Below are 144,179 nucleotides of genomic sequence, written 5' to 3' on the forward strand. Positions count from 1 at the left end.
TGTCGTCCTGGATTCATGAAGGTGGTTTTGAAAGGAAAACCCATCTGTTGTTACCATTGCCTTCCTTGAGCAGAAACCAACTCTCTCCACCAGTGTGGGTTCCAGCTGGTACTCTCTGGTATGGGCATACCAGTGACAGCTGGAAGCAGCGGCCACTCTACCAGAATGGTGTGTTGGAGGCCCCACCCACCTGCCTGTATTCCTTACCTGCATTTAAGTCAACTGGACCATTTGTGCACGCACAGTGTATGTCTCCTGCGCGACCTCCACCAAACAGCATCTTAAGGTGGTGGGTGTGCATGTGTGCGCAGAGCACGTTCCCAAGGTAGATGCCCAGCCTTGTTGCAATGTACCAGTTGTGATGGGATCCAGAACCCACCACTGATCTACACCATGGAAGGTGAGTGACAGCAGAAAAGAGAGAAGAGGCACACTTTGGGGAAGACCATGGCCTCTGACTTGCTCATGGAAGCATGTTTTGGAAGGCATTTTTAAACTTGACTTTAAAAAATATTTTCTTTTAATATGTATAATTCTTAGGGAGTTGCAAGAGATAGTAATTTAAATAGGGAGCAGTATATTAAAAGCAGCAGATCCTCTCCCCCTCTTCCTCCTTTCCTCTCCCTTTCTCCTTTCCACTCTCTCCACTTAGTTTGTATGGTGTATTTCAGCGGTCAAGGAAGTTTCATTCAATATTGATGGTATTAATAATTGTGCAGGTCTTCTCCATGTTGACTTTCAGTGCTAGCCTCTTCCTATTAATTTTTCTCCCCAAATGTAACATTATTTTCCTAAGACCAGATCTGAATACAAAAGAGTGTATGATGTCAAAATAAAACAATAAATTTAGTTCTGTGTATGTGTTTACAAGAAATGTCACTTAATAAATGCACCAAATGGGTCATTTCTTTATGTTGGTAGAAACTCCCAGTTATAATGAATGTGTTTCCCCTATTTTTGCTGTTCAGTGTATGGGAAAGCATGTGGGGAAGTGGTGGGTTCTGGCAGCTGCTAATGCCAGTTCACTCAGGGACACTTTGAATGTGCATGCATTGGGGGCATGCACAGTAAAACAAAAATTGCTCTGCACATGCGCAAAAGCCAAAAACAAGATGGGAGAACTGGTTTGGGGGCATGGCAGGCTTGGGTCACTGCCAGTTCCAGGGAACTAAGCTGCCAAGCTACTAACGGTTTTGCCAAACCGGTATGAACCAGTCCGAACCAGCAGGAACCCATCACTTGTGTGGGTGTGAATGGATGCTATGGCTGTGTGTGTCTGTATTTTCTATAGATACATTTGAACCAGAGACCAGGACTCCTTTCTGTTAAAGCACATTTTTTCTTATTGATGTTCAGGACAAAAGGATGGGCCTAAAGAAGGGAGGATTCCTGACCTTTTACATTATATAAATTGATGAGTACTGTTCTGACCAAGGCTTCTCAAGAGAATGAAACAAGTTCCTTGTCCCAGCAAAAACCATTTTATTAATTTACAGTGAATTCTGCTCATTCACAGGTGGCAAAGTCTTTCAAAGGAGGATTTACAGTCACAGAACTTATCTGGCTTGGAGAGCTGACAGGCTGATATCTGCAGAACCTGGCAAGGTATCTTGGAGAGTCACTATCTGATTAGCGAACTCATTGTCTCCTGCAAACTCCACTTCCCCTTCGCTCCTCTTTTATTTCCTCTGGGAGGGGCCATTCATCATCTGGTCTTACTCCCAATTTGACCTCTGTCCTTTAGTAGTTCCCTCCTCTGGTAACTCTGGGCATGTGCACACTGTGAACAGGCTCCAGCTGTTCGTCTGCCTTACTGATGTCTGCCTCTCAAGGCAGCTGATAGCTGGCATATGACTCTGGCCCCCTCTCTGCCTCCAACACATTGCCCTCATTGGAGCCTTCCCCGGATTCCAGGAATGGTCCATGTTCACCACCAACCACTTCACTGTCTGAATCTTCTGCCAGCTCTGCTGGTGTGCTGGTGAGCCACAACACATACAAGGGATTTGGAACAGAAGTGAAAAGATTGGGTGTGGGCAACAACAAGTATGTGATTGGGCACAGGACATCAAGATCTATTGAGATCCACAAGGCAATTAGTTCATAAATAAATATAGTAATGACTACACATCCCCCAAAATCTTACCCCAAAATGAGAAAATCCAGTTGTCTTTGATATAAAAGCACCTTTAGGACAACCATGACGTGGATGAATGACAACCTCCATAGATCTCTGCGCATAGGTCCCCAAAAGAATTCATGATCCCCAGAGGAGAAATTACCTCCCATTGTAATTATCACCATCCTGATTTTTGAAAACTCTTCCATCACTTCTCCAGTGGCTGCCTTTGGTGTAAACATCAGATTGAAGCAAGGTGCAAAGGATTATCTCACAAAAGGGTTCAGGAATAAATTTGTACTCTTCATGGCACAAATATTGGGACATTCAGGAACTGTGTTTCTCCTTTTCATTCTCTCCTTTCCAGGTGAAGTTCACTTTCTCTTTCAGTCAACAAAGTTACTCTCATTTCCATATTGTGAGAGTGCTTTGAATTCTTCAAACTCTCTTGTTCTTCCTCAGAAACAGAAAGGGGATTGATTCACCCCATGAATTATGGATCTCCTTCTTCTACTTCTGCTGCTGCTGATGTCCCAGCCAGTCTCTGGGAAGCTGAGAATGAAGTGCTTCCTGAATTTCGAGGAGCAGGAGGGGAAAAAACTACGGAGCTATTACAGGCCCGGAGATCACCTCATTGGCATAGTCTCCACTGCCACAGTAATATCCCATATAATGCTGCCTTTCAACATAGCTCCTTATACTCAATCTCCCTTGTAAGTCATTCAGTGGGATTTAGTTGCATTCTCTCCCTTTGCAGTCATAACACTCTTCTTCTTTTCTTTCAGTTACACCTGCATTGCGGTGATGGGTGACTATAATTTGCTTCTTGTTTTGGACTCTTTTAGCTTAAGACTGAATGGGCTTGTGGATAGAAAGAGGAACAAATGAAAATATATTTTGTTGTTGTTAGAGATGATGTTATCATGAACATTTTTTACACTAGTTCATTAAATTATCCAGGAAGAATCCTAAACTTCATTTTTGCCATTCAACAAGTCAACAAGAATTCTCAGCTTTTGTACAATCTCACCCTTGGCTACAACATCCACGACAACTACATGAGCAACCTTGGCACTTCTGATGCCTTGCTGGACATGCTGTCTACTGGAGAAGCCAATGTTCCCAACTACAGCTGTGGAAAGAAGGACTACCTGATGGCTGTTCTTGATGGATGTCTTGATGACATCTCCATGCAGATGTCACCATTAGTAGGCACCTACAAAATCCCACAGGTTTGTTTTTGTGTTTCTCTATCTGATAAAGTGAGCAGGTTGTTGGTGGTTGGGTAATAGATTCAATCATATCTTTTCTATGGAATTCACGAGGTGATTTTCACCATGGCAATTGACATGGATTGGGATCGACAGTGCGGAAGGGGCCTAAACATTGACTTGAGTAAGACTTGAGCAACTGGACACAATGTTAAATATGGAACATTTAAGCAAATTTTTAAAATGAACTGATTTGCATTTGCAGTACTCTAGATATAGAAAACATAACACGTCTATTAACAGAATGACAATTTTATTAGAAAAAAGAAAGGGCAATATCTTAGACCCCAGATTAGACAAATGATTATATTCAATAATATTCTGCATGTTGTATTCTTTATCTTGATATGGCTTTGTGTAGAAAAAACCAATAAACTATTCTAATATGTTCGTAAGAACCACACTGGATGTGTTAAAAGCTTACATTTTGAACTTGATATGATCTAAATATAATACACTGTTCTTCTTTGCTTCTTCAGATCAGTTTTGGAATTGTTTCGGAGGCTCTGAGTGATAAAAGTCAAATTCCTTTTTTCCATGAGATGCTGCCCAAAAATGGGTTCCAATACTCGGGAATCGTCCAACTTCTCCTCCATTTCAGATGGACTTTGATTGGTCTCTTTCCACCAGACACAGAGGAGGGAGAGAATTTCATGAGGACTTTCACTCCTATGCTTGTCAGGAATGGAATTTGTGTCGTTATCTCACAACGATTCTCAATGACTAGACCTAAAGAACCTCTCAGAAATGCCATCTCTAAATGGAAACAAGTCAATGTCTTTGTTCACTTCATAGAATTTGTTTCTCTTGAAGATAGACTTCGCCATATCCATTTAACAATGGAAGGTTTGCCAGGAACCATTGAAGGGAAAGTCTGGATCACCACAATCATGGAGAAAGTGACAGTGACAAGGCATTCACTTTTCAAATATATCCATAGTATTTGGGCCTTTGCTTTTCAGGAAAAGAAATGGCCAAATGATGATGCCTTTCCATCCAGCTTTTTTAAGGATTCCAAATTTGAAGAAAAAACTTTCCGCTGTTTTTTTTCAAAATATGTCCTTTCTGTCAAAGGCCGGAGACAATGCACCCAGATAGCCCCACTGGACACACAAGAGAAAAAGAACAGAGTTCAAATAAAAAATGACCATCGTTTTTACAGTATTGTTAAGACTCTGGTCCATGTCTTGAACGTTGCCTATTCCTCAATATCTAGAAAGAGAAAAGTGGACAAGAAAGAGAGATTGGGAGTGCCAAGGCTAGATCCATGGCAGGTAGGGTCTCCTGACAAGGATCCATCAAACCTACCGCATTTTTCGGAGTATAAGATGCATCTTTTTCGGCAAAAAAGAGGGTGAAAATCTGGGTGCATCTCATACACTGAATACAGCATTTGTGGCCTACTGAAACCCTACCCCCTTTGCAAAAATCGATGTGGAGAGGATTTGGGAGGCTTGAAAAGTGCTCCTGGGAGCTGAGGCTCATTTTTGCCCCCCTGAGCCCTACAAGCCTCCTAAAGCTCTTCATGTCCTTTTTTTGTGTGCAAAAAATGAGATTTGCAGAGGGTTTGGGAGGCTTGTAGAGTGCAAAAACTGTTTTTAAAATCTACCTCTTCGAAATCATGGTATGTCTTATAGTCTGAAAAATACGGTAGTTCCTACTTAGAAAAAAGATTCAATATCCATGTAGGGCAGCCACTTCAACTTACTTACACCAACAGGTTTGCCCAAGCTGAGCCCAGATTTACAGTAGTTCACAAGATTATGTTCCAAAAAGCAGGCACTGTAAGAATTATATTTTGATATTAAACACTACTATTATAAAATTATTTAAAATGTATACATTGTTTATTTTTATTGATATATTTATTTTGTCAGGCATGTATTAGATAACATATACAAGTATAAACATGATTTTGAATACATGAGTTGATTAAAAATCAAAAGAAACATTAGGACAGGGACGGTGGGCATGTTGATGCGCTTATGCACATCTCCTACAGACCTCTTAGGCATGTGGTGAGATCAACAGTTCAGAATCTAACGTTTTGGGGGTTTGGGGAAGAAATCCCGAGTCAGGTAGTGCATCCCAGGCATTGACCACTCTGTTGCAGAAGTCGTATTTTCTGCAGTTGAGTTTGGAGCAGTTTACCTTAGGTTTGTATCTATTGTGTGCTTGTGTATTGTGGTTGAAGCTGAAGTGTTCATTAACAGGTAGGACATCGTAGTGGATAACTTTGTGTACTACGCTTAGGTGAGACCAAAGGGGACATACTTCTCAGTTGTCTAAGCCCAAAATTTCAAGCCTGATGGCATAAGGGATTCTGTTGCGTGCTGAGGAGCGGAGGACTCTTCTCGTGAAGTATCTCTGGACCCGCTAAATTGTATTAATGTCCGATATGCATTGCAGGTTCCAGACAGATGAACTGCATAAACAAAATAAATTCAATATAATAGCAAAGTTGGAAGTGACTTTGGAGGTCTTCTAGTCCAACCCCCTGCCTAGGCAGGAAACCCTATACAGTTATAAATTACAGAAGGCACTGTTGGATTTCATGCGCAAAAGGTTTTCCTCTTGTTTGATGGGACAATTGAGGCAATGTCTTTATATGGTGGCATAAGTTTTTATAGCAGCTTTTAAAGTTACCAATGTAGCCAGTTTTGTTTTTTCGTCAGATAGATAGATAGATAGATAGATAGATAGATAGATAGATAGATAGATAGATAGATACAGATACAGATACAGATACAGATACAGATACAGATACAGATACAGATACAGATACAGATAGATAGATGATAGATAGATAGATGGATGGATGGATGGATGGATGGATGGATGGATGGATGGATGGATGGATGATAGGTAGATGATAGATAGATGGATGATAGGTAGATGATAGATAGATAGATAGATAGATAGATAGATAGATAGATAGATAGATAGATAGATAGATAGATAGATAGATATTATTGGAGCTTCCTTATTGCTATGGGTAATTGGTTTTTCCTGGTTTTGGAGATTATTAGTGGTACATATAGTTTCATGAGTATTTTGATTTCGAGCAAAAAAAAAATTATAATAGTCTTCGGCAGTATTACAACCATTGAATAGAATATGCCAATCAAGAGATGAGTAGTTGGTGTTATGAGATCATAGTTGGCTATTTTAAAGTTATAATTGATAATAATTATATTTATAATTGTAAATATATTTTATAATTAAAATAAATTCAATTCAAATAATGTAAATACAATTTTAAAAAATGTTACAATTTAAATAAATTCCTGTACTAATGGATTTTTAATTAACATGATAGAATTTTATCTTCATAAATTTCATCTGTGGTGGCGTAGTGGTTAGAATGCAAGTATTGTTGGCTAACTCACTGTTCACTGCCAGGAGTTTGATCCTGACCAGTTCAAGGTTGACTCAACCTTCCATCCTTCCATTGTTGATAAAATGGGGACCCAGATTGTTGGGGTCTATAGGCTAATTCTATAAACCACTTAGAGAGGGCTGTAAAAACACTGTGGTATATAAGTCAAAGTGCTATTGTTATTCATGCAAATAATGAAGGCGGGGACTGAACATCTCTTGTTCACTGGCTCAGCTTTAAAATTGCTCCTCCTCATAGGATGTTTCAAGTTGCTTTCAAAATTCCTGGATGTTTCCATTCTAGTTCCATCCCTTTCTGAAGAAGAATGAATTTTGCAATTTTACCTGGGAAAAACTATACTTGGACCAAAGTGGAAATGTAGTAGCAGATCTGAATATCATAAGTTGGTTGCTTTTCCCGAAGGAGAATCCCATCAAAGAGCAACTGGGGAGCTTTGAAAGACAGAGGCTTATTATCAACCAAGATGCTCTTTCACGGCTAAAGTTGCTCAACAAGGTGGTTGAAAATATTGGCAACTTTTCTGTCTATATAGTTGGTGTTAGTATCCCCTGAAAGAGCAAGTTCAGGTATTTTGAAAGAGCCCATAACTTACCAGAGTTATTTATGCCTCTGTTTCACCCCACTGGGATAGGCCTCCTGCTGCTAGGAAGGTGATCTGAGGTGTGCAGACAAAAAGAACCACAATGACCTGTCCGATGTGAGATAATGCCTTAATCTAGAAAAACGGACTGAAAATGACTTTGACCCCCCCCCCCCCAAAAAAACACAACACTTTCTTGACTCTTGAAGTAATGCGACAATGAGGGTCAATTTGTAATGAAATGCTACTTAGATTTGATCTTTGGTTTCTAAGCCATCTAAATACCCTTTGAATACAAGTGTTGTGTGATTGTCAGCTACCGTAACTCTTCCACTGAAACAAAGAATTATCCAAATTTAAGCAATAAAGAAACTTTGGTCTGTCTTTCCATGTCGTCTAATTGTAGTTCTAATTTTGGGAGATGGTAGACGACAGGGAGTCCTGGAGTGTTATGGTTCTTGGGCAGACGTGAACCGGTAGTAAAATTGTTTGAATCCCACCACTGTTCTTGGGGGCTCAAAGAGTTGGACACAACTAGCAATTAACAACAAAACTGTAGTTGTTCAATGAAAAGGATCTCGTTTTGAATACCCTACTTGGCCTTAGAAATATCCCTTTCCCACACAGGACACATGCGCATGTCCCATGTGCTGCAGCAAAAGATGCTTGACTTACCCTTTTTTAAGGACATGATCTCATTGCTTCACCTCCACTCGTCCTCACTATAATTCCAGAAACTAGACAGTAATCTTTAATCTTTTTTCACCAGCATGGCAGCTGTATGAATTGAAAATATAAACATACAGATATAACTCAATAATGCCTCATTTGAGGTTGAAAGCCACATATCACCCTGGATATGTGCTAGTCATTCCTGACTCTAGGGGGCAGTGCTCACCTCCATTTCAAAGCTGAAGATCCAGCACTGTTACATCTTATATGACATCTCCGTGGCCATGTGACCAGCATGATTAAATGCTAAAGGTGCACGGAACACTGTTATCGTCCCACCAAAGGTGGTCCCTATTTTTCTACTTTCATTTTTATGTGCTTTCAAACTGCTAGGTTGGCACAAACTGGGATCAGTAACAGGAGCTCACTCCATTATGCAGCTCTAGAGATTCAAACCTCCCAACTGCCGGCCTTACTGATTGGCAAGCTCAGCATTTTAGCCACTGAGCAATCGTGTCCCTGTGATGTCTTATTTCACTCTATGAATTGAAAATATAAATGTACAGATATAACTAAATAATGCCTCAGTTGGAGGCTGACAGCCCTAGTTTGTGAGATTTTTTTTTCTTTATATCCTAACTGGAACAAGGATTTGGATTATTTTCAATTTCAATATTTCAATTTCAAATGTTGCTTTGCAATATTTTATGTTTTCCTGATCTATTGCTCAGAAGTTTTTTTTTAAAGCACAGTTTCATTTTATTTTAATCGATCTAATAAATACAATTTTGGAATTATTTTCCTGCTTAGTCTCTGCCTCAGTCCAAATGTGTGGACAATTGTCGCCCTGGATTTGTAAAACGGGGTCGGAAAGAAGAACCCATTTGCTGCTACGATTGTATTCCTTGTCCGGAAGGGACCATCTCCACACAGGAAGGTGAGTGACACCAGAGAAAAGGGCATTGGATTCAACCAGAGCATTTGATCAAAGTGCCTGTTAAAAGACATTTTATTCTTCATTGCTATTTTTCACATCTCCAATTTATTCCATAATGGGAGGAATTGTTCCATACTATACCAAGACTGTCAGGTTTCCTAACGATGCCGTAACTGATTCATAATAATCGAACCAATGTTTTAACAGAAAAACCATTGATTTATCGATATCTTCATTAGGGAAGATTTGTTCGCAACCAGATTTTTCCTTTGTTTATCTGCTTCTGGACTTTACCCCTGTTCCTTCCCTCCCCTCACTCTGTGTCATAAATCACGTTACCCAATAGATACACCCCTTCCAACCCAGCAGCAGTTATCTGAGATCTCATTACACCCGACAGTATGCTTGGAATTCACTCCCACTCATTCTGCCGTCATGATAACATGGAGAGTTGACAACTGCTATATAAGTTACACAGGCTCCCAGTTTCTTTGCAAGTGCAATTAAATTTACTTTCAAAGCCCTACTAGCCATTGGAGCAGGTTTCTCTGGGGCCGCTTCTCCCTGAGGATATCTACTTGTCCCACCATTGTAGATATAATAGTATGACCGCTAAAACATTACCCCAATATGGTTCCTTAAAAACCTGCCTTGTTCATTGCAGCTCCTGCCCTATTGAACACTCTCTCCATTGAAACCCTAACCTCCTAAACAGCCCTCCACTCATAAACCTCTGGAAATTGTTCTTCCAGGCTTTGGGATGAAGTGATTACAAGAAGGCATATTGGTTCAGTGAAGGGTGGTTGTGGTGTCAATGATTTCTCTTTTGGATTTTATTTACTGTTGTTGATATTTTTATAGACATACATATATTTTGTTTTATAAACTGGACTGTTAGCTTTCTACTCCATTTGGTTTAAGATGGGCAACCATATTTTTTTATCTTTCTATGTGTATATCTATATTTCAGTTTCTCAATTACTAGGTCTTTCTTGTCTCTCAGTGTCAGCTGTTATCCAGAGAAGGTCTTTCTTGGAAGGTGAAAGGAAGGACTATAAAAATAATATTACTCACTGTTTTCTCAGATACTGAAAAATGCACCAAGTGCCCAGATGATCAATATCCAACTGATGACAGAGTCCAATGTATCCCCAAAAGAATCTCCTTCCTGTCCTATGAAGAACATTTGGGCATCATCCTGGTCTCCTTTGCTGTATTCTTGTTTCTAACAACAGGCTTTGTTTTAGCCATATTCCTTAAATACCTAGAAACTCCCATTGTCAAAGCCAACAACCGGGACCTCTCCTTCATCCTCCTGGTTTCCATCTTGCTTTGCTTCTTGTCCTCCTTTCTCTTCATTGGGCAACCAAGGAAAGCCACCTGCCTTCTTCGACAAACCATGTTCAGCATCATCTTCTCAGTAGCTGTGTCTTGTGTGTTAGCAAAAACAATCATGGTAGTGCTGGCCTTCCCGGCCACAAAACCAGGGAACAGGGTGAGGAGATGGTTGGGGAAGAGTTTGGCCAACTTTATCATCCTTTCTGGTTCTGCTGGAAAAATTGTAATTTGTGCAATCTGGCTTGGAGTTTCTCCTCCATTTCCTGATTTTGATCTGCACTCACAATCAGGAGTGATCATCCTTCAGTGCAATGAAGGCTCTGTCACCATGTTTTATGTTGTTCTCGGCTACATGGGCTTCCTTGCTGCCATTTGCTTCACAGTGGCTTTCCTGGCCAGGAACCTGCCTGGGGCCTTCAACGAAGCCAAGCTGATCACCTTCAGCATGCTGGTCTTCTGCAGTGTCTGGATCTCTTTCCTGCCCACCTACCTGAGCACCAAAGGGAAATCCATGGTGGCCGTGCAGGTCTTCTCTATCTTGGCTTCTGGTGCTGGCCTGCTGGGCTGCATCTTCTTCCCCAAGTGCTACATTATCATCCTGAGACCAGATCTAAATACTAAGCAACATTTAATGATTAAAGTCGGTATCTGATCATGAAGTTGTTTCTTAGGCTCATAACACTTAATTATTTATTGCAGTTATTATTGGGTTTGTATGCTTGTTTTGACAATTAAGGTTATTTAAAATAAAAGGAAATAAAAAAGAATGTGGGTTAGACAGCATCACTACCAGATAGATTTGTAACTGGCTGACCAACAGCACTCAACGTTTAGTCCTCAATGGAACTGCATCTACATAGAGGGAAGTATGCAGTGGAGTACCCCAAAGCTCTGTTTTAGGCTCAGAACTCTTCAACATCTTTATCAATGATTTGGATGAGGGAATAAATGGGGAACTCATCAAATTTGCAGATGACACCAAGCTGGCAGGAATAGCCAACACTCCAGAAGACAGGCTTAAGATACAGAAGGATCTTGACAAACTTGAATTTTGGGCACTATCTTATAAAACAAAAGTGAAACACACAGGTACAGTATAGGTGGTATCTTGCTCAATAGTAGTAGCAATAGCAATAGCAATAGCAGTTAGACTTATTTACCGCTTCATAGGGCTTTCAGCCCTCTCTAAGCGGTTTACAGAGTCAGCATATTGCCCCCAACAATCCGGGTCCTCATTTTACCCACCTCGGAAGGATGGAAGGCTGAGTCAACCCTGAGCCGGTGAGATTTGAACCGCCGAACTGCCGAACTAGCAGTCAGCTGAAGTGGCCTGCAGTACTGCACTCTACCCACTGCGCCACCTCGGCTCTTATAGTAACTGTGAGAGGGATATTGGAGTCCTAGTGGACAACCTTTTACACATGAGCCAGCAGTGTGCAGCAGCTGCCAAAAAAGCCAACACAGTTCTAGGCTGCCTAAACAAAGAGATTTTAACATTAAACATTAAACTTATGCCTTGGTAAGGCCACACTTGGAATACTCCCTTCAGTTTTGGTTAACACGATGTAGAAAAGATGTGGAGACTCTAGAAAGAGTGCAGAGAAGAGCAACAAAGAGGATTAGGAGACTGGAGACTAAAACATATGAGGAACGGTTGCAGAAACTGGGTATGTCTAGTTAAATGAAAAGAAGGACTAGGGGAGACATGATAACAGTCTTCCAATATCTCAGGGGCTGCCACAAAGAAGAGAGAGTCAAACTATTCTCCCAGGCACCTGAGGGTAGAACAAGAAGCAATGGGTGGAAACTAATCAAGGAGAGAAGCAACTTAGAACTGAGGAGAAATTTCCTGTCAGTGAGAACAATTAATCAGTGGAATAGCTTGCCTCCAGAAGTTGTGAATGCCCCAACACTGGAAGTCTTTAAGAAGATGTTGGATAGCCATTTGTCTGAAATGGCATAGGGTTTCTTGTCTAGGCAGGGGGTTGAACTAGAAGACCTCCAAGATCCCTTCCAACTCTGCTATTGTATTGTATCTCTTTCTTGTATACCATAGAGTCTCCTCCTAGCAGAACGTCATTTTTCCTATAACTGTCCCAAGTGGAGCTGACCAGCAACAGGGAGCCACAGCAGGGGGATGAAAGAGCTCCAGAGCTGTGGGTTGCCAACCCCTGCCCCAAAGTCATTCCCACACATCATGATACTTCTTTAATATATTGTGGAAATGCTGATGTAAAACTTGATTTTAGCAAAGTATTAACAAAATACTTTCTGATGTGTTTATTAGGGACTTAGTTAAGTGACCACTGGATGGTATGGTAATTACATGGATAAAACTCTCTTAAAATTGTTCTCAAGTAATTTTCAATCTTCCTCATAAAAATGGAGAGTAATCTGGTGAGATTGGCAAAAATGTTTCTGCTAATCCAAATTCTTTTAAAGAGGAAAAAAATGCTTGCACAATTGCACCCATGGAGGCATGTATATATACACAACACAGAGAGAAACAAACTTAACAAAGTGCTAAGACTGCCCACGAATTAACTCACTATCGAGAGTGAGGGAGGGAGGGAGAGGGAGAGAGAGAAAGCTTGCCTTCCTCTTTGACTCTCCTTCCTCGTCTCTCCTGCCTCTTTGCTTCTCCGTTTGGTTGTTGGGTGGCAGATTGAAAGAGGGAGCCAAACTGGGTCATTCCTTCCAAGAGGCAACTTTCCCATCGAATGATGCCAGTGAGAGTGTTGGAATGGGCATAGTGATGACTGCTGGAAGCAGCAGCCACTGTAACAGAACGGTATGTTGGAGGCCCCACCTGCATGCCTGTATTCCTTACCTGTATTTAAGTCAACTGGACCATTTGCACACGCACGGTGTACGCCTTCTGCACGACCTCCACCGAACAGCTGGAATATCATAAGGCGGTGGGTGTGCATGTGTGTGCAGAGCACGTGCCCGAGGTGGATGCCCAGCCTTGTTGCAACGTACCAGTTGCAATGGCTTCCAGAACCCACCACTGATCTCCACCATGGAAGGTGAGTGATAACAGAAAAGAGAGAATAGGCACACTTTGGGGAAGACCATGGCCTCTGACTTGCTCATGGAAGCATGTTTTGGAAGGCATTTTTAAACTACACTTTAAAAAATATTTTCTTTTAATACGTATAATTCTTAGGGAGTTACAAGAAATAGTCTGGTAATTTAAATACGGAGTAGTATATTAAAAGCAGCAGATCAATCAAGAACTGGAATTAGAAGAGAAATTGCATTTCTTTTTCTTTATCTTATTTATTGGTGAACTCTGGCATTTTTTTGGTGTATCTGCAGAAAAGGAGAACTCCTTTTTTATTTTTATTTTTATTTTCAAACATGTAGCCACAAGTATACCATTACATCTTAACAATCACTATTTTGTATTATCCAGGATTATACCAATTCCTCTTGCCATCAATCCACAACAACTGTTGTTTGCTCTTCTGCTTTCCATACACCATATTATACCCTATTTCACCTCCACCCTCTCTCTCTCCTCCCCCACCTCCTTTCTTCCCTCTACCATCCCTCCCTTCTCTACTTCCCCTTCCTCTCTCCTTCTCCTCTCTCCTCTTTCCATTCCTTCTTTCTCTTCTACTCTTTCTCTCCTTTCTGTTTCCCTCTCGCCTCTCTCCCCCTTTTCCCTCTCCCTTTCTCCTTTCCACTCTCTCCACTTAGTTTGCATGGTGTATTTCAGCATTCAAGCAAGTTTCATTCAATATTGATGGTATTAATAATTGTGCAGGTCTTCTCCATGTTGCCTTTCAGTGCTAGCCTCTTGCTATTAATTTTTCTCCCCAATTATTACATTATTTTCCTAAGACCAGATCTGAATACAAAATAACATATGATGTCAAAATAAAACAGTATGAACCTGTCCGAACAGGCAGGAACCCACCACTTGTGTGCATGGACGCTATGGCTGTGTGTGTCTGTATTTTCTATAGATACATTTGAACCAGAGACCAGAACTCCTTTCTGTTGAAGCACATTTTTTCTTATTGATGTTCAGGACAAAAGGATGGGCCTAAAGAAGGGAGAATTCCCCACTTTTTACATTATATAAATTGATGAGTACTGTTCTAACCGAGGCTTCTTGTCAGCCTCTGCTTTGCTGCTTGTTTTCGGCTGCCATGAAACGGGGAGGGGGGCATGGTATTTGGGGAGGGAAGTACTCTGTACAGGAGGACTGGTACAGGAGGGTTGTTGACACCATTCATTTGCACATGTGGAAGGAGGGGAGTTTCCTGCCAAGGCCAACTGTCTAGCATTCCAATCTGATGATGATTTTTGAAGATGTCTCCCACCTGACAGCTGTGGTGATATATGATTGGACTATGGACTGGGGTACTAAGGGGAGGGGAATGAATCATGTATTGATATCTATTGCTTTCGGACTCTTTTGCTCAGACTCAGCTTTGCTTAGCTTCTCATCACTTATAATCAGTGAAAGTACACCATTCTGTAAAATGGTGTCAAGTGGTTTCTTTCTTGGTTATTAAGTGAAGGAGTCTTGACACTAAGCTGAATCTCACCTTGCACCCCTCCCGGAGCTGACACCTTCCGAGGGGGGTGCACCCAAAATTGAAGAATGTCCCACCAGGGCAGTGATCAAGAGGAAGATATGGGAACAGCCGCAGTCCCTTTGGTGACAGAGCTCTTGGCTGACCTGCAGGTAGAGGAACAATCTGTTCGACCCAGGTGGACTTGGGGAGTGGGACATAAAGAAGACCCTGAAGAACCATTGACTAGGATTACTGTGAGGAGACCCAGAAAACCAGCAGCTGACTTGTGAGGCCCTGAAGATGAAAATCTCATGATGTCCCAAGCCATGAAACTTCTCAAAGGGGCGTGGGAAAGACGCCGGACTCGGGAGAGTGGAATGGAGAGAGGAACTGAAGCAGCTACAGAGAGAAGGTATACCTTGCCTGACTTGAGAGAGGCTGGGGGGCCCAAAGGGGGAGTTGTACAAGATGACCCAGCGCCGACCCCAATCCCAGCAGCTAGAGACATTCCAAGTGGGGGGCCCTCGCAGATGCCTGATGGCTAAGGTTCCTCCTTTAAGTGTAAAATATAGAGGAGAACCTAAAGAGCTTGGCCTATTTCTTATTCAAGTGTGGAATTATATGCAGACGTATGGCCATGAATTGGGTTCTGATGAAGCTAAAGTAAGAATTATATTGATGGCTTTGGAGAAAAAAGCAGCAGATTGGATGGTGGGGTTACTCAATGCCGACTCCCCACTTTTGAGAGACTTTAATGGGTTTATGGCTGCTGTGAGGAAACGTTTTGATGATCCTTTCACAGAACGAAGAGCCAGGATTAAATTTACAACTCTTAGGCAGGGAAACAGCCAGTAGCTGAGTATGTACAAAAATTTCAGGAACTTTCAGCTTACATGAGGGGATGGTCTGAAGAAGCATTGTTAGACCATTTCGCTGATGGGTTAAACAAAGAAATTTACCAGCATTGTGTGAACACAAGACACCCCCCCCCCCCCCGTAAATTGCAACCCTGGTATGAAGCAGCCACTGATGTGGAAATTCACCTAGCACGGCTGAACTACAAAGGAGAAGGCGAGGGCAAAGAATCTCCCCCTGCCAACCCCCACCCCAAGATTTCCGAAAGGGGGGAAGGGTGGATTTGCTAGCAAACCCAAGCCTTCCGTGTGCTTCAGCTGTGGGAAGGAGGGGCATCGTGCCGTGAATTGCTGGGTCAAGATGAGCCAAAATACCCCATCCCCTCGGAAAGAGAAGAGGCTGGCGAAACCTTCCAATAAGAGAAAAGAATAGGTCTTGAAAGGGGAGGATCCATCTCAGCGTTTCAACCCTGTAGAGGGAGGAGACAAGACCCCCAGCTCTTCGGAAGACAGTGACTCTAATGATGCAGAACACTGGGTTAGTTCCCGTTCGGGGCCCATGACTATCCCAGTTGAGCTTAGAGTGCCCTCTTCTGGCGCATGGGAGAAAATTCTAGCTCTTTTAGATTCCGGCTGTACACACTGCATTATGAGCCCGGAAATAGTAGAGAAATTGGGATTGAAGCTAAAATCTTTGAAAATCCCAATTCCATTTTGCCAATTGGATGACTCTATTGTGGGAGGGAGCCCTGCTCATTTTGTTACTGAACCTATTGAGATGTGGATGGGAACCCACCAAGAAACTATCAGTTTTATTGTAGCTCCAGTAATGGACCGACCCCTTATATTGGGATTGCCCTAGCTGCGTAAATGGAACCCACACATAAATTGGAGGAAAGGTTGGTTGCGCATCCGGTCAGCTACGCCCCATGAGAGGGAAGAGGGGGTTCCCATACCGAATAAATCAGACCCCAACCTAGCAGCCAGAGGGCAGGAAAATATTGAAGGGGAGGAAAAAATCCCAAAAGAATACTGGGACCTGAAAGATGTTTTCAGTGAAAAATCTTCAGATAAGTTGCCCTCACACAGACCCACCGATAGAAGGTGACATTCTACCTGGAGTAAAACTCCCTAAACCCAAATTTACTCAATGACCCCTAAGGAAATGGATGAATTGAGAAAATTCATTGATAAAAATCTGGAAAGGGGGTTCATTAAACCTGCTAGACCCTGAGTGGCTGCTCCGGTCTTGTTCAGAGAAAAGAAATATGGTTCCTTCAGACTCTGTGTTAATTTTTAAAACCTGAAAGGGGTTTGTGTCCAAAATGTCTACCCCTTACCACTAATGAAAGATATGCTAGCCCAGCTGGGGAAAGGGAAGAATTTCACAAAATTAGATTTATGAGGCGCATACTACCGGGTCAGAATTAAGGAAGGGGATGAGTGGAAAACTGCATTTAATTGCCCTCTTGGCTGTTTCCAATTTCAAGTTATGCCGTTTGGACTGCAGGGGGTGCCAGCAGTTTTCATGCAATTAATTAATGAGGTTTTACATGATCACCTGTACAAAGGCATGATGGTCTATCTGGACGATATCCTTATTTACACGGAAACACGTGAACAACACGTGAAGCTTGTTCCCATAGTTCTCAAAAAGCTTTGTGCAGCAGAACTGTATGCTAAATTATCAAAATGCGAATTTCACCAGGAGAAGGTGGACTATCTGGAGTATCACATCTCCCACGAGGGGATAGAAATGGATCCAGCAAAGGTCAAAGCGGTCACCGAATGCGCGGCCCCCCGCACGTGTAAGCAATTGCTAAGTTTCTTGGGTTTTGCTAATTTCTATCGTCAATTTATTCCTTCTTTTGCAAAGATTGCTTTGCCACTTACAAACCTCCTGAAATCAAAGGTGGGGGGAGGGGAACCCAAACCAGGTAAGCCCTTGAACTGGACTATGGAATGTCAGGCTGCGTTCGAGAAATTAAAATGCCTGTTTGCAGCTGAACCAGTCCTGAAACACCCAGACATGGATTCACCTTTTGTGGTCCAGGCAGATGCTAGTGATGTTGCAGTAATAGCAATAGCAATAGCAATAGCAGTTAGACTTATATACCGCTTCATATGGCTTTCAGCCCTCTCTAAGCGGTTTACAGAGTCAGCATATCGCCCCCAACAATCCGGGTCCTCATTTTACCCACCTTGAAAGGATGGAAGGCTAAGTCAACCTTGAGCCGGTGAGATTTGAACAGCCGAACTGGAGAACTGCAGTCAGCTGAAGTAGCCTGCAGTGCTGCAATTAACCACTGCGCCACCTCGGCTATTAAGCATGGGAACTTTAGTAGGGGCGGTGCTACTTCAGGTGAATGCACACGGGAAGTTGCAACCCTGTACTTACACCTCTCGAAAACTGACAGAGACTGAGCGACAATGGGCTATTTGGGAAAAGGAAGCTTTTGCTGTCTGGTGGGCCTTGATGACCTGGCATCATTTTCTGGAGGGGTCAAAACACCCTTTTGAGGTATGGACTGATCACAAAAACTTAGAGGCATTAAAGACCCCTCAGAAATTATCCCCTAAACAAATGAGATGGGCACAACATTTCAATAGATTCAATTTCACTTTGAAATATATCCCAGGAGGGAAGAATTTTATGGCTGATGCTTTGTCCAGACTTCCTCAATACAACAGTTGAAAGCTGAGTGTTGTCCAGCCTGCCATGCCAACGAGAAGCCTCACTGTTCCGGTTATCACCAGAAGCCAGACCACTTCCAATTTGGAAGTCACAGGGGACCTCGTTACAAAGCTCAAGGAAACTCTTGAAATTGATGAGTGATTCCGCCAACATACAGAGGAATGCACTGTGAAGGATGGCCTGGCTTGGATTGGTGCTAAATTATATGTTCCCACAACTATTAGAACCTCGGTCCTTCAGTGTGCTCATGACTCTCACATGGCTGGACATTTTGGTTTTGTGAAAACCCTGCATCTCGTCAAGAGGCAATTTTGGTGGCCCTCATTGAAAAAAGACATTGAATCTTATGTGGCTAGTTGCCCCACTTGTGCTGCAGCGAAACATCCACCAGGGAAGCCTCAGGGATTGCTCCAGGCAGTGGCCCGTCCTGAGGCCCCATGGAAGGAGATCTCTATGGATTCCATTGTTGAGTTACCAAAAGTCAAGGAAATACAATGATTTGGGTGGTTAAAGATTAGTTCTCCAAGTAGGTTCATTTTGTTCCTTGGTCCAAAATCCCTTCCGCTAAATCCTTAGCTAAGTTATTCATCACCCATATCTATCGTCTACATGGGGTACCTGACCGCATAATCTTGGATAAGGGGGTCCAGTTTACCTCCTAGTTTTAGAAGGAGTTTCTAAAGTTTATTGGCTCCGCCCAGGGCTTAAGCTCCACCCACCACCCTCAAACTAATGGGGCTTGTGAGAGGGCTAATTCTGTACTGGAGCAATATCTCCAATGTTTCATCGATTACCAACAGGATAATTGGGTGGAATTATTGCCTCATGCTGAGGTGACATATAACAACTCGGAGCACAGCAGCACGGGGTTTACACCCTTCAAACTAGTATATGGACATGATTTTGTGCCCATCCCCGAAATACCTCGGGAGAAACCGCAAGTGCTGTCCCTTTCCGAATGGAGTGACCAACTCCGAGAAATGTGGCCCTTGGCTTACCAAGCGGCGCATCAAGCACATAAGAATCAGGCGGATAAAAAGAGGGTGAAGGCAAGGGAATATAAAGTTGGTGATCGTGCATATTTATCCACCAAATTTCTCCGAACTTCTCAGAAGTCTAAGAAATTAGGCCCGAAGTATGTTGGTCCGTTCCCGGTTGTCAAGGTCATCAACCCTGTGTCTGTTTGTCTGGAACTACCTAAATATCTCAACCGTGTTTACCCGGTGTTTCATGTCAATCTCTTGAAGCCAGAACGCACTTCTCTCTTGCGGTGTCCTTTGGCAGCTCCTCCCACCCCACTCCTGGTTGAGGGTGAACAGCATTTTGAGATTAAGAAAATTTTGGACTCCAGGAAACTTAGAAACCATATTCAATATCTTGTGGCTTGGAAGCATTTCCCTCCATCTCATGCTGAATGGGTCGATAAGTCTCTTGTGCGGGCTCCTCGTCTTATATGTAAATTCTACTCTACCTACCCAGACAAGCCTTGACCTCGAATGATTTCACTTACCTTTCCCCACCCCTTTTTCTTCAATGTTATGTTGTTTGTTTGTTGGTCTGTGTTCTTTCATTTCTGCAGGAGTGATCGTCCTTTTTCTGGAGGAGGGCCGGATGTCAACCTCTGCTTTGCTGCTTGCATTTGGGCTGCCATGAAATGGGGAGGGAGGGCATGATATTTGGGTGAGGGAAGTAATCTGTACAGGAGGACTGTTAAATGAGGGTTGTTCACACCATTCGTTTGCACATGTGGAAGGAGGGGAGTTTTCCACCAAGGTCAACTGTCCAGGATTCCAACCTGATGATGATTTTTGAAGATGTCTCCCACCTGACAGCAGTGGTGATATACGATTGTACTATGGACTGAGGTACCAAGGGGAGGGGAATGAATCATGTATTGACATCTATTGCTTTCACGCTCTTTTGCTCAGATCCAGATTTGCTTAGCTTCTCATTACTTATAATCAGTAAAAGTACACTTAATTCTGCAAAATGGAGTCGACTGGTTTCTTTCTTGGTTATTAAGTGAAGGAGCCATGACAAGAAGTTTCATTACCTAATCTAGAAAACATAATTAGTGCTACCACTGATGATGCTACCTTTTAAGTTTTTAATCTTGTTGTATGATTCAAGGATTCTTCCTAACCTAGGAGAGGCATATTAACTAAAGTTTCTTTCTGTTAATAAGTTGAAAAAGTGACAGAGCAGAGAAAATTCCTTCAGGGAGATCCAGGGAGTTCTCCCTGGGCCTAACATCTGTCAAAGTTCCAAGTAATACATCCCCTTCAATGATAACTCCAAGGCAGGCATATTCTTCAAAAAATATTTTATTGGGACACATCAAATTGGCACAGACATAGTGGAAAACCGGCTCTCAGTTCCCACCAATTTTACACCAAATTAAAAGTAAAACGTTATCACTTCCCCATAGAGTCTCCAGTCACATGCTCCAATCAGCATGTAGTCCAATTGCTAGGTGACCTCCACCTTTCAAACACCTGCATAAACATCCTTGATTTCCAGAGGAAAGAATTTTATTTAGGCTATAACACCCCACTATTTATACATCCCCTCCCTGGTCTCTTAACTCCAGGCTGTGTGAAGCAATGTGAAGAGAAAGCTCCTTAGAGGAAAGCTACAAAAATTAAATAGCCACAGTTAGGCCACCATCAGCTGACATCAGTTGTTGGTCATCTTCACTGGAAGTCCATCAGATTATCTGACTACTGACTACTGACCAGATCTGGGTGGCTGAGAATTTTCCATTCAGTCCTCACCAAGGCTGGTGTGACTGGAGAAATTGGTTGGTGTTGAACAGAGAGGGGTCTCAGCAAGGAGACCTAAAGGGGCAGTAGCTATTGCTAGCACTGAAAGCCAACATGGAGAAGACCTGCACAATTATTAATACCATCAATATTGAATGAAATTTGCTTGAACGCTGAAATACACCATGCAAACTAAGTGGAGAGAGTGGAAAGGAGAAAGGGAGAGGAAAGGAGGAAGTGGGGGGAGAGGAGAGAGGGAAACAGAAGGGAGAGAAAGAGTAGGAGAGAGGGAAGGAATGGAAAGAGAAGAGAGGAGAAGGAGAGAGGAAGGGGAAGTAGAGAAGAGAGGGATGGTAGAGGGAAGAAAGGAGGTGGGGAGGAGAGAGATGGGGGAGAGACGGCAGAGGTGAAATAGGATATAATATGGTGTATGGAAAGTAGAAGAGCAAACAACAGTTGTGGATTGATGGTAAGAGGAATTGGTATAATCCTGGATAATACAAAATAGTGATTGTTAAGATGTAATGGTATACTTGTGGCTACATGTTTGAAAAAAAATATTTCTTTTCTGCAGAGACACCAAGAAAAAATTCCAGAGGTTCACCAATAAATAAGATAAAGAAAAAGAAATGCAATTTCTCTTTTAATTCCAATTCTTGATTGATCTGCTACTTTTAATATACTGCTCCCTATTTAACTTACTATTTCTTGTAACTCCCTAAGAATTATACATATTAAAAGAAAATATTTTTAAAGTCAAATTTAAAAATGACTTCCAAAACATGCTTCCCTGAGCAAGTCAGAGGCCATGGTCTTCCCCAAAGTGTGCCTCTTCTCTCTTTTCTGCTATCACTCACCTTCCATGGTGGAGATCAGTGGTGGGTTCTGGAAGCCATTGCAACTGGTACATTGCAACAAGGCTGAGCATCCACCTCGGGCATGTGCTCTGCACACACATGCATACCCACCGCCTTATGATGCTCCAGCTGTTTGGTGGAGGTCGTGCAGGAGGCGTACACCATGTGTGTGCAAATGGTCCAGTTGACTTAAATACAGGTAAGGAATACAGGCAGGCAGGTGGGGCCTCCAACATACTGTTCTGGTACAGTGGCCGCTGCTTCCAGCAGTCATCAGTATGCCCATTCCAGAGCATACCGGCCGGAACCCACCACTGGTGGAAATAGTTCGTTTCTGGTCAAGGAAGACAATGGTAACAACAGATGGGTTTCCCTTCCAAAACTCCCTTCATGAATCCAGACAACAGCTGGAAGTTGGTAGGGTCTGAGGAATGAAAAGAAGTACCATATTTTTCAGAGTATAAGACACGCCGTTCCCCCCTAAAAGAATTTGAAAATTTGGGTGCATCTTATACACTGAATGTAGCCCCAGACAAGAAGGACTGCATAGGGTCATTCGATGGGAAAGTTGCCTCTTGGCAGGAATGACCCAGCTTGGCTCCAGCTTTCAATCTGTTGCACAACGACTGAACGGAAAAGAGAAGAGACAGGAGAGACGAGGAAGGAGAGAGGAAGCGGGAAGCAAACTTACGAGAGAGAGAGAGAGAGAGAGAGAGAGAGAGAGAGAGAGAGAGAGAGAGAGTTAGTTCGTTGGTGGGCAGACGTAGCACTTTGTTAAACTTGTTTCTCTGTGTGTTGTGTATATGTCTCCATGGGTTCAATTGTGCAAACATTTTTTTCCTCTTTAAAAGAATTTGGATTTGCAGAAACATTTTTGCCAATCTCACTAGATTACTCTCCATCTTTATGAGGAAAATTGAAAATTACTTCAACATTTTTAAGACAGTTTTATCCATTTAATTACCATACCATCCAGTGGTCAGTTAACTAAGTCCCTAATAAGCACATCAGAAAGTATTTTGTTAATACTTTGCTAAAATCAAGTTTTACATCAGCATTTCCACAATCTATTAAAGAAGTATCATGATGTGTGGGAATGACTTTGGGGCAGGGGTTGGCAATGCACAGCTCTGGAGCTCTTTCATCCCTCTGCTGTGGCTCCCTGTGTTGGGGCTCCCTTCCAATGTTGGGGCATTCACAACTTCTGGAGGCAAGCTGTTCCACTGATCAATTGTTCTAACTGTCAGGAAATTTCTCCTCAGTTCTGAGTTGCTTCTCTCCTTGATTAGTTCCCACCCATTGCTTCTTGTTCAAGTGCCTGGGAGAATAGTTTGACTCCCTCTTCATTGTGGCAGCCCCTGAGATATTGGAAGACTGCTATCATGTCTCCCCTAGTCCTTCTTTTCATTAAACTAGACATACCCAGTTCCTGCAACCGTTCTTCACATGTTTTAGTCTCCAGTTCCCTAATCCTCTTTATTGCTCTTCTCTGCACTCGTTCTAGAGACTCCACATCTTTTCTACATTGTGTTAACCAAAACTGAAGGCAGTATTCCAAGTGTGGACTTACCAAGGCATTATCTGCATATTTGATGAGTTCCCCATTTATTTCCTCATCAAAATCAATGATGAAGATTTTGAAGAGTACTGAGCCTAAAACAGAGCTTTGGGGTACGCCACTGCATACTTCCCTCTATGTAGAAGCAGTTCCATTGAGGACTACACATTGAGTGCAGTTTGTCAGCCAGTTACGAATCCATCTGGTGATGATGCTATCCAACCCACATTCTTCTTTATTTCCTTTTATTTTAAATAACCTTAATTGTCAAAACAAGTATACAAACTCAATAATAACTGCAATAAATAATTAAGTGTTATGAGCCTAAGAAACTACTTCATGATCAGATACCGACTTTTATCATTAAATGTTGCTTAGTATTTAGATCTGGTCTCAGTATGATAATGTAGCACTTGGGGAAGAAGATGCAGCCCAGCAGGCCAGCACCAGAAGTCAAGATGGAGAAGACCTGCACGGCCACCATGGATTTCCCTTTGGTGCTCAAGTAGGTGGGCAGGAAGGAGATCCAGATGCTGCAGAAGACCAGCATGCTGAAGGTGATCAGTTTGGCTTCGTTGAATGCCCCAGGCAGGTTCCTGGCCAGGAAAGCCACTGTGAAGCAAATGGCAGCAAGGAAGCCCATGTAGCCGAGAACAACATAAAACATGGTGACAGAGCCTTCATTGCACTGAAGGATGATCAGTCCTGATTGTGAGTGCAGATCAAAATCAGGAAATGGAGGAGAAACACCCAGCCAGATTGTACAAATTACAATGTTTCCAGCAGAACCAGAAAGGATGATAAAGTTGGCCAAGCTCTTTCCCAACCATCTCCTCACCCTGTTCCCTGGTTTTGTGGCCAGAAAGGCCAGCACTACCATGATTGTTTTCGCTAACACAGAAGACATAGCTACTGAGAAGACAATGCTGAACATGGTTTGTCGGAGAAGGCAGGTGGCTTTCCTTGGTCGTCCAATGAAGAGAAAGGAGGACAAGAAGCAAAAAAAGAGGGAAACCAGGAGGATGTAGGAGAGGTCCCGATTGTTGGCTTTGACAATGGGAGTTTCTAGATATTTAAGGAATATGGCTAAAACAAAGCCTGTTGTTAGAAACAAGAGTACAGCAAAGGAGACCAGGATGATGCCCATATGTTCTTCATAGGACAGGAAGGAGATTCTTTTGGGGATACATTGGACTCTGTCATCAGTTGGATATTGATCATAGGGGCACTTGGTGCATTTTTCAGTATCTGAGAAAACAGTAAATAATATTATTTTTATAGTCCTTCCTTTCACCTTCCAAGAAACACTTTCTCTGGATAACAGCTGACACTGAGAGACAAGAAAGCCATAGTAATTGGTAAACTGAAATAAAGATATAGACATAGAAAGATTAAAAAAAATATGGTTGCCCATCTTAATCCATCTTCATCCCAATGCCTGGAACAACAATCTCCAGAGGTTTGTGAGTGGAGGGCTGTTTGGGAAGTTAGGGTTTTAATGGGGAGAGTGTTCAATAGGGCAGGAGCTGCACCAAAAAGGGGCAGTCTTTGGAGTAACCGTATGGTGTCAATGTTCTAGGGAATATACAGTGTGTCTATTATATCTGCAATGGTGGGACAAGTAGATATCCTCAGGGAGAAGAGGCACCAGAGATACCTGCTCCAATGGCTAGTAGGGTTTTGAAAGTAAATTTAATGGCACTTGGAGAGAAACTGGGAGCCTGTGTAACTTACATAGCAGTTGTCAATGCTCCGTGTTATCATGGGGACAGAATGAGTGGGAGTAAATTCCACACATACTGTCAGCTGCAATGGGATCTCAGATTACTGCTGCTTGGTTGGGAGGGGTGTATCTATTGGGTAACGTGATTTATGACACAGACTGAGGGGAGGGAAGGAACAGGGGTAAAGTCCAGAAGCAGATAAACAAAGCAAAGATTTGGCTGTGAACAAATCTTCCCTAATGAAGCTGTTCTGACCCCCCCCCCTTGACGGCTCGTTAACAAACGCAGGCAGGCAAACTTAAAAGGATTTTTCTTTATCAGTTTTCAGTTCAAACTGGCTTCGAGCCCAGAAATAACATAAATATAAATCTCTGATAAGAATTCAAAACAAAAGCTCTTACAAATGCTTCCCTTCTTCTACTGTCTCCACGGATCATGTTTACATGAAAACACCAAAGCACATCCAAGTGTAATAGGCATAATCACGAGTAATAAGCAAGCAATATTGTACCAGACACGGAACACACGAAGAAACGACGTTGACTCCAGCCACTGGGGCGTGGCAGCATCCTTCCTTTTATCTCCCAAACTTCCTCCCACAAGCCCCAGCTGCATACTGAATTTTGTATCCTGAAAAAACTCTCAGCAGAACTGCTGAGTCACAACCCTGAATTTTGTATCCCGAAAAACCTCTCAGCAGAACTGCTGAGTCACAACATGAAGCTATCAATAAGTCACTGGTTTTTGTATTAAAACATTGGTTCGATTATTATGAATCAGTTATGGCATCGTTAGGAAACCTGACAATAGAGGTATAGTGTGGAACAATATAGGGAATCCAACAGTTTGAGTAATACAAATTTTCATGTGCCAAGTAACTAGGATTCAAAATGATTGAATCATTAAAATAGAACCACCATAAAAGGAAGAGAGTACCAGGTAATCAATTCAGAATAAAAGAGATGGAAGGGATCGTGGAGGTCTTCTAGTCCAACCCCCTCTTAGGTAGGAAATCCTATAGCATTTCAGACAAATGGTTATCCAACGTCTTCTTAAAAACTTCCAGTGTTGGAGCATTCACAACTTCTGGAGGCAAGTTGTTCCACTGATTAATTATTCTCACTGTCAGGAAATTTCTCCTTAGTTCTAAGTTGCTTCTCTCCTTGATTATCTTCCATTGTTTGTTTCTTGTCCTGCTTTTGGGTGCTTTGGAGAATAGATCGACCGCCTCTTCTTTGTGGTAGCCCCTTATTTTATTGCTTTTTATTTACATTTTATCATCTAAAAAGAATTCATTCTCTATTTTTATTAGGATCAGGCATTAGATGTCAATGAACATTTACAAACACATAGAAATGGATTGGATCTTATTCAAGATCTTATTCCTCCCATTATGGAATAAATTGGAGATGTTAAAAATAGCAATGAAGAATAAAATGTCTTTTAACAGGGACTTTGACCAAATGCTCTGGTTGAATCCAATGCCCTTTTCTCTGGTGACACTCACCTTCCTGTGTGGAGATGGTCCCTTCAGGACAAGGAATACAATCGTAGCAGCAAATGGGTTCTTCTTTCCGACCCCGTTTTACAAATCCAGGGTGACAATTGTCCACACATTTGGACTGAGGCAGAGACTAAGCAGGAAAACAAAAATCATTTCAAAATTGTATTCATTAGATCTATTAAAATAAAATGAAACTGTCCTTTAAAAAGAAACTTCTGAGCAATAGATCAGGAAAACATAAAATATTGCAAAGCAATATTTGAAATTGATATATTGAAAATAATCCAAATCCTTGTTCCAGTTAAGATATAAAGAAAAAAAATTCTCACAAACTAGGGCTGTCAGCCTCAAATGAAGCATTATTTAGTTATATCTGTAAATTTATATTTTCAATTCATAGAGTGAAATAAGACCTCACAAGGATACTATGGCTCAGTGGCTAAGATGCTGAGCTTCCCAATAAGAAAGGTCGGCAGTTGGGTGGTTCGAATCTCTAGAGCTGCATAATGGAGTGAGCTCCTGTTACTGATCCCAGCTTATGCTAACCTAGTAGTTTGAAAGCACATACAAATGCAAGTAGAAAAATAGGGACCACCTTTGCTGGGAAGGTAACAGTGTTCCGTGTGCCTTTGACATTTAGTCATGCTTGTCACATGGCCACGAAGATGTCATGGAAGATGTAACAGTGCTAGCTCTTCAGCTTTGAAATGGAGGTGAGCACTGCCCCCTCGTGTCGGGAATGACTAGCACATATCCAGGGTGATATGTGGCTTTCAACCTCAAATGAGGCAGTTATATCTGTATGTTTATATTTTCAATTCATACAGCTGCCATTCTGGTGAAAAAAGACTAAAGATTACTGTCTAGTTTCTGGAATTATAGTGAGGATGAGTGGAGGTGAAGTAATGAGAACATGTCTTTCAAAAAGGGTAAGTCAGGCATCTTTTGTTGCAGCACATGGGACATGCACATGAGTCCTGTCTGGGAAATGGATATTTCTAAGGCCAAGTGGGGTATTCAAAACGAGGTCCTTTTCATTGAACAATTACAGTTTTGTTGTTAATTGCTAGTTGTGTCGAATTCTTTGAGCCCCCAAGAACAGTGGTGGGATTCAAACAATTTTACTACCGGTTCTGTGGGCGTGGCTTGATGGGCATGGCAGGGAAGGTTACTGTAAAATCCCCATTTCCTCCTGATCAGCTGGGACTCAGGAGACAGAGAATAAATGGGGGCGGGGCCAGTCAGAGGTGGTATGTACCAGTCCGAATTACTCAAAATTTACGCTACCGGTTCTCCAGAACCTGCTGAATCCCACGTCTGCCCAAGAACCATAACGTTCTTTGTTTCAGTGGAAGACTTAAGGCAGCTGACAATCACACAACACTTGTATTCAAATGTCCTCCTGGATTCACAACTGACATTAGAACATCACCTGTCGGCTGTGACCAGGGGGGCTTTTGCCCACGTTCGCCTGGTGCACCAGTTGCAGCCCTACCTGGACCAAGAGGCATTTCAAATGGTCACTCATGCCCTCGTCACCTCAAGGCTTGATTACTGTAATGCGCTCTACATGGGGCTGCCCCTGAAGAGATCATCCGCAGGCACGGGATTAGATACCATCAATATGCGGACGATACTCAATTGTATCTGTCCGCCCCGTGCCAAATCAATGAAGCGGTAGACGTGATGGGCCGGGGTCTTGAGGCCGTTATGGACTGGATGAGGATTAACAAGCTTGTGCTCAACCCGGAAAAGACCGAGTGGCTGTTGTGTTTTCCTCCCAAAGATTTGGCCAACATTCCAACACTCAGGCTGGGGGGTCAAATTTTATACCCCTCAGAGAGGGTTCGCAACTTGGGAGTCCTCCTGGATCCACAGCTGTCATTCGACCACCATTTAACGGCTGTGACCAGGGGGGCATTCGCCCAGGTACGCCTGGTGCGCCAGTTGCGACCCTACCTGAACCGGGAGGCCCTCACAACAGTCACTCGGGCCCTTGTGACCTCTAGGCTGGAATACTGCAATGTGCTCTACATGGGGCTGCCCTTGAGGAGCATCCGGCGACTTCAGATAGTGCAGAATGCAGCCGCGCGAGTGATTGCCGGTGCACCCCGATTCACCCGCATAACACCTATCCTCCGCGAGCTGCGCTGGCTACCTGTCGATCTCCGGATGCGCTTCAAGGTGCTATTAATCACCCATAAAGCCCTACATGGCAGTGGATCTGGATACTTGAGAGACCGCCTTCTGCCGATTACCTCCCTACGACCTATAAGATCGCATAGATTAGGCCTCCTCCGTATCCCATCGGCCAGCCAATGTCGGCTGGCAACTACAAGGAGGAGGGCCTTCTCAGCAGTAGCCCCGACCCTTTGGAACGAGCTCCCCGTGGAGATTCGTACCCTCTCCACCGTCCAAGCCTTCCGCATAGCCTTGAAGAACTGGCTCGCCCGTCAGGCCTGGGGATAAGGACCGCCACCCCGCCCGAATGATGAATGAATGTTGTTTACTATTTTATTATATGTTGTCGTCTTTAATATTGTATTCTCCCCCCCTCCCTGGTTTTTCTGTGAGCCGCCCTGAGTCCCCTCAGGGAAAAGGGCGGCATACAAATGTTAATAAAACCAAAACCAAAACCAAACCATAACGTTCTTTGTTTCAGTGGAAGACTTAAGGCAGCTGACAATCACACAACACTTGTATTCAAATGTCCTCCTGGATTCACAACTGACATTAGAACATCACCTGTCGGCTGTGACCAGGGGGGCTTTTGCCCACGTTCGCCTGGTGCACCAGTTGCAGCCCTACCTGGACCAAGAGGCATTTCAAATGGTCACTCATGCCCTCGTCACCTCAAGGCTTGATTACTGTAATGCGCTCTACATGGGGCTGCCCCTGAAGAGTGTTCGGAGACTACAGTTGGTCCAGAATGCAGCCGCGCGAGCGATATCGGGTGTACCTAGATACACCCATGTTACACCTATCCTCCGCGAGCTGCACTGGCTTCCTAATGGTCTCTGAGCGCGCTTCAAGGTGCTGGTTATCACCTTTAAAGCCCTACATGGCCTAGGACCCGGATATCTGCGAGACTGCCTCCTGACACATACCCCCCAGCGGCCGATAAGATCTCACAGGCTGGGCCTTCTCTGGGTGCCGTCGACCGGACAATGCCGGCTGGCAGCCCCCAGGGGAGGGCCTTCTCTATAGGTGCTCCAGCCCTGTGGAATGATCTACCCACAGAAATCCGGACCCTTAACACTCTCTCAGCCTTCCGAAAAGCCACTAAAACCTGGCTGTTCCGGCAGGCCTGGGGCTGTTGACCTGATGAACGAGGTGCAGCCCCAACGAGGTTGAGTGTATGGTGTGTTGTTTTTAAATCTGTTATTCCTTTTCCCCTATATTTTAACTTTTATTTTTATTCTTGTATTTTGTAAGCCACCCGGAGTCCTACGGGATTGGGCGGAATATAAATTTATTAAATTACAATTACAATTACAATTAAAGGGTTTTTAGATGGCTTACAAGCCAAAGATCAAATCTAAGTAGCATTTCATTACAAATTATCTCTAATTATCTCATTATTTCAAGAGTCAAGAAAGGTTTTTTTTTGGGGGGGGGGGGTCAAAGTCATTTTCAGGCCATTTTTCTAGATTAAGGCATTATCTCACATCGGACAGGTCATTGTGGTTCTTTTTGCCTGCACACCTCAGATCACCTTCTGAGCACCAGGAGGCCTATCCCAGTGGGGTGAAACAGAGGCATCAATAACTCTGGTCAGTTATGGGCTCTTTAAAAATACCTGAGCCTGCTTTTTCAGGGGATACTAACACCAACTCTACAGACAGAGAAAAGTTGCCAATATTTTCAACCACCTTGTTGAGCAACTTTAGCCGTGAAAGAGCATCTTGGTTGATAATAAGCCTCTGTCTTTCAAAACTCCCCAGTTGCTGTTTGATGGGATTCTCCTTGGGGAAAAGCAACCAACTTATGATATTCAGATCAGCTGCTACATTTCCACTTTGGTCCAAGTATAGTTTTTCCCAGGAAAAATTGCAGAATTCATTCTTCTCCAGAAAGGGATGGAACTAGAATGGAAACATCCAGGAATTTTGAAAGCAACTTGAAACATCCTACAAGGAGGAGCAATTTTAAAGCTGAGCCAGGGAACAAGAGATGTTCAGTCCCCCCACTTCATTATTTGCGTGCATAACAATAGCACTTTGACTTATATTCAACAGTGCTTTTACAGCCCTCTCTAAGTGGTTTATAGAATCAGCCTATAGCCCCCAACAATCTGGGTCCCCATTTTATCAACAATGAAAGGATGGAAGGTTGAGTCAACCTTGAACTGGTCAGGATCAAACTCCTGGCAGTGAACAGTGAGTTAGCCAACAATACTTGCATTTCTAACCACTACGCCACCGCGGTTGAAATTTATGAATATAAAATTCTATCATGCTAATTAAAAACCCATTAGTACAGGAATTTATTTAAATGGTCAAATTTATTTAAATTGTATTTACATGATTTGAATTGAATTTATTTAAATTGTAAAATATATTTACAATTATAAATATAATTATACCTAATTATAACTTTTAAAAAGCCAACTATGATCTCATAGACACCAACTTCTCATCTCTTGATTGACACATTCTATTCACTGGCTGTAATACTGCTGAAAACTATTATAATTTTTTTTTGCTTGAAGTCAAAATACTGATTAAATTATATGTACCACTAATAACCTCCAAAACCAGGAAAAACAAATTACCCATAGCAATAAGGAAGCTCCAATCCCACCCCCCCCCCCAAATCTCTCTGATGAAAAACCAAAACTGGCTACGGTGCTAACTTTAAAAGCTGCTAAAAAAACTTATGCCACTAGATAAAGACTTAATGCCTCAATTATGACATCAAACAAGAGGAAAACCTTTTGCGCATGAAATCCAACAATGCCTTCTATAATTTATAACAGTACAGGGTTTCCTCCCTAGGCAGGGGGTTGGACTTGAAGACCTCCAAGGTCCCTTCCAACTTTGCTATTGTATTGTATTGTATTTTGTTAACAACCAACTTAAAGACTTCAGATCCATCCCACCCCTACAAGCACCTAACAGCAAAGACTGTAATGATGAAGCCGTTAAAGCCAAAATCTTTAACATATTCTTCAGCTCAGTCTTTGTAAACAGCAATGGCTCATGCCCAATATTTCCTAGTCGTACCACAAATAATTACAACGATCTAAGACGAATCAATTTTACAGAAGATAACATTGAAAAGGCACAATGCAGCCTAAAACCATCTCTATCTATTGGACCTGATGGACTATGTGCCTACTTCTTAAAAACATGCTTTCCACTTCCATAGCAGAACCTCTAAGCATAATCTTTAAAAGTCTTTCAAAACAAGCTCCTTGCCCAACCTCTGGTCTCTAGCCACAGTCATCCCTCTCTTCAAAAAGCAATAGCAGTAGACTTATATACCGCTTCATAGGCCTTTCAGGCTTCTCTAAGCGGTTTACAGAGAGTCAGCATATTGCCCCCAACAATCTGGGTCCGCATTTTACCCACCTCGGAAGGATGGAAGGCTGAGTCAACCCTGAGCCGGTGAGATTTGAACCGCTGACCTGCTGATCTAGCAGTAGCCTGCAGTGCTGCATTTAACCACTGCGCCACCTTGGCTCTTAAAAAGGGAGTTCACTACAATATCCTACCTGTTCATGACTACTTCAGCTTCAACCACAATACACGAGAACACAATAGATACAAACCTAAGGTAAACTGCTCCAAACTCAACTGCAGAAAATATCACTTCTGTAACAGAGTGGTCAATGCCTGGGATGTTCTACCTGACTCGGTGGTTTCTTCCCCAAACCCCCAAAATTTTAACATTACACTTATGCCTTGGTATGGCCACACTTGGAATACTGCATTCAGTTTTGGTCACCACGATGTAGAAAAGATGTGGAGACTCTAGAAAGAGTGCAGAGAAGAGCAACAAAGATAATTAAAGGACTGGAGAGTAAAACATATGAAGAACGGTTTCAGGAACTGGGTATGTCTAGTTTGATAGAAAGAAGGACTAGGGGAGACATGATAGCAGTGCTCCAATATCTCAGGGGTTGCCACAAAAATAGCTACTCAAACTATTCTCCAAGGCACCTGAGGGTAGAACAAGAAGCAATGGGTGAAAACTAATCAAGGAGAGAAGCAGCTTAGAACTGAGGAGTAATTTCCTGACAGTGAGAACAATTAATCAGTGGAACAACTTGCCTCCAGAAGTTATAAATACTCCAATGTTGTGAACATTGCAACACTGGAGTCTTTAAGAAGAAGTTGGATAACCATTTGTCTGAAGTGGTGTAGGGCTTCCTCCCTAGGCAGGGGATTGGACTAGAAGACCTTCAAGGTCCCTTCCAACTCTTCTATTCTATTCTATTCTATTCTATTCTATTCTATTCTATTCTATTCTATTCTATTCTATTCTATTCTATTCTATTCTATTCTATTCTATTCTATTCTATTCTATTCTATTCTATTCTATTCTATTCTATTCTAGACTGTCTGACCTCATCCATTCCTAAGAGGTCTCTAAGGGGGGTGCATAAGTCCACCAACATGCTTACCATCCCTGTCCTAATGTTTCTTTTTATTTGTATCCATTTCATGTATCCAAAATCATGTATCCAAAAATATGTTTATAAATATATATGTAGTTTAATACATGCCTGACAAAATAAATAAATCAATGAAAATAAACAATGTATACATTTTAAATAATTTTATACTAGCAGTTTTTAATATCTAAATATAATTGTCACAGTGTCTGCTCTTTGGAACATAATCTTGTGAATTAAATCTGGCCTCAGCTTGACCAAACCTGTTGGTGTTTTGAAGAACAAGTATGTTCTAATAGCTCCCCTACATGGAAATTGATTTTTTTTTCAAAGTAGGAACTAGGTTTGATGGATCCTTGTCAACAGCCCCTACCTGCCATGGCTCTAGCCTTGGCACTCCCAATCTCTCTTTCTTGTCCGCTTTTCTCCTCCTAGATATTGAGGAATAGGCAACGTTCAAGACATGGGCCAGAGTCTTAACAACACTGTAAATACGATGGTCATTTTTTATCTGAATTCTGTTCCTTTTCTCTTGAGTGTCCAGTGGTGCTATCTGGGTACATCGTCTCCGGGCCTTGACAGAAAGGACATGTTTTGAAAAAGAACAGCGAAAAGACTGGTCTTCAAATATGGCATCCCTAAAAAGGCTGGATGGGAAGGCATCATCATTTGGCCATTTTCTTTCCTGAAAAGCAAAGGCCCAAATACTATGGATATATTTGAAAAGTGAATGCTGTATCATTGTCATTTTCTCCATGATTGTGGTGATCCAGACTTTCCCTTCAATGGTTCCCGGCAAACCTTCCATTGTTAAATGGATGTGGCGAAGTCTATCCACAAGAGAAACAAATTCTATGAAGTGAACAAAGACATTGACTTGTTTCCATTTAGAGATGGCATTTCTGAGAGATTCTGTAGGTCTAGTTATTGAGAATTGTTGTGAGATAACGACACAAATTCCATTCCTGACAAGCATAGGAGTGAAAGTCCTCATGAAATTTTCTCCCTCCTCTGTGTCTGGTGGAAAGAGACCAATCAAAGTCCATCTGAAACGGAGGAGAAGTTGGACAATTGCTGAATATTGGAACCCATTTTTGGGCAGCATCTCATGGAAAAAAGGAATTTGACTTTTATCACTCAGAGCCTCTGAAACAATTCCAAAACTGATCTGAAGAAGCAATGAAGAACAGTGTATTATATTTAGATCATATCAAGTCCAAAATGTAAGCTTTTAACACATCCAGTGTGGTTCTCACGAATATATTACAACAATTTATTGGTTTTTTTCTACCCCAAGCCATATCAAAATAAAGAATACAACATGCAGAATATTATTGAATATAATGATTTGTCTAATCTGGGGTCTAAGATATTGCCCTTTCTTTTTTCTAATAAAATTGTCATTCTGTTAATAGACGTGTTGTGTTTTCTATCTCTAGAGTAGTGCAAATGCAAATCAGTTCATTTTAAAAATTTGCTTAAATGTTCCATATTTAACATTGTGTCCAGTTGCTCAAGTCTTACTCAAGTCGATGTTAAGGCTCCCTCCCCACTGTGGATCCCAATCCCTAGCCATGTCAATGGCCATGGTGAAAATCAGATCGTGAATTCCATAAAAAAGATATGATTGAATCTATTACCCAACCACCAACAACCTGCTCACTTTATCAGATAGAGAAACACAAAAACAAACCTGTGGGACTTTGTAGGTACCTACTAATGTTGACATCTGCATGGAGATGTCATCAAGAGATCCATCAAGAACAGCCATCAGGTAGTCCTTCTTTCCACAGCTGTAGTTGGGAATATTGGCTTCTCCAGTAGACAACATGTCCAGCAAGGCATCAGAAGTGCCAAGGTTGCTCATGTAGTTGTCATGGATGTTGTAGCCAAGGGTGAGATTGTACAAAAGCTGAGAATTCTTGTTGACTTGTTGAATGGCAAAAATGAAGCTTAGGATTCTTACTGGATCATTAAATGAACTACTGTAAAAAATGTTCATGATAACATCATCCCTAACAACAACAAAGTATATTAACATTTATTGCTCTTTCTCTCCACAAGCCCATTGAGTCTTAAGCTAAAAGAGTCCAAAACAAGAAGCAAATTATAGTCACCCATCACCACAATGCAGGAGTAACTGAAAGAAAAGAAGAAGATTGTTAGGACTACAAAGGGAGAGAATGCAACTCCATCCCCCTGAATGACTTACAAGGGAGATTGAGTATAAGGAGCTATGTTGAAAAGCAGCATTATATGGGATATTACTGTGGCAGTGGAGACTATGCCAATGAGGTGGTCTCCTGGCCTGTAATAGCTCCGTAGTTTTTTCCCCTCCTGCTCCTCCAAATTCAGGAAGCACTTCATTCTCAGCTTCCCAGAGACTGGTTGGGAAATCAGCAGCAGAAGCAGAAGCAGAAACAGGAGGTCCATAATTCATGGGGCTGAATCAATCCTCTTCCTGCTTCTGAGGAAGGACAAGAGAGTTTGAAGAAGCATTCTCACAATATGGAAATGAGAATAACTTTGTTGACTGAGAGAGAGAGAGATAAACTGAACTTCACCTGGAAGGGAGAGAAAGGAAAAGAGAAGCACAGTCCCCGAATGTCCCAAAATTTGTGCCATGGAGAGTACAAGTTTATTCATGCACCTTTTTGTGAGATAACATCCTTTGCACTTTGCACCTTGCTTCAATTTGATGTTTACACCAAAGGCAGCCACTGGAGAAGTGATGGAAGAGTTTTCAAAAATCAGGATGGTGATAATTACAATGGGAGGTAATTCCTCCTCTGGGGATCATGAGTTCTTTTGGGGACGTATGTGCAGAGATCTATGGAGGTTGTCATTCATCCACGTCATGGTTGTCCTAAAGGTGCTTTTATATCAACGGCAACTGGATTTTCTCATTTTGGGGTAAGATTTGGGGGATGTGTAGTCATTACTATATTTATTTATGAACTAATTGCCTTGTGGATCTCAATAGATCTTGATGTCCTGTGCCCAATCACATACTTGTTGTTGCCCACACCCAATCTTTTCACTTCTGTTCCAAATCCCTTGTATGTGTTGTAGCTCGCCAGCACACCAGCAGAGCTGACAGCAGATTCAGACAGTGAGGTGGTGGAGATGAACATGGACCGTTCCTGGAATCTGGGTAAGGCTCTAATGAGGGCACTGTGTTGGAAGCAGAGAGGGGGCCAGAACCATATGCCAGCTATCAGCTGCCTTGAGAGGCAGACATCAGTGAGGTAGACCAACAGCTGGAGCCTGTTCACAGTGTGCACATGCCCAGAGTTACCAGAGGAGGGAACTACTAAAGGACAGAGGTCAAATTGGGAGTAAGACCAGATGATGAATGGCCCCTCCCAGAGGAAATAATAGAGGAGCGAAAGGGAATTGGAGTTTGCAGGAGACAATGAGTTCGCTAATCAGATAGTGACTCTCCAAGATTCCTTGCCAGGTTCTGCAGATATCAGCCTGTCAGCTCTCCAAGCCAGATAAGTTCTGTGACTGTAAATCCTCCTTTGAAAGACTTTGCCACCTGTGAATGAGCAGAATTCACTGTAAATTAATAAAATGGTTTTTGCTGGGACAAGGAACTTGTTTCATTCTCTTGAGAAGCCTTGGTCAGAATAGTACTCATCAATTTATATAATGTAAAAGGTCAGGAATCCTCCCTTCTTTAGGCCCATCCTTTTGTCCTGAACATCAATAAGAAAAAATGTGCTTTAACAGAAAGGAGTCCTGGTCTCTGGTTCAAATGTATCTATAGAAAATACAGACACACACAGCCATAGCATCCATTCACACCCACACAAGTGATGGGTTCCTGCTGGTTCGGACTGGTTCATACCGGTTTGGCAAAACCGTTAATACCTTGGCAGCTTAGTTCGCTGGAACTGGCAGTGGCCCAGGCCTGCCATGCCCCCAAACCAGTTCTCCCATCTTGTTTTTGGCTTTTGCGCATGTGCAGAGCAATTTTTGTTTTACTGTGCATGCCCCCAATGCATGCACATTCAAAGTGTCCCTGAGTGAACTGGCATTAGCAGCTGCCAGAACCCACCACTTCCCCACATGCTTTCCCATACACTGAACAGCAAAAATAGGGGAAACACATTCATTATAACTGGGAGTTCATTTCTACCAACATAAAGAAATGACCCATTTGGTGCATTTATTAAGTGACATTTCTTGTAAACACATATACAGAACTAAATTTATTGTTTTATTTTGACATCATACACTCTTTTGTATTCAGATCTGGTCTTAGGAAAATAATGTTACATTTGGGGAGAAAAATTAATAGGAAGAGGCTAGCACTGAAAGTCAACATGGAGAAGACCTGCACAATTATTAATACCATCAATATTGAATGAAACTTCCTTGACCGCTGAAATACACCATACAAACTAAGTGGAGAGAGTGGAAAGGAGAAAGGGAGAGGAAAGGAGGAAGAGGGGGAGAGGATCTGCTGCTTTTAATATACTGCTCCCTATTTAAATTACTATCTCTTGCAACTCCCTAAGAATTATACATATTAAAAGAAAATATTTTTTAAAGTCAAGTTTAAAAATGCCTTCCAAAACATGCTTCCATGAGCAAGTCAGAGGCCATGGTCTTCCCCAAAGTGTGCCTCTTCTCTCTTTCTGCTGTCACTCACCTTCCATGGTGGAGATCAGTGGTGGGTTCTGGATCCCATCACAACTGGTACCTTGCAACAAGGCTGGGCGTCTACCTTGGGAACGTGCTCTGCGCACACATGCACACCCACCGCCTTACGATGCTCCAGCTATTTGGTGGAGGTCACGCAGGAGACATACACTGTGCGTGCACAAATGGTCCAGTTGACTTAAATGCAGGTAAGGAATACAGGCAGGTGGGTGGAGCCTCCAACACACCATTCTGGTACAGTGGCTGCTGCTTCCAGCTGTCACCGGTATGCCCATACCAGAGCGTACCAGCCGGAACCCACACTGGTGGAGAGAGTTCATTTCTGCTCAAGGAAGGCAATGGTAACAACAGATGGGTTTCCCTTTCAAAACCACCTTCATGAATCCAGGACAACAGCTGGAAGTGGGTAGGGTCTGAGGAATGAAAAGAAGTACCTTATTTTTCAGAGTATAAGACACACCATTCCCCCCTCTATAAGAGGGTGAAAATTTGGGTGCATCTTATACACTGAATGTAGCCCCACCCATGGGCCCCCACCCTTTGGCCTATGCCCCCTAGCAATTTACCTCCTTGCAGCAAACAGGGAAAATGGGGCTTGTGGAGGTGGCAATAGGCTATGACAATCCCTGTAGTCTGAGACAGCTGATCATCAGGAGGCCGTGCTGAAAATGAAAGCCTATGCTTCAGTTGCCGTAGTCTCTTTAGGCGCCCCCCCTCCTCCACTCTACTCTGGCGGAGTGCATTACTGGCCGCTCCTGGCATTTTTTTTTAATATCTATGCCCCTGTCTCTTTGGATTTTTTTGGACTCAGTTAGTGCGTGCTAACTGAAACTGAGTCCAAAGGTGCCAAAATATCTTTGTCTGGATTTGATTATGAAAACATTTGGTAAAGATATTTTGGCACCTTTGGACTCTGAATGTCAGTGATGAAATAATAATAATGTTGTCCTGGGCTTGTAAAATTTTCCAAATTAACTTTAATTCTCAAGGGTGGATTTTCCATTCCTCCTGCACTCTGTCTTTTTAAATGAGTCTTCTTTATAGCTTCCCCCCTCCTTTCTTCCTCTGAGATAGACCAGACACCATTTCTCACATTTTCCGTTTGTATTTCAGGAGCATTTAAACATTCAACAATCTCAGTTTTTGCTTCATATTTTAAAATCAGATGATCCAATTTTCTTTCCAGTCTTTGATAAGAATCAAAAAGTCCTCTACATGCGGAAAAAAGTCTCTGAAATGAAATCTTAGAGGTATTTTGGGACGCCATGATGTGTGTCGCAGTTAAAAATTGCAAACTCTTTTTTTTTTCCCCACAGACTTCTTAGTCTCTCACAGGCTGTGATTGTAAACAAAGCCGAGTAGTAAAGTAATAAAAGTGTCGAATCGTGATGGGCTAATTAGTAGAAAATAAATTTTACGATCCACTTAAGGAGATTCAGAGGGGGGAGGGTGTCGAGGAGTTTCTTGAAGCATTTAAGAAGTAAAGTAACCACCAGCCATAAATCCATTAGAAAAAGCCAATTCGCCGCTAAATTTCCCTGTTCTTTGGTTTCAGTTATCTTAAGTTTTTAACGCGAACAGTCTCTCTTGGATAATAAAATCAGCTTACCAGATGACATCACTTCTAGCATTCTTAGGGGCAACCTGCAGTTTCAGTTAGCACGCAGCTAATCCAGAAAGGAATTGGCACGAGGAGTTAATACCCCCCCCCCAGAGATTTCCGGGTATCTCTGAGGTCCTGGGTCTCTCCCCACCTTCACTGTCGTCTCTGGGACAGCTAGGGTTCAAAGAACCCGTCCAAAAATCCTTCGGTATAGAGGAATTTCAGGAGTAGCCTGAAACTCCATCTTCTCACTGCTAAGCCCCGCCTTCTTCCTGAATCCCGCCAACCGCCAGGTCTTATACCGCTCCATGTCAAACCGAACTACCCTCTATAAAGCCAGCCGACAGAGTCCAAAAAAATCCAAAGAGACAGGGGCATAGATATTAAAAAAAAATGCCAGGAGCGGCCAGTAATGCACTCTGCCAGAGTAGAGTGGAGGAGGGGGGGCGCCTAAAGAGACTACGGCAACTGAAGCATAGGCTTTCATTTTCAGCACGGCCTCCTGATGATCAGCTGTCTCAGACTACAGGGATTGTCATAGCCTATTGCCACCTCCACAAGCCCCATTTTCCCTGTTTGCTGCAAGGAGGTAAATTGCTAGGGGGCATAGGCCAAAGGGTGGGGGCCCATGGGTGGGGCTACATTCAGTGTATAAGATGCACCCAAATTTTCACCCTCTTATAGAGGGGGGAATGGTGTGTCTTATACTCTGAAAAATAAGGTACTTCTTTTCATTCCTCAGACCCTACCGACTTCCAGCTGTTGTCCTGGATTCATGAAGGTGGTTTTGAAAGGGAAACCCATCTGTTGTTACCATTGCCTTCCTTGGGCAGAAATGAACTCTCTCCACCAGTGTGGGTTCCGGCTGGTACGCTCTGGTATGGGCATACCGGTGACAGCTGGAAGCAGCAGCCACTGTACCAGAATGGTGTGTTGGAGGCTCCACCCACCTGCCTGTATTCCTTACCTGCATTTAAGTCAACTGGACCATTTGTGCACGCACAGTGTATGTCTCCTGCGTGACCTCCACCAAATAGCTGGAGCATCGTAAGGCGGTGGGTGTGCATGTGTGCGCAGAGCACGTTCCCAAGGTAGACGCCCAGCCTTGTTGCAAGGTACCAGTTGTGATGGGATCCAGAACCCACCACTGATCTCCACCATGGAAGGTGAGTGACAGCAGAAAGAGAGAAGAGGCACACTTTGGGGAAGACCATGGCCTCTGACTTGCTCATGGAAGCATGTTTTGGAAGGCATTTTTAAACTTGACTTTAAAAAATATTTTCTTTTAATATGTATAATTCTTAGGGAGTTGCAAGAGATAGTAATTTAAATAGGGAGCAGTATATTAAAAGCAGCAGATCCTCTCCCCCTCTTCCTCCTTTCCTCTCCCTTTCTCCTTTCCACTCTCTCCACTTAGTTTGTATGGTGTATTTCAGCGGTCAAGGAAGTTTCATTCAATATTGATGGTATTAATAATTGTGCAGGTCTTCTCCATGTTGACTTTCAGTGCTAGCCTCTTCCTATTAATTTTTCTCCCCAAATGTAACATTATTTTCCTAAGACCAGATCTGAATACAAAAGAGTGTATGATGTCAAAATAAAACAATAAATTTAGTTCTGTATATGTGTTTACAAGAAATGTCACTTAATAAATGCACCAAATGGGTCATTTCTTTATGTTGGTAGAAATGAACTCCCAGTTATAATGAATGTGTTTCCCCTATTTTTGCTGTTCAGTGTATGGGAAAGCATGTGGGGAAGTGGTGGGTTCTGGCAGCTGCTAATGCCAGTTCACTCAGGGACACTTTGAATGTGCATGCATTGGGGCATGCACAGTAAAACAAAAATTGCTCTGCACATGCGCAAAAGCCAAAAACAAGATGGGAGAAATGGTTTGGGGGCATGGCAGGCCTGGGCCACTGCCAGTTCCAGGGAACTAAGCTGCCAAGCTACTAACGGTTTTGCCAAACCGGTATGAACCAGTCCGAACCAGCAGGAACCCATCACTTGTGTGGGTGTGCATGGATGCTATGGCTGTGTGTGTCTGTATTTTCTATAGATACATTTGAACCAGAGACCAGGACTCCTTTCTGTTAAAGCACATTTTTTCTTATTGATGTTCAGGACAAAAGGATGGGCCTAAAGAAGGGAGGATTCCTGACCTTTTACATTATATAAATTGATGAGTACTGTTCTGACCAAGGCTTCTCAAGAGAATGAAACAAGTTCCATGTCCCAGCAAAAACCATTTTATTAATTTACAGTGAATTCTGCTCATTCACAGGTGGCAAAGTCTTTCAAAGGAGGATTTACAGTCACAGACCTTATCTGGCTTGGATAGCTGACAGGCTGATATCTGCAGAACCTGGCAAGGAATCTCGGAGAGTCACTATATAATTAGAGAACTCATTGTCTCCTGTAAACTCCCCTCCCCTTTCACTCCTCTTTTATGTCCTCTGGGAGGGGCCATTCATCATCTGGTCTTACTCCCAATTTGACCTCTGTTCTTTAGTAGTTCCCTCCTCTGGTAACTCTGGGCATGTGCTCACTGGGAACAGTCTCCAGCTGTTTGTCTGCCTCACTGATGTCTGCCTGTCAAGGCAGCTGATAGCTGGCATATGGCTCTGGCCCCCTCTCTGCCTCCAACAGAGTGCCCTCATTAGAGCCTTCCTCAGATTCCAGGAACGATCCATGTTCACCCCCAATCACCTCACTGTCTGAATCTTCTGCCAGCTCCGCTGGCTCCTGGCAGGCCACAACACATACAAGGGATTTGGAACAGAAGCAAGTGAAAAGATTGGGTTTGGGCAACAGCAAGAATGTGATTGGTCACAGCACATCAAGGTCTATTGAGATCCACCAGGCAATTCGTTTATAAATAAATATAGTCATGACTACACATCCCCCAAAATCTTACCCCAAAATGAGAAAATCCAGTTGCCTTTGATATAAAAGCACCTTTAGGACAACCATGACGTGGATGAATGACAACCTCCATGGATCTCTGCACATACGTCCCCAAAAGAACTCATGATCCCCAGAGGAGGAATTACCTCCCATTGTAATTATCACCATCCTGATTTTTGAAAACTCTTCCATCACTTCTCCAGTGGCTGCCTTTGGTGGAAACATCAGATTGAAGCAAGGTGCAAAGGATTATCTCACAAAAGGGTTCAGGAATAAATTTGTACTCTTCATGGCACAAATATTGGGACATTCAGGAACTGTGCTTCTCCTTTCCATTCTCTCCTTTCCAGGTGAAGTTCACTTTATCTCTCTTTCAGTCAACAAACTTACTCTCATTTCCATATTGTGAGAGTGCTTTGAATTCTTCAAACTCTCTTGTTCTTCCTCAGAAGCAGGAAGGGGATTGATTCACCCCATGAATTATGGATCTCCTTCTTCTACTTCTGCTGCTGCTGATGTCCCAGCCAGTCTCTGGGAAGCTGAGAATGAAGTGCTTCCTGAATTTCGAGGAGCAGGAGGGGAAAAAACTACAGAGCTATTACAGGCCAGGAGACCACCTCATTGGCATAGTCTCCACTGCCACAGTAATATCCCATATAATGCTGCCTTTCAACACAGCTCCTTATACTCAATCTCCCTTGTAAGTCATTCAGTGGGATTTAGTTGCATTCTCTCCCTTTGCAGTCCTAACACTCTTTTTCTTTTCTTTCAGTTACTCCTGCCTTGCGGTGATGGGTGACTATAATTTGCTTCTTGTTTTGGACTCTTTTAGCTTAACACTGAATGGGCTTGTGGAGAGAAAGAGGAACAAATGAAAATTTATTTTGTTGTTGTTAGAGATGATGTTATCATGAACATTTTTTACAGTAGTTCATTTAATTATCCAGCAAGAATCCTAAGCTTCATTTTTGCCATTCAACAAGTCAACAAGAATTCTCAGCTTTTGTACAATCTCACCCTTGGCTACAACATCCACGACAACTACATGAGCAACCTTGGTACTTCTGATGCCTTGTTGGACATGCTGTCTACTGGAGAAGCCAATATTCCCAACTACAGCTGTGGAAAGAAGGACTACCTGATGGCTGTTCTTGATGGATCTCTTGATGACATCTCCATTCAGATGTCAACATTAGTAGGCACCTACAAAGTCCCACAGGTTTGTTTTTGTGTTTCTCTATCTGACAAAGTGAGCATGTTGGTGGTGGTTGGGTAATAGATTCAATCATATCTTTTCTATGGAATTCACGAGCTGATTTTCACCATAGCCATTGACATGGCTAGAGATTGTGATCCACAGTGGGGAGGATGCCTAAACATTGACTTGAGTAAGACTTGAGCAACTGGACACAATGTTAAATATGGAACATTTAAGCAAATTTTTAAAATGAACTGATTTGCATTTGCAGTGCTCTAGAGATAGAAGACATAACACATCTATTAACAGAATGACAATTTTATTAGAAAAAAGAAAGGGCAATATCTTAGACCCCAGATTAGAAAAATCATTATATTCAATATTGCTAATATTCTGCATGTTGTATTCTTTATTTTGATATGGCTTTGTGTAGAAAAAACCAATAAACTATTCTAATATGTTCGTGAGAACCACACTGGATGTGTTAAAAGCTTACATTTTGGACTTGATAAGATCTAAATATAATACAGTGTTCTTCATTGCTTCTTCAGATCAGTTTTGGAATTGTTTCAGAGGCTCTGAGTGATAAAAGTCAAATTCCTTTTTTCCATGAGATGCTGCCCAAAAATGGGTTCCAATACTCAGGAATCGTCCAACTTCTCCTCTGTTTCAGATGGACTTTGATTGGTCTCTTTCCACCAGACACAGAGGAGGGAGAGAATTTCATGAGGACTTTCACTCCTATGCTTGTCAGGAATGGAATTTGTGTCGTTATCTCACAACAATTCTCAATGACTAGACCTACAGAACCTCTAAGAAATGCCATCTCTAAGTGGAAACAAGTCAATGTCTTTGTTCACTTCATAGAATTTGTTTCTCTTGTGGATAGAGTTCGCCATATCCATTTAATAATGGAAGGTTTGCCGGGAACCATTGAAGGGAAAGTCTGGATCACCACAATCATGGAGAAAGTGACAATGACAAGGCATTCACTTTCCAAATATATCCATAGTATTTGGGTCTTTGCTTTTCAGGAAAGAAAATGGCCAATTGATGATGCCTTTCCATCCAGCTTTTTTAGGGATTCCAAATTTGAAGAAAAAACTTTCCGCTGTTTTTTTTCAAAACATGTCCTTTCTGTCAAGGCCCGGAGGCGATGTACCCAGATCGCACGACTGGACACACAAGAGAAAAAGAACAGAGTTCAAATAAAAAATGACCATCGTTTTTACAGTATTGTTAAGACTCTGGCCCATGTCTTGAACGTTGCCTATTCCTCAATATCTAGGAGGAGAAAAGCAGACAAGAAAGAGAGCTTGGGAGTGCCAAGGCTAGAGCAATGGCAGGTATGGTCTCCTGACAAGGATCCATCAAACCTACCATATTTTTCGGAGTATAAGATGCATCTCTTCCCCCAAAAAAGAGGGTGAAAATCTGGGTGCATCTCATACACTGAATACAGCATTTTTGGCTTACCAAAACCCTGCCCTGTTTGCAAAAATGGATGTGCAGAGGGTTTGGGAGGCTTGCAAAGTGCTCCTGGGAGATGGGGAAGAAATCACGGAGTCAAGTAGTGCATCCCAGGCATTGACCACTCTTTTGCAAAAGTTTTATTTTCTGCAGTTGAGTTTGGGGCAGTTTACCTTAGGTTTGTATGTATTGTGTGCTCGTGTATTGTGGTTGAAGCTCAAGTATTCATTAAAAGGTAGGACACTGTAGCGAATAAATGTATGTGCTACGCTTAGGTCAGACCAAAGGGGGGATACTTCTTAGTTGTCTAAGCCCAAAATTTCAAGCCTGGTGGCATAAGGTATTCTGTTGCGAGCCAAGGAGCGGAGGACTCTTCTCGTGGAGTATCTCTGGACTTGCTAAATTGTATTAATATCCGATATGTATTGCAGGTTCCAGACAGATGAGCTGCATTAACAAAATAAAATACAATATAATAGCAAAGTTGGAAGGGACCTTGGAGGTTTTCTAATCCAACCCCCTGCCTAGGCAGGAAACCCTATACTGTTATAAATTACAGAAGGCACTGTTGGATTTCATGCGCAAATGGTTTTCCTCTTGTTTGTTGTGATAATTGAGGCATTCAGTCTTTATCTGGTGGCATAAGTTTTTATAGCAGCTTTTAAAGTTAGCAACGTAGCGAGTTTTGACTTTTCATCAGAGAGATATTTTTTTTGATTGGAGCTTTCTTATTGCTATGGGTAATTTGTTTTTCCTGGTTTTGGGGGTTATTAGTGGTACGCATAGTTTAATGACTATTTTGACTTCGAGCAAAAAAAAATTATAATAGTCTCCGGCAGTATTATAGCCTTTGAATAGCCAATCAAGAGATGAGAAGTCGGTGTCTATGAGATCATAGTTGGCTTTTTTAAAGTTAGAATTGATAATAATTATATTTATAATTGTAAATATATTTTATAATTAAAATAAATTCAATAAAAATCATGTAAATACAATTTAAATAAATGTTACAATTTAAATAAATTCCTGTACTAATGGGTTTTTAATTAGCATGGTAGAATTTTATATTCATAAATTTCAGCCGTGGTGGCGTAGTGGTTAGAATGCAAGTATTGTTGGCTAACTCACTGCTCACTACCAGGAGTTTGATCCTGACCAGTTCAAGGTTGACTCAAACTTCCATCCTTCCAAGGTTGATAAAATGGGGACCCAGATTGTTGGGGGCAATAGGCTGATTCTATATACCTCTTAGAGAGGGCTTTAAAAGCACTGTGGCATATAAGTCAAAGTGCTATTGTTATGCACGCAAATAATGAAGTAGGGGGACTGAACATCTCTTGTTCACTGGCTCAGCTTTAAAATTGCTCCTAGTTGTAGGATGTTTCAAGTTGCTTTCAAAATTCCTGGATGTTTCCATTCTAGTTCCATCCCTTTCTGGAGAAGAATGAATTCTGCAATTTTTCCTGGGAAAAATTATACTTGGACCAAAGTGGAAATGTAGCAGCAGATCTGAACATCATAAGTTGGTTGTTTTTCCCCAAGGAGAATCCCATCAAAGAGCAACTGGGGAGCTTTGAAAGACAGAGGCTTATTATCAACCAAGATGCTCTTTCACGGCTAAAGTTGCTCAACAAGGTGGTTGAAAATATTGGCAACTTTTCTCTGTCTGTATAGTTGGTGTTAGTATCCCCTGAAAGAGCAAGTTCAGATATTTTGAAAGAGCCCATAACTGACCAGAGTTATTGATGCCTCTGTTTCACCCCACTGGGATAGGCCTCCAGGTGCTCAGAAGGTGATCTGAGGTGTGCAGGCAAAAAGAACCACAATGACCTGTCCTATGTGAGATAATGTCTTAATCTAGAAAAATGGACTGAAAATGACTTTGACCCCCCCCCCAAAAAAACCCTTTCTTACTGTTCAAAAGTTTTATTTCTTTTAAAACAAACATTTCATCATTCCTCAATCAGTAAGACATCGGCGTACAATGTGTGTCAAAATAGTTCTAGTTTACCACCAAATTCTTGTCTAGCCTAATGTTCCCTCCCTCCCCCCTCCCCCCAACCCCCCTCCTCCTTCCCCCCCCCCGACCCTTTCTTGACTCTTGAAATAATGAGATAATGAGAGTTAATTTGTAATGAAATGCTACTTAGATTTGATCTTTGGCTTTTAAGCCATCTAAAAACACTTGGAATAGAAGTGTATTCTGATTGTCAGCTGCCTTAAGTCTTCCACTGAAACAAAGAATTATCCAAATTTAAGCATTAAAGAAACGTTGGTCTGTCTTTCCATGTCATCTAATTGTAGTTCTAATTTTTGGAGATGGTAGAGGACAGGGAGTCCTGGAGTCTTATAGTTCTTGGGCAGATGTGGGATTCAGCAGGTTCTGACAGGTTTTGGGGAACCAGTAGCGGAAATTTTGAGTAGTTCGGACTGGTAAATACCACCTCTGACTGGCCCCACCCCCATTTATTCTCTGACTCCTGAGTCCCAGCTGATCGGGAGGAAATGGGGATTTTGCAGTAACCTTCCCCTGCCACGCCCATCATGCCACGCCCACAGAACCGGTAGTAAAATTGTTTGAATCCCACCACTGTTCTTGAGGGCTCAAAGAGTTGGACACAACTAGCAATTAACAAGAAAACTGTAATTGTTCAATGAAAAGGACCTCGTTTTGAATATCCCACTTGGCCTTAGAAATATCCATTTCCCAGACAGGACTCATGTGCATGCCCCATGTGCTGCAGCAAAAGTTGCCTGACTTATCCTTTTTGAAGGACATGTTCTCATTACTTCACCTCCACTCGTCCTCACTATAATTCCAGAAACTAGACAGTAATCTTTAGTCTTTTTTCACCAGAATGGCAGCTGTATGAATTGAAAATATAAACATACAGATATAACTGCCTCATTTGAGGTTGAAAGCCACATATCACCCTGGATATGTGCTAGTCATTCCCGACTCTAGGGGGCGGTGCTCACCTCCGTTTCAAAGCCGAAGAGCCAGCATTGTTACATCTTCCATGACGTCTCCGTGGCCATGTGACCAGCATGACTAAATGTCAAAGGCACACGGAACCCTGTTACCTTCCCACCAAAGGTGGTCCCTATTTTTCTACTTGCATTTTTATGTGCTTTCAAACTGCTAGGTTGGCATAAGCTGGGATCAGTAACAGGCTCTCACTCCATCACGCAGCTCTAGAGATTCGAACCACCCAACTGGGGACAAAGATAACTGTCCCCACCCGAATGATGAATGAATGTTGCTTACTATTTTACTTCTATGTACTGTTGGTGTCTATTGTCTGTATACCCCCCCCCCTCATTTTATGTAAGCCGCCCTGAGTCCCCTCAGGGAAAAGGGCGGCCTATAAGTATTAATAAATACTAAATACTAAAATACTAAACTGCCGACCTTTCTGATTGGCAAGCTCAGCATCTTAACCACTGAGCCATTGTGTCCCTGTGATGTCTTATTTCACTCTATGAATTGAAAATATAAATATACAGATATAACTAAATAATGCCTCATTTGAGGTTGGCAGCCCTAGTTATCTTAACTGGAACAAGGATTTGGATTATTTTCAATTTCAATTTCAATATTTCAATTTCAAATATTGCTTTGCAATATTTTATGTTTTCCTGATCTATTGCTCAGAATTTTCTTTTTAAAGCACAGTTTCGTTTTATTTTAATCAATTTAATAAATAAAAATTTGGCAGATATTTTGGAATGATTTTTGTTTGTCTGCTTAGTCTCTGCCTCAGTCCAAATGTGTGGACAATTGTCACCCTGGATTTGTCAAACGGGGTCGGAAAGAAGAACCCATTTGCTGCTACGATTGTATTCCTTGTCCAGAGGGGACCATCTCCACACAGGAAGGTGAGTGACACCAGAGAAAAGGGCATTGGATTCAACCAGGGCATTTGGTCAAAGTGCATGTTAAAAGACATTTTATTCTTTTCAGGTTCAAAAGTTTTATTTTCTTTTCAAACACATTTCATCATTCCTCAATCAGTGAGACATCGGAGTACAATTTTTTTGTGTGTCAAAATAGTTCTAGTTTACCACCAAATTCTTATCTAGCCTAATGTATACCCCTCCCTCCCTCCACCCTCCCCCCAACCCCCCTCCTCCTTCCCCCCCGACTTCCCAGAACCCGTACACGGTATGGATTTTTAACAAACACAGTTTAAAATCTATTGAGAAAAAAGAAATAAAGAAATTAATGACATCTCTACATTGATCTTAGCTTCTTCTTGCTGAGCTAACTTTAAACAATTTAAATCATTTCTGATCTTAAGCATAGGCTAACTGGAATTTCTTGGTCCCGTATTTATTTTGTATATAGTCAATCCATTTTTTCCAGTCTCGTTTATATCTCTCATTTGAGTGATCTTTAAGATATGCCGATATTTTAGCCATCTCGGCTAAGTTTGTAACTTTCAATGTCCATTCTTGAATTGTAGGCAAGTCTTCCTTCTTCCAGTATTGCGCCACCAACAGTCTTGCTGCCGTTATTAGGTGCAGAATCAAGTTAGTCTCTACCACTGTAAAGTCAGTACATGTACCTAGTAAGAATAACTGAGGAGTAAACTTTATCCTTCTTTTAAAGATATTTTGCACAATCCACCATATTTTTATCCAAAATGCCTTAACCTTTTGGCAGGTCCACCATATATGAAAATATGTAGCATCGAGAGAACCACACCTCCAGCATTTAGGCTGTACATTCGGATAGATAGAAGCCAGCTTTTTAGGATCTAAATGCCATCTATAGAACATCTTATAAAAATTTTCTCCCAGGTTTTGAGCTTGTTTAAATTTCACATTTGTTACCCATATTCTTTCCCATGTATCCAACATTATTGGTTCTTCAATATTTTGAGCCCACTTTATCATACAATCTTTAACTAATTCTGTTTCCGAATCCATCTGTATTAATACATTATATATCTTCTTTATATGCATTAAGCTTTGATCTCTTATTTGTTTAAACAAATTATCTTCAGCTTGGATAAAACCAATTTTTGATCTATTTTCCACCTGGCCTGTAATTGCCCATACTGAAACCATGTTTGAACTACGTTCTCCTCTTTTAATACCTCCAAAGATTTTAGTTGTAGTACCCACCTTTCCAAAATGAGAAGCTGTCTATAGGTAGTTCTATCCTGTTTTTGTGCTATGTTCATATTTTCAATTGCATGTCTAGGAATTGCCCACATGGGTATCTTGTCATTTAATTTATATTGGTATTTTTTCCAGACCCGCAGTAAAGTATTTCTTAAAATATGACTTTTAAAATTCTTATCCAATTTTTTGTTGAATAACAGGTAAGCATGCCAACCATATACCAGATCGTGTCCCTCGATATTCAGTATTCTATCATTAGTTAAATGAGTCCAATCACTAATTACAGATAGCGCCACTGCATCATAATATAGTTTTAGGTTAGGTAATTTAGACATTTTATTCTTCATTGCTATTTTTAACATCTCCAATTTATTCCATAATGGGAGGAATAAGATCTTGAATAAGATTCAATCTATTTCTCTGTTTTTGTAAATGCTCATTGATATCTAATGCCTGATCCTAATAAAAATAGAGACTGAATTCTTTTTAGATGATAAAAAGTAAATAAAAAGCAATAAAATAAGGGGCTGCCACAAAGAAGAGGCAGTCGATGTATTCTCCAAAGCACCTGAGGGTAGGACAAGAAACAAACAATGGAAGATAATCAAGGAGAGAAGCAACTTAAAACTAAGGAGAAAGTTCCTGACAGTGAGAATAATCAATCACTGGAACAATTTGCCTCCAGAACTTATAAACGCTCCAACACCGGATTTTTTTAAAGAATGGATAACCATTTATCTGAAATGCTATAGGATTTCCTGCCTAATAGCGGGTTGGACTAGAAGACCTCCACGGTCCCTTTAATCTCTGTTATTCTGAATTGATTACCTGGCACTCTCTTCCTTTTTGGGCGGTTCTATTTTAATGATTGAATGATTTTGAATCCTAGTTACTTGGCACATGAAAATTTATATTGCTCAAATTGTTGGGTTCCCTACATTGTTCCATACTATACCACGACTGTCAGGTTTCCTAACGATGCCATAACTGATTCATAATAATCGAACCAATGTTTTAATACAAAAACCAGTGATTTATTGATAGCTTCATTAGGGAAGATTTGTTCGCAGACAAATCTTTGCTTTGTTTATCTGCTTCTGGACTTTACCCCTGTTCCTCCCCTCCCCTCAGTCTGTGTCATAAATCACGTTACCCAGTAGATATACCCCTCCCAACCTGGCAGCAATAATCTGAGATCCCATTCCAGCCGACAGTATGCATGGAATTCACTCACACTCATTCTGTCCCCATGACAACATGGAGAGTTGACAATTGCTAGGTAAGCTACACAGGCTCTCAGTTTCTATCCAAGTGCAATTAAATTTACTTTCAAAGCCCTACTAGGCATAGGAGCAGGTATCTCTGGGGCCTCTTCTCCCTGAGGATATCTACTTCTCCCATCATTGCAGATATAATAGTATGACCCCTAAAACATTACCCCAATATGGTTCCTCAATAACCTGCCTTTTTCGTTGCAGCTCCTGCCCTATTGAACACTCGCCCCATTGAAACCCTAACCTCCCAAACAGCCCCCCACTCACAAACCTCTGGAGAGGGTTCTCCCAGGTTTTGGGATGAAGTGGTCACAAGAAGGCATATTGGTTCAGTGAAGGGTGGTTGTGGCATCAATGATTTCTCTTTTGGGTTGTATTTATTGTTGTTGATATTTTTATAGACATAGATATATTTTGTTTTTTAAACTGGACTGTAAGCTTTCTAGTACATTTGGTTTAAGACGGGCAACCATATATTTTTTAATCTTTCTATGTGTATATATATATTTCAGTTTACCCATTAATAGGGCTTTCTTGTCTCTCAGTGTCAGCTGTTATCCAGAGATCTTTCTTGGAAGGTGAAAAGAAGGACTATAAAAACAACATTACTTACTGTTTTCTCAGATACTGAAAAATGCATCGAGTGCCCAGATGATCAATATCCAACTGATGACAGAGTCCAATGTATCCCCAAAAGAATCTCCTTCCTGTCTTATGAAGAACATCTGGGCATCATCCTGGTCTCCTTTGCTGTACTCTTGTTTCTAACAACAGGCTTTGTTTTAGCCATATTCCTTAAATACCTAGAAACTCCCATTGTCAAAGCCAACAACCGTGACCTCTCCTTCATCCTCCTGGTTTCCCTCTTGCTTTGCTTCTTGTCCTCCTTTCTCTTCATTGGGCAACCCAGGAAAGCCACCTGCCTTCTCCGACAAACCATGTTTAGCATCATCTTCTCAGTAGCTGTGTCTTGTGTGTTAGCCAAAACAAACACGGTAGTGCTGGCCTTTCTGGCCACAAAACCAGGGAACAGGGTGAGGAGATGGTTGGGGAAGAGCTTGGCCAACTTTATCATCCTTTCTGGTTCTGCTGGAAAAATTGTAATTTGTGCAATCTGGCTGGGAATTTCTCCTCCATTTCCTGATTTTGATCTGCACACACAATCAGGAGTGATCATCCTTCAATGCAATGAAGGCTCTGTCACCATGTTTTATGTTGTTCTCGGCTACATGGGCTTCCTTGCTGCCATTTGCTTCACAGTGGCTTTCCTGGCCAGGAACCTGCCTGGGGCGTTCAATGAAGCCAAGCTGATCACTTTCAGCATGCTGGTCTTCTGCAGTGTTTGGATCTCCTTCCTGCCTACCTACTTGAGTACCAAAGGGAAATACATGGTGGCCGTGCAGGTCTTCTCCATCTTGGCTTCTGGTGCTGGCCTGCTGGCCTGCATCTTCTTCCCCAAGTGCTACATTATCATCCTGAGACCAGATCTAAATACTAAGCAATATTTAATGATAAAAGTCGGTATCTGATCATGAAGTAGTTTCTTAGGCTCATAACACTTAATTATTTATTGCAGTTATTATTGAGTTTGTATACTTCTTTTGACAATTAAGGTTATTTAAAATAAAAGGAAATAAAGAAGAATGTGGGTTAGACAACATCACCACCAGATAGATTTGTAACTGGCTGACTAACAGCACTCAACGTGTAGTCTCAATGGAACTGCATCTACATAAAGGGAAGTATGCAGTGGAGTACCCCAAAGCTCTGTTTTGGGCCCAGTACTCTTCAACATCTTCATCAATGATTTGGATGAGGGAATAAATGGGGAACTCATCAAATTTGCAGATGACACCAAGCTGGCAGGAATAGCCAACACTCCAGAAGACAGGCTTAAGATACAGAAGGATTTTGACAAACTTGACCATTGGGCACTATCTAATAAAATGAAATTCAATGGTGAAAAGAGTAAGGTTCTTCGTTTAGGCAACAAAAATGAAATGCACAGGTACAATATAGGTGATATCTTCCTCAATAGTAGTAACTGTGAGAGGGATATTGGAGTCCTAGTGGACAACCATTTACACATGAGCCAGCAGTGTGCAGCAGCTGCCAAAAAAGCCAACACAGTTCAAGGCTGCCTAAACAGAGGGATAGAATCAAGACCACATGGTGTTTATATCAATTTATAATGCCTTGGTAAGTCCACTCTTGGAATACTGCCTTCAGTTTTGGTTAACATGACGTAGAATGTTTGTGCAAATCTAAATTCTGTTAAAGAGGAAAAATAATGCTTGCACAAATTGCACCCATGGAGAGATGTATATATACACAACACACAGAGAAACAAACTTAACCAAGTGCTATGTCTGCCTACCAATGAGAGAGAGGGGGGAGGGGGAGGGAGGGAGGGAGGGAGAGAGAGAGAGAATTTGCCTCCTGCTTCGTATTTCCTGCCTCGTCTCTTCTGCCTCTTCACTTCCCCATTCGGTCGTTGAGTGGCAGATTGAAAGCAGGAGCCAAGCCAGGTCATTCCTTCCAAGAGGCAACTTTCCCATCGAATGACCCTCTGCAGTCCCTTTCGTCTGGCCAGGATGCCAGTGAGAGTGGTGGGCTGAAGGAAGGAGGATACTCCCCCTACTCTTTCTCTTTCTCTCTCTCTCGCAAATGGCAAATCCAAGCAGCCACTGCTGGGAGCCCATCCCATGCTTTCTCCCAACCCCCACACCCATTCTCTCGGCCACTTTCTGCCTTGTGATTGCTGTCTCCAGGCTGGCTTTCTTCTCTTATTATCATGGAATGCATCTCACAAAAACCACTGTGCGGTAGTTGGAAACTGATGTGCGGTGTTTTGTTGCCATGTGCGTGGCCATGCAGCTGCGCAACTTAGTGGGAACATTGTATAAGACACTCCGTGTTTTTTACAGTAGCTCATTTATTGATCCAACAAGAATCCTAAGCTTCATTTTTGCCATTCAACAAGTAAACAAGAATTCTCAGCTTTTGTACAATCTCACCCTTGGCTACAACATCCATGACAACTACGTGAACAACCTTGGCACTTCTGATGCCTTGCTGGACATGCTGTCTACTGGAGAAGCCAATATTCCCAACTACAGCTGTGGAAAGAAGGACAACCTGATGGCTGTTGTTGATGGCTCTCTTGATGACATCTCCATTCAGATGTCAACATTAGTAGGCACCTACAAAGTCCCACAGGTTTGTTTTTGTGTTTCTCTATCTGATAAAGTGAGTAGGTTGTTGGTGGTTGGGTGATAGATTCAATCATATCTTTTCTATGGATTTCACGAGCTGATTTTCACCATGGTCATTGACATGGCTAGGGATTGGGATCCACAGTGGGGAGGGAGCCTTAACATTGACTTGAGTAAGACTTGAGCAACTGGACACAATGTTAAATATGGAACATTTAAGCAAATTTTTAAAATGAACTGATTTGCAATTGCTGGAAAAATTGTTATTTGTGCAATCTGGCTGGGAGTTTCTCCTCCATTTCCTGATTTTGATCTGCATTCACAATCAGGATTGATCATCCTTCAATGCAATGAAGGCTCTGTCACCATGTTTTATGTTGTTCTCTGCTACATGGGCTTCCTTGCTGCCATTTGCTTCACTGTGGCTTTCCTGGCCAGGAACCTGCCTGGGACATTCAACGAAGCCAAACTGATCACCTTCAGCACACTGGTCTTCTGCAGCATCTGGATCTCCTTCCTGCCCCCCTACCTAAGCACCAAAGGGAAATACATGGTGGCCGTGCAGGTCTTCTCCATCCTGGCTTCTGGTGCTGGGCTGCTGGGCTGCATTTTCTTCCCGAAGTGCTACATTATCATCCTGAGACCAGATCTAAATACTAAGCAACATTTAATGATAAAAGTCGGTATCTGATCATGAAGTAGTTTCTTTGGCTCATAACACTTAATTATTTATTGCAGTTATTATTGAGTTTGTATGCTTGCTTTGACAATTAAAGTTATTTAAAATAAAAGGAAATAAAGAAGAATGTGGGTTAGACAGCATCACCAGCAGATGGATTCCGCTGGCCTGGAAGGCATGCCGTCACTTTAAATAGCATGCCGCCTCTGCCTGCCATAGAGCGAAAAATGTCCTGGTTTGTGGCCGGGAGGCACGCTGGCACTTTACAGTGCATGCCGCTGCCCCGGCCATACAGCGGGTTGGCAGCATGCACTTTAAAGTGCCAGTGTGCCTCCCGGCCACAAACCAGGACATGTTTCGCTCTATGGCGAGCAGAGGCGGCATGGCTTTAAAAAATAAAAAAAATAAAAAAAAATGTGCCAGCCCGCGTACCAGCAGAGATGGGTAAAACACACACACACAAACACACACACACACAAACACACACACACACACACACAAACACACAAACACAATAAAAACAAATTACAATTACTTACATTACAAATAATTGTGAATTCCTCCCCCCTGCTCCCTCCCTCTGACCCACATACCTTCCAGCTGGCAGCAACTACCTTAGCCTTTTTAATTATTTTAAAAATTCTTTTCTTTTCCTCATGAGACTAGTGAGGCCCCGGCTCCCATGCTTCCCCTGACTGCACGTCCCTGGTTAGTTGGTGGGCAGACTTAGCACTTTGTTAAGTTTGTTTCTCTCTGTGTTGTATATATATACATGTCTCCATGGGTGCAATTGGGCAAGAAATTTTTTCCTCTTTAAAAGAATTTGGATTGATTCCAGGGGGGCGTGGCCTGTTGCCGAGGAGGGCTCCACCGAGCTCCTCAGAGATCTGGTCTGTATATCTAAATAAGATCATAGATAGCACCCCTTTTTGGCTAAGAAAGGGGCAGGGAGGATAGCCCCGTAGGTTAGGATCTAATCGTAAGCCACAGCCTTTTTTCTTTTATGGCTGTGGAAAGAGATTAGATCCGGCCGAAGCGGAGCTTTTATCTCCAGCCATTTCTTCTCAGCTGCCTTTTTTTTTTTTGGCAGCCCCAGACAGGCTAGCCCCCCCCCAGGACAAGACAAAGTTTTTTCAAGCTAGAATTGATACGGGCGGGTCCCACCCCTGTGAGATTTATGTTTTTATTACTATCGTAAATACCAGCACCATTCGTCTTAGAGACTTCTTTGTCTAAATAGACCTCAAAATGGCGATTTCTCTCCGTGGATGATTGATGTACTTAGCCGGTGTTATCTCCCTGCAGACTGCTCCTTAACAAAATAAATTTTTCTTTTTTGGAAATAGAGGGGAGCGAAGCTCTGCTTACTTGCTTATTTATTATGCCACCCAAGTCAAGGAAGCGTCTTGCTACAAAAGAATTTAAAGAAACACAGCCTTTGTCTCCTGTGCCTTCTGCTGGGGAACTTTTAACACAGGAATATCTCCTTAAAATGCTTAACGCTTTTAAGACAGAAATCAGGGAATTTGTATTGGAATTATATGATGATTTAAAATCTAAAGTTAATCAAATGAAGGCGAATACGTTTGCAGCTGTGTCTGCCCTGTCAGATTATTCTGCTGAAATAGAGAACAAATTGGAAAGTCTGGAGAAGGCTAACTTAAATTTGACTACCAATATTGAAATTTTACAACAGAAAATTAGAGACAATGAGAAACAGCTTATGGTGATAAATTTTAATAGGAAGGCATCTGCGATAAGGGTCAGGGGATTCCGTGAAAAGGAGCAAGAGAATTTGAAACAAACCTTTGCTGAAGCCTTCAGCCATGCGCTGGGAAGCCCGGGACTTAACTTTGATTGGCAGATTCGGAAAATCTATCGCCAGAACTCATTGATAGCGGAACAGCGACAGCTCCCAAGGGACATAATTATACATTTCTCTACAAAAGAATCTAGAAATGCGATCGTGCAAAAATTTCATAATAACAGGCTCCGAGTTGAAGGCCAAGACCTGATTGTTTTTAAAGATATTCCTTCTCAGATGCTGACAGCAAGAAGGGATTACGCCTTTTTAACTAAGGAGCTTAGGAGCCAACAGATTCGATACAGATGGGAGGCCCCTGCCGGTATCACAGTTACATTTGAGAATCAAAGATTTCGTCTTAACTCTGTTTCGGAGGCTCAAGATTTCTATTGTAGGATTCTGAAGGCGGGACTTCCTGACGCGTTTGGAAGAGTGGAGAGACAAGCGGAAGGAGAAGCCGAGCGGTTGGCCATGTGGTTGCAAGATGGAGGGGGTAGCCCCTCCTCCCTCGGAGAAGTAGAAAAACGGAGATCGAGAATTTAGACATTTCAAAATGCTTGAGGACTGAATGGGGGCTTGAGACCTCTCCCCGGTAGAAAAAGCGGACTAATTTTTATCAGAAGGGAAAGCTGGGTGAAACTACTTTGAGCTAGATTTTAAATTAACGTTAGCATAAATTTGATAGTGGTAAACATCAGATAAGTAAGGGATGAGGGTAAAATTGACGTTGTTTAAAGCTTATCAGAACAGAAAGCCGGTTGGGATCATCTTAAGATAAGTGTAAAAAGAATGCGGAATGATTTAGGGTGTTTAAATTTTGTTAGAAGGGACTACTTTAAAATAGAAGGATAACTGATTCTTGCTGAAAGTATTATTTTATAAATTGCTCTGAATTACATTTTAAACAAATGCTAGTATAAATTTGATAGTGGTAAATATCAGACAAGTAAGGGATGAGGGTAAAATGCATGTGGAAGGAACTACGTTATTTGTGGTAAACATCAGACAAGCAAGGGATGAGGGTAAAACTTATGTTGTTTAAAGCTTATTAGAACAGAAAGTCGGTTGGGATTATTTTAAGATAATGTGTAAAAAGAATGCTGAATGATTTATGTTGCTTAAACCTTGTTAGAAGGGACTATTTTAAAATAGAAGGTTAACTGACTTTTGCTGAAAGTATTATTCGAATATGTGGAATGACCCATGCTATTTAACTTTTACTTGAAGGGAAAAATATCAGACAAGTAAGGGAAAAGGGTAAAATGCATGTGGAATGAATTACGTTATTTAAATCCTATTTGAAGAGGAAGTTGGTTGGAATTATCTTAAGATAGAAATTGATTTCTGTGTAAAGTAATAGTTGATTTACGCTGCTTTAAAGAAAGATGATTCATGCTGTGTAAATTTTACTAGAAGGGAAAGTTTGATTACTTGTCTGTAAAGTTATATTTGAATATATGGTATGAACCACGCTGCTTAAATTTTATCGGAAGGGATCATGAGGTTAAGGAAAAGGAACGGGAGAACCTACAGAAGGTTGGGGTAAATAGCAAAGAAGTAAGAGACGAGAATAAAATATAGATAGAAGGATTTATACTATTTAAACATAGATAAAGATGGGGGGCTGAGATCAACACAAAGAGTGGTTTCCTTTTTTTTTTTTTTTTCCTTTTCTTTTTTCTCTGTTTTTTTTTTTTCTTTTGATATATTACTTTTACTTTTTAATCCATATGTACACAAGATATTTTAGACAGAAGGTAGCGCCAGGTGTGGGCCCTGGGAAGTCGGGAGGATTAGGGATGGGGATTTGTGGGGGGTGGGGTGGGGGGGTGTTAACATAGCCTTAAAAAGAACAAGAATGTATTTATATACGGTGGTTTTTTTTTGTTTTTGTTTTTTTTTGTTTTTTTTATTTCTTTTTTTTTCCTTGGTTCATCTTACCTTTATCAGATCCAACAACACTCGAATAAAGGCATACACCAAGGAGGGAGGTAGAGGGAAGGAAGAGGGAGGAGTAAGGAAGGAGTAGGGGGAATGTAAGGAGTAAGGGGAATGTAAGGAGGGTGTCTGGGGAGTAAGGGGAGAAGGAAGGTTTGAGGGGAAAGGGAAGTAGGAGGGGAGTGTTAGAGGGAGAAAGGAAAGTTGGAGGGGGTAGATGGGGTGTATGGAGGATGGAAGGGTTAGGTGGGGTTGTGAATGATGAGTTGTGTTTCCTTTTTCTGTTCGTTTTATTCCCTTTTTCTTTTTTTTTTTCTCTTTTCTTATAGTGAATACCCTGTATATAAATGATTGCAAATGGAATGTGAAAATTGAATAAAATATATTTTAAAAAAAAAAAAAAAGAATTTGGATTTGCAGAAACATTTTTGTCAATCTCACCAGATTACTCTCCATTTTTATGAGGAAGATTGAAAATTACTTGAGAACAATTTTAAGACAGTTTTATCCATTTAAATACCATACCATCTAGTGGTTACTTAACTAAGTCCCTAATAAACACATCAGAAAGTATTTTGTTAATACTTTGCTCAAAGCTTTACATCAGCATTTCCACAATCTTTAAAGTGCCGGCATGACTTCCAGGCCGGCCATTCCAGGCAGATGTTGTACAACTTCTCACATTCCCCCCCCCCCCGGTTTCTCTCCGAAGGGGGCTTTTCTCCCTGGGTGTGTGGCCCCAATATTTCCAAACAAGCATCCAGGATTGGGGTTGGGTGGGGGTGGAAGTTTGACATACTTGGAGGACCGAAGGGGGGGTGAGAAGGGGGGATTCAAAGAAGAAACGTGGTGGGGAAGGGAAGCCACCCCGAGGGAGGGGTGAGGCAACATGACAGCCACTCCTGGCCCAGACTTTCCATTGGGACAGGGCGTAAAGAAAGGGAAGCCCAAGTTCTGCTGCCCAGGAGGGAGGAGGGGGCTTGGCGGCACTGGAGCTGAACTTGGGCGTGAGTTTCGGGAGAAGTTTTTAGACTTGGGCAAAAGGTCTCGTGCTGACAGCCCACAAAACTTGATGGGAATGCTGCCTCTCCCTCTCTTTTCTTCTCTTCCCCGACACCGCAGCCTCTGCTCAGGAATCGAGCCGCCACTACAAATCCCATCCCTGAGGGGTTTCCTGTGAGCAATTTTAACTAGCTCAGCCGCTCTTCTGTTTCCCGCTGTATGACTGGGGTCGCGGCATGCACTTTAAAGTGCCAGCGTGCCTCCCAGCCACAAACCAGAACATGTTTCGCTCTATGGCGGGCCGAGGCGGCATGTACTTTAAAGTGCCGGCATGCCTTCCAGGCCGGCCATTCCGCCATAGAGCGGGCTTGTTCTCTGCTTTCGAGGTCCTGCCCGCTTGCCTCACTGGTGGTGAACCTCACCACACGTCACTGCAACTAACTATCTCTCCCTCCCCTCCCTCCCTCCCTCCCTCTCTCTCTCTCTCTGGCAAATGGCAAATCCGAGCTGCGGGGAGCCCATCCCATGCCTTCTCCCAACCCCCACACCCCTTCTCTCAGCTACTTTCTGCCTTGTGATTGCTGTCTCCAGGCTGGCTCTCCTCTTCTATTATCGTGGAAGGCGTCTCACAAAAACCACTGTGCGGCAGTTGGAAACTGCTGCGTGGTGTTTTGTTGCCATGTGCACGGCCGCGCAGATGCGCAGTTTAGAGGGAACATTGTATAAGATGCTCCAAAGTATAAGATTTTTGGGGGGAAACAAGGAGGGGGGGAAATCTGGTTCTGCCTCCCAGAAATTTGCCTCCTTGCAACAAACAGCAAACAGTACAGATGATATACACTCCTCTGTGGTGTTACATTTCTGACTATACTTGTATAGATGCTGTTAAATTGATGTGGTTTTGGGAAGTATAGTTTTTCTCTGCTATTTAAAAGGAGATACAACAGCACTGGACCCCTTCAGATCAAGCATTTGTTTTAAAAAGCTTCTTCATTTTGTTAAGTTGTCTAGAACAATAATAAAGCCGTCTTTAAAAATAAGTCTAATAATTTGAACATTTTATAGGGATTTATTGACTTACCTCCTTGCAAAAAACAGCAAACAGCCTGATTAGCATAAGAAAAAAAATCTGCTTCTACTTCCCAGCAGTTTGCCTCATGCAGCAAACAGTTTATTTCACTTTGTTTCAGCACGATCTTCCAATGATTAGCTGTTTCAGGCTACAGGGATTGCTGTAGCCTATTGCCACCTCCACAAGCCCCATTTTTCCTTTTTGCAGCAAGGAGATAAATTGCTAGGAGGCATAGGCCAAAGGGTGGGGGGGGGCATGGGTGGGGGGGCTACATTCAGTGCATAAGATGCACCCAAATTTTCACCCTCTTTTAGGGGGAAACAGTGTGTCTTATACTCTGAAAAATAAGGTACTTCTTTTCATTCCTCAGACCGTACCGACTTCCAGCTGTCGTCCTGGATTCATGAAAGTGGTTTTGGAAGGCAAACCCATCTGTTATTACCATTGCCTTCCTTGACCAGAAACGAACTATCTCCACCAGTGACGGGTTCCAGCCGGTACGCTCTGGTATGGGCATTCTGGTGACTGCCGGAAGTACCAGAATGGTGTGTTGGAGGCCCCACCCACCTTCCTGTATTCCTTACCTGCATTTAAGTCAACTGGGCCTTTTGCGCATGCACAGTGTACGCCTCCTGTGCAACCTCCACCGGACACCTGGAGCATCGCAAGGCAGTGGGTGTGCATGGGTGCGCAGAGCACATCCCCGAGGTGGACACCCAGCCTTATTGCAACGTAAGGGTTACGATGGGATCCAGAACCCACCACTGATCTCCACCATGGAAGGTGAATGACAGCAGAAAAGAGAGAAGAGGCACACTTTGGGGAAGACCATGGCCTCTGACTTGTTCACGGAAGCATGTCTTGGAAAGCATTTTTAAACTTGACTTTAAAAAATATTTTCTTTTAATACATATAATTTTTAGGGAGTTACAAGAAATAGTCTGATAATTTAAATAGGGAGGAGTATATTAAAAGCAGCAGATCAATCAAGAATTGGAATTAGAAGAGAAGTTGCATTTCTTTGCAACCTCTGACATTTTTTTCTTGGTGTCTCTGGAGAAAAGAAACCCTTTTTGAAAAAAAAATATTTTCAAACTTGTAGCCATTACATCTTAACAATCACTATTTTGTATTATCCAGGATTATACCAATTCTCCTTGCCATCAATCCACAACAACTGTTGTTTGCTCTTCTGCTTTCTATACACCATATTATATCCTACTTCATCTCCGCTCTCTCTCTCCTCTCTCTCTCCTTCCCCCTACCTCCTCTCTTCCCTCTACCATCCCTCTCTTCCCTACTTCCCCTTCCTCTTTCCTCCTCTCTCCTCTTTCCACTCCTCTCTTTCATACTCTTTCTCTCCCTTCTGTTTCCCTCTCTTCTCTCCCCCCTGTTCCTCCTTTTCTTTCCCTTTCCCCTTTCCACTCTCTCCATTTAGTTTGCATGGTGTATTTCAGCGGTCAAGGAAGTTTCATTCAATATTGATGGTATTAATAATTGTGCAGGTCTTCTCCAAGTTTGCTTCCAGTGCTAGCCTCTTGCTATTAATTTTTCTCCCCTAATGTTACATTATTTTCTTAATGCCAGATCTGAATGCAAAAGAGATGTCAAAATAAAAGAGTAAATTGAGTTCTGTGTATGTGTTTACCAGAAATGTCAGTTAATAAATGCACCAAATAGGGTTTGATACTTCAATGTTATTTAAAGTAAATTAAAAAATGAGTCATTTCTTTATGTTGGTAGAAATGAACTCCCAGTTATAATAAATGTGTTTCCCCTCTTTTTGCTGTTCAGTGTATGGGAAAGAATGTGGGGAAGTGGTGGGTTCTGGCAGCTGCTACTGCCAGTTCACTCAGGGACACTTTGCATGTGCATGCATTGGGCGCATGCACAGTAAAACAAAAATTGCTCTGCACATGCGCAAAAGCCAAAAACAAGATGGGAGAACTGGTTTGGGGGCATGGCAGGCCTGGGTCACTGCCAGTTCCAGCGAACAAGGCTGCCAAGCTACTAACGGTTTGGCCAAACCAGTATGAACCAGTCCGAACCGGCAGGAACCCACCACTTGTGTGGGTATGCATGGATGCTATGGCTGCGTGTGTCTGTATTTTCTATAGATATATTTGAACCAGAGACCAGGACTCCTTTCCGTTGAAGCACATTTTTTCTTATTGATGTTCAGGACAAAAGGATGGGCCTAAAGAAGGGAGGATTCCCCACCTTTTACATTATATAAATTGATGATAAATTGTCTTCTGACTGAGGCATCCCAAGAGCATGAAACAAATTCCTTGTCCCAGCAAAAAACCCTTTTATTAATTTACAATGAATTCTGCTCATTCACAGGTGGCAAAGTCTTTCAAAGGATTATTTATAGTCACAGACCTTATCTGGCTTGGAGGGCTGACAGGCGGATATCTGCAGAACCTGGCAAGGAATCTTGGAGAGTCACCATCTGATTAGCGAACTCATTATCTCCTGCAAACTCCACTTCCCTTTCGCTCCTCTTTTATTTCCTCTGAGAGGGGCCATTCATCATCTGGTCTTACTCCCAATCTGACCTCTGTTCTTTAGTAGTTCCCTCCTCTGGTAACCCTCGGCATGTGCACCCTGGGAACAGGCTCCAGCTGTTCGTCTGCCTCACTGATGTCTGCCTCTCAAGGCAGTTGATAGCTGACATATGTCTCTGGCCCCCTCTCTGCCTCCAACACATTGCCCTCATTAGAGCCTTCCCCGGATTCCAGGAATGGTCCATGTTCATCCTCAACCACCTCACTGTCTGAATCTGCTGCCAGCTCCGCTGGCTGCTGGTGGGCCGCAACACATACAAGGGATTTGGAACAGAAGCAAGTGAAAAGATTGGGTGTGGGCAACAGCAAGTATGTGATTGGGCAAAGGACATCAAGATGTATTGAGATCCACCAGGCAATTCGTTCATAAATAAATATAGTAATGACTACAAATCCCCCAAAATCTTACCCCAAAATGAGAAAATCCAGTTGTCTGTGATATAAAAGCACCTTTGGGAGAACCCTGACATGGATGAATGACAACCTCCATAGATCTCTGCACATAGGTCCCCAAAAGAACTCATGATCCCCAGAGGAGAAATTACCTCCAATTGTAATTATCACCATCCTGATTTTTGAAAACTCTTCCATCACTTCTCCAGTGGCTGCTTTGGTGTAAACATCAGATTGAAGCAAGGTGCAAAGGATGTTATCTCACAAAAGGGTTCAGGAATAAACTTGTACTCTTCGTGGAACAAATTTTGGGACATTCAGGCACTGTGCCTCTCCTTTCCTTTCTCTCCTTTCCAGGTGAAGTTCACTTTATCTCTCTTTCAGTCAACAAACTTACTCTCATTTCCATATTGTGAGAGTGCTTTGAATTCTTCAAACTCTCTTGTTCTTCCTCAGAAGCAGGAAGGGGATTGATTCAGCCCCATGAATTATGGACCTCATGTTTCTGCTTCTGCTCCTGCTGTTGATGTCCCAGCCAGTCTCTGGGAAGCTGAGAATGAAGTGCCTGCTGAATTTGAAGGAACAGGAGGGGAAAAAACTACGGAGCTATTACATGCCAGGAGATCACCTCATTAGCATAGTCTCCACTGCCACTGTAATATCCCATATAATGCTGCCTTTCAACATAGCTCCTTATACTCAATCTCCCTTGTAAGTCATTCAGTGGGATTGAGTTGCATTCTCTCCCTTTGTAGTCCTAATACTCTTCTTTTCTTTCAGTTACTCCTGCATTGCGGTGATGGGTGACTATAATTTGCTTCTTGTTTTTGACTCTTTTAGCTTAAGACTGAATGGGCTTGTGGAGAGAAAGAACAATAAATGAAAATATATTTTGTTGTTGTTAGAGATGATGTTATCATGAACATTTTTTACAGTAGTTCATTTAATTATCCAGCAAGAATCCTAAGCTTCATTTTTGCCATTCAACAAGTCAACAAGAATTCTCAGCTTTTGTACAATCTCACCCTTGGCTACAACATCCACGACAACTACATGAGCAACCTTGGTACTTCTGATGCCTTGCTGGACATGCTGTCTACTGGAGAAGCCAATATTCCCAACTACAGCTGTGGAAAGAAGGACTACCTGATGGCTGTTCTTGATGGATCTCTTGATGACATCTCCATTCAGATGTCAACATTAGTAGGCACCTACAAAGTCCCACAGGTTTGTTTTTGTGTTTCTCTATCTGATAAAGTGATCAGGTTGTTGGTGGTTGGGTAATAAATTCAACCATATCTTTTCTATGGAATTCACAGACTGATTTTCACCATGGCCATTGCCATGGCTAGGGATTGGGATCCACAGCGGGGAGGAGGCCTAAACATTGACTTGAGTAAGACTTGAGCAACTGGACACAATGTTAAATATGGAACATTTAAGCACATTTTTTAAATGAACTGATTTGCATTTGCAGTACACTAGAGATAGAAGACATAACACGTCTACTAACAGAATGAAAATTTCATTGGAAAAAAGAAAGGGCAATATCTTAGACCCCAGATTAGACAAATCATTATATTCAATAATATTCTGCATGTTGTATTCTTTATCTTGATATGGCTTTGGGTAGAAAAAAACCAATAAACTATTCTAATATGTTTGTGAGAACCATACTGGATGTGTTAAAAGCTTACATTTTGGACTTGGTATGATCTAAATATTAGACTGTTCTTCATTGCTTCTTCAGATCAGTTTTGGAATTGTTTCAGAGGCTCTGAGTGATAAAAGTCAAATTCCTTTTTTCCATGACATGCTGCCCAAAAATGGGTTCCAATACTCAGGAATCGTCCAACTTCTCCTCTGTTTCAGATGGACTTTGATTGGTCTCTTTCCACCAGACACAGAGGAGGGAGAGAATTTCATGAGGACTTTCACTCCGATGCTTGTCAGGAATGGAATTTGTGTCGTTATCTCACAACGATTCTCAATGACTAGACCTACAGAACCTCTCAGAAATGCCATCTCTAAATGGAAGCAAGTCAATGTCTTTGTTCACTTCATAGAATTTGTTTCTCTTGAAGATAGAGGTCGCCATATCCATTTAACAATGGAAGGTTTGCCAGGAACCATTGAAGGGAAAGTCTGGATCACCACAATCATGGAGAAAGTGACAATTTCGAGGCATTCACTTTTCAAATATATCCATAGTATTTGGGTCTTTGCTTTTCAGGAAAGAAAATGGCCAAATGATGATGCCTTTCCATCCAGCTTTTTTAGGGATTCCAAATTTGAAGAAAAAACTTTCCGTTGTTTTTTTTCAAAACATGTCCTTTCTGTCAAGGGCCGGAGACGATGCACCCAGATAGCCCCACTGGGCACACAAGAGAAAAAGAACAGAGTTCAGATAAAAAATGACCATCGTATTTACAGTGTTGTTAAGACTCTGGCCCATGTCTTGAACATTGCCTATTCCTCAATATCTAGGAGGAGAAAAGCGGACAAGAAAGGGAGATTGGGAGTGCCAAGGCTAGATCCATGGCAGGTAGGGGCTCCTGACAAGGATCCATCAAACCTACCATATTTTTGGCGTATACGATGCATCTTTTTCCCCAAAAAAGTGGATGAAAATCTGGGTGCATCTCATACACTGAATACAGCATTTTTGGCCTACTGAAACCCTGCCCCTTTGCAAAAATGGATGTGCAGAGGATTTGGGAGGCTTGAAAAGTGCTCCTGGGAGCTTGGGAAGGCAAAAATAAGTTAAAAAACAGGCAGTTTTTGCTCATTTTTGCCTCCCCCAGCCCTACAAGCCTCCTAAAGCTCTTCATGACCTTTTTTTGTGTGTAAAAAATGAGACATGCAGAGGGTTTGGGAGGCTTATAGAGGGCAAAAACTTTTTTTAAATCTACCTCTTCGAAATCATGGTATGTCTTATAGTCTGAAAAATACGGTAGTTCCTACTTAGGAAAAAGATCCAATATCCATGTAGGGCAGCCATTTCAACTTACTTACACCAACAGGTTTGCCCAAGCTGAGCCCAGATTTACAGTAGTTCACAAGATTATGTTCCAAAGAGCAGGCACTGTAACAATTATACTTTCATATTAAACACTACTATTATAAAATTATTTAAAATGTGTACATTGTTTATTTTTATTGATGTATTTATTTTGTCAGGCATGTATTAGATAACATATACAAGTATAAACATGATTTTGGATACATGAGATGGATAAAAATCAAAAGAAACATTAGGACAGGGACGGTAGGGATGTTGATGCACTTATGCACGCCTCTTACATGTGGTGAGATCAACAGTTCACAATCTAAGGTTAAAGTTCTGGGGGTTTGAGGAAAAAATCACGGAGTCAGGTAGTTGACCCAGGCATTGACCACTCTGTTGCAGAAGTCGTATTTTCTGCAGTTGAGTTTGGAGCAGTTTACCTTAGGTTTGTATCTATTGTGTGCTTGTGTATTGTGGTTGAAGCTGAAGTGTTCATTAACAGGTAGGACATTGTAGTGGATAACTTTGTGTACTACGCTTAGGTGAGACCAAAGGGGACATACTTCCCAGTTGTCTAAGCCCAAAATTTCAAGCCTGGTGGGATAAGGGATTCTGTTGCGTGCCGAGGAGCGGAGGACTCTTCTCGTGAAGTATCTCTGGACCTGCTAAATTGTATTAATATCCGATATGCATTGCAGGTTCCAGACAGATGAACTGCATAAACAAAATAAATTCAATATAATAGCAAAGTTGGAAGGGACCTTGGAGATCTCCCAGTAAGGGTATGGCTAGCTGATGAGAGCTAAATAGCTTGAAATAGATCTATACTAGTCTCCCTTTATTTATTTATCAGCACAAATAAAACACACACACACACACACACACACACACACACACACACACACATGTGTGTGTGTGTGTGTGTGTGTGTGTGTAGAGAGAGAGACAGGGTGAGAGAGAGATACAGATACAGATACAGATACAGATACAGATACAGATACAGATACAGATACAGATACAGATAAAGATACAGATACAGACAGACGATAGATAGATAGATAGATAGATAGATAGATAGATAGATAGATAGATAGATAGATAGATAGATAGATAGATAGATATTATTGGAGTTTCCTTATTGCTATGGGTAATTTGCTTTTCCTGGTTTTGGAGGTAATTAGTGTACATATAGTTTAATGAGTATTTTGACTTCAAGCAAAAAAAATTTATAATAGTTTTCAGCAGTATTACAGCCAGTGAATAGAATGTGTCAATCAAGAGATGAGAAGTTGGTGTCTATGAGATCATAGTTGGCTTTTTTTAAGTTATAATTAGGTATAATTATATTTATAATTGTAAATATATTTTACAATTTAAATAAATTTTACCATTTAAATAAATTCCTGTACTAATGAGTTTTTAATTAGCATGATAGAATTTTATATTCATAAATTTCAACCGTGGTGGCGTAGTGGTTAGAATGCAAGTATTGTTGGCTAATTCACTGTTCACTGCCAGGAGTTTGATCCTCACCAGTTCAAGGTTGACTCAACCTTCCATCCTTCCAACGTTGATAAAATGGGGACCCAGATTGTTGGCTGCTATAGGCTGATTCTATAAACCTCTTAGAGAGGGCTGTAAAAGCACTGTGGCATATAAGTCAAAGTGCTTTTGTTATGCACGCAAATAATGAAGTGGGAGGACTGAACATCTCTTGTTCACTGGCTCAGCTTTAAAGTTGCTCCTCGTTGTAGGATGTTTCAAGTTGCTTTCAAAATTCCTGGGTGTTTCCATTCTAGTTCCATCCCTTTCTGGAGAAGAATGAATTCTACAATTTTTCCTGGGAAAAACTATACTTGGACCAAAGCGGAAATGTAGCAGCAGATCTGAATATCATAAGTTGGTTGCTTTTCCCCAAGGAGAATGCCATCAAAGAGCAACTGGGGAGCTTTGAAAGACAGAAGCTTATTATCAACCAAGATGCTCTTTCACGACTAAAGTTGCTCAACAAGGTGGTTGAAAATATTGAAAACTTTTCTCTGTCTGTAGAGTTGGTATTAGTATCCCCTGAAAGAGCAGGCTCAGGTATTTTTCAAAAGCCCATAACTGACCAGAGTTATTGATGCCTCTGTTTGACCCCACTGGCCTCCTGCTGCTCAGAAGGTGATCTGAGGTGTGCAGGCAAAAAGAACCACAATGTCCTGTCCGATGTGAGATAATGCCTTAATCTAGAAAAATGGACTGAAAATTACTTTGACACCCCCCCCCAAAAAAAAAAACCTTTCTTGACTCTTGAAGTAATGAGATAATGAGGGTCAATTTGTAATGAAATGCTACATAGATTTGATCTTTGGCTTCTAAGCCATCTAAATACTCTTTGAATACAAGTGTTGTGTGATTGTCAGCTACCTTAACACTTCCTATGAAACAAAGAATTATCCAAATTTAAGCAATAAAGAAAATTTGGACTGTCTTTCCTTGTCATCTAATTGTAGTTCTAATTTTGGGAGATGGTAGAGGACAGGGAGTCCTGGAGTGTTATGGTTCTTGGGCAGATGTGAACCGGTAGTAAAATTGTTTGAATCCCACCACTGTTCTTGGGGGCTCAAAGAGTTGGACACAACTAGCAATTAACAACAAAACTGTAATTGTTCAATGAAAAGGACCTCGTTTTGAATACCCCATTTGGCCTTAGAAATATCCCTTTCCCACACAGGATTTATGCGCATGTCCCATGTGCTGCAGCAAAAGATGCCTGACTTACCCTTTTTTAAGGACATGTTCTCATTGCTTCACCTCCACTCGTCCTCACTATAATTCCAGAAACTAGACAGTAATCTTTAGTCTTATTTCACCAGCATGGCAGCTGTATGAATTGAAAATATAAACATACAGATATAACTCAATAATGCCTCAATTGAGGTTGAAAGCCACATATCGCCCTGGATATGTGCTAGTCATTCCCGACTCTGGGGGGCAGTGCTCACCTCCATTTCAAAGCTGAAGAGCCAGCACTGTTACATCTTATATGACATCTCCGTGGCCATGTGACCAGCATGATTAAATGCTAAAGGTGGGTGAGGTGGGTGAAATGAGGACCCAGACTGTGGGGGCGATATGCTGACTCTGTAAACCGCTTAGAGAGGGCTGAAAGCCCTATGAAGCGGTATATAAGTCTAACTGCTATTGCTAACTGCTAAAGGTGCATGGAACACTGTTATCGTCCCACCAAAGGTGGTCCCTATTTTTCTACTTGCATTTTTATGTGCTTTCAAACTTCTAGGTTGACACAAGCTGGGATCGGTAACAGGAGCTCACTCCATTATGCAGCTCTAGAGATTCAAACTGCCCAACTGCCGACCTTACTGATTGGCAAGCTCAACATTTTAGCCATCGTGTCCCTGTGATGTCTTATTTCACTCTATGAATTGAAAATATAAATGTACAGATATAACTAAATAATGCCTCATTTGAGGTTGGCAGCCCTGGTTTATGAGAATTTTTTTTTCTTTATATCTTAACTGGAACAAGGATTTGGATTATTTTCAATTTCAATATTTCAATTTCAAATGTTGCTTTGCAATATTTTATGTTTTCCTAATCTATTGCTCAGAAGTTTCGTTTTAAAGCACAGTTTCATTTTATTTTAATCGATCTAATAAATACAATTTTGGAATGATTTTTGTTTTCCTGCTTAGTCTCTGCCTCAGTCCAAATGTGTGGACAATTGTCGCCCTGGATTTGTAAAACGGGGTCGGAAAGAAGAACCCATTTGCTGCTACGATTGTATTCCTTGTCCGGAAGGGACCATCTCCATACAGGAAGGTGAGTGACACCAGAGAAAAGCGCATTGGATTCAACTAGAGCATTTGATCAAAGTGCATGTTAAAAGACATTTTATTCTTCATTGCTATTTTTAACATCTCCAATTTATTCCATAATGGGAGGAATTGTTCCATACTATACCACGACTGTCAGGTTTCCTAACGATGCCGTAACTGATTCATAATAATCGAACCAATGTTTTAATAGAAAAACCATTGATTTATCGATAGCTTCATTAGGGAAGATTTGTTCGCAACCAGATTTTTGCTTTGTTTATCTGCTTCTGGACTTTACCCCTGTTCCTTCCCTTCCCTCAGTCTGTGTCATAAATTATGTTACCCAATAGATACACCCCTTCCAACCCGGCAGCAGTAATCTGAGATCTCATTACAGCCGACAGTATGCATGAAATTCACTCCCACTCATTCTGCCATCATGATAACATTCTCATTCTGTCTCCATGATAACACGGAGCGTTGACAACTGCTATGTAAGCTACACAGGCTCCCAGTTTCTTTCCAAGTGCAATTAAATTTACTTTCAAAGCCCTACTAGGCATAGGAGCAGGTTTCTCTGGGGCCGCTTCTCCTTGAGGATATCTACTTGTCCCACCATTGTAGATATAATAGTATGACCGCTGAAATATTACCACAATATGGTTCCTTAAAAACCTGCCTTGTTCGTTGCAGCTCCTGCCCTATTGAACACCCTCCCCATTGAAACCCTAACCTCCTAAACAGCCCCCCGCTCACAAACCTCTAGAGATTGTTCTTCCAAGTTTTGGGGTGAAGTGGTTACAACAAGGCATATTGGTTCAGTGAAGGGTGGTTGTGGGGTCAATGATTTCTCTTTTGGGTTTTATTTATTGTTATTGATATTTTTATAGACATACATATATTTTGTTTTTTAAACTGGACTGTAATCTGTCTACTACATTTGGTTTAAGATGGGCAACCATATTTTTTTTAATCTTTCTATGTCTATATCTATATTTCAATTTCTCAATTACTAGGTCTTTCTTGTCTCTCAGTGTCAGCTGTTATCCAGAGAAGGTCTTTCTTGGAAGGTGAAAGGAAGGACTATAAAAATAATATTACTTACTGTTTTCTCAGATACTGAAAAATGCACCAAGTGCCCAGATGATCAATATCCAACTGATGACAGAGTCCAATGTATCCCCAAAAGAATCTCCTTCCTGTCCTATGAAGAACATCTGGGCATCATCCTGGTCTCCTTTGCTGTACTCTTGTTTCTAACAACAAGCTTTGTTTTAGCCATATTCCTTAAATACCTAGAAACTCCCATTGTCAAAGCCAACAACCGTGACCTCTCCTATATCCTCCTGGTTTCCCTCTTGCTTTGCTTCTTGTCCTCCTTTCTCTTCATTGGGCAACCCAGGAAAGCCACCTGCCTTCTTCGACAAACCATGTTCAGCATCATCTTCTCAGTAGCTGTGTCTTGTGTGTTAGCAAAAACAATCATGGTAGTGCTGGCCTTTCTGGCCACAAAACCAGGGAACAGGGTGAGGAGATGGTTGGGGAAGAGCTTGGTCAACTTTATCATCCTTTCTGGTTCTGCTGGAAAAATTGTAATTTGCTCAATCTGGCTGGGAGTTTCTCCTCCATTTCCTGATTTTGATCTGCACTCACAATCAGGAGTGATCATCCTTCAGTGCAATGAAGGCTCTGTCACCATGTTTTATGTTGTTCTCGCTACATGGGGTTCCTTGCTGCCATTTGCTTCACAGTGGCTTTCTTGGCCAGGAACCTGCCTGGGGCGTTCAACGAAGCCAAACTGATCACCTTCAGCATGCTGGTCTTCTGCAGTGTCTGGATATCCTTCCTGCCCACCTACTTGAGCACCAAAGGGAAATACATGGTGGCCGTGCAGGTCTTCTCCATCTTGGCTTCTGGTGCTGGCCTGCTGGCCTGCATCTTCTTCCCCAAGTGCTACATTATCATCCTGAGACCAGATCTAAATACTAAGCAACATTTAATGATTAAAGTCGGTATCTGATCATGAGGTTGTTTCTTAGGCTCATAACACTTAATTATTTATTGCAGTTACTATTGAGTTTGTATGCTTGTTTTGACAATTAAGGTTATTTAAAATAAAAGGAAATAAAAAAGAATGTGGGTTAGACAGCATCACCATTAGATAGATTTGTAACTGGATGACCAACAGCACTCAACATGTAGTCCTCAATGGGACTGCATCTACATAGAGGGAAGTATGCATGGAGTACCCCAAAGCTCTGTTTTAGGCTCAGTACTCTTCAACATCTTCATCAATGATTTGGATGAGGGAATAAATGGGGAACTCATCAAATTTGCAGATGACACCAAGCTGGCAGGATTAGCCAACACTCCAGAAGACAGGCTTAAGATACAGAAGGATCTTGACAAACTTGAACATTGGGCACTATCTAATAAAATGAAATTCAATGGTGAAAGGAGTAAGGTTCTACATTTAGGCAACAAAAACGAAATGCACAGGTACAGTATAGGTGGTACCTTCCTCAATAGTAGTAACTGTGAGAGGGATATTGGAGTCCTAGTGCACAACCATTTACACATGAGCCAGCAGTGTGCAGCAGCTGCCAAAAAAGCCAACACAGTTCTAGGCTGCCTAAACAGAGGGATAGAATCAAGATCATGTGAAGTGTTAATATCACTTTATAGATTTAGATTTAGATTTTATTAACATTTGTAGGCCGCCCTTTTCCCTGAGGGGACTCAGGGCGGCTCACATAAAATCAGGGGGGGGGAATACAAACAATGACGTAGACACATATAATAAAAGTAATAAGCAACATACATTCATCATTCGGGAGGGGCGGCTATCCTTGTCCCCAGGCCTGACGGGCTAGCCAGTTCTTAAGGGCTATGCGGAAGGCCTGGACGGTGGAGAGGGTACGAATCTCCACGGGGAGCTCGTTCCAAAGGGTCAGGGCTACTACTGAGAAGGCCCTCCTCCTTGTAGTTGCCAGCCGGCACTGGCTGGCCGATGGAATACGGAGGAGGCCTAATCTATGAGATCTAATTGGTCGCAGGGAGGTAATTGGCAGTAGGCGGTCTCTCAAGTATCCAGATCCACTACCATGCAGGGCTTTATGGGTGACTAATAGCACCTTGAAGCGCATCCGGAGATCGACAGGTAGCCAGCGCAGCTCGCGGAGGATAGGTGTTATGTGGGTGAACCGAGGTGCACCCACAATCACTCGCGCGGCCGCGTTCTGTACTAGCTGAAGTCGCCGGGTGCTCTTCAAGGGCAGCCCCATGTAGAGCACATTGCAGTATTCCAGCCTAGAGGTCACAAGGGCCCGAGTGACTGTTGTGAGAGCCTCCCGATTCAGGTAGGGTCGCAACTGGCGCACCAAGCGAACCTGGGCGAATGCCCCCCTGGTCACAGCCGTCATGTGGTGGTCAAACGATAGCTGTGGATCCAGGAGGACTCGCAAGTTGCGAACCCTCTCTGAGGGGTATAGAATTTGACCCCCCAGCCTGAGTGATGGAATATTGATCGAATCTTTGGGAGGGAAGCACAACAGCCACTCGGTCTTTTCTGGGTTGAGCACAAGCTTGTTAACCCTCATCCAGTCCATAACGGCCTCAAGGCCTCGGTTCATCACGTCTGCCGCTTCATTGAGTTGGCACGGGGCGGACAGATACAACTGGGTATCGTCCGCATATTGATGGTATCTGATCCCGTGCCTGCGGATGATCTCTCCCAGCGGTTTCATGTAGATGTTGAATAGTAGGGGGGATAAGACCGAGCCCTGAGGCACCCCATATGTTAGGGGCCTAGGGGACGATCTCTGCCCCCCCCACTAACACCGACTGCGACCTGTCCGAGAGGTAGGAGGAGAACCACCGCAACACGGTGCCTCCCACTCCCACCTCCCGCAGTCGTCGCAGAAGGATACCATGGTCGATGGTATCGAAAGCCGCTGAGAGGTCAAGGAGGACCAGGATGGAGGAATGTCCTCCATCTCTGGCTCTCCAGAGATCATCGGTCAATGCGACCAAAGCGGTTTCTGTGCTGTAACCGGGTCTGAAGCCTGACTGGAAGGGGTCGAGATAGTTTGCTTCCTCCAAGGACCGTTGGAGCTGGAAGGCCACCACCTTCTCAACAACCTTCCCAAGGAAGGGAAGGTTGGAGACTGGGCGATAGTTATTAAGAACAGCTGGATCCAGAGATGGCTTCTTTAGGAGGGGTCTCACCACCACCGCTTTCAGTGCGGCGGGGAAGTTCCCCTCCCGAAGAGAGGCGGTAACGACCGCCTGGATCCAGCCTCGTGTCACCTCACTGCTGTTAGTAACCAGCCATGAGGGACACGGGTCCAGTACACAGGTGGAGGCACTTACAGCCCTCATGGCCTTGTCCACATCCCCGGGGGTAACATCCTGAAACTCAACCCAGAGATGTTCTACTTGATCCTCCTGTGCCTCGGCTGGAACTGCGGGGATGGAGTCCAAGTCCGACCGAAACCGAGCAATTTTGTCCGCTAAGAATTGGGCATAGTCCTCAGCTCTGCCCTGCAAGGGTTCCCCCGCTTCCCTTTTATTTAATAGGGAGCGGGTTATCCTAAACAGGGCGGCTGGGCGGGACTCAGCGGACGCAACCAAGGTGGCTATGTGAGATCTTTTCGCTGCCCTAAGTGCCCTGGTGTATTCCTTGGTGCAGGTGGTTACCATTGCTCGGTTCGACTCGGACTTATCGGACCTCCATCGGTGCTCTAGGCATCTCCTCCGGCGCTTCATCTCCCAGAGTTCCTCGGTGAACCAAGGAGGTCTCCGGGATCCGCCGCCTCGGAGGGGCCGTAGTGGCGCAATCCGGTCGAGGGCCTCCAATGCTGCCGAGTGCCAAGCAGCAACCAGAGTCTCTACCGGACTGTGGGCGAAAGTATCAGGAATGACCCCAAGCTCCGTCTGGAACCTTAACGGTTCCATAAGTCGCCTGGGGCGGAACCACCTGGTCGGTTCCTCCTCCCTACAGTGGGGGTTTGGTCTCCGGAAGTCGAGCCTCAGTAGGTAGTGGTCTGACCACGACAGGGGTATGATGTCGTTACCCCTCAGACCAAGATCACAAATCCACTGCTCCGAGAGGAATACGAAGTCGAGCATGTGACCCGCCGAATGGGTTGGGCCCCGAATTACTTGGGTCAAGCCCATGGCTGTCATGGAAGCCATGAACTCCTGCGCCCCATCAGAGTTTTCACCGAGCGACGGCAAATTAAAGTCCCCCAGGACCATCAACCTAGGGAACTCAATTGCCAGCTCGGCTACCGACTCGAGGAGCGAGGGGAGGGCTGCTGCAACGCTGTTGGGAGGCAGGTACATTAACAGCAGACCCACTTGACCCTTGAGGTCCAACTTTATCAGCAGAGACTCACACCTGACAAGCTCCGGAGCAGGGACCCTATGAGGAACTAACGACTCCCGGATAACAATGGCCACACCCCCACCCCTTCTCTGGGCTCTCGGCTGGTGTAGCACCTGAAATCCTTCTGGGCACAGCTCTACAAGGGGGACTCCTCCCTCTGGGCCCAGCCAGGTTTCAGTAATACATGCCAGGTCTGCCCTCTCGTCTAAAATTAAGTCCCGGACGAGAGGAGCTTTGTGTACAACAGACCTGGCATTTAGCGACAACAGCCTGAGACCAGGGTCCTGATTACTTGCGCCATCTGGTCTCGGAGTGGGACTCATAGGGCCGGAAGGAGGGATCTCTGTAATGTAGCGAACCCTCCTTCCCCGGTAATGGCCTGCCCTAAAGTCCCCGCCGTATCTGCCCCTCCCTGTTACGACCGTAATACCCCGACCCTCTCCCGTGTCTCTGGTCCCCTCAACCACCCCCATGGCCCCCGCATCTCCCGGCAGGTCCTCCGAATCACACATACTCATGCACTCCCCCAAACAGTCCCCACGTAAGAGTTAAAAACAGAAACATTTACAACAATATGATAATAAAAAAGTGGGACATTCATTCATCTCATACGTATCTCATGCATATCCCATACAAAGAGAGAAGAGAAAGATGAAAGAAAAGAAAGAAACTAAAATAGTTGCGCAGTTGATTAAAATTTCAAGTGCGAGTTCAGATGGCAAAATTGGCTCTTAATGTTCGGAGTTAAAGTGGCTAGGGACCAGTTATAGTTCAGATGGAATATACAGGGGAGTGTCTTGTTGCCCCTCTCTTCTTTTGCAAATTTGTTGGTCAAAAGGTCCTGCGGGGGTTCAATGCGAACACACAGTACTGCCGTCGTCTGTCCACCTGCAGCCCAAGTCCAAAATTTCCTTCTGGGGGTAAAACCAGTATAATAGTGATGGTAACAGTCAGGGCTAAGAAAGACAGGATCACAGGCCCTAAATATATGGGTGAGGGAAGTCAGACAGTCAAAGTCCAGAGTGGCAGGAAACCAATGTTGGTAAAAGAGGTAGCGTTGAAACCAATGTTGATGGAAAAGGCAGCGTTGGAGAAGAGGGCAGCGTTGGTAAGAGAAACAGTGCTGGTGGAGGGGGCTATATTGCTGAGAAAAGCAGCGATGATAACAAAGGCAGCGTTGGTAAAGGAGACAGCGTTGGTGAAAGGAGCAGCTCCGTTGAGGAAGGTAGCATCGATGGAGGAGCTGAGCCAAATATAGAGGGGGGGGGCATCCGGAGAAGGCTCCGGCCACGGCGCACACAGCCAGCCGCCCAATTCGCCTAATCCGAAAAGAAGCCCTGTTTGAATTCCCCAGGTCTAAGAGATGGCAATAGTTGGTCAATACAGTCACTGTAAGCTCACCAAGTTGTAAAAATTGTAAGAAAAGGGTTGAAAAACCCCACAGCTGCTGGAGCCGCCGCAAAGCGCTTTCGATCGCCTCCGCCGCCACCATAGAGCCGCCACTCCCGCCGCCGAGAACGCCAAGCCACGCCAGAGAATCCGAGGCCCCAGACTGACGGAAGGCATCGGCTCCCCTCAACTTTTGGCCCGCACACGTCCCCCGAATCTCCGTCATCCTGGGGGACCTCCTCAAGAGCGGTAAGAAGCCGATTCCAAGGGCTCCCAGCGCTTTTTCGCCAGATCGTCCTAAAGCGGAAAAGCCCTGGCCGCCATTCCGATTCTTCGCACATGCGCAATGCCTTGGTAAGTCCACATTTGGAATACGGCCTTCAGTTTTGGTTAACACAATGTAGAAAAGATGTGGAGACTCTAGAAAGACTGCAGAAAAGAGCAACAAAGAGGATTAGGGGACTGGAGACTAAAACATATGAAGAATGGTTGCAGGAAATGGGTATGTCTAGTTTAATGAAAAGAAGGACCAGGGGAGACATGATAGCAGTCTTCCAATATCTCAGGGGCTGCCACAAAGAAGAAGGAGTCAAACTATTCTCCCAGGCACCTGAGGGTAGAACAAGAAGCAATGGGTGGAAACTAATCAAGGAGAGAAGCAACTTAGAACTGAGGAGAAATTTCCTGACAGTTAAAACAATTAATCAGTGGAACAGCTTTCCTCCAGAAGTTGTGAATGCTCCAACACGGGAAGTCTTTAAGATGTTGGATAGCCATTTGTCTGAAATGGTATAAGGCTTCCTGCCTAGGCAGGGGGTTGGACTAGAAGATTTCCAATGTCCCTTCCAACTCTCCTATTGTATTGTATCTCTTTCTTGTATACCATAGGGTCTCCTCCTAGCAGAACGTCATTTTTCCTATAACTCTCCCAACCTAAAGCCCTATCAATTGTGGAGCTGACCAGCAACAGGGAGCCACAGCAGAGAGACGAAAGAGCTCCAGAGCTGTGGGTTGCCAACCCCTGCCTCAAAGTCATTCCCACACATCATGATATTTCTTTAATATATTGTGGAAATGCTGATGTAAAACTTGATTTTAGCAAAGTATTATCAAAATACTATCTGATGTGTTTATTAGGGACTTAGTTAAGAGACCACTGGATGGTATGGTAATTAAATGGATAAAACTGTCTTAAAATTGTTCTCAAGTAATTTTCAATCTTCCTCATAAAAATGGAGAGTAATCTGGTGAGATTGGCAAAAATGTTTTTGCTAATCCAAATTCTTTTAAAGAGGGGAAAAATGCTTGTACAATTGCACCCATTGAGGCATGTATATATACACAACACAGAGAGAAACAAATTTAACAAAGTGCTAAGTCTGCCCACCAAACGCCTTCCAAACTGGTTTCAGGCCTGGCTGCAGCACGGAAACTGCTTTGGTCACACTGACCGATGATCTCTGCAGAGCCAGAGATGGGGGCCAGGCCTCCGTTCTGGTGCTCCTGGACTTCTCAGCGGCCTTCGATACCATCGACCATGGTATCCTTCTGCGGCAGTTGCGAGAGGTGGGGGTGGGAGTCACCGTTTTTTGGTGGTTCTCCTCCTACCTCTCGGACAGGTTGCAGTCGGTGTTGGTTGGAGGACAGAGGTCAACCCCTAGGCCCCTTAACTATGGGGTGCCGCAGGGGTCGGTCCTGTCCCCCCCCCTGTTTAACATTTACATGAAGCCGCTGGGAGAGATCATCCGACGGCATGGGATAAAATACCACCAGTATGTGGATGATACTCAATTTTATCTGTCAGCCCCGTGCCAGCTCAGTGAAGCAGTTGACGTGATGTGTCAGTGCCTGGAGGATGTGAGGGTCTGGATGGGGGTTAACAAGCTGGCTCTCAATCCTGACAAGACCGAGTGGCTTGTGTTTTTTCCTCCCACAAATTGGCAAGGTATTCCATCTCTTAGGCTGGGGGTGAAATTATACGCCCCTCAGACACGGTTTGCAATTTGGGAGTCCTCCTGGACCCACAGCTGACCTTAGATCACCATTTGTTGGCTGTGACCAGTGGGGCATTTGCCCAGGTTCCCCTGGTGCACCAATTGCGTCCCTACCTGAACCGGGAGGATCTTACAACAGTCACTCATGCCCTTGTGACCTCAAGACTGGACTACTGCAATGCACACTACATGGGGCAGCCCTTGAAGAGTGTTCAGAGACTTCAGCTGGTCCAGAATGCAGCCGCGCAAGCGATTATGGGTGCGCCACGGTACACCCATGTCACATCTATCCTCCGTGAGCTGCGCTGGTTGCCTATTGGTCTCCGGATACGCTTCAAGTTGCTAGCTATTACTTATAAAGCCCTACATGGTATTGGGCCTGGGTACTTGAGAGACCGCCTCCTGCCAATTACCTCCCATAGACCCATTAGATCCCACAGATTAGGCCTCCTTCGAATTCCATCTGCCGGCCAATGCCGGCTGTCAACCACCCGGAGGAGGGCCTTCTCTGTATCTGCTCCGGCCCTTTGGAACGAGCTCCCCATGGAGATTTGGACCCTCGCCACCCTTCAGGCCTTCCAGACAGCCGTTAAGGCCTGGCTGTCCCAGCAAGCCTGGGGTTGAGTTCCCCCCGCCTACTCGAATTTGCTGTGCTTGCTGTGCTTTTTTAAATTGTTGTATCACTGTCCTGTTTGTCTTACTTTCTGTATTTGTTTTTCCCCTTCCCCTGGTTTTTGTTCAGCCGTCCTGAGTTCCTTCGGGGAATAGGGCGGCTTACAAATCGAATAAATTATTATTATTACACAATTGTATCACAGTGGCCAGTTGTTTTGCCGGATTTGGCATTGGTTACTAGTTGGGCCCCACCTATTATTATTATTATTGTTGTTGTTGTTGTTGTTGTTGTACAATTGTATCACAGCGGCCAGTTGTTTCGCCGGATTTGGCATTGGTTACTAGTCGGGCCCCACCCAGGGGCCTAGGACGTCGTAACGTATTTTCGTAATATGCGTGCAGATCCAAGCAGTGCGGCTTTTTGCATTTGACTGATGGTGATTTTGTCAATTTTTAACTGTTTTAAATGTAATTCCAGTGCTTTTGGAATAGCACCCAGTGTGCCAATTACCACTGGAATTACCACTGCTGGTTTGTGCCATAGTCGTTGAATTTTGATTTTTAAGTCCTGGTATCTTGCGATTTTTTCATGTTCCTTCTCGGCGACCCTGCTATCACCTGGTATTGCGATGTCTATGATTGTGACCTTATTTTTCTCAACCAGTGTGATGTCTGGTGTATTATGCGCCAGTATTTTGTCGGTTTGTATACGGAAATCCCACAAGATCTTGACCATCTGATTTTCGGTGACTTTTTCAGGCTGATGTTCCCACCAGTTTGTTGCTGTTTTAATATTATAATTTTTGCACAAATTCCAATGGATCATTTGTGCTACTGAATTGTGCCGCAATTTATAATCAGTCTGCGCGATTTTTTTACAGCAGCTGAGTATGTGATCAACAGTTTCATCAGCTTCTTTGCAAAGTCTGCATTTGGCATCATCAGAGGATTTTTCGATTTTGGCCTTAATGGCATTTGTGCGGATAGCTTGTTCTTGCACAGCCAGGATTAGTGACTCTGTTTCTTTCTTTAATGTACCTGTTTTTAACCATAACCAAGTTTGTTCACTGTCCACTTTATCTTTTATTTTTTCCAGAAATTGACCATGCAGTGCTTTGTTCTGCCAACTCTCCATTCTTGATTTTATCACATCTTTTCTGTATTCTTGTTTTGTCTGTTGGGCCTTCAGTAGATTTTTGTTCTTTACTTCGATTAATAGATGTTCTTGAGTGTCTTTTAAATAATCAGCCAGTGCATGTTTTTCTTCTTCAACTGTTTGCTTCACTTGTAATAATCCTCTGCCACCTGATTTTCGGGGCAGATATAGTCTATCAGTATCACCACGTGGATGTAAACTGTAGTGCATTGTCATTAGTTTCCTGGTTTTTCGGTCCAAAAGGTCCAAATCAGCTTGTGTCCAGTTACCTATGCCAGCTGTGTATCTTATAACTGGTATTGCCCAGGTATTTATGGCCTTGATTGTATTTCCACCATTCAATTTAGATTTCAAAATTTTCCTAACTCTGTTGGTGTACTCTCGCCTGACAATAGTTTTTACTTCTCCATGCTTGATGTTATCCAACTGCAGAATACCTAAGTATTTGTAGGCTTCATTTTCTTTGCATTTAATTAGTTGGCCATTGGGCATTTCAATTCCCTCAGATGCAGTGATTTTGCCCCTTTTTATGGCTACAGTGGCGCATTTTTCCATGCCAAACTGCATTGAAATATCGGTGCTGAATACTCGGACTGTATTTGTCAATGATTGGATTTCTATTTCTGACTTTCCATAGAGTTTCAAATCATCCATATATAGTAAATGCAAAAAAATTTCAGCTTTTTTGGCTGTTTGGTAGCCTAATTTCATTTTTTTTAAGATTACTGATAGTGGGATCATTGCGATGATGAAGAGAAGAGGTGAAAGTGAATCACCCTGGAAAATTCCTCGCTTGATATTAACCATTCCGTAGCTCTCATTCCCTACTGCCAACTCAGTTCTCCATTGTTTCATCGCCTTTTCAGTAAAGGATGTAATATTTTTGCTAATGCCAGTTGTTTCTAAGCATTTTATGATCCAACTATGTGGCAGTGAGTCAAATGCCTTTTTGTAATCAATCCAGACCATATTCAAGTTCGTTTTTCTGTTCTTACAATTTTCTAATATCATTTTATCAATTAGAAGCTGATCTTTTGTGCCCCTGCTCCTTCTTTTGTTGCCTTTTTGCTCTACTGGCAAGATGTTGTTTGTTTCCAAATAATCCATCGTTATCTGCAATAATGCCTGTGAGTAATTTGAAGGTTGTTGGTAAGCATGTTATTGGTCTATAGTTTTCAGGTGTTGTTCTTTAGTTGGATCTTTCTGAATCAAGTATGTTTTTCCAGTTGTCAACCATTCATCAATTTGGCCCTTTTGTAAAATTTCATTCAGTTGCCTGGCCAATATTGCATGTAAGCTGGTCAGATATTTGAGCCAGAAACCATGTAATTGGTCCTTTCCAGGTGATGTCCAATTCTTTACCTTTTTAACTCGATTTTTGATCATCTCAGTTGTTATTTCTAATACTTGCATTTATTTGTTGCCAATGCTTTTCTCAAAGTCATGTATTCACTTTGCTTCCTTGTTGTAGTCCTTTGCATTTTCCCACAATTCTTTCCAGAATTCAACTGTGGCCTGCTTTTCTGGTTTTTCACTTTTGGTGTCACCATTCACATTAAGACTTTGATAAAAACGCCGTTGGTCTGATCGAAATTGCTGATTTTGTTTATATTGGATGATTCGTGCCTCATATCTTTCAATTTTTCTAGCTGTTGCTGTTATATGCTGTTTTACAATCTCTACAGCTTCATTGATGTTTCTTGTATCCAATCTATATCTTCTGATTAGCCAATCTATGATTTTGTTGTTTTTAAGCCGTTGCTCATGCATGTTCTTTAAGTTACTAGCATCTGCCCTTAATTTTTTGATTTTTTGTTCTAGACGGATTTTCCACTTTGGCTTTGATGCTTTTTCTGTTGTGTGACTAGGTACTTTAATTTTAATGCCTAGTTCATTAGTGACTATTACAGCTGCGCTGTACATTAACTGGTTTGTTTCCAAGATGGATCCCGGTTCAATTGTTGAAAACACTGCATTAACCATTTTCATGATAGGGGCCAAAATTTTCTTAGGCACAGTTTTTAGTGATGGTAAACGTTGCCTTTCCTCATTAAGCAGAAAATGCTCCATGATCTTATCCTTCAATTCTTTTTGTTTTTGAGTTAGTTCATCAGTTGGTTCAGTGATAACTGGTTCTAGTGGTGGTGATGTTATTTCCTCCCCGAGAGCTTCTTCTGGGAGTTCTACTATAGTGTCTTTAGTTGTGTCTTGAATATCAGTTATTTCCGCTTGTGATATTGTTTTTTGGGTTTTGCAATTTGCCTGAATTTCCTCATGTTCAACTTCACTAAACACTTTATTCCGTATAATAAATCGCCTTTGATCTGCTAGTCGTTGTTCACTAACATTTGAATCTGGATATTGTTGTTTCCATAATTCATACATTCGCTTTAAATATCCTCTTTTTTCTGGCTGAGTTGTAGTAACAGGCCATTATGGCACGGTTTTCATCTGCACTATATTTTTGTCGTTTTGTTGGCTGGTCCACTTGTAGCCCACTTGTCGACGGATGTCCAGGGACCCCAACATCCGCCGCGGCCCTTGTTAACCCGCGCGACGACCGATGCGGTATGGAATTCTTATTCGTTTTTTTCACCATATTGTATGGGTTGGCGGGGGTTTTTTTACGGGACCAGATGCCAACCTGATCCCAACCTTCCTCCTTTCTCATCCGGGCTTGGGACCGGCAACGGCGGAGTTATTATTATTATTATTATTATTATTATTATTATTATTATTATTATTATTATTAATTTGTCTTATATGCCGCCCACTCCCGGAGGACTCCAGGCGGCTCACAAAAGACAAGGGAAAGGGGGGAACAAGACAAAGACAACATATTAAAAACAAAACCAACATTCACAATTTCTATGGAGGTAGATGCTTCTCCCGGAAGGCCGGGAGGGTAGTAAGGATCTGGATCTCAACAGGGAGCTCGTTCCAGAGGGCCGGAGCTGCAACAGAGAAGGCTCTCCCCCGGGAGATACCAAATACCAAATACCAACTAATTATCGAGAGAGACAGAGACAGAGCGACAGAGAGTAAGCTTGTCTCCCACTTCGTCTCTCCTGCCTCGTCTCTCCTGCCTCTTCGCATCTCCGTTCGGTCATTGGGTGGCAGATTGAAAGCGGGAGCCAAGCCTGATCATTCCTTCCAAGAGGCAACTTTCCCATCGAATGACCCTATGCAGTCCCTCTCATCTGCCTTGGATGCCAGCAAGAGTGTTGGGATGAAGGAAGGAGGATACTCTCTCTCCCTCTCCCTCTCCCTCTCCCTCTCCCACTCCCTCTCCCTCTCCCTCTCTCTCTCTCTCTCTCTCTCTGGCAAATGGCAAATCTGAGCAGCCGCTGGTGGGAGCCCCTCCCATGCCTTATCCCAACCCCACACCCCTTCTCTCAGCTACTTTCTGCCTTGTGATTGCTGTCTCCAGGCTAGCTCTCCTCTCCTATTATCATGGAAGGCGTCTCACAAAAACCACTATGCGGCAGTTGGAAACTGCTGCATGGTGTTTTGTTGCCACGTACGTGGCCGCACAGCTGCGCAGCTTAGAGGGAACATTGTATAAGATGCTCCGAAGTATAAGATGCACCTAGCTTTTGGGGTGGGGGACAAGGGGGGGGGGAATCTGGCTCTGTCTCCCAGAAATTTGCCTCCTTGCAACAAACAGCAAACAGTACAGATGATATACACTCCCCTGTGTTGTTACATTTCAAACTATACTTGCATAGATGCTGTTAAAGTTACCTTCTTGCAGCAAACAGCCTGATTAGCACAAGAAAAAAATCTGCTTCTGCTTCCCAGCAATTTGCCTCATGCAGCAAACAGTCTATTTCACTTTCACTTTCAGCACGGCCTCCCGATGATCAGCTGTTTCAGGCTAAAGGGATTGCCATAGGCTATTCCCACCTCCACAAGCCCAATTTTCCCCTTTGCTGCAAGGAGGTAAATTGCTAGGAGGCATAGGCCAAAGGGTGGGGGCCATGGGTGGGTGGGGCTACATTCAGTGTATAAGATGCACCCAAATTTTCACCCTCTTTTAGGTGGGGAACGGTGTGTCTTAGACTCTGAAAAATACGGTACTTCTTTTCATTCCTCAGACCCTACCGACGTCCAGCTGTCAACCTCGATTCTGCAGAAAAGGAAAACTCCTTTTTGAAAAAGTTTTTCATGTAGCGACATGTTTACATTACATCTTAACAATCACTATTTTGTATTATCCAGGATTATACAAATTCTCCTTGCAATCAATCCACAACTGATGTTTGCTCTTCTGCTTTCTATACACCATATTATACCCTATTTCACCTCTGCCCTCTCTCTCCTCTCTCTCTCCTCCACCCTATCTCCTTTCTTCCATCTACCATCCCTCTCTTCTCTACTTCCCCTTCCTCTCTCCTTCTTCTCTCTCCTCTTTCCATTCCTTCTCTCTCTCCTACTGTCCCTTCTGTTTCCCTCTCTCCTATCACCCCCTCTTCCTCCTTTCCCCTCCCTTGCTCCTTTCCACTCTCTCCACTTAGTTTGCATGTATTTCAGCGGTCAAGCAAGTTTCATTCAATATTGATGGTATTAATAATTGTGCAGGTCTTCTCCATGTTGGCTTTCAGTGCTAGCCTCTTGCAATTAATTTTTCTCCCCAAATGTTATATTATTTTCCTAAGACCAGATCTGAATACAAAAGATTGTATGATGTCAAAATAAAACAGTAAATTGAGTTCTGTGTATGTGTTTACCACAAAATGTCAGTTAATAAATGCACCAAATGGGTCATTTCTTCATTTTGGTAGAAATGAACTCCAAGTTATAATGAATGTGTTTCCCCTCTTTTTGCTGTTCAGTGTATGGGAGAGCGTGTGGGGAAGTGGTGGGTTCCGGCAGCTGCTACTGCCAGTTCACTCAGGGACACTTTGCATGTCCATGCATTGGGCGCATGCACAGTAAAACAAAAATTGCGCTGCACATGCGCAAAAGCCAAAAACAAGATGGAAGAACTGGTTTGGGGGCATGGCAGGCTTGGGTCACTGCCAGTTCCAGTGAACCAGGCTCCCAAGCCTTTTGTCCAAACCAGTATGAACAAGTCCGAACCAGCAGGAACCCGCCACTGGTGCGGGTATGCATGGATGCTATGGCTGCGTGTGTCTGTATTTTCTATAGATACATTTGAACCAGAGACCAGGACTCCTTTCCGTTGAAGCACATTTTTTCTTATTGATGTTCAGGACAAAAGGATGGGCCTAAAGAAGAGAGGATTCCCCACCTTTTACAATATATAAATTGATGCATACTGTTCTGACCGAGGCTTCCCAAGAGCATGAAACAAATTCCTTTTACCAGCAAAAAACCTTTTTGTTAAATTACAGTGAATTCTGCTCATTCACAGGCGGCAAAGTCTTTCAAAGGAGGATTTATAGTCACAGACCACATCTGGCCTGGAGAGCTGACAGGCTGATATCTGCAGAACCTGGCAAGGATTCTCAGAGAGTCACTATCTGATTAGCGAACTCATTGTCTCCTGCAAACTCCACTCCCCTTTCGCTCCTCTTTTGTTTCCTCTGGGTGGGGCAATTATCATCTGGTATTACTCCCAATTTGACCTCTGGTCCTCAGGAGTTCCCTCCTCTGGTAACTCTGGGCATGTGGACACTGGGAACAGGCTCCAGCTGTTCATCTGCCTCATTGATCTCTGCCTCTCAAGGCAGCTGATAGCTGGCATATGGCTCTGGCCCCCTCTCTGCCTCCAACACAGTGCCCTCATTAGAGCCTTCCCCGGATTCCAGGAATGGTCCATGTTAACTCCCAACCACCTCACTGTCTGAATCTGTTGCCAGCTCCGCTGGTTGGTGGTGGTCCACAACACAGATAAGGGATTTGGAACAGAAGCAAGTGAAAAGATTGGGTGTGGGCAACAGCAAGTATGTGATTGGGCACAGGACATCAAGATGTATTGAGATCCACCAGGCAATTCGTTCATAAATAAATATAGTAATGACTACACATCCCCCAAAATCTTACCCCTAAATGAGAAAATCCAGTTGTCTGTGAAATAAAAGCACCTTTGGGAGAACCGTGACATGGATGAATGACAACCTCCATAGATCTCTGCACATAGGTCCCCAAAAGAACTCATGATCCCCAGAGGAGAAATTACCTCCAATTGTAATTATCACCATCCTGATTTTTGAAAACTCTTCCATCACTTCTCCAGTGGCTGCCTTTGGTGGAAACATCAGATTGAAGCAAGGTGCAAAGGATGTTATCTCACAAAAGGGTTCAGGAATAAACTTGTACTCTTCGTGGAACAAATTTTGGGACATTCAGGCACTGTGCCTCTCCTTTCCTTTCTCTCCTTTCCAGGTGAAGTTCACTTTATCTCTCTTTCAGTCAACAAACTTACTCTCATTTCCATATTGTGAGAGTGCTTTGAATTCTTCAAACTCTCTTGTTCTTCCTCAGAAGCAGGAAGGGGATTGATTCAGCCCCATGAATTATGGACCTCATGTTTCTGCTTCTGCTCCTGCTGTTGATGTCCCAGCCAGTCTCTGGGAAGCTGAGAATGAAGTGCTTGCTGAATTTCGAGGAACAGGAGGGGAAAAAACTACGGAGCTATTACATGCCAGGAGATCACCTCATTAGCATAGTCTCCACTGCCACTGTAATATCCCATATAATGCTGCCTTTCAACATAGCTCCTTATACTCAATCTCCCTTGTAAGTCATTCAGTGGGATGGAGTTGCATTCTCTCCTTTTGCAGTCCTAACACTCTTCTTCTTTTCTTTCAGTTACTCTTGCATTGTGGTGATGGGTGACTATAATTTGCTTCTTGTTTTGGACTCTTTTAGCTTAACAATGAATGGGCTTGTGGAGAGAAAGAGGAACAAATGAAAATATATTTTGTTGTTGTTAGAGATGATGTTATCATGACCATTTTTTACAGTAGTTCATTTAATTATCCAGCAAGAATCCTAAGCTTCATTTTTGCCATTCAACAAGTCAACAAGAATTCTCAGCTTTTGTACAATCTCACCCTTGGCTACAACATCCACGACAACTACATGAGCAACCTTGGTACTTCTGATGCCTTGTTGGACATGCTGTCTACTGGAGAAGCCAATATTCCCAACTACAGCTGTGGAAAGAAGGACTACCTGATGGCTGTTCTTGATGGATCTCTTGATGACATCTCCATTCAGATGTCAACATTAGTAGGTACCTACAAAGTCCCACAGGTTTGTTTTTGTGTTTCTCTATCTGACAAAGTGAGCATGTTGGTGGTGGTTGGGTAATAGATTCAATCATATCTTTTCTATGGAATTCACGAGCTGATTTTCACCATAGCCATTGACATGGCTAGAGATTGTGATCCACAGTGGGGAGGATGCCTAAACATTGACTTGAGTAAGACTTGAGCAACTGGACACAATGTTAAATATGGAACATTTAAGCAAATTTTTAAAATGAACTGATTTGCATTTGCAGTGCTCTAGAGATAGAAGACATAACACGTCTATTAACAGAATGACAATTTTATTAGAAAAAAGAAAGGGCAATATCTTAGACCCCAGATTAGACAAATCATTATATTCAATATTGCTAATATTCTGCATGTTGTATTCTTTATTTTGATATGGCTTTGTGTAGAAAAAACCAATAAACTATTCTAATATGTTCGTCAGAACCACACTGGATGTGTTAAAAGCTTACATTTTGGACTTGATATGATCTAAATATAATACAGTGTTCTTCATTGCTTCTTCAGATCAGTTTTGGAATTGTTTCAGAGGCTCTGAGTGATAAAAGTCAAATTCCTTTTTTCCATGAGATGCTGCCCAAAAATGGGTTCCAATACTCAGGAATCGTCCAACTTCTCCTCTGTTTCAGATGGACTTTGATTGGTCTCTTTCCACCAGACACAGAGGAGGGAGAGAATTTCATGAGGACTTTCACTCCTATGCTTGTCAGGAATGGAATTTGTGTCGTTATCTCACAACAATTCTCAATAACTAGACCTACAGAACCTCTAAGAAATGCCATCTCTAAGTGGAAACAAGTCAATGTCTTTGTTCACTTCATAGAATTTGTTTCTCTTGTGGATAGAGTTCGCCATATCCATTTAATAATGGAAGGTTTGCCGGGAACCATTGAAGGGAAAGTCTGGATCACCACAATCATGGAGAAAATGACAATGACAAGGCATTCACTTTTCAAATATATCCATAGTATTTGGGTCTTTGCTTTTCAGGAAAGAAAATGGCCAATTGATGATGCCTTTCCATCCAGCTTTTTTAGGGATTCCAAATTTGAAGAAAAAACTTTCCGCTGTTTTTTTTCAAAACATGTCCTTTCTGTCAAGGCCCGGAGGCGATGTACCCAGATCGCACGACTGGACACACAAGAGAAAAAGAACAGAGTTCAAATAAAAAATGACCATCGTTTTTACAGTATTGTTAAGACTCTGGCCCATGTCTTGAACGTTGCCTATTCCTCAATATCTAGGAGGAGAAAAGCAGACAAGAAAGAAAGCTTGGGAGTGCCAAGGCTAGAGCAATGGCAGGTATGGTCTCCTGACAAGGATCCATCAAACCTACCATATTTTTCGGAGTATAAGATGCATCTCTTCCCCCAAAAAAGAGGGTGAAAATCTGGGTGCATCTCATACACTGAATACAGCATTTTTGCCTTACCAAAACCCTGCCCTCTTTGCAAAAATGGATGTGCAGAGGGTTTTGGAGGCTTGCAAAGTGCTCCTGGGAGCTGGGGAAGAAATCACGGAGTCAGGTAGTGCATCCCAGGCATTGACCACTCTTTTGCAAAAGTTTTATTTTCTGCAGTTGAGTTTGGGGCAGTTTACCTTAGGTTTGTATGTATTGTGTGCTCGTGTATTGTGGTTGAAGCTCAAGTATTCATTAAAAGGTAGGACATTGTAGCGAATAAATGTATGTGCTACGCTTAGGTCAGACCAAAGGGGGCATACTTCTTAGTTGTCTAAGCCCAAAATTTCAAGCCTGGTGGCATAAGGTATTCTGTTGCGAGCCAAGGAGCGGAGGACTCTTCTCGTGGAGTATCTCTGGACCTGCTAAATTGTATTAATATCCGATATGTATTGCAGGTTCCAGACAGATGAGCTGCATTAACAAAATAAAATACAATATAATAGCAAAGTTGGAAGGGACCTTGGAGGTTTTCTAATCCAACCCCCTGCCTAGGCAGGAAACCCTATACTGTTATAAATTACAGAAGGCACTGTTGGATTTCATGCGCAAATCGTTTTCTTCTTGTTTGTTGTGATAATTGAGGCATTCAGTCTTTATCTGGTGGCATAAGTTTTTATAGCAGCTTTTAAAGTTAGCAACGTAGCCAGTTTTGACTTTTCATCACAGATATTTTTTTTTTAATTGGAGCTTCCTTATTGCTATGGGTAATTTGTTTTTCCTGGTTTTGGGGGTTATTAGTGGTACGCATAGTTTAATGACTATTTTGACTTCGAGCAAAAAAAAATTATAATAGTCTCCGGCAGTATTACAGCCATTGAATAGAATATGCCAATCAAGAGATGAGTAGTTGGTGTCTATGAGATCATAGTTGGCTTTTTTAAAGTTAGAATTGATAATAATTATATTTATAATTGTAAATATATTTTATAATTAAAATGAATTCAATTCAAATCATGTAAATACAATTTAAATAAATGTTACAATTTAAATAAATTCCTGTACTAATGGGTTTTTAATTACCATGAGAGAATTTTATATTCATAAATTTCAGCCGTGGTGGCGTAGTGGTTAGAATGCAAGTATTGTTGGCTAACTCACTGCTCACTACCAGGAGTTTGATCCTGACCAGTTCAAGGTTGACTCAAACTTCCATCCTTCCAAGGTTGATAAAATGGGGACCCAGATTGTTGGGGGCTATAGGCTGATTCTATAAACCACTTAGAGAGGGCTGTAAAAGCCCTGTGGCATATAAGTCAAAGTGCTATTGTTATGCATGCAAATAATGAAGTGGGGACTGAACATCTCTTGTTCACTGGATCAGCTTTAAAATTGCTCCTCCTTGTAGGATGTTTCAAGTTGCTTTCAAAATTCCTGGATGTTTCCATTCTAGTTCCATCCCTTTCTGGAGAAGAATGAATTCTGCAATTTTTCCTGGGAAAAATTATACTTGGACCAAAGTGGAAATGTAGCAGCAGATCTGAACATCATAAGTTGGTTGCATTACCCCAAGGAGAATCCCATCAAAGAGCAACTGGGGAGTTTTGAAAGACAGAGGCTTATTATCAACCAAGATGCTCTTTCACGGCTAAAGTTGCTCAACAAGGTGGTTGAAAATATTGGCAACTTTTCTCTGTTTGTATAGTTGGTGTTAGTATCCCCTGAAAGAGCAAGTTCAGGTATTTTGAAAGAGCCCATAACTTAGCAGAGTTATTGATGCCTCTGTTTCACCCCACTAGGATAGGCCTCCTGGTGCTCGGAAGGTGATCTGAGGTGTTCAGTCAAAAAGAACCACAATGACCTGTCCGATGTGAGGTAATGTCTTAATATAGAAAAATGGACTGAAAATGACTTTGACCCCCCCCCCCAAAAAAAACCCCTTTCTTACTGTTCAAACGTTTTATTTCTTTTAAAACAAACATTTCATCATTCCTCAATCAGTAAGACATCGAAGTACAATTTTTTGTGTGTCAAAATAGTTCTAGTTTACCACCAAATTCTTGTCTAGCCTAATGTTCCCTCCCTCCCCCCTCCCCCCAAACCCCCTCCTCCTTCCCCCCCGACCCTTTCCTGACTCTTGAAATAATGAGATAATGAGAGTTAATTTGCAATGAAATGCTACTTAGTTTTGATCTTTGGCTTTTAAGCCATCTAAAAACCCTTGGAATAGAAGTGTATTCTGATTGTCAGCTGCCTTAAGTCTTCCACTGAAACAAAGAATTATCCAAATTTAAGCATTAAAGAAACATTGGTCTGTCTTTCCATGTCATCTAATTGTAGTTCTAATTTTGGGAGATGGTAGAGGACATGGAGTCCTGGAGTCTTATGGTTCTTGGGCAGATGTGGGATTCAGCAGGTTCTGACAGGTTTTGGAGAACCGGTAGCGGAAATTTTGAGTAGTTCGGACTGGTAAATACCACCTCTGACTGGCCCCGCCCCCATTTATTCTCTGACTCCTGAGTCCCAGCTGATCGGGAGGAAATGGGGATTTTGCAGTAACCTTCCCCTGCCACGCCCATCACGCCATGCCCACAGAACCGGTAGTAAAATTGTTTGAATCCCACCACTGTTCTTGAGGGCTCAAAGAATTGGACACAACTAGCAATTAACAAGAAAACTGTAATTGTTCAATGAAAAGGACCTCGTTTTGAATATCCCACTTGGCCTTAGAAATATCCATTTCCCAGACAGGACTCATGCGCATGCCCCATGTGCTGCAGCAAAAGTTGCCTGACTTATCCTTTTTGAAGGACATGTTCTCATTACTTCACCTCCACTCGTCCTCACTATAATTCCAGAAACTAGACAGTAATCTTTAGTCTTTTTTCACCAGAATGGCAGCTGTATGAATTGAAAATATAAACATACAGATATAACTGCCTCATTTGAGGTTGAAAGCCACATATCACCCTGGATATGTGCTAGTCATTCCCGACTCTAGGGGGCGGTGCTCACCTCCGTTTCAAAGCCGAAGAGCCAGCACTGTTACATCTTCCATGACGTCTCCGTGGCCATGTGACCAGCATGACTAAATGTCAAAGGCACACGGAACACTGTTACCTTCCCACCAAAGGTGGTCCCTATTTTTCTACTTGCATTTTTATGTGCTTTCAAACTGCTAGGTTGGCATAAGCTGGGATCAGTAACAGGCTCTCACTCCATCATGCAGCTCTAGAGATTCGAACCACCCAACTGGGGACAAAGATAACTGTCCCCACCCGAATGATGAATGAATGTTGCTTACTATTTTACTTCTATGTATTGTTGGTGTCTATTGTCTGTATACCCCCCCCCCCCTCATTTTATGTAAGCCGCCCTGAGTCCCCTCAGGGAAAAGGGCGGCCTATAAGTATTAATAAATACTAAATACTAAAATACTAAACTGCCGACCTTTCTGATTGGCAAGCTCAGCATCTTAACCACTGAGCCATTGTGTCCCTGTGATGTCTTATTTCACTCTATGAATTGAAAATATAAATATACAGATATAACTAAATAATGCCTCATTTGAGGTTGGCAGCCCTAGTTATCTTAACTGGAACAAGGATTTGGATTATTTTCAATTTCAATTTCAATATTTCAATTTCAAATATTGCTTTGCAATATTTTATGTTTTCCTGATCTATTGCTCAGAAGTTTCTTTTTAAAGCACAGTTTCGTTTTATTTTAATCAATTTAATAAATAAAAATTTGGCAGATATTTTGGAATGATTTTTGTTTGTCTGCTTAGTCTCTGCCTCAGTCCAAATGTGTGGACAATTGTCACCCTGGATTTGTCAAACGGGGTCGGAAAGAAGAACCCATTTGCTGCTACGATTGTATTCCTTGTCCAGAGGGGACCATCTCCACACAGGAAGGTGAGTGACACCAGAGAAAAGGGCATTGGATTCAACCAGGGCATTTGGTCAAAGTGCCTGTTAAAAGACATTTTATTCTTTTCAGGTTCAAAAGTTTTATTTTCTTTTCAAACAAACATTTCATCATTCCTCAATCAGTGAGACATCGGAGTACAATTTTTTTGTGTGTCAAAATAGTTCTAGTTTACCACCAAATTCTTATCTAGCCTAATGTATACCCCTCCCTCCCTCCACCCTCCCCCCAACCCCCCTCCTCCTTCCCCCCCGACTTCCCAGAACCCGTACACGGTATGGATTTTTAACAAACACAGTTTAAAATCTATTGAGAAAAAAGAAATAAAGAAATTAATGACATCTCTACATTGATCTTAGCTTCTTCTTGCTGAGCTAACTTTAAACAATTTAAATCATTTCTGATCTTAAGCATAGGCTAACTGGAATTTCTTGGTCCCGTATTTATTTTGTATATAGTCAATCCATTTTTTCCAGTCTCGTTTATATCTCTCATTTGAGTGATCTTTAAGATATGCCGATATTTTAGCCATCTCGGCTAAGTTTGTAACTTTCAATGTCCATTCTTGAATTGTAGGCAAGTCTTCCTTCTTCCAGTATTGCGCCACCAACAGTCTTGCTGCCGTTATTAGGTGCAGAATCAAGTTAGTCTCTACCACTGTAAAGTCAGTACATGTACCTAGTAAGAATAACTGAGGAGTAAACTTTATCCTTCTTTTAAAGATATTTTGCACAATCCACCATATTTTTATCCAAAATGCCTTAACCTTTTGGCAGGTCCACCATATATGAAAATATGTAGCATCGAGAGAACCACACCTCCAACATTTAGGCTGTACATTCGGATAGATAGAAGCCAGCTTTTTAGGATCTAAATGCCATCTATAGAACATCTTATAAAAATTTTCTCCCAGGTTTTGAGCTTGTTTAAATTTCACATTTGTTACCCATATTCTTTCCCATGTATCCAACATTATTGGTTCTTCAATATTTTGAGCCCACTTTATCATACAATCTTTAACTAATTCTGTTTCCGAATCCATCTGTATTAATACATTATATATCTTCTTTATATGCATTAAGCTTTGATCTCTTATTTGTTTAAACAAATTATCTTCAGCTTGGATAAAACCAATTTTTGATCTATTTTCCACCTGGCCTGTAATTGCCCATACTGAAACCATGTTTGAACTACGTTCTCCTCTTTTAATACCTCCAAAGATTTTAGTTGTAGTACCCACCTTTCCAAAATGAGAAGCTGTCTATAGGTAGTTCTATCCTGTTTTTGTGCTATGTTCATATTTTCAATTGCATGTCTAGGAATTGCCCACATGGGTATCTTGTCATTTAATTTATATTGGTATTTTTTCCAGACCCGCAGTAAAGTATTTCTTAAAATATGACTTTTAAAATTCTTATCCAATTTTTTGTTGAATAACAGGTAAGCATGCCAACCATATACCAGATCGTGTCCCTCGATATTCAGTATTCTATCATTAGTTAAATGAGTCCAATCACTAATTACAGATAGCGCCACTGCATCATAATATAGTTTTAGGTTAGGTAATTTGAACATTTTATTCTTCATTGCTATTTTTAACATCTCCAATTTATTCCATAATGGGAGGAATAAGATCTTGAATAAGATTCAATCTATTTCTCTGTTTTTGTAAATGCTCATTGATATCTAATGCCTGATCCTAATAAAAATAGAGACTGAATTCTTTTTAGATGATAAAAAGTGAATAAAAAGCAATAAAATAAGGGGCTGCCACAAAGAAGAGGCAGTCGATGTATTCTCCAAAGCACGTGAGGGTAGGACAAGAAACAAACAATGGAAGATAATCAAGGAGAGAAGCAACTTAAAACTAAGGAGAAAGTTCCTGACAGTGAGAATAATCAATCACTGGAACAATTTGCCTCCAGAACTTATAAACGCTCCAACACCGGATTTTTTTTAAGAATGGATAAACATTTATCTGAAATGCTATAGGATTTCCTGCCTAATAGCGGGTTGGACTAGAAGACCTCCACGGTCCCTTTAATCTCTGTTATTCTGAATTGATTACCTGGCACTCTCTTCCTTTTTGGGCGGTTCTATTTTAATGATTGAATGATTTTGAATCCTAGTTACTTGGCACATGAAAATTTATATTGCTCAAATTGTTGGGTTCCCTACATTGTTCCATACTCTACCACGACTGTCAGGTTTCCTAACGATGCCATAACTGATTCATAATAATTGAACCAATGTTTTAATACAAAAACCAGTGATTTATTGATAGCTTCATTAGGGAAGATTTGTTCGCAGCCAAATCTTTGCTTTGTTTATCTGCTTCTGGACTTTACCCCTGTTCCTCCACTCCCCTCAGTCTGTGTCATAAATCACGTTACCCAGTAGATATACCCCTCCCAACCTGGCAGCAATAATCTGAGATCCCATTCCAGCCGACAGTATGCATGGAATTAACTCACACTCATTCTGTCCCCATGACAACATGGAGAGTTGACAATTGCTAGGTAAGCTACACAGGCTCCCAGTTTCTATCCAAGTGCAATTAAATTTACTTTCAAAGCCCTACTAGGCATAGGAGCAGGTATCTCTGGGGCCTCTTCTCCCTGAGGATATCTACTTGTCCCATCATTGCAGATATAATAGTATGACCCCTAAAACATTACCCCAATATAGTTCCTCAATAACCTGCCTTTTTCGTTGCAGCTCCTGCCCTATTGAACACTCGCCCCATTGAAACCCTAACCTCCCAAACAGCCCCCCACTCACAAACCTCTGGAGATGGTTCTCCCAGGTTTTGGGATGAGGTGGTTACAAGAAGGCATATTGGTTCAGTGAAGGGTGGTTGTGGCATCAATGATTTCTCTTTTGGGTTGTATTTATTGTTGTTGATATTTTTATAGACATAGATATATTTTGTTTTTTAAACTGGACTGTAAGCTTTCTAGTACATTTGGTTTAAGACGGGCAACCATATATTTTTTAATCTTTCTATGTGTATATATATATATATATTTCAGTTTACCCATTAATAGGGCTTTCTTGTCTCTCAGTGTCACCTGTTATCCAGAGATCTTTCTTGGAAGGTGAAAGGAAGGACTATAAAAATAATATTACTTACTGTTTTCTCAGATACTGAAAAATGCACCGAGTGCCCAGATGATCAATATCCAACTGATGACAGAGTCCAATGTATCCCCAAAAGAATCTCCTTCCTGTCTTATGAAGAACATCTGGGCATCATCCTGGTCTCCTTTGCTGTACTCTTGTTTCTAACAACAGGCTTTGTTTTAGCCATATTCCTTAAAAACCTAGAAACTCCCATTGTCAAAGCCAACAACCGTGACCTCTCCTTCATCCTCCTGGTTTCCCTCTTGCTTTGCTTCTTGTCCTCCTTTCTCTTCATTGGGCAACCCAGGAAAGCCACCTGCCTTCTCCGACAAACCATGTTTAGCATCATCTTCTCAGTAGCTGTGTCTTGTGTGTTAGCCAAAACAATCATGGTAGTGCTGGCCTTTCTGGCCACAAAACCAGGGAACAGGGTGAGGAGATGGTTGGGGAAGAGCTTGGCCAACTTTATCATCCTTTCTGGTTCTGCTGTAAAAATTGTAATTTGTGCAATCTGGCTGGGAATTTCTCCTCCATTTCCTGATTTTGATCTGCACACACAATCAGGAGTGATCATCCTTCAATGCAATGAAGGCTCTGTCACCATGTTTTATGTTGTTCTCGGCTACATGGGCTTCCTTGCTGCCATTTGCTTCACAGTGGCTTTCCTGGCCAGGAACCTGCCTGGGGCGTTCAATGAAGCCAAGCTGATCACTTTCAGCATGCTGGTCTTCTGTAGTGTTTGGATCTCCTTCCTGCCTACCTACTTGAGCACCAAAGGGAAATACATGGTGGCCGTGCAGGTCTTCTCCATCCTGGCTTCTGGTGCTGGCCTGCTGGGCTGCATCTTCTTCCCCAAGTGCTACATTATCATCCTGAGACCAGATCTAAATACTAAGCAACATTTAATGATAAAAGTCGGTATCTGATCATGAAGCAGTTTCTCAGGCTCATAACACTTAATTATTTATTGCAGTTATTATTGAGTTTGTATACTTCTTTTGACAGTTAAGGTTATTTAAAATAAAAGGAAATAAAGAAGAATGTGGGTTAGACAACATCACCACCAGATAGATTTGTAACTGGCTGACTAACAGCACTCAACATGTAGTCCTCAATGGAACTGCATCTACATAGAGGGAAGTATGCATGGAGTACCCCAAATCTCTGATTTGGGCCCAGTACCCTTCAACATCTTCATCAATGATTTGGATGAGGGAATAAATGGGGAACTCATCAAATTTGCAGATGACACCAAGCTGGCAGGAATAGCCAACACTCCAGAAGACAGGCTTAAGATACAGAAGGATTTTGACAAACTTGACCTTTGGGCACTATCTAATAAAATGAAATTCAATGGTGAAAAGAGTAAGGTTCTTCATTTAGGCAACAAAAATGAAATGCACAGGTACAATTTAGGTGATATCTTCCTCAATAGTAGTAACTGTGAGAGGGATACTGGAGTCCTAGTGCACAACCATTTACACATGAGCCAGCAGTGTGCAGAAGCTGCCAAAAAAGCCAACACAGTTCAAGGCTGCCTAAATAGAGGGATAGAAACAAGACCACATGGTGTTTATATCAATTTATAATGCCTTGGTAAGTCCACTCTTGGAATACTGCCTTCAGTTTTGGTAAACATGACGTAGAATGTTTGTACAAATCTAAATTCTGTTAAAGAGGAAAAAAATGCTTGCACAATTGCACCCATGGAGACATGTATATATACACAACACACAGAGAAACAAACTTAACAAAGTGCTATGTCTGCCTACCAACGAGAGAGAGAGAGAGAGAGAGAGAGAGAGAGAGAGAGACAGAGAGAGAGAGAGAGAGAGAGAGACAGAGAGAGAGAGACAGAGAGAGAGAGACAGAGAGAGAGAGACAGAGAGAGAGAGAGAGAGAGAATTTGCCTCCTGCTTCCTATTTCCTGCCTCGTCTCTTCTGCCTCTTCACTTCCCCATTCGGTCGTTGGGTGGCAGATTGAAAGCAGGAGCCAAGCCAGGTCATTCCTTCCAAGAGGCAACTTTTCCATCGAATGACCCTCTGCAGTCCCTTTCGTCTGGCCAGGATGCCAGCGAGAGTGGTGGGCTGAAGAAAGGAGGATACTCCCTCTACTCTTTCTCTTTCTCTCTCTCTCGCAAATGGCAAATCCAAGCAGCCGCTCCTGGGAGCCCATCCCATGCTTTCTCCCAACCCCCACACCCATTCTCTTGGCCACTTTCTGCTGTGTGATTGCTGTCTCCAGGCTGGCTCTCTTCTCTTATTATCGTGGAATGCATCTCACAAAAACCACTGTGCGGTAGTTGGAAACTGCTGTGCGGTGTTTTGTTGCCACGTGCATGGCCGTGCAGCTGCGCAACTTAGTGGGAACATTGTATAAGACACTCCAAAGTATAAGATGCACCTTGCTTTGGGGGGAAAAACAAGGGGAGGGAAATCTGGCTCTGCCTCCCAGAAATTTGCCTCCTTGACAACAAACAGCAAATATACACTCCCCTGTGGTGTTACATTTCAGACTATACTTGTATAGATGCTGTTAAAATTGATGTGGTTTCTGGAAGTATAGTTTTTCTCTGCTATTTAAAAGGAGATACAATAGCACTGGATTCCTTCAGATCAAGCATTTATTTTAAAAAGCCTCTTCATTTTGTTAAGTTGTCTAGAACAATAAAAGGCAGTCTTTAAAATAAGTCTAATAATTTGAACATTTATCGGCATTTATTGACTTACCTCCTTGCTGCAAACAGCCTGATTAGCACAAGAAAAAAATCTGCTTCTGCTTCCCAGCAATTTGCCTCATGCAGAAAACAGCCTATTTCACTTTCACTTTCAGCATGGCCTCCCAATGATCAGCTGTTTCAGGCTGCAGGGATTGCCATAGCCTATTCCCACCTCCACAAGCCCCATTTTCCCCATTTGCTGCAAGGAGGTAAATTGCTAGGAGGCATAGGCCAAAGGGTGGGGGCCCATGGGTGGGTGGGGCTACATTCAGTGTATAAGATGCACCCAAATTTTCACCCTCTTTTAGGTGGGGAACGGTGTGTCTTATACTCTGAAAAATAAGGTACTTCTTTTCATTCCTCAGACCCTACCAACTTCCAGCTGTTGTCCTGGATTCATGAAGGTGGTTTTGGAAGGGAAACCCATCTGTTGTTACCATTGCCTTCCTTGACCAGAAACAAACTCTCTCCCCCAGTGGTGGGTTCTGGCCAGTATGCTCTGGTATGGGCATACTGGTGACTGCTGGAAGCAGCGGCCACTGTACCAGAATGGTGTGTTGGAGGCCCCACCTGCCTGCCTGTATTCCTTACCTGTATTTAAGTCAACTGGACCATTTGTGCATGCACAGTGTATGTCTCCTGCGTGACCTCCACCAAACAGCTGGAGTATCGTAAGGTGGTGGGTGTGCATGTGTGCGCAGAGCACGTTCCCAAGGTAGACGCCCAGCCTTGTTGCAATGTACCAATTGCGATGGGATCCAGAACCCACCACTGATCTCCACCATGGAAGGTGAGTGATAGCTGAAAGGAGAGAAGAGGTACACTTTGAGGAAGACCATGGCCTCTGACTTGCTCATGGAAGCATGTTTTGGAAGGCATTTTTAAACTACACTTTAAAAAATATTTTCTTTTAATATGTATATTTTTTAGGGCGTTACAAGAAATAGTCTGGTAATTTAAATAGGGAGAAGTATATTAAAAGCAGCAGATCAATCAAGAATTGGAATTAGAAGAGAAGTTGCATTTTTTTTCTTTATCTTATTTATTGGTGAACCTCGGCATTTTTTCTTGGTGTCTCTGCAGAAAAGAACTCCTTTTTGGAAAAAAAAATTATTTTCAAACATGTACCATCTTAACAATCACTATTTTGTATTATCCAGGATTATGCCAATTCCTCTTGCCATCAATCCACAACAACTGTTGTTTGCTCTTCTGCTTTCCATACACCATTTAATACCCTATTTCACCTCCATCCTCTCTCTCCTCTCTCTCTCCTCCCCCTTACCTCCTTTCTTCTCTCTACCATCCCTCTCTTCTCTACTTCCCCTTCCTCTCTCCTTCTCTTCTCTCCTCTTTCCATTCCTTCTTTCTCTTCTACTCTTTCTCTCCTTTCTGTTTCTCTCTCACCTCTCTCCCCCTTTTCCCTCTCCCTTTCTCCTTTCCACTCTCTCCACTTAGTTTGCATGGTGTATTTCAGCGTTCAAGCAAGTTTCATTCAATATTGATGGTATTAATAATTGTGCAGGTCTTCTCCATGTTGGCTTTCAGTGCTAGCCTCTTCCTATTAATTTTTCTCCCCAAATATTACATTATTTTCCTAAGACCAGATCTGAATAAAAAAGAATGTATGATGTCAAAATGAAACTGTAAATTGAGTTCTGTGTATGTGTTTCCCAGAAATGTCAGTTAATAAATGCACCAAATGGGGTTTGATACTTTAATGTTTTTTAAAGTAAATAAAAAATGAGTCATTTCTTTATGTTGGTAGAAATGAACTCCCAGTTATAATAAATGTGTTTCCCCTCTTTTTGCTGTTTAGTGTATGAGAAAGCATGTGGGGAAGTGGTGGGTTCCGGCAGTTGCTACTGCCAGTTCACTCAGGGACACTTTGAATGTGCATGCATTGGGGGCATGCACAATAAAACAAAAATTGCTCTGCACATACACAAAAGCCAAAAACAAGATGTGAGAACTGGTTTGGGTGCATGGCAGGCCTGGGTCACTGCCAGTTCCAGCGAATGAGGCCGCCAAGCTACTAATGGTTTGGCCAAACAAGTATGAACCTGTCCGAACCGGCAAGAACCCACCACTGGTGTGGGTATGCATGGATGTTATGGCTGTGTGTGTCTGTATTTTCTATAGATACATTTGAACCAGAGACCAGGACTACTTTCTTTTGAAGCACATTTCTTTTCTTATTGAAGTTCAGGACAAAAGGATGGGCCTCAAGGCAGCTGATAGCTGGCATATGGCTCTGGCCCCCTCTCTGCCTCCAACACAGTGCCCTCATTAGAGCCTTCCCCAGATGCCAGGAATGGTCCATGTTCACTCCCAACCACCTCACTGTCTGAATCTGCTGCCAGGTCCGCTGGCTGCTGGCAGGCCACAACACATACAAGGGATTTGGAACAGAAGCAAGTGAAAAGATTGGGTGTGGGCAACAAGTACATGATTGGGCACAGGACATCAAGACATAATCCCGTGCCGGCGTTGGGTGAGATCATACGCCGGCACGGGATTAAGTACCACCAATATGCGGAAAACACACAGTTGTATCTGTCCACCCCGTGCCAACTCAGCGAAGCAGCAGAAGTGATGTGCCAGTGCCTGGAGGCTGTTCGGGTCTGGATGGAAGTAAACAAGTTGGCACTCAATCCAGACAAGACCGAGTGGCTTCTGATGTTCCCTCCCAAAGATTGGCCAAATATTCCATCTCTCAGGCTGGGGGGTGAAATTATACATCCCTCAGAGAGGGTCCGCAATTTGGGAGTCCTCCTGGATCCCCAGCTGACTTTAGAACACCATTTGTCAGCTGTGACCAAAGGGACCTTTGCCCAGTTTCGCCTGGTGCACCTATTGCGACCCTACCTGAATCGGGAGGCCCTTCAGACAGTCACTCACGCCCTTGTGACCTCAAGTCTGGATTACTGTAATGCGCTCTACAAGGGGCTGCCCTTGAAGAGTGTTCGAAGACTTCAGTTAGTCCAGAACGCAGCCGCGCGAGCGATTGTGGGTGCACCCAGGTACACCCACGTCACACCTATCCTCCGCAAGCTGCACTGGCTACCCATTAGTCTCCGGACCCGCTTCAATGTCATCACCTATAAAGCCGTACATGGCATCGGACCTGGGTACCTGAGAGACCGCCTCCTGCCGATTACCTCCCATAGACCGATTAGATCTCACAGGTTAGGTCTCCTCCGGATTCCATCTGCCAGACAATGTCAGCTGGAGACTCCCTGGGGGAGAGCCTTCTCTGTTGCAGCTCCAGCCCTTTGGAATGACCTCCCCGTGGCGATCCGGACCCTCACTACCCTCCCGGCCTTCCGCAAAGCCACTAAGTCCTGGCTGCTCCAGCAGGCCGGGGGGCTTGTGAAATATCCAGCCCCACGGTAACTGTGAATGTTGTGTATTTTAAAGTGTTGTTTTGTTTATTTATCCCCTTCCCTTGTTATTGTAAGCTGCCCGGAGTCCTTCAGGAGTGGGCGGCATACAAGACCAATAAACTGAACTGAACTGAACTATTGAGATACACCAGGCAATTCATTCATAAATAAATATAGTAATGACTACACATCCCCCAAAATATTACCCCAAAATGAGAAAATCCAGTTGCCTTTGATATAAAAGCACTTTTGGGACAACTGTGACGTGGATGAATGACAACCTCCATAGATCTCTGCACATAGGTCCCCAAAAGAACTCATGATCCCCAGAGGAGAAATTACCTCCCATTGTAATTATCACCATTCTGATTTTTGAAATCTCTTCCATCACTTCTCCAGTGGCTGCCTTTGGTGGAAACATCAGATTGAAGCAAGGTTCAAAGGACTTTACCTGACAAAAAGGAATAAATTTGTACTCTCCGTGGCACAAATTTTGGGACATTCAGGAACTGTGCTTCTCCTTTCCTTTCTCTCCTTTCCAGGTGAAGTTCACTTTATATCTCTTTCAGTCAACAAAGTTACTCTCATTTCCATATTGTGAGAGTGCTTCGAATTCTTCTAACTCTCTTTTTCTTCCTCAGAAACAGGAAGGGGATTGATTCAGCCCCATGAATATGGACCTCCTGTTTCTGCTTCTGCTGCTGCTGATGTCCCAGCCAGTCTCTGGGAAGCTGAGAATGAAGTGTTTGCTGAATTTGGAGGAGCAGGAGGGGAAAAAACTACGGAGCTATTACAGGCCAGGAGACCACCTCATTAGCATAGTCTCCATTGCCACTGTAATATCCCACATAATGCTGCCTTTCAACACAGCTCCTTATACTCAGTCTCCCTCGTAAGTCATTCAGTGGGCTGGAGTTGCATTCTCTCCCTTTGCAGTCCTAACACTCTTCTTCTTTTCTTTCAATTACTCCTGCATTGCGGTGATGGGTGACTATAATTTGCTTCTTGTTTTGGACTCTTTTAGCTTAAGACTGAATGGGCTTGTGGAGAGAAAGAGCCATAAATGAAAATATACTTTGTTGTTGTTAGGGATGATGTTATCATGACCATTTTTTACAGTAGCTCATTTATTGATCCAACAAGAATCCTACGCCTCATGTTTGCCATTCAACAAGTCAACAAGAATTCTCAGCTTTTGTACAATCTCACCCTTGGCTACAACATCCATGACAACTACATGAACAACCTTGGCACTTCTGATGCCTTGCTGGACATGCTGTCTACTGGAGAAGCCAATATTCCCAACTACAGCTGTGGAAAGAAGGACACCCTGATGGCTGTTGTTGATGGCTCTCTTGATGACATCTCCATTCAGATGTCAACATTAGTAGGCACCTACAAAGTCCCACAGGTTTGTTTTTTTGTTTCTCTATCTGATAAAGTGAGCATGTTGTTGGTGGTTGGGTAATAGATTCAATCATATCTTTTCTATGGAATCACGAGGTGATTTTCACCATGGTCATTGCCATGGCTAGGGATTGGGATCCACAGTGGGGAGGGAGCCTTAACATTGACTTGAGTAAGACTTGAGCAACTGGACACAATGTTAAATATGGAACATTTAAGCAAATTTTTAAAATGAACTGATTTGCAATTGCAGTGCTCTAGCGATAGAACACATAACATGTTTATCTATTTTTTTCACCATAAAATTTTTTTATTTCCCATTTTCATAGCATATAACCACATGTATACTATTACATAGTCAATATCATGTTGTATTATTAAGTAATTACATCAATTCATCTTGCCATCAACTACCAAACAAGAAAAAAAAACAGTTATTGGCTCTTCTGCTCTCCATACACCATATTTATACCTTATCCGACACTTTCTTCCCCCTCTCTCCTCCCCCTCTCTACTTTCTTCCCCCCATCATCCTTTTCTACTCTACTTCCCCTTCCTTTCTCCTTCTCCTCTCTCCCCTTACCACTCCTCCTTATACACCTCCTCTTCCCCCCTCACCTTCTCTCTTGTCCTTCTCTTCCTATCTTTCTTCTCTCCTCTGCTTCCCACTCTTCCTCTAATTCACTTGGGGTATTTCAGCTTCTGAGCAAACTCCCTTTTGTGTTGATGGTATTTATAATTCCATTTCAATACACATAAAAAGAAAAAATAGCAGTATACATGTACAATCATATTACCTTAAAATCCAACACCCCTCCTCCAACCTAGTAAACTCCCCTCCCTCCCCCCCTCCCCCCACCCCCCCTCCCCCCCTGACTTCTCAGAACCAATACAAAGTATAAATCTTTAACAAAAACAGTAGAAGCTTAGCTCCTCCTTGTTAGGCTAACTATAAACAATTTGTATAATTCCTGATCTTAATCATAAGCTATCTGCAATTTCCTAGACCCATATTTATTTTGAATATAGTCAATCCATTTTTTCCAGTCTCGTTTATATCTCTCGTTTGAATAGTCTTTAAGATATGCAGATATTTTTGCCATCTCTGCTAAGTTTGTGACTTTCAATGCCCATTCTTGGATAGTACGCAAATCTTCCTTCTTCCAGTATTGCGCCACCAACAATCTAGCTACAGTTATCATGTGCAAAATCAAGTTAATCTCTACTGCTGTACAGTCAGTAATTATACCTAACAAATATAGCTGTGGGGTAAACTTTATCCTTTTTAAAGAACATTTTGCATAATCCACCATATTTTTATCCAGAATGCCTTAACCTTTTTGCAAGTCCACCATATATAAAAATATGTAGCGTCCATACAATCACATCTCCAACATTTAGGTTGTAAATTCAAATACATAGAAGCCATTTTTGGGTGATCTAAGTACCATCTATAAAACAACTTATAAAAAATTTCTCTCAAGTTTTGGGCCTGTGTAAATTTCACATTTCTCACCCATATCTTTTCCCATGTATCCAACATTATTGGTTCTTCAATATTTTGAGCCCATTTAATCATATAGTCTTTAACTAGCTCTGTTTCAGAGTCAATTTCTATTAATACATTATATAATCTTTTTATATGAATTGAACTTTGGTCTCCAATTTATTTAAGTAAATTATCCTCGACTTCCATAAAGCCAATTTTTTGATCTATTTTCCATCTAGCCTGTAACTGCCCGTACTGAAACCATGTTTGAATTACGTTTTCCTTTTTTAATACATCCAAATTTTTCAGTTGTGATACACGTCTTTCGGCAGTAAGAAGCTGCCTGTAAGTGATTATATCCTGTTTTCTATTGCATGTCTAGGGGTAGCCCACATAGGTAACTTATCATTTAGTTTATATTGATATTTTTTCCAAACCCGCAGTAAAGCATTCCTTAAAATATAACTTTTAAAATTCTTATCCACCTTTTTGTTATATAGCAAATAAGCATGCCAACCATATACCAAATCATACCCTTCAATATTAAGTATTCTATCATCTGTTAAGTTGATCCAATCACTAATTATAGATAAACTACTGCATCATAATATAGTTTTAAATTGGGTAATTTCAAGCCTCCTCTTTCACGCACATCCTGCATTATTTTAAGTTTTACTCTCAGCTTCTTACCTACCCATACAAATTTATTAATACCCTTCTGCCATTCTAACAAATTTGCATCATTTTTAAGTATTGGTAACATTTGAAAAAGAAATAAAAATTTAGGTAAAATATTCATTTTCACTGCTGCTATTCTTCCCAGCAGAGATAACTGTAATTTCTCCCATTTTTTCATCTCTGTCTATATACTATGCCACAGTGGTTCATAGTTGTGCTTATATAACTTCCCGTTTGAGGTTGAAATATAAATTCCTAAGTATTTGACCTTTTTAACTATTTCACATCCTGTTGTTCCTTCTAATTCTTCCCTTTGTTTAGTATTCATATTTATAGCTACTATCTTTGTTTTCCCTAAGTTTATTTTAAATCCTGACACTTGACCATATTGATTAATCATATTCATTAAGGTCTTCATTAAGACCTTACCAGATTCCTGTTGTTGGGTTAATGTTATAAGCAAGTCATCTGCAAAGGCCTGCACTCTGTATTCTTGCTGCCTAATCCTGATTCCCTGTAGGTCCCCTGAACCCCGTATTTTATTCAACAATAGTTCCAAAGTTATAATAAACAATAGTTTATTAACGGAATGCCAATTTTATTAGAAAAAAGAAAGATCAATATCTTAGACCCCAGATTAGACAAATGATTATATTCAATATTGCTAATATTCTACATGTTGTATTCTTTATCTTGATATGGCTTAGGGGTAAAAAAACAATAAACTATTCTAATATGTTTGTGAGAACCACACTGGATGTGTTAAAAGCTTACATTTTGGACTTCATATGATCTAAATATAATACACTATTCTTCATTGCTTCTTCAGATCAGTTTTGGAATTGTTTCAGAGGCTCTGAGTGATAAAAGTCAAATTCCTTTTTTCCATGAGATGCTGCCCAAAAATGGGATCCAATACCCAGGAATTATCCAACTTCTCCTCTGTTTCAGATGGACTTTGATTGGTCTCTTTCCACCAGACACAGAGGAGGGAGAGAATTTCATGAGGACTTTCACTCCTATGCTTGTCAGGAATGGAATTTGTGTCGTTATCTCACAACAATTCTCAATGACGAGACCTACAGAAGCTCTCAGAAATGCCATCTCTAAGTGGAAACAAGTCAATGTCTTTGTTCACTTCATAGAATTTGTTTCTCTTGTGGATAGACTTCGCCACATCCATTTAACAATGGAAGGTTTGCCGGGAACCATTGAAGGGAAAGTCTGGATCACCACAATCATGGAGAAAATGACAATGATACAGCATTCACTTTTCAAATATATCCATAGTATTTGGGCCTTTGCTTTTCAGGGAAAAAAATGGCCAAATGATGATGACTTTCCATCCAGCTTTTTTAGGGATTCCAAATTTGAAGAAAAAACTTTCCGCTGTTCTTTTTCAAAACATGTCCTTTCTGTCAAGGGCCGGAGACGATGTACCCAGATAGCCCCACTGGACACACAAGAGAAAAAGGACAGAGTTCACGTAAAAAATGACCATCGTTTTTACAGTATTGTTAAGACTCTGGCCCATGTCTTGAATGTTGCCTATTCCTCAATATCTAGGAGGAGAAAAGCAGACAAGAAAGAGAGCTTGGGAGTGCCAAGGCTAGAGCCATGGCAGGTATGGTCTCCTGACAAGGATCCATCAAACCTACCATATTTTTCAGAGTATAAGATGCATCTCTTCCACCCAAAAAGAGGGTAAAAATCAGGGTGCATCTCATACACTGAATACAGCATTTTTGGCCTACTGAAACCCTGCCCCCTTTGCAAAAATGGATGTGCAGAGGGTTTTGGAGGCTTGCAAAGTGCTCATGGGAGATGGGGAAGAAATCACGGAGTCAAGTAGTGCATCCCAGGCATTGACCCCTCTGTTGCAAAAGTCGTATTTTCTGCAGTTGAGTTTGGGGCAGTTTACCTTAGGTTTGTATGTATTGTGTGCTCGTGTATTGTGGTTGAAGCTCAAGTATTCATCAACAGGTAGGACATTGTAGCGAATAAATGTATGTGCTACGCTTAGGTCAGACCAAAGGGGGCATACTTCTTAGTTGTCTAAGCCCAAAATTTCAAGCCTGGTGGCATAAGGTATTCTGTTGCGAGCCAAGGAGCAGAGGACTCTTCTCGTGAAGTATCTCTGGACCCGCTAAATTGTATTAATGTCCGATATGCATTGCATGTTCCAGACAGATGAACTGCATAAACAAAATAAATTCAATATAATAGCAAAGTTGATAGGTACCTTGGAGGTCTTCTAGTCCAACCCCCTGCCTAGGCAGGAAACACTATGCAATTATAAATTACAGAAGGCACTGTTGGATTTCATGCGCAAAAGGTTTTCCTCTTGTTTGATGTTATAATTGAGGCATTCAGTCTTTATCTGGTGGCATAAATTTTTATAGCAGCTTTTAAAATTAGCAACGTAGCCAGTTTTGATTTTTATATATATATATTCATAAATTTCAGCCGTGGTGGCATAGTGGTTAGAATGCAAGTATTGTTGGCTAACTCACTGCTCACTACCAGGAGATTGATCCTGACCATTTCAAGATTGACTCAGCCTTCCATCCTTCCAAGGTTGATAAAATGGGGACCCAGATTGTTGGGGGCTATAGGCTGATTCTATAAACCACTTAGAGAGGGCTGTAAAAGCACTGTGGTATGTAAGTCAAAGTGCTATTGTTATGCACGCAAATAATGAAGTAGGGGGACTGAACATCTCTTGTTCACTGGATCAGCATTAAAATTGCTCCTCGTTGTAGAATGTTTCAAGTTGCTTTCAAAATTCCTGCGTGTTTCCATTCTAGTTCCACTCCTTTCTGGAGAAGAATGAATTTTGCAATTTTTCCTGGGAAAAACTATACTTGGACCAAAGTGGAAATGTAGCAGCAGATCTGAATATCATAAGTTGGTTGCTTTTCCCCAAGGAGAATCCCATCAAAGAGCAACTGGGGAGTTTTGAAAGACAGAGGCTTATTATCAACCAAGATGCTCTTTCACGGCTAAAGTTGCTCAACAAGGTGGTTGAAAATATTGGCAACTTTTATCTGTCTGTATAGTTGGTGTTAGTATCCCCTGAAAGAGCAAGTTCAGGTATTTTGAAAAAGCCCATAACTGACCAGAGTTATTGATGCCTCTGTTTCACCCCACTGGGATAGGCCTCCTGGTGCTCAGAAGGTGATCTGAGGTGTGCAGGCAAAAAAACCCACAATGACCTGTCCGATGTGAGATAATGTCTTAATCTAGAAAAATGGACTGCAAATTATTTTGAACCCCCCCCCCCCAAAAAAAAACACCTTTCTTGACTCTTGAAGTAATGAGATAATGAGGGTCAATTTGTAATGAAATGCTACTAATTGTAGTTGTAATGTTGGGAGATGGTGGAGGAGTGTTATGGTTCTTGGGCAGACATGGGATTCAGCAGGTTCTGACAAGTTCTGGAGAACCGGTAGCGGAAATTTTGAGTAGTTCGAACTGGTAAATACCACCTCTGACCGGCCCCACCCCCATTTATTCTCTGACTCCTGAGTCCCAGTGGATCGGGAAGAAATGGGTTTTTTGACAGTAACCTTCCCCTGCCACGCCCATCAAGCCACACCCACAGAACTGGTAGTAAAATTGTTTGAATCCCACCATTGTTCTTCGGGGCTCAAAGAGTTGGACACAACTAGCAATTAACAACAAAACTGTAGTTGTTCAATGAAAAGGACCTCGTTTTGAATACCTCACTTGGCGTTAGAAATATCCCTTTCCCACCCAGGACTCATGCGCATGCCCCATGTGCTTCAGCAAAAGATGCCTGACTTACCCTTTTTGAGAGACACATTCTCATGGTTTCACCTCCACTCAGTGACGTGCGGTGAAGCTTCTGGCTGGCGAGGCACGGCGAAGAGGGGTGGGGGTGTTCCAAGAGGCCCCCTCCCCTTTTGGCACTCTGCAAGGCCTGCCAGAGCTCTGGGAGAAAGCAGCGGGAGCGGAATTCTGTCTGGGAAAGTCCGGGGATGGAAGTGGGGCTCGTGGAGACTCCCTCGCAGCCGGCTTCTCTGGAGTGGAGGGGGGGCATAGAAGCGGTGCGGATCCTCTTGCCGCTGCGGGCCTGGCTAGCTTTGGCCCGCAGCGGCAAGAGGATCTGCTCCGCTTCTATCGGCCCCCCCCTCCGCTCCAGAGAAGCCGGCTGTGAGCAAGTCTCCACGAGCCTCGCTTCCCTCCCCGGACTTTCCGGCAATAGAGGACAGCATTCCGCTCCTGCCGCTTTCTCCCAGAGGTCCGGCAGGCCTTGCGGAGTGCCAAAAGGGGAGGGGGCCTCTTGGAACACCCCCCCAAACCTCTTCGCCGTTTCCTCCTGGGGCTGCTGGGAGACGGAACCAGGGCTACAAACACCCCCCTTTTTCGCCTTTCACCTCCACGGTTCCTCCTCACCCCCCACCTCCTCCATCCCCAAGTCTGTGTCCACCAGGCATCTCGCATTTATGCCCGCCATAAACGCGAGACGCCTGGCGGACACAGCGGGGGGGACGGAGGAGGCAGAGGGAGGCGAGGTGGCAGCTGGCGAAGAAAGGGGAGAGGAGGAGGAGGAAAGGAAGAGGGGAGCAGGATGGGGGGAGAGGGCTGCCCCTCTCTTCTCAAACAAACAAGGCTCCCCTTCCTGTGTCTGCTCCTTCCCTCTCTTCTCAAGCAAACTCTCTCAAATTGAGAGAGAGTTTGTTTGAGTGAAGTTAAGAAGGAAACACACACACACACACATACACAGAGACAATAAAAACAAATGACAATTACTTAAATTACAAATAAATTGAATTCCTCCCCCCTGCCCCCTCCATCTGACCAACATACCTTCCAGCTACACCAAAATTAAAGATTCGGTCTAGCTAGGCTCCAGGGCCAGGCAGGCTAGGATAGTGGCTCCTAGAGCCACCACGTGCCCTCTGCAGGAAGAGGCCTGAGAACTATGGGCCTCATTTGCATACTAATTTTTTGGCTTTTTAACCCTTGGTTAACCCTTAAAAGGCAAAAAAATCCTTATGCAAAGGAGGCCCCGAGTTCTCTGGCCTCCTCCTATACTTAAACACTATGTACACTCCAAATCACTGTGAGTTGAAGTCTGGTAGAAACTAGCTTGGCCTTAATTATTTTAGAAAAAATCTTTAAAATTCCTTCCTTTTCCTGAGGAGACTGGTGAGGCCCCGCCTCCCCTGCCTCTAGTGAGTGCGCGTCCCTGCCTCCACTCATCCTCACTATAATTCCAGAAACTAGATAGTAATCTTTAGTCTTATTTCACCAGCATGGCAGCTGTATGAATTGAAAATATAAACATACAGATATAACTGCCTCATTTGAGGTTGAAAGCCACATATCACCCTGGATATGTGCTAGTCATGCCCGACTCTAGGGGGCGGTGCTCATCTCCATTTCAAAGCCGAAGAGCCAGCACTGTTACATCTTCCATGACATCTCCGTGGCCATGTGACCAGCATGACTAAATGCCAAAGGTGCAGGGAAAGCTGTTATCTTCCCACCAAAGGTGGTCCCTACTTTTCTACTTGCATTTTTATGTGCTTTCAAACTGCTAAATTGGCATAAGCTGGGATCAGTAACAGGCGCTCACTCCTTTATGCAGCTCTAGAGATTCGAACCACCCAACTGCCGACCTTTCTGATTGGCAAGCTCAGCATCTTAGCCACTGAACCATCGCATCCCTGTGATGTCTTATTTCACTCTATGAATTGAAAACATAAATGTACAGATATAACTAAATAATGCCTCATTTGAGGTTGACAGCCCTAGTTTGTGAGAAATTCTTTTTCTTTATATCTTAACTGGAACAAGGATTTGGATTATTTCAATTTCTATTTCAATATTTCTATTTCAAATATTGCTTTGCAATATTTTATGTTTTTCTGATCTATTCCTCAGAAGTTTCTTTTTAAAGCACAGTTTCATTTCATTTTAATCAATCTAATAAATAAAAATTTGGCAGATATTTTGGAATGAATTTTGTTTTCCTGCTTAGTCAATGCCTCAGTCCAAATGTGTGGACAATTGTCACCCTGGATTTGTAAAACGGGGTCGGAAAGAAGAACCCATTTGCTGCTACGATTGTATTCCTTGTCCGGAGGGGACCATCTCCACACAGGAAGGTAAGTGACACCAGAGAAAAGGGCATTGGATTCAACCAGAGCATTTGATCAAAGTGCATATTAAAAGACACGTGTGAACGTGACTCTTTTATTCTTCACTGCTCTTTTATTCCATAATGGGAGAAATAAGATCTTGAATAAGATTCAAGCCATTTCTGTATTTTTCTAAATGCTCATTGATATTTAATGCCTGATCCTAATAAAAATAGGGACTGAATTCTTTTTAGATGATAAAAAGTAAATAAAAAGCAATAAAATAAGGGGCTGCCACAAAGAAGAGGCGGTCAACCTATTTTCCAAAGCATCTGAGGGCAGGACTAGAAGCAATGGGTGAAAATTAATCAAGGAGAGAAGCAACTTAGAACTAAGGAGAAAGTTCCTGACAGTAAGAATAATTAATCAGTGGAACAATTTGCCTCCAGAAATTATAAATGATCCAACACCTGAATTTTTTAAAAATAGATTGGATAACCATTTGTCTAAAATGCTATAGGATTTCCTGCCTAAGAGGGGGTTGGACTAGAAGACCTCCACAGTCCCTTCCATCTCTGTTATCTGAATTGATTACCTGGCAGTCTCTTCCTTTTTGGCGGTTCTATTTTAATGATTGAATGATTTTGAATCCTAGTTACTTGGTACATGAAAATTTGTATTGTTCAAATTGTTGGGTTCCCTACATTATACATACTAGAAAACAACTGTCAGGTTTCCTAACGATGCCATAACTGATTCACAATAATCGAACCAATGTTTTAATACAAAAACCAGTGATTTATTGATAGCTTCATTAGGGAAGATTTGTTCGCAGCCAAATCTTTGCTTTGTTTATCTGCTTCTGGACTTTACCCCTGTTCCTTCCCTCCCCTCAGTCTGTGTCATAAATCACATTACCCAATAGATACACCCCTCCCAACCCAGCAGCAATAATCTGAGATCCCATTCCAGCTGACAGTATGCATGGAATTAACTCCCACTCATTCTGTCACCATGATAACACGGAGAGTTGACAACTACTACGTAAGGTACACAGGCTCCCAGTTTCTCTCCAAGTGCAATTAAATTCACTTTCAAAGCCCTACTAGGCATAGGAGCAGGTATCTCTGGTGCCTCTTCTCCCTGAGGATATCTACTTGTCCCACTATTGTGGATATAATAGTATGACCCCTAAAACATTACAACCATATGGTTCCTAAACAACCTGCCTTTTTCGTTGCAGCTCCTGCCCTATTGAACACTCTCCCCATTGAAACCCTAACCTCCTAAACAGCCCTCCACTCACAAACCTCTGAAGATGGTTCTTCCATGTTTTGTGATGAAGTGGTTACAAGGCATATTGGTTCAGTGAAGGGTGGTTGTGGGGTCAATGATTTCTCTTTTGGGTTTTATTTATTGTTGTTGATATTTTTATAGACATACATATATTTTGTTTTTTAAACTGGACTGTAAACTGTCTACTACATTTGGTTTAAGATAGGCAACCAGATTTTTTAAAATCTTTCTATCTGTATATTTATATTTCAGTTTACCAATTACTAGGACCTTCTTGTCTCTCGGTGTCAGCTGTTATCCAGAGGTCTTTCTTGGAAGGTGAAAGGAAGGACTATAAAAATAATATTACTTATTGTTTTCTCAGATACTGAAATATGCACCAAGTGCCCTGATGAACAATATCCAACTGATGACAGAGTCCAATGTATACCCAAAAGAATATCCTTCCTGTCCTATGAAGAACATCTGGGCATCATCCTGGTCTCCTTTGCTGTAGTCTTGTTTCTAACAACAGGCTTTGTTTTAGCCATATTCCTTAAATACCTAGAAACTCCCATTGTCAAAGCCAACAATCGGGACCTCTCCTACATCCTCCTGGTCTCCCTCTTGTTTTGCTTCTTGTCCTCCTTTCTCTTCATTGGGCAACCAAGGAAAGCCACCTGCCTTCTCCGACAAACCATGTTCAGCATCATCTTCTCAGTAGCTGTGTCTTGTGTGTTAGCCAAAACAATCATGGTAGTGCTGGCCTTCCTGGCCACAAAACCAGGGAACAGGGTGAGGAGATGGTTAGGGAAGAGCTTGGCCAACTTTATCATCCTTTCTGGTTCTGCTGGAAAAATTGTAATTTGTGCAATCTGGCTGGGAGTTTCTCCTCCATTTCCTGATTTTGACCTGCACTCACAATCAGGAGTGATCATCCTTCAATGCAATGAAAGCTCTGTCACCATGTTTTATGTTGTTCTCTGCTACCTGGGCTTCCTTGCTGCCATTTGCTTCACAGTGGCTTTCTTGGCCAGGAACCTGCCTGGGGCATTTAATGAAGCCAAGCTAATCACTTTCAGCATGCTGGTCTTCTGCAGTGTCTGGATCTCCTTCCTGCCCACCTACTTGAGCACCAAAGGGAAATACATGGTGGCCGTGCAGGTCTTCTCCATCTTGGCTTCTGGTGCTGGCCTGCTGGGCTGCATCTTCTTCCCCAAGTGCTACATTATCATCCTGAGACCAGATCTAAATACTAAGCAACATTTAATGATAAAAGTCGGTATCTGATCATGAAGCAGTTTCTCAGGCTTATAACACTTAATTATTTATTGCAGTTATTATTGAGTTTGTATGCTTGTTTTGACAATTAAGGTTATTTAAAATAAGAGGAAATAAACATACAAAGAATGTAAGACTAACTAATAATAATAATCAAAGTATAAAATAAATTAATTAATAATTTCAATTTTCATGAAATTAGGGAAGCACAAGATAAGAAATAACATTTTATTATTATATATATTATATAATATCAACATAATGCATCTACAGAGAAGATGAGACTTCCCAGATTGGGGTGTGGGGGAGGAATATAACACCATATATCTCCAGTCCACAACACAGTCCTTTTAACAGTCCCAAGAAGGCTTCATAACCATTTGCACTACTTCGGTGACCCAGATGAAACAGTTAAATCTCTAAGCGGCCTCAATGACTCTCTAAAAGAATGCAAATGACCAACTGTTTGCAAGGACTATAAATCCTTCCATTCCCCACTCAGAGCTGAAGAAGCTTCTTAGATGAGAAGTGAAATGTCTTGAAATAAAAACAAGAAAGTCCAGGTACCTCTTGAAAAAAGCACCTGTGGGACATCACCATACTACAAATCTGCACTTCAACTGTAGTGTCAAGTGATGATAAAATTGAACAAAGCAAAAAAAAAAAGTACAGGGTGAGTAGACAGGCCTTCTTTGCAAGGGCTGGAATTTAGAAATTGCTGTTGGTAGAACTTTACCTCAAAGGTTGGATATTATGCTCATCAAATAAAATACCATCTTTTGTTCCTTAATGCTTAAGCATTGATTTGGTAGATGGCTTCAGATCCCAATGATGGAGCATCACAATGGAGATGGTTGATGAACTAAGAGGCAATCCCACCTCTCCCACACACACGCACACATCCAGCTACTTGCCTCCCCATCAATTAACTATAATTCTATCTTGATTGTAGTTTCAATTTTTATTGTTTTAGAAATATTTTTCTTTTATGATTTTAATGCATTCAATGGCATAAGCCTCCCAGAGTTGTTTCTAAACAAGATGAATTGGCAAAAAAGCCAAATGAATGAATGAAAAAACAAACAAACATTTGAAACAAGTTTACCAGTCAGTGTGTGGTTTAGCAATAGCAGTTAGACTTATATACCACTTCATAGGGCTTTCAGCCCTCTCTAAGCGGTTTACAGAGTCGGCATATCGCCCCCAACAATCCGGGTCCTCATTTTACCCACCCCGGAAGGATGGAAGGCTGAGTCAACCCTGAGACGGTGAGATTTGAACAGCTGAACTGCAGAACTGCAGTCCGCTGAATTAGCCTGCAGTGCTGCATTTAACCACTGCACCACCTCGGTATCCTCTTTAGGCCATTTAAAAATGAAGCACATCGCATCTTTCCATCTTGGTAAACACTTTTTTTTTTTTTTTGTAATCTTTTGTAATATACAGCAAAGAGGTGAGTTGTATTTGGAAAACTTTATAAATGCTTTTTGAAACTGATTTAAAGACTATGAAGCTAATTACAAAGAATCTCTAGTGTGGGGAAAAAATTGTTCTTGTTTGCTAATCAATTGAAAAAACAAAACCTTGAAAGTGGATTACCAGAACACAAGATGACTACTTTAAAGGAATCATGGTATTTATGGGCCAGTAAAATGCTAGAACTTTTAAACACTTTACTTCAACCAGAAATGACTAGTGAAGGCAAAGAAATCCTTTAGGAGACAACTGAAATGGATTTACTGGAGTTAGAAATGCACTTGGATGACCACTTAAAAGTTGAACAAGACATCACAGATTACCTTTATAGACTGAAATATATACAGATTGTTTTTGTTTTGATCATGGAAAGTACAAGTGGACTTAAAGATAATAAGAATTTTGAAAAGAAGAAAAGATTATAGAAGAAAACAGGAAGCAGGATTAGTTAGTTAGTTAGTTAGTTAGTTAGTTAGTTAGTTAGTTAATTAGTTATGTTTTTTCTTTTTGTTTGTTTGTTTGTTTATTGGATTTAAGAATGGTTGGGAGAAAAAAGGAATATAACATATATACAATACATACACATACATATATACGTATGTACATATGTATGTATGTATATGTATATATACACACACATACATACATTTACACATAAAACACACACACATATACAGTATAGAGACACACATATATACATAAACATTACATATAGGGATTATCTTTTCTATAATATTTCCAAATATTAATCCTAAATTGAAGCTGATTTTAAAATAGCTGAAGGGAAATATCATTTCCCATCTGTTCTACAAATATAAATTTTTGGATTAGGGCTGACTAAGAGATAGGAAAGTGACAGTATGTAGATATTTTGATATGAGTCCCCCCCCCTTTTTTCCCATGAACCTTTCTGTGTTGTCTTTTCATGTCTATATAAGACACGGAGATTCTGTATATTTTGAAGTTGCTTAGTTTATCAAAAATGAGTTCTATGAGGTCTGAAGCTGAGATGGTGGCAGTGCCCATAGCGTAGTGGATGGCGACACCTGATTTCTTCCACATCCACTGAAAAACTAAATTAGGGGAACCTTGTGACACTTCCTCTGGTTGTGTAGATGTACTTAATAGGATGGGATCTCTTTGACATTCTGACACTTTATCTGACCCCATACACACCACCCCAAAAGACCTCCTAGTACTTCAAAGAAGCAGTTGGAATACCTGTGTTCCTGGTTTATCTGGTTCAATTGTTGAGGATTATGTTTCTTATCTGGAAGGGGGACATTGATATGCCCACCTTGGTCCAGAAGGGAGAACTGGGGGTTTGAGTAAGATGGGGGGATTTAAGGTATAGGTAGATCCATCTTGATAGTGAGAACCAGGTTTCATGGCTCAGGTTCATTGCTTGAAAGATGTCCCACCTGGCACTTGGCTTCTACTCTCAGTGCCTGGCTATCACAACCTTGATAGCCCTGGGTTCAAGCTTCAAGGTGCTAGACGTTACTTTTAAAGCCCTACATGGTTTAGGACCTGGCTACCTGAGAGACCGCCTCCTGCCATTTACCTCCCAAAGACCAATAAGATCGCACAGATTGGGCCTCCTCCGGGTGCCATCAGCCGCTCAATGTCAGTTGGTGAATTCCTGGGGGAGGGCCTTCTCTGTTGCTGCCCCGGCCCTGTGGAATGATCTCCTCATAGAGATCCGGACCCTCACTACTCTCCCGGCCTTCTGTAAAGCTGCTAAGACCTCACTGTTCCAGCAGGCCTGGGGCTGTTGATGAGTATCCAGCCCCACGCTAAGTTGTGTGCATGATGTGAAATTTTTTTAATCAACTGTATTCTTATTTTTAATTTTTATATGTCCCCTATTTTGTATGTAAGCCGCCCAGACTCCCTAGGGAGTGGGTGGCATACAAATGCTAACAAACCTTGAAACCTTGAAACCTTGTTGCTTTTGAATGCCAAGTTGATGTCTAAGAAGGTTGCTCTCACCCAGTGGTGGGATCCTGACAGTTTGACAACCGGTTCAGTGATTGCACACATGCTCAGTTTTAAGAAAACTTACTTTCTGCATTACTGCTGGGGAGTAACAGAGCTGAGGAATCCACTCTGCCTGAATCAGCTGAGAAGATGTAGGTCAGTAAAGCAGAGGAGTGGGTGGGCCCACCTGATCGTTGGCGCAAACTGGTTCGCTCCCAGCTGATCGTTGGAGCTACCGGTTCACTTGAACCAGTCCGAACCAGTAGAATCCCACCCAGTGGTGGGTTCTGGCAAGTACGCCGCGGTACGGGCATACCGGTACCTGCTATGAGCTGAGGCACCATTCTGGTACGATGCTGCGGAGGGCCCTCCCACCCGCCCACTCTCCTTACCTCTATTTGAGCCGACTGGGGCATATGCACATGCACAGAGTATGGTGCCTGCACGATGCTCCGCCGAGCAGCTGGAGCGTTGCAGGGCGGTGGTGCTCATGCGTGCGCAGCACACGTGCACATGGTTGACTCCTGATCACCCATTGCAGCGTATCGGTTGCAATAAGATCCGGAACCCATCACTGATCCCACCCCTGCTTTCATCCATGATGTTATCTGCATGCCACACTGAAGCATGGTTGTGCCCAGAAACTCATGATGCCCATTCTCATTCAGAAATTTGGCCACCCTGGGTTTGCCCCAGGAGAGAGCCCAGGGGAGAGGAGGAAAAGTGGTTTGTTAACTATGGTTTATTATAGGCTCTCAGAAAGCAACACTCACACACACATAGGATAGCTATGCAAACATTTCCATGGCCTTATAAAGCATATTATATGAATAAGCTTCTTGAAGGGGAAAAAAATGACCCCAGCTTATTTCTCTTATAAACTATAGTTCAGCTTGTCTCCACTGAATTAATATACTTTGGAGTTACCATAATTTTTTGATCCATTGGCCAACAATTCAATGTCAGAGGACAAACCATGTTTAAAATTTTTAAAAGGAACCATTTTAGAAGTAGCTTCTTTCTCCATTTCATGACGAAACAATCTGGGTCCTCATTTTACCCACCTCAGGAGGATGGAAGGCTGAGTGAACCTTGAGCCTGGTGAGATTCGATCTGCCAAACTGCAGGAAGCTGGCAGTCAGCAGAAGTAGCCTGCAATACTGCATTCTAACCACTGCGCCACCGAGGCTATGAAAATGATTGTTCAGTTCCAGGGAGGCTTTATTGGAGTGGGCTAGGTGACAGTAAGAGCTTTGCTCTCAGTTGTTGACATGTTCCCATCAATCTTCCCCTTTAGTTTCATACATCGGGTCATTTTTAATTGAAGCTCCATATTGCATTCAATTTTAATGTAGTCTTCTTCCTTGTGTTGGACTATCTGGCTTTGTTGGTTGAATTTCAGGGTGGTTAGCGTTGCCTCTAGATACAATATAATAGCAGAGTTGGAAGGGACCTTGGAGGTCTTCTAGTCCAACCCCCTGCCTAGGCAGGAAACCCTATACCGTTTCAGACAAATGGCTAGAGGGGCTCAACCTATTCTCCAATGCACCTGTAAACTGGGCAAGAAACAATAGATAGAAACTAATCAAGGAGAGAAGAAACTTAGAACTAAGGAGAAATTTCCTTACAGAAGAATTAAAATAAGTGGGATGCCTCTGGGAATTATTGGTACTCTAACACTGCAGGTTTTTAAAAAGAGATTGGACAACCATTGGTTGTTAATGGTACATGGTTACATGCATGAGCAGAGGGTTGGACTGGAAGACCTTCAAGGTCCAATGTCAGGGTTCCAAGTAACACTCGCCAACCAAATAAGACTCTGAGGCAAGCAGTTCCTCAAAGATGCATTTCATTAGAGATGTCATATTAGCACATCTGGGAAACCCTGAATCTGAAAGCGCCCCACCCAAAAGAAAGTGAAAATCCCTTCCCCCGCAACCACATGTCCATCACATGCTCAAATCAATCCAGGGGCCCAACTTAAAATTCCTCCCAGTCATGCCACTGGAAAGAAATAAGGGAAAGGAGGAGGAATTGAAGGATGTAAATAGGAAGATAAAAGACATATAAACAAATACTTTACAAATTTGCAGAGAGAAATATTTGAAAATCACTGTTTTTATTAATGAAATACAGGAAATCCCCAACTTGCAACTGTTCATTAAGTGACCATTCAATGACCCTGAAAAAAGAGACTATTTTTCACAATTACAACCTTTGCAGCAACCCGAGATCAAGTTCTAGTTTGAGCCAGCAGTGTGCAGCAGCAGCAGCCAAAAAACCTCATACAATCTTGGGTTGTATAAACAAAGGCATAAAATCAAGATCACATGAAGTATTAGTACCGCTTTACAAAACCTAAAGGAGACCACACTGGGAACACTGCAACCAAGTTTGGTCACCATACTACAAAAAAGATGCTGAGACTTTGGAAGAAGTTCAGAGAAGAGCAACTAAGATGATCAAAGTACTGGAGATTAAAATATATGAAGAAGGATTTGGGTTTGGCTAATCTAAAGAAAAGAAGAATTAAGGGCAACATTATAGCAGTATTCCAGTATTTGAGGGCCTGCCACAAAAAACAGGGGATCAAATTATTCTACAAAGCACCAGAGGGCAGGACGAAAAAAATAGTTGAAAAATAATCAAAGAGAGAAGCAAGATGGAATTATGGAGAAACTTCCGGACAGCAAGGCCAATAAACCAGTAGAAAAGCTTGCCTTCAGAAATTGTGGGTGCTCCATCTCTGGAAGTGTTTAAAGAAAAGATTAGAGAGTCACTTATCTAAGGTAGTATAGCTTCTCCTGCTTGAGCAAGAAGCTGGACTAGAAGACCTCCAAAGTGCTATCCAGCTCTATTCAATTCTATATGTAGATCTGATTTATTTTTTGTTTACTCTTACATACAGTATATGTGAACATAGTGTATATTTATTTCAAATGCAAGGAACATGTACAATTTACAACTAGGTAACATCAGAGATTGAATGTTTTCTTGCAGATGTTTCATTTCATTTGCTTGAAAATGTAATACACTTGAAACAGAAACTAACAAACTTATAATAATTGCAATGAAGAAAAAAATAAATGTCATGAGCCTAAGAAACAATTTCATTATCAGTTCCCTACTTTTACTATTAGATGTTCCTTAGTGTTTAGATGAGGTCTCAGGAGGATGATGTAGCACTTGGGGAAGAAGATGCAGCCCAACAGTCCAGCACTGGAAGTCAGGATGGAGAAGACTTGCACAATCACCATGGACTTTCCTTTGGTGCTCAGGTAGGTGGGCATGAAGGAGATCCAGACACTGCAAAAGACCAGCATGCTGAAGGTGATCACTTTGGCTTCATTGAAGGCCCCAGGCAGATTTCTGGCCAGGAAAGCTACTGTGAAGCATATGGCAGCTAGGAAACCCATGTAGCCCAGGACAATATAAAACATGGTGACAGAACCTTCATTGCATTGAAGGATGATCCCTCCTGGCTGGGAATGGAGATCAGAGTCAGGAAATGGGGGAGAAACTCCCAGCCAGATGGAGCAGATGATAATTTGGATTGTGGAACAAGAAAGGATGATGGAATTGGCCAAGCTCTTCCCCAACCATCTCTTTACTCGGTTTCCTGGTTTTGTGGCCAGAAAAGCCAGCACCACTGTGATCGTTTTGGCCAACACAGAAGACACGGCTACTGAGAAGACAATGCTGAACACTGTTTGTCGGAGAAGGCAGGTGACTTTCCTTGGTTGACCAATGAAGAGTAAAGGAGACAGGAAGCAAAGCTGGAGGGATACAAGGATGATGTAGGAGAGGTCCCGGTTGTTGGCTTTGACAATGGGAGTTTCTAGGTATTTAATGAATATGATTAAAACAAAGACGGCAACTAGGAACAAAAGTAGGGCAAAGGAGACAAGGATAATGCTCAAATGTTCTTCATAGGACAGGAAGGAGATTCTTTTGGGGATACATTGGATTCGGTTCTCGGTTGAATATTGATCATCTGGGCACTTGGTGCATTTTTCAGTATCTGAGAAAATAGAAAGAAATATTTCTTTTTTTTTAAATTTGCCTCTTCAAAACCTTGGTACGTCTTATACTCAAGTGTGTCTTATGTTCCAGAAATACGTTATGTGTTGGTGTATATCCTTCTAACAATCTTGTTTATTTTAAACAATGTCATGGTTTTAATCTCGTTTTTAATGTGTTTTCTTCTTAATTTTACTTTATGTCACCCTGAGTCACTTTGTGTGATAAATAAAATTTTAAAAATATTTAAATGAAAAGGGTAACTCAGGACATAAACATTTAAATGAAATAGAATAGAATAGAATAGAATAGAATAATAGAGTTTGAAGGGACCTTGGAGGTCTTCTAGTCCAACCCTCTGCCTAGGCAGGAAACCCTATATCATTTCATATAAATGTTTATCCAATCTCTTCTTTAAAATATCCAGTGTTGGAGCATTCACAACTTTTGGAGGTAAGTTGTTCCACTGATTTATTGTTCTAACCATCAGGAAATTTCTCCTTAGTTCTAAGTTGCTTCTCTCCTTGATTAGTTTCCACCCTTCTTGCTTCTTGTCCTATCTTCAGGTGCTTTGGAGAATAGCTTGACTCCCTCTTCTTTGTGGCAGCCCCTGAGATATTGGAACACTGTTATAATGTCACTCCTAGTCCTTCTAGTCCTACAAAGAGAATCTTTTTTTCTTTTTCTTTCCTCTTTCTTTCTTTCTTTCTTTTTCTTTCTTTCTTTCTTTCTTTCCTTTTGGTGCTGTAATTCTTTCTATTTCACTATTTAATAACCAAAACAATTGGAAGGAGGAGGAGAAGTGGGAAGACCAAGTAGCAATCCTACCAAGGAATCCATTTCGGTGGTTATAGTGAACCTGGGATTATTGATATGAGCTACAAATAATATTTGTGTTTAACTCTTAAACTATAACATAGAGATTTAGAGCACTGGAGAAAGAAGATAAAGATTTATTCCTAATATTGGAGAGGGAGGGAGAGAGAAAGAGCGATGCCCTTAAGGAAACTTTGATATGGGTGAGGGAAATCTATTGACCTGAAACCATACCTCATATTTTAAAAAAGTTCAATTGTCTCCAAGAAAGGACAACATGGAAGGACAGTTCCAAACTGACAACAAGAAGAGAGATTCATTCGGGCAGATGCACCATGTCTTTCTATCCCATCCTACCTTATCCTTCCAAATCTTTTTCTTACTGAGCCCAGAAATCGGGCAACTTGAAAATAAACAAGAATAAAATAACCAAGCTTAGCTGTACTTTCAAATGATCTGGATGAATCTAATGTTCTTTCCTCACTCACCTTCCTGAGTGGAGATGGACCCCTCTGGACAAGGAACACAGTCATAGCAGCAAACTGGCTCTCCTTCCCGAGTTTGTCTGAAAAATCCAGGATGACATTTTTCTACACATTTGGACTGAGGCAGAGGCTATGCAGAAAAACAATGAATGCCAAAGCTTTCAGGAAAATGGTGCCCAAAAGTAATGTTAGTGAAGTAGCCCACAGGATTCCCTTTTGATAAAAATGAAATCCCTAACAAGTCCCTAAACTTGTTAACAGCGGTGTCCCCCAAGGCAGAGTTCTAGGACCAAACTCCTTCTGCTTTACATCAACAACCTATGTGATCATATTAAAAGCATCTGCGTCCTCTTCACTGATGATGAAAAATGATTTAACACCACCGACAATGCTGCTGTTCTTCAAAGAGACCTTGACCACGTGTCAGAATGGTCGCAACTAACAAATGCCCTGTTCTACAAATTGGCAACAAAAATCAGAACACCAAAAACAAGTTGGGAGGAAATGAGCTCATAGATGACCCTCACTCTGTCAAGGACCTAGGAGTACTTATCTCTGGGGTAAGCCCCAGAGTTCACCGTGACAGCAGTGCCAAAAAACCATCAAGAATTGTTAACCTGAATTTGCAAAGGTTCTTCTCCAGTAACCTTGTATTACTAACTAGGGCATACAAAACCTTTGCCAGACCAATTCTCAAATACAGCTCATTTGCCTGGAATCCACACTGTATATGAGACATTAATACATTTGAGCGGGTCCAGAGGTATTTCACGAGAAGATTCCTCCACTCTTCTATTCACAATAGAATCCCGTATGCCACCAGGCTTGAAATTTTAAGCTTGGACAATCTGGAACTGTGTTGCCTACCTGTCAATAACTACTTCAGCTTCAACCTCAATAATACACAGGCAAACAATTGATACAAACTCAAGGTAAACCACTCCAAACTCAATTGCAGAAAATATGACTTCAGCAGCAGAGTGGTCAATGCCTTGAATGCTCTACATGGCTCCATTGTTACATCCTCAAACCCTCACCGCTTCAACCTTAAACTGTCTGCCATGGACCTCACCCCATTCCTAAGAGGTCCATAAAGAGGGTGTGCATAATAACACCAACGTGCCTACTGTCCCTGTCCTACTATCCCCATTTATTTGTATTTCTTGCCTTTGTTCATGTCCATCTTCATATTTATACCAGCTATCTTGTACATGTTTGACAAACTAATAAATAAAAATAAATAAATAAGATTGCAGGAGATACAACTGCCAACAGATTTTTCATACATTTCCTCCCTTTTGCTTCTGGAATATCTCATTGCAATAAAAGAGTTTCTACTTAATACATTCTAAGAGGATGGAATTGAGAAAAACATTTAAGCATTAAGTGACAAGCAGTGGATTCTTCCTCATGGCTGTATTAACATGAATTCCTCCATTCTTCATATATCCATGATTTTAAACTTTGATGATGATTGCTCTATTCTAATAAAGATATTGAATTCTTGACATCAGGATATTCAAGAATAATCACCCCAAATCTCATTTTAGTCACAGCTGAATCAGCTTAAAGCATTGTTCCACATTATAACATCTGAAAGACACCTTGGACTAAAATCCTCCCAAGCCTCCCAAGCAGTCTAAGAAAACTATGTACGTGTTCTTCTCCCTACATTCAAATCATCCTTCTTGGTGATTAGGCTTTGCCCACTTGAAATGAATCCTAAGACTTAGAAAAACATAGAAAAGACCCCAATATTTTGCTCACCTTATTCAACCATTTTAACTGTGAAAGAAAACCTTGGTTGATAAAAAGTCTCTGTCTTTCAAAACTCCCCGGGTACTTTATGATGTAATTATTCTTTGGGAGAACCACCCAGCTCCAGATATTCACATCTGCTACCAGATCTCCATTTTGGTCCAAGTACATTTTCATCTCAGAAAGATTGTAAAATTTATTCTTCTGCAAAAAGGGATGAAGCTAGAATGGAAAAATCCAGGAATTTCAAAGGGTACTTTAATTTATTATCCTATATGGTCTTTTCACATTTGAATCTATCTAATACAGTTGTCTAACTTAGAAATGTTCTTGTTGAGGGAACAAATGTTGCCACTATTTTAAAGGGGGAAAGATTCAAAAAATTGTCCATCTTTTATTGACTAAATATACAGTATATTGACAAATATAACCTGGCAGTTATATTAAACATTCTAGAGCTGGTCACAAATAAATTGAATAAATAAACTCTTCTTAAGAAATGGGGGAAGAAGGCGGGGCTTAGCAGTGAGAAGACGGACTTTCAGGCAGCTCCTGAGAGACCATCTAACCGGGTCATTTGGACGATTCTTTTTGGATCTAAGCTGTCCCGGAGAGACAGTGAAAGATAGAGGGAACTCCAGTGGTCCCAGAGATGTTCGCAAAATCTCAGGGAACGTAAGGAAAGCCCTCTTTGCCAGTGATTTCTGGATCAGCCGAAGCTGACTAAAACTGCAGAAGCCCAGAGAGAGAGTGGATATCAACATGTTGTTTGGTGTGAGTTTTGAATCTTTTTTTCTTGTTGGAAAGAGAACACTCTAAATTTGGAAACTTAGTTTAAAATAAGGCTGACTAGTGAGAAAAGCGGTGAGGATAAATGTTGCCGATTGAAAGATCATTTTTCTGTTCCTTTTTTTAATCTTTGGAAGCCGGGCTGGACTTTCTTGTAATTTAAATTGGCCTTTTGTGTTCCTTCTTTTTGCTGTTGACATTTTTAACTTTGAACCTAGTGGGGACATTGAATTTAAACCTAAACACAGACAATGCCCCAGCATGAAAAAGAGAAGGAAGCAAATTTTGAAACACTTATGCAAATGATGCAGAAAATGCAAGCAGGAATTGACAGTAAAGATAGCAAGTTAGACACCCTTGTAAAGAAGTTTGAGAGTATGGAAAAAAATGGAGGTAATGGAACAACAAAATCAAAGCATAGTGCAAAAAGTTGATAAAATGGAAGGGAAAGTTGAAAGCATGCACAACTGGATGGTGAAATACGAAGACAGGATTCAAAAAATTCAAAACAAAATACAAGAAGGAGAGAAGAAAACTGAGAAGCTAGAGACCAGACTAAGTGATGTAGAAAGAGAGAGCAGTGGAATATTAAGATGGGAGATGGATAGGTCTGAATTCTTCTTAAGATTTCAAAACATAGAAGAAGAAAAAGGAGAGGACTTAGTTCAGATAATTTCAAATATTTTGATAGATGTTCTGGAGATGTCCAGGACAAAATAATAGAAAATATAGACGAAAGTTTTAGAGTATACACAAGATATGCAATGAGAAATGCTCTCCCAAGGGAAGTGCATGTAAGATTTACTAAGAAAACAATTAAATCACAAATCTTACAGAAATTGAGAGATAGAAAATTAGAATATAAAGGTAAGGAGATTGTAGTTCTCAAACAAATTCCGAGAGAGGTGAGAGAGAGGAGAAGAGAATACCAATTTCTGACTAAAGTATTGATAAAAAAGGTGTTAATTACAGATGGCTCATACCGGAAGGTTTACTATGTACATGGCAAGGACAAAGACACAGGATAGATACAATTGAGAAGGCAGAAGCTTTCTACGAAGAATACTTTAGAGAAATGGCTGAGAAAGCTGGGAAAGACGACTCAGCGGTACAAATACTGGAACCACCTGCAACCGCGACCGAAAAAATAGAAGGAGCAGTAGGTGGAAGTGAGAAAGATGGGGCAACAGGGAATGGAAGCCATAAAGAAAAACGAGAACCCACATCTACTAGAACGGTAAATCCTATATATAAAGTATAAACATGGAAGTAAGAAAAATGATTACAATTAACATTAATGGACTTAATTCGGTAATTAAAAGAAAGAAAATATTTTATAAATTAGAGAAATTACAACTTGACATAATTTGCCTACAAGAAGTACATATCCAAAAGAAATATGAACACTTATTAACTCAACCAAAGCTTGGGAAAATGTTTTCATCATTGGCGAATTGCAAGAAAAGAGGAGTGGTCTTTTATATTAAAGGCAACATTCCAGCAAAACTAGTCTATGCAGAGGAAGAGGGAAGAATTTTGATGGTGGAAATTATGGATACTAAAAAAACACTCCTAATTGGAATCTACACCCCCAATGAAAAACAAGATGAATTTTACAAAAAACTACACAAAAAAGTTTTAGAACTAGACTATGCTGATATTTGTATGATGGGAGACTTTAATGGCATTGTGAATCAAAATATGGACTATAAAACACATAAAACAAAAAAATTAAATAGGAAGCCTCTGCCAAAATCCTTTTTTAGGATGACAGATGAAGTAAATCTAAAAGATATATGGAGAGAAAGAAATGCTAAAAAAGAACAATACACCTTCTACTCAAACAGACATTCATCATTTTCTAGAATAGATATGATATGGGTCTCAGCGGAGTTGAGCTCCAACATAAAAGAAATTGAGATTGGAGCAAGTACCTGGGCAGACCACAATCCAATTTTAATTAAATGGAAAGGCCAAAGGGCAAGACCTAGATGGACACTAAATAACACTATATTGAAAGAAAAAGAGTTTGTACAAAAATGGAAAAAGAGCTAGTCCTTTTCTTTAAAGAAAATAGGAAAGAAGATACATCGTTGCAGAATCTCTGGGATACAATGAAGGCTGTTATCAGAGGTTTGACAATAGACTACACAAGGAAGAGAAACTTAAAGAAAAGACAAATGCATAAAGCTTTAGATAATGACTATAAAATACTTGAAAGAGAACTACAGAGAGCACCACAAAAAAAAGATGTCAAAATAAAAATGGACATAATTAAACACAAAATGGACCTATTAGAAAAGGAAGAACTGGCACAAAAAATTAGAGGTGCCAAACAGAATTATTTTGAAAATGCGAATAAGCCAGGCAGGTGGTTGGCATATAAGATGAAAAAAGAGAGAGAAACAAAGGAAATAGTTCAACTAAGAGATAAACAAGGAGAAATTCAGTATGGAAATATTGAGAAAAAAATTATACAAGACTACTATGCTAAACTCTATGAACAAGAGAAGGTGGAGGAGGGACAAGTTAAAAAGTACTTACAAGATGCCAATCTGTTGCATTTAGGGTTCCCGAGGCTGAAGACGAAAGGGAATGTCCACTCACGGATAGCTGAATCAACCAAAGTTTATTGAGCATCCAGAATTAACATGAGAATCCACAGCAAACTTATTAATCATGAAACATCATTCTTATAGTGTTTTCAGCCTCTTTGAGCTCTACGTATTATCTCATTATTGGCTAACAAGTCTCCAAGGCACAATAATTGGTTAGTCCTTACATCATTGGTGTTCGTGAGAATGTTCACGTTGTAATAGCTAAGTAAATCAAGTATTATCAAATGAGTGAATAAAATGTTGCAGGTTATTACTTTGTATCATCCCGTGTCCTCGAACATCCCTGGGAACACTGCAAGAGCAAAGATTAGCTGACAGGCAAATATTTTCTGCAGATTGATGCAGTTTCTACTTACACGTGTAACCTCAGTTCTAAGGACCATCCAGATGATTCACTGTAAAAACCCTACATTTCCTCTCTTTTTGTTTTTAATGACGATAAAAGAGATTTTTCAAGAGCATGCATTTGAATCATATTCAAAGTAGGTGCAGGAGACTTACGAAACATAGCAAAAAACATAGCAAAAAATGAAGGAACACATTGCATACAACAACAGCAAAGTATAAGTAATACAATTATGCTCACACCATAGAAAAACAATTGTTTTAACCAAGAAATATTAGATAACCAGCTAGTTAACCAATCAAAAGGAGAAAATTCATAATGTACATTATTTTTTATAGAAGCTTGTAAATTAGCTAATTCATCTTCAATAGTTCTATTAAGTGAATGAAAATGCACAGCACAAGCACGTTGACCAACTAAAGTGCAAAATCCACCTTGACGAGCTAGCAAATAGTCTATAGCAAAGCGTTGTTGCATTAAATCTTGATTAAGTTCTTCAATTTCATTTTGCAAGTCTCTAATAATTGCAGCAGTAGCATTAATAAATTTCTCTAATCGGCATGTAAGACCTAAAATAGAATGTCTATTTTCTTGAGTTAATATTCCTGGGTATGATCCCAAAGAAATAGTTCCAGTTATTGCTCCAACTACTGCACGTCCAAAAGTATGCAATGAAGAAAATTGAGTATCAATAATAACTTCATCAGAACATTTTGATCCCAAGGCTGCACGTCTTTTTCTAGTTGGTAAACTTCCATAAGCACCCACTTGTACAGGTAACGACAAATATCCAATGGCAGCACATTGATAGTTTTGAGGGTGTACGTTAGTTGCATATTTATCAAAGAAAAACCACATTGTAGGATCTTTTAATTGCCATCCAGCACAGATTGATCCACCTGTGTCAGTATTAGAAAAAACAGTTTGAAAAATAGGAAAATTTTCAGGATACATTTCAGGTATGATGTTATGACCTTGTGATGTTTTAATAGTACCCCATAACCAATATTTCTGAGTACAATAACTATAATTCCCTACTTTATCTAAAATACGTTTAGCTTTTGAGTAATCAGACCATTGATTAAACCAATGACGAGCATAACAACAAAAACATAAGCCTCTAGTAAATTGGTTAATGCGAATATACTTCCATTTAACTGAATTTAATTCATTTGGAGGAGTAGAAAATAGCCAAGAAGAAGAAATATGTTGAAGTTGCGAAACAATGAAAGCAGAAGAATTAATTAGATTAGGAATAAAAGCAACTTGACCAAGAGCCATAGGAGGTTCATAATATAAAGTTATATTATGACCATGAATCAAAAACATATATTGAGCGTGACGAATCCAAAGATTAGGACTAAGAGGAAGAGCAAGAGTTGTTTCCGAGTTAGTAAAAACCGGAAAAGAAAAGAGAAAGAGAAAACAACACATAAGAAAAAAGGATTTTTTCAATTGATGTTGATCTTCAAGGTGATTCCAAGGCAATATTGGAGGACGTTGCATCCTTAGATCTTTCATTTGTTTTTCCATGATAAGGACGAACACACCGGCCTGGAATCCACACAGCTTGCTTTGTTTGCAAATCCTCAACTGCAGCGTAACCTCGTCCAATTTATGACCACGATCAACTTATAATCTGGGGACGTCTGAAAATGAAACTTGACTGGAATATCTGAAAAGGAATCTAGAAAAGTTAAGTAATTCCACGCATAAAGAGCAATAGAGATCAAATTTTGAATTTTTCTCAAATTGAAAGGACCAGATTCAGATTTTACCAATTTAGTTAATGTGGCTTTGAATGTACGATGAGCTCGCTCAATTATAGCTTGCCCTTGAGAATTGTAAGGAATTCCATGTATCAATTGAATGTTCCATTGTTGACAAAAAGAATTAAAGTCCTTGCTAGTATACGCAGGACCATTATCAGTTTTTAATTGAAGTGGTCGTCCCATTACGGAAAAAGCAGAAAGACAATGAGACATGGCATCAAAGGTGCGCTCATGTCTAGCAGCAGTGACCCACAAAAAATGAGAATATGTATCAATGGATGCATGTAAATAAGTGAATGGTTTAAAGGTAGCAAATTGTGTAACATCCATTTGCCAAATTTGATTAGATTTTGTTCCTCGAGGATTTACTCCCATAGGAAAAGGAACAGCAAATTGTTGACAAGAAGTACATCCTCGAACAATGTCACGAGCCTGAGACATAGGAACAGAAAATTGTTTAGCCAAAGATTTAGCATTTTGATGAAAATATGAATGACTAGCAACAGGATCTGAAAAAAGAGTTGTGACTTCTTTGAGAGTCTCATCAGCTCGTCTATTTCCTTCCGTCAAAGGATTTTGAAAAGGAGAATGGCTCCTAATGTGCTCAACATATAAAGGAAAGACACGTGCTTCCAAAACATGTTTCAAAGATAAAAATAAAGACAAAAGATTAACGTCAAGAGAAACAGCACAATAAGCATAAGGAAGAGATTGCATTGCAAGAAAAACATATTTGGTATCAACAATCAAGTTAATAGGTTGATCAGAAAATAATCTCAGAGCCAAAATAACAGCTGCCAACTCAGAACGTTGGGCAGATGTCTGAACAGAAGTGAATTTAGAAAACCATTGTTGACCATCCGTCCAAACCACAACTCCACGAGTGGGTGATCCGTCTGTGAAAATAGTTAATGCTTCAGGAAGAGGAGAACGAGTAAAAATAGAAGAAAATGAAAGATTCAATGTATTTGTAATAACTATTCTAGGATCTTTAGGTAAAGAATATTGAATATCACCAAGGTAGTTGGAAAATGCAATTTGATATGAATCAGAAATGGTCATCAAATGTTCATGTTCAAGTTTAGTACGAGTGAAAGCTATTCCATCCAGATCATGACCTATTAATTGCAAAGATCTTCGTCGTGCTTTCATAATCAATTCTTCTAAAGCCTGTTGATAAGGAAAAATGTTTCTAGGAGGAGAAGCAGACAAATTCAACCATTCATGAATATGAATCACTTTTTCATCCAAAATAGAATAAAGACATCCAGTAGGTAAAGGTGATGTAGGAAGAATTGCTAACCACAACTTTTTGGTTATAGACGCAATTCTATCAACATATCCCAATTTAAATTTATTTAGAATTTCTTGGAGACATTTCTTTTGCAAAACAGTAAGTGAAACCAAATCTCCAGGTTTTTTGGAACCTTTTAATAGAGAGAAAAGACAATAAGCAAAACCATGTTACCTCTTTTTCTTTATCCTGTGACTGTAAAGGAAAATTAAAACAAACACATCCTGTTTAAAAACAGGCTAATAGTCAACCACCACTAGATGTCGTTGAATGACAATCTTTCTGAAAATGCCCTAATTTTCCACATCTAAAACAGTTCCCTGGAGGCTTCCTCCCTCTTTGAATCGCTGCAGCCAACAAATTCATTTTGTATGATTGAGAACCTACATCCTGACAAACACGTAACATGTCTGCTAACGTGTATTGATTTGTAGCTTTTAAAGGCTGCAAAGCACGTTTACAGTCCACATTAGCATTTTCAATAGCCAACTGACGAAGCAATTCTCCAGCCGCTTCCTGATTATCCAACTGTTGATGCAAAGCTTTTGAAAGTCTCTCCACAAAATCAGCATAAGGTTCATTCACTCCCTGGCGTATGTTAGAAAAGCTAACTTTAGGTTCTCCGGCTTGAGGAACCTTGAGAAAAGACCTGAATGCACATTCAGAAACTACCGCCAAAGTTGCAGGAGGAAGTAAAACCTGATTAGGAATGTCTGCAAACTGACCTGATCCAAACAACTGTTCCACTGTGTAAACTCCACCACTACCTAAAGCAGCTGCCTGAGAATGACGCAAATACTCACTTTCCCAAACAACATACTGCATTGAAGTCAAAATCATTCTAAACAATTGTTTCCAATCCTGCGGAATCATGGTATAACCATTCTTGATTCCTTCCAAAAGACCTTTAGTAAAATTTCCAGTGATACCATAATCAGAAATAGCCTTCTTTAACTCCCTTAAAATCTGAAATGGCAAACCTTCCCACTCAGCAATCTGCTGACCTGGTTGTGGCCCTGGTTGATATTGAACCGGACACACAGACAACAAATCAGCTAACTCTTCTCCAGAAATATTAACATCTGATTTACAATTTTCTACCATTTTCTGAAAAGCAGACTTTAGGAGAATATTAGCAGAAGGATGAGGAATAGGAGGAATAGAAAAAGGAGGAGGAATAGGAGGAGGTGGAGAAGGTGGAATGGGAATAGGAGGAGGTGGAAGAGATGGAGGAGGCTTTATCATAATGTCAGAAGGAGGAGAAGAAGGTATTATTTCAGACTCAGATTTAAGATCAAAAGAAGAAATTTCTTTTTCAGACAGTGGAGGAAAAATCACAGTATTAGAATGTTGAGAAGGAGGGGATGATAAGGAAGAAACAGAATCTTCTTTCTGACCAAACATTTCTACAGCATGCCGACACAAATGCCAAGCGTGCAAAACATCCACATCTTTCCTAGGCTCAGAATGCAAAACCTTGCCAACTTTTTCCCAATCTGACAACTTCAAAGAACCTTGTATAGGATAGAAAGGACAACTTAAAGCAATTTCACGGACCAGCCGAAAAAGAGCCTTTTGTGACACACATAACTCAGACTTCTTAAGAAGATACCCTAACTCACTAACATGCTTCCTTTGCTCTTGAGAAAGCGAAGATCCCATACTTACTAAGAAAAGCCCTTGGGCTGACGACGCGTCTGTCCTCCTCTGGACGAAGTACGGGTCCCTGTTCGGGCGCCAAAATGTTGCATTTAGGGTTCCCGAGGCTGAAGACGAAAGGGAATGTCCACTCACGGATAGCTGAATCAACCAAAGTTTATTGAGCATCCAGAATTAACATGAGAATCCACAGCAAACTTATTAATCATGAAACATCATTCTTATAGTGTTTTCAGCCTCTTTGAGCTCTACGTATTATCTCATTATTGGCTAACAAGTCTCCAAGGCACAATAATTGGTTAGTCCTTACATCATTGGTGTTCATGAGAATGTTCACGTTGTAATAGCTAAGTAAATCAAGTATTATCAAATGAGTGAATAAAATGTTGCAGGTTATTACTTTGTATCATCCCGTGTCCTCGAACATCCCTGGGAACACTGCAAGAGCAAAGATTAGCTGACAGGCAAATATTTTCTGCAGATTGATGCAGTTTCTACTTACACGTGTAACCTCAGTTCTAAGGACCATCCAGATGATTCACTGTAAAAACCCTACACCAATCTCCCCCAGGTACCAGATGAAACTAGAACAATGTTAGAAAGTAAAATAACAATGATGGAGCTAACAGAGGCACTTAAAAAACAAAACAACGGGAAAGCTCCAGGACCAGATGGACTACCGGTGGAATTTTACAGAACATTTGAAGAAATACTGACCTTCCCACTCCTACAAGTCATGAATGAAGTGATGTCTGAGAGCAAAATACCGAAGTCATGGTCAGAAGCGTATATCACACTACTACCCAAGGAAGAGACCGATCTAACACAAACCAAGAATTATAGACCAATCTCCTTATTAAATTCAGACTACAAGCTATTTGCATCTATACTAGCTGAGAGACTTAAAAAATATTTAAATGGCTTCATCCATTCAGATCAAAATGGCTTCTTACCTAAAAGACAAATTAAAGACAATCTGAGAATGATTTTGAATACTTTGGAATACTATGAGGCCCATTCTGAAAAGCAAATGGCACTGATGTTCCTTGATGCGCAGAAGGCCTTTGACAATGTGAATTGGCAATTTATGTTTTTGCAACTGGAGCAGATGAACTTTGGCAAGAAATTCACTCAAACTATACGAATGATATATCAGAAACAAGCAGCAAAGATAATGGTAAATGGAGAACTAACAGATCCGATTGAACTAAAGAGAGGTACGAGACAAGGCTGCCCACTATCACCACTACTTTTTGTCCTAACACTAGAGGTCTTAAACAGAAAGATCAGAGAAGAAGAAGAAATAAAAGGAATGAAAATTAAGAGAGAAGTATAAATTACAAGCGTTTGCAGATGACTTAGTTTTTATTCTTGAAGATCCATTAGAAACAGCACCCAAATTACTAGAAAGAATAGAGGAATATGGAGAAGTAGCAGGCTTGAAAATAAACAAAGATAAAACAAAGATCATGACGAAGAATATCCCAGCAACACAAAAGGAAGAGTTGTCAGAAATGTTGCAGATTCAAAATACAAGTAAGGTTAAATATTTGGGGATATACTTAGCACCTAGATGTAGCACTCTTAAAGAGGATAACTATACCAGATTAAAATGACAAATAGCAATTGATTTGGAGAAATGGGAAAATTTGCACTTATCAATGATGGGAAGAATTTCTACAATTAAAATGAACATTCTACCTAGAATTCTATACCTGTTTCAGACAATCCCAATCAGATTGGGTAAGGACTTTTTTCAAGATCTAAATAAAATAGTTTTGAAATTTATTTGGCAAGGGAAAAAAGCTAGAATAAAACTTAAATTACTACAAGATGCTAGATCTAGAGGAGGATTTGGGCTACCTGATTGGGAGCTATACTATCAGGCAACAAACCTAATGTGGATTAAGGAATGGATATCATTAAAAAACTCTAGATTATTGAATGTAGAAGGTCACGACTTACTGTTGGGATGGCATGCTTTCTTATGGTATGAGGGAACTAAATCACATGGTTACTTTAGAAGACATTATATAAGGGAGGCGTTGTTGTTAAACTGGGAAAAGGTTAAAAGATTACACTATTTGAAAATTCCAGTCTGGATATCAACAATTGAAGCATTTTCATATCCAATAATATATAAAAAGGAACAAACAGTTAGATATATAGAATTATTGAATACAGAGGGTGAGCTCAAATCTATTCAAGAGTTGAAACAAGAAGGGATGGAAATGAACTGGTATTCATATGTACAGATACAATCTAGATATAATGAAGATAGAAAAACTAAAGGTCTTTATAATAAAATGACTGAATTAGACAAAATTTTAACAGGCACTGATGAAAAAGTAATTTAAAAACTATATGGATATTTATTGGAGTTTAAATTGCATGAAGAACAAGTTAAAGAAACTATGATAGCCTGGGGAAAAAACTTTAGGTATGGGATTGACTTAGAGAATTGGCAGAAATTGTGGTCTCAAAATTACAAAATGACAATGTCTACTGCATATAGAGAAAACTTGTATAAGATGTTTTACAGGTGGCACCTACCCCCAACCAGAATCACAAGAATGTTCAAGAATAAATCAGAAAGTGTTGGAAATGTCACCAGATACCTGGTTCATACTACCACATGTGGTGGACTTGCACTGAAGCTAAAAGATACTGGACTAAAATCCACATGTGGTTGGAGAAAATGACACACAAACAAATAGACTTTAAACCAGAGGTCTTTTTATTGGGGATCATACCAGAAATCCACAACAAAGACTTAAAATATCTGATTGTAAATGTGTTAACAGAAGCCAAAATTGTATTTGCAAAAAACTGGAAAAATGAAACAATACCAAAACAGGAAGAAGTTATCCGAAAAATAATGGACTGTGCTGAAATGAGTAAATTGACATTTGAAATTAGAGAGCAAGAGGATGAACAATTTTATAAGATATGGGATTTGTTTTATCGGTGGCTAGGGGGAAAAAAAACTTTGGAAATGAAAAATGATATACTTATGCTTTAATTGAAGAAAGTGAATGATGATATAATTATGCTGTGAAATAATCTAACAATGACACAATGAAGAATTAATATAAGGTCTGGTGATATAATGTATAAGGTTAAGAACTTATTATAATGATATTTCGCTGCTGATAAGGCAATTTTAATAAGGGAACAAATGAAAACTGGTATATATAGGCAGCGATGTTTTGTTGAAAAATGAAGGAATAAGATCTCTGTTTGAAGGTATGAAATGCAAGGTTAACAATGAATATAAGTATACTTTCTGGGGGAAAATAATGCTAATGTTAACTGAATATATATTGTAGAATGAAAATGAGGCCTTTAGTTATATTAGATGAAACATTTGAGATGGTAAATATTACTTGAAGATGCAGATGTTAAAACACTTGTAACCAAACGACATGCTGCATGTGATGATGGGTTTTTTTTTCTTTTTTTTTCTTTTTTTCTTTTTTTCTTTTTCTTTTTTAACCCTAGGTTATTGTGGCGTCTATTAAATATATAACAGAGAGATATGGGGTGTGTGTATGGGTGGAAATGTAGTAGGGATGGATTGCTACAGGCAGGGGAGTAAGAAACGATACGAAACCAAAATCTATTAAATGAAACAACGAATGTATAAGAATGATAAAGGTTAAAGCACCTGTAATCAAATGACATACTGTATGGGATGATGGGTTTTGTTTTCTTTTTGTGTGGGGGGGGGGTCTTTTTTTTTTTTTCCCTTTGCCTTTCTTTTTCTATTGTTATGTGATTATGTTGTCTAGGTAACAAAAATAAAAAAAATAAAACTTTCCTATTAAAAAAAAAAGAAATGTCTTAAACACCTTGAAAGTAACAGTGTGATAACCAGAAAGCAAAGCAACAAAGATTCAGCAATTTTGTTCAATCATATATTGACAAAATAAATAATCGATGCAATTTGTTGGTTACAGGTAGCATTCAAGAACAGGTCAAAGATACCCAAACAAGCAAAAAAAGATTATCCATTCTTTCAAAATTTGAAAAGAAGTTGCTAGGCCAATATTCTGCCATGCAGACCACATGGAGAATATTACCAGGTGAGCTATAGTAGTGGCCAAAATTATGGAAACCTTTTGGGAAAAGTGTATTTGTGAGGTTTGATGGGTAATAAGACAAATTTTTTGGAGTAGTATCAATTATATATCAATGTAAAGACAACTTAATCAAGAATGTAATGCAACAAAGTTTGTTTAATTATTTGTATTCTATGAAAGGTTATAGCCAAATATAGCGAGCCAAAACTCAATTAATAGAAGCAATAATTAAATCTTGGTTTCATGTTATAACAGCTGAAGAACTGAAAGACTTGGTTCACTCCATGGGAAATCATTGTAAGGCCATAATTCATGCAAAAGATTACTCAACTAAGGATGAACTGACATGGTGATAATTTTTGTATATCTCATTTTTTCTATGGTGATAATTTTTGTATATCCCGTTTTTTCTATATGTTTCATTTTTCTTCTTTATAACTCCTATTCTAATAACAAATCCTTCATAAAAGTTATTGCATTGCATTCTTAATTAAATAATCTTTCCATTGATATATACTTTTATGCTACTACTCCAAAGAAAAGTGGTGTTATTAGCCATAAAACATGTACACTTTTCCCATAAGATTTCCACACTTTTGGCCACTTCTATAATTCTACTTTATTGTAATGCTACATTAAAAGAACCTTGCAACTGTGAAATTACGAATCGCCCACTAATGCTTTTTAAAGCCTGAAAAGTTCAAATTCTTTTTGATTTTCTTTCTCTACTGTTATGCAGCTGTGCCCCCCTCTTATCAAACCATTTGCTAGGAACAATCTCAAACAAAAAAACAAACAGATTATTCATTCCTTAATAATTTGTCAAAAGTTGCTAGGCTAATATTTTGCCATGTAGACAAGATGCGGAAGCTACCAGGTAATCTAATTCTTCTTGTAAATTTTAGTTGCGAAGTCGTGACTGACCCATCGCAACCCCATGGACAACGTTCCTCCAGGTCTTCCTGTCCTCTATCATCCTCTGGAGTCAATTCCAGCTCACACTGACTCCTTTGTGACTCCATCTAGCCACCTCATTCTCTGCCGTCTTCTTTTGCCCTCGATTATCAGACAAATCTATTTTGATGTCTTTTAAAAAATACCAAACTTCCAGAAAAGTATTGAAGATTTCCTGCAAACTGAATATGAGTCAGCAGTGTGATAATAATGGAAAGAAGCAAATGTAGCAATAGCAGTAGACTTATAGCAATAGCAGTAGACTTATATACCGCTTCATAGGCCTTTCAGGCCTCTCTAAGCGGTTTACAGAGTCAGTCTCTTGCCCCCAACAACAATCCGGGTCCTCATTTCACCCACCTCGGAAGGATGGAAGGCTGAGTCAACCCTGAGCCTGGTGAGATTTGAACCGCTGACCTGCTGATCTAGCAGTAGCCTGCAGTGCTGCATTTAACCACTGCGCCACCTTGGCTCCCCTAAGAATCTCAGGAAATGACGGTTCTAGTTTGGAGAGACACCAACTTAAGTATCACGGACCCTTGCAGGCACCTCACTTGGAGGAGACTTTGTATAAAAAGTGAATCAGATTTATGGAAGAGCAATGACGCCAAGGCAATGATTAAAGGAGCTGCTCTTAGCTTTGAGTTAAACAAGGAGAAGAGCCATGTTTGTCCAAAGGAAATCAGAAAGCATCTGGGAGCACTTTTCAAACTAACACAAACTCACAGTTGGAAAATGGAGGAGACAACACTCTTGCAATATCTCTCATAGCTCCCTGTCTTGAGAACATTATGACTCAAGAGACGAGATTGGTCAAACCTGTTGGAATTTTGTAGTAGAAGGAGATTGATAAGGTTCCCTGTCTTTTTGTTTGGATTACATTTGATGGATTCTTGTTGGAACCCCGTACCTGCTATGGCTGAAGTCTTGAAGCTCCCATAGTCTCCTTCCTTCTCCTCCTGGATATGGAGGAATATGCTGCATTCAAGGCATAAGCCAGAGTCCTAACAATACTGAAAACACGAGGATCAATTTGGAATTTGTAACTGTTCCTTTCGTCTTTAGTCTCCAGTGGTGCTTTCTGGGTGCATCTTTTTCGGCCTTTGACAGAAAAGATGTGATGTGAAAAAGAACAGCGAAAACACTTATGTAGAGGTTCCATTATGATAACTGGTTGGAAAGTCTTCTCACGTCCTCTTTCCTGGATATGAAAGTTCCAAATACTATGGACATATTGGTAAACTCTGTGACTTTTCACCGGTAATTCTCCAAAGAGTGTGATGATCCAGACTTTCCCTTCAATGGGTCCTGGCAAATCTCCAAGTGTGAAATGGACAGCAGAAATTCCATCAATCATGGTAGTATAGTCTGTAAAGAAAACAAAGACATTGACTTGTCTCCACTTAGAGATGGCATCCTTCAAGGGTGCTATGTGTAGAATCACTGAGAATCGTTGTGATACAACAACACAAATTCCATTCTTAACAAGCACAGTTGTAAAAGTCCTCATGAAATTCTCTCCCCTCTCTGTGTCTGAAGCAAAGAGACCAATCAAAGTCCATCTGAAATGGAGAAGCAGTTGGACAATTGCTGGGTACTGGACTTCACTTTTGGGGGCCATCCGGTAGAAGAAGGGGAACTGACTTTTATCACTCAGAGCCTCTGAAACAAATCTACAAGTGATCTGAAAGAGCAATGAAGAATGTTGTGTTATATTTGGGGTCAGATGAAATCCAGAATATTACCTTTTAATAAATCAGTAACAATGGCAACAGCACTTTGACCTATATACTTTTTCACAGTGCTTTACAGCCCTCCCTAAGCAGTTTATAGAGTCAGCCTCTTTCCCCAACAATCTGAGTCTTCATTTTACTGACCTCAGAAGCATGGAAGGGTGAGTCAATCTTGAGCCTGGTGAGATTTCAGCTGCCAAACTGGCAAACTCTTGGCAGCCAGCAGTCAGCAAAAGTAGCCTGCAGTACTGCACTCTAATCACTGTTGCATCACGGCTCAATGGGAAATTCTAACTATTGACTCTCTCTTTGAATCTTTTATGATTAGGGTAAAAGTACTTAATGTGTTAATTAATGTGTTAAAAGTGGAACATTTTTAATACAATGGTCAATTAATACTAATAGTAATAATGACTACAGAAGACATACTGTATATGTTTTATAAAAAGTAGGTAAGGTAATACATTGAAATTATTATTTTTGTGAATCTGGAATTTGTTCATCATTGCAAATATCATTATTTTACCTTAGATCACATAGAAAATATTAGCTTCCATCACTGCTAGATCTTCGTTTGTATAGAAAAACTTTGATTGGACACAGAGACTCTCCTCTCCATCAGAATTGAAATGCATAAGCCTCTAAAGCAATGTTACAGGGCAGCATACAGTAGCAATACAATAACCAAATATAGATAAACAGCCATGATGATGGCCCTGGTAAGAAATAGTTCTTGAATTCAATAGAGCAGGCATGGTTAGATCTATTGCTCACCCCCCACCCCACCCCAACCCCTACCCCATTCACTTTACTAGTTAGAAATACAGAAACACAAACCTGTGGGACTTTGTAGGTGCCTACTAATGTTGATATCTGTGTGGAAATTTCCCTGAGAGCTCGATCAATAATAACCATAAGATTCTCCTTCCTTCCACAGCTGTAGTTGGGAACATTGACTTCTCCAGTAGAGAGCGTGTCCATCAAGGCATCAGAAGTGTGAAGGGTACTCAAATAGTTGTCATAGATATTGTAGCCAAGTGTGAGATTATGCAGGAGCCAGGTATTCTTGTTGACCAATTGAATGGCGAAAACAAAGGGTAGCATTTTTGCCAGATTAATGTGCCTAGTACTGTACAAATGTTTTCATGTTATCACCACCAGAAACAGCAAGAACAAAATATTTTTATTTACTCCTATTTATCTCCATGAGTCTATTGAGTCTTAAACCAATATTGATCCAAAACCATGGTCAAATGTTAGTCACATATTATTAGTTTTTTTGTCAGTTTTGAGAAGATGAGGTGGGGATATTCTTCCACCAGGATTAAGAATCACAAGTAAACCCTAATTTCTAATAGTACTAATTTTCATCCACAGAGTAAGCAGCTGCTCAGCTTGAACTCCTAAGTAAAAAGAATTCTTGGTTTTATTTGTGAATTGCAATAAAGCAAAGCCTGAACTGAAATTTGCATGCCAAAATCTCCAAGTGTAACTTTCCTCCACTTTAAGTACTTCCCATTGTTGGCCCCCATCGCTCAATCAATTTTTATAAAAATGCTTTAGGAATGGTCCCTTCAGTGTGGACTGGAAAGCAGCTGCATTCCATTCCCACCTGTCTCACTCCAAAGGCATGGGAACAGTGAAGCCTTCTCCCCTCCCATCGAGTTTCCCTCTCCCAGATTTCATGGCAGACTGGTACCAAGCAATAGCAGAGTTCAGGCATGAGGTAGCAGTTCTGACAGCAGGATTCAACATTGTTCAACCATTAAAGAAGAGCCACCATAAAAACAAGACTATCTATGAATAAGTGAATCACCAAAGCAATTCAGAAATTCAGAAATCCTTATAAGGAGCAGGTATTTAATATGGGATGACTGAGGAAACTATTCCTCTTTCAATTATTGCAGAAATTTAAAAAAGAAACATTATTCAAGAGGTGAAGATCCTCTGAAATTTTGTCTCTCCATTTCTTAGGTTCTTTTCAGTTCTTTTTGCCCACCCCTGCATTTGAGTCTGAAGTTACAGTGAAAGAGAAAAGCCCTATAAAATAAAATGAACCAGCGTCTGATACATAACCGTACAATTTAGGTGTAAGTGAAATAAAAAGATGGGAGGAAGAGTGTTAGAAATGCAAATAGCGGGAAAGCAAGGCCATCACTGTGAATGACTTACGGAGGAGATGAAATGTAACGAGCCCCATTGAACAGTAATAACTCAGGAGAAGGTTTTGCTATCGTTTCGATCACACTAATGATGTGGTCTCCTGGACCGTAATAGTTCCAAGGGTTTCCTTTGTCCCGCTTCTTCAAAGTCAGGGGACATTTCTTTCTGAAACCTCCACAGTTTCTGTGGATGAGAACCAGCAGCATCATAGGAAGCAGAAGCAGGAGGTCCATTTCTCCTTGGCCTGAATCAGCCACTTCCCTCTTTCTAAACCTCAAGAATTTCGAAGAATTCAAAGCACTCTCAGAAGATGGAGATACCAGTGGCTTTCCTGGTTTAGACAGAGACAACTGAGCTTCTCAAGAAAAGGAGAGAAGGGTACAGTCGAGTGCACAATCTCTGCCTGTCCTAAATCTTGTGAAAACACCCAACATAACTAGAAGTATTTATCCTTTTCTGGTGCAAGATTA

The 144,179-nt window shown here is 41.4% G+C and overlaps 3 protein-coding genes across 3 annotated transcripts; 1 reads left to right on the forward strand and 2 right to left on the reverse strand.

The window, feature by feature from the left end:
- The first annotated feature begins 17,279 nt into the window (after positions 1 to 17,279).
- LOC148047272 (vomeronasal type-2 receptor 26-like) lies at positions 17,280 to 98,344 on the forward strand. Its single transcript, XM_087708020.1, has 4 exons — positions 17,280 to 17,474; positions 19,199 to 19,447; positions 94,156 to 94,282; positions 97,440 to 98,344. Exons 1-4 carry the CDS (start codon positions 17,280 to 17,282, stop codon positions 98,342 to 98,344), a joined length of 1,476 nt encoding a protein of 491 aa, XP_087564146.1.
- A 23,992-nt stretch (positions 98,345 to 122,336) lies between these two features.
- LOC106551609 (vomeronasal type-2 receptor 26-like) lies at positions 122,337 to 126,470 on the reverse strand. Its single transcript, XM_087708021.1, has 3 exons — positions 126,309 to 126,470; positions 124,545 to 124,671; positions 122,337 to 123,241 (listed from the first exon to the last, which is right to left on the reverse strand). The coding sequence occupies exons 1-3, from the start codon at positions 126,468 to 126,470 to the stop codon at positions 122,337 to 122,339; spliced, it is 1,194 nt and encodes a 397-aa protein (XP_087564147.1).
- Positions 126,471 to 129,698: 3,228 nt separating this feature from the next.
- Positions 129,699 to 131,430, reverse strand: LOC148047273 (uncharacterized). Its single transcript, XM_087708359.1, has one exon. The coding sequence runs from the start codon at positions 131,379 to 131,381 to the stop codon at positions 130,113 to 130,115; it is 1,269 nt and encodes a 422-aa protein (XP_087564485.1). The 5' UTR covers positions 131,382 to 131,430; the 3' UTR covers positions 129,699 to 130,112.
- Between the last annotated feature and the right edge of the window lie 12,749 nt (positions 131,431 to 144,179).

Source organism: Thamnophis sirtalis, unplaced genomic scaffold (assembly GCF_051295495.1).
Source record: "Thamnophis sirtalis isolate CommonGarterSnake01/CBP01778 unplaced genomic scaffold, rThaSir2_p1.2 scaffold_3, whole genome shotgun sequence".
In the NCBI taxonomy this organism is placed as follows: Eukaryota; Metazoa; Chordata; class Lepidosauria; order Squamata; family Natricidae; genus Thamnophis; species Thamnophis sirtalis.

Excerpts from the sequence above, each read along its gene's own strand:
- LOC148047272 (XM_087708020.1), top strand. The coding sequence starts at position 17,280 with ATGGTCTATCTGGACGATATCCTTATTTACACGGAAACACGTGAACAA. Across the intron at positions 19,448-94,155 it reads CGGATAAAAAGAGGGTGAAG|TCTCTGCCTCAGTCCAAATG; the intron begins GCAAGGGAATAT and ends TTGTCTGCTTAG. Across the intron at positions 94,283-97,439 it reads GACCATCTCCACACAGGAAG|ATACTGAAAAATGCACCGAG; the intron begins GTGAGTGACACC and ends CTGTTTTCTCAG.
- LOC148047273 (XM_087708359.1), bottom strand. The coding sequence starts at position 131,381 with ATGTTTTTGATTCATGGTCATAATATAACTTTATATTATGAACCTCCT.
- LOC106551609 (XM_087708021.1), bottom strand. The coding sequence starts at position 126,470 with ATGTACTTGGACCAAAATGGAGATCTGGTAGCAGATGTGAATATCTGG. Across the intron at positions 124,672-126,308 it reads AGTTAAAATGGTTGAATAAG|CCTCTGCCTCAGTCCAAATG; the intron begins GTGAGCAAAATA and ends TTTTCTGCATAG. Across the intron at positions 123,242-124,544 it reads GTCCATCTCCACTCAGGAAG|ATACTGAAAAATGCACCAAG; the intron begins GTGAGTGAGGAA and ends CTATTTTCTCAG.